The 114,433-nt window shown below is 39.2% G+C and overlaps 2 protein-coding genes across 4 annotated transcripts; one reads left to right on the forward strand and one right to left on the reverse strand.

The window, feature by feature from the left end:
- Positions 1–8,354: 8,354 nt before the first annotated feature.
- On the forward strand, positions 8,355–44,702 carry LOC122550826 (mitochondrial ornithine transporter 1-like). Of its 3 annotated transcripts, none has more exons than XM_043692131.2 (7): positions 8,355–8,375; positions 23,896–24,022; positions 25,907–26,165; positions 31,703–31,843; positions 35,991–36,163; positions 41,952–42,110; positions 44,258–44,702. In XM_043692131.2, exons 2-7 carry the CDS (start codon positions 23,953–23,955, stop codon positions 44,377–44,379), a joined length of 924 nt encoding a protein of 307 aa, XP_043548066.1. In that variant the 5' UTR covers positions 8,355–8,375; positions 23,896–23,952; the 3' UTR covers positions 44,380–44,702. The 3 variants fall into 3 exon arrangements, with proteins under 3 accessions (XP_043548066.1, XP_043548065.1, XP_087844423.1); XM_043692130.2 differs by lacking the exon at positions 8,355–8,375 and adding an exon at positions 8,454–8,616; XM_087988297.1 differs by lacking the exon at positions 8,355–8,375 and adding an exon at positions 25,559–25,796 and having other exon boundaries at positions 23,895–24,022.
- A 580-nt stretch (positions 44,703–45,282) lies between these two features.
- On the reverse strand, positions 45,283–110,938 carry tpte (transmembrane phosphatase with tensin homology). The gene is made up of 19 exons (XM_043692713.2): positions 110,807–110,938; positions 101,718–101,803; positions 98,062–98,139; positions 91,638–91,685; positions 86,789–86,950; positions 84,651–84,770; positions 82,354–82,453; positions 80,366–80,429; positions 79,940–80,004; positions 68,566–68,626; positions 63,170–63,251; positions 62,963–63,051; positions 57,146–57,207; positions 56,926–57,006; positions 56,399–56,504; positions 51,315–51,412; positions 48,104–48,199; positions 47,950–48,020; positions 45,283–46,395 (listed from the first exon to the last, which is right to left on the reverse strand). The coding sequence occupies exons 1-19, from the start codon at positions 110,930–110,932 to the stop codon at positions 46,284–46,286; spliced, it is 1,707 nt and encodes a 568-aa protein (XP_043548648.2). The 5' UTR covers positions 110,933–110,938; the 3' UTR covers positions 45,283–46,283.
- Between the last annotated feature and the right edge of the window lie 3,495 nt (positions 110,939–114,433).

Below are 114,433 nucleotides of genomic sequence, written 5' to 3' on the forward strand. Positions count from 1 at the left end.
TACCTCTTGATTCCATCACTGATTAAAAATCTGTCTCAACCTTGAGTGTACTTAACCAACCAGCCTTGACAGCTCTGGGCAGTCAACAATTCCGCAGATTCACTACCCTCTGACAGAAGGAATTCCTCCTCATCTCTGTCTTAAATGGGTATCTCTTTACTCTCAGATTATGCCCTCTGGTCTTTGACTTTCCCACAAAGGGAAACAACCTCTCTACATCTATCTTGTCAAGCACCCTAAGAATCCTATATACTTCAATCACTCCTCGTTCTTCTAAACACCATTGAATTTAAGCATAACCTACTCAATTTTTCATAAGAAAATCCCTCCATACCCAGAATCAACCTCATTAACTGCCTCTAATGCTAGTATATCTTTCCTTAGGTAAAGGGATTGAAACTATTCACAATAGTCCAGCTGTGGTCAGGCTAGTGACTTGTATAGTTTTATCAAAACTTACCTAGTTTTATACACCATTCCCTTTGAAATAAAGGCCAACAATCCATTTTCCTTCTCTGTCATCTGCTGATTGATGTTAGCTCTTTGTGATTCATGCATGAGGAATCACAGATTCATTTTTCCGCAATCTCTCCATTTAAATCATATTCAACTCTTCTTCCTGTCAAAGTACATAATCTCACATTTTCCCCACGTTGCATTCCACACGCCAGGTTTTTTGCCCACTGACTTATCCCTCTGTAGTCTCATTGTTTCATCCTCACAATTTGCCTTCCGAAATATTTTTGTGTCGTCCACACACTTGGTGATTGTACTTCATCAAAGTCATTAATTATAGCCTTACAGCACACTTAAATCACTACCAAACAGAGTGTACGTCTTCTGAAATTTCTATTTAGGTATCTATCATTTTGGTGGAGCACTTCAATATATCTCAGTAACAGATTCTGAATCATGATGGTCCACTATACTTTACATAATCTGGCACTACATATGAAGGAGGTTCTAGCCAAAGCAGATATAGTGGTGTGTGTAGCATTGTAAGTCAAGGAGGATGATAAGAAGGCTGATAACTGTGGCCTCTCTGCACCCTGAACGACATGAGGAGGTGCAGAGAGGGTACAGTGAAATTGGTGATGGCGAAGACACCCATACTTATAAATTCCAGATGATCCTTTCTGGGTCATCCTTCCAATCAAATAGAAGTGGCAGATAGAGTTTAATTTTGCTAAATGTAAGGTGCTGCATTTTGAAAAGGCAAATCAGGGAAGGATTTATACACTTAATGGTCATGTCCTAGGGAGTACTGCTGAACAGAGATCTTGGAGTGCAGGTTCATAATTCCTTGAAAATGGAGTCAAAGATAGATAGAATAGTGAAGAAGGCATTTGGTATGCTTTCCATTATTGGTCAGAGCATTTTAGTATAGGTGTTGGGAGGTTATTTTGCAGTTGTACAGGGCCACTTTTGGAGTACTGTGTGCAATTCTGGTCTCCCTCCTATAGGAAGGATGTTTTGTGTGCAATTCTGGTCTCCTGTTTTGAACCTTGAAAGGGTTCAGAAAAGATTTACAAGGGTGTTGCCAGGATTGGAGGGTTTGAGCTACAGGGAGAGGCTGAATAGGCTGGGGCTGTTTTCCCTGGAGCGTCGGAGGCTGAGGGGTGACCTTATAGAGGTTTATAAAATCATAAGGGTAAATAGACAAGGTCTTTTTCCTGGAGTGGGGGAGTTCAGAACTAGGGGACACAGGTTTAGGGTGAGAGGGGAAAAATTTTAAAAGGGATCTAAGGGATAACTTTTTCACGCATAGGGTGGTGCGTGTATGGAATGAGCTAGCAGAGGAAGTGGTGGAGGCTGGTACAATTACAATATTCAAAATGCATCTGGATGAGTATATGAATAGGAAGGATTTAGAGTGGGACAAGTGCCGGCAATTGGGACTAGATTTGTTTAGGATATCTGGTCAGCATGGACGAATTGGACTGAGGGGTCTGTTCCCGTGCTGTACATCTCTATGACTCTTTATATTTCAGTATTGCCATTTACTTCAGCTTTATGTGACATCACCACTGTGTGAAACAAGATCAATTTAAAACAGATCTAGCAATTCCAAACTGAACATCCAAGGGCAACTGAGTCATGAGCAACAACAGAGTTGCATTCAATCATGACGTGTTACCTCGTAGTCCAAGCATTACCCCACTCTAATATTACCACCGAGCTAGGGGATCAACCCTCGTTCAATGAAGACTGCAGGAGCAGATGTCAGGATTACCTTAAAATGAGATGTCAACCTGATGAAGCTACAAAATAAGTTGACTGCATGCCACACATATAAATAGTATGTTAAAACTGGATTCCTAAAGCAATGATCAGATCAAAGCTTCTGTAATCCTGCCACCTGCAGTTGTAAATCATGATAAATGATTAAATAAGCACGATGTGGTGGTTCTGATGTTGGACTGGTGTGTACAAAGTTAAAAATCACATAACACCAGGTTTTAGTGCAACAGAATTAAAAATCTCATCAACCACCTGATGAAGGAGCAGCGCTTCGAGAGCTAGTGCTTCCAATTAAACCTGTTCGAATATAACCTAGTGTTGTGTGATTTTTAACTTTGTACACCCCAGTCCAACACCGGCATCTACAAATCATTAGTCCAACTAGTCTATTTGGAAACACTAGCTTTCAGAGTGCTGCTCCTTCATCAGGTATCTAGTGGGGCAGGATCAGAAGACACAGAATTTATAGCAAAAGATCACAGTGTCATGATATATTGAACAAACCTAGATTGCTGTTAAGTTTTTCATCTTTTAGAATGGGTTGCAGGTTTCAGTTCATTAATATGTTAATCCCAGAATTTCTTTTAAGTCACATTCTCGAGATAACTTGAGGTTTTATTAAAAAAAACTGACATCTCGAGTCAGATGATGTATTAAAGGTGTGAGGTTAGAGTCTGTCTGTATTCCAATCTTGAGTTAGACTGATTCTATTTCCAAAATAGGATTTTATAAAATGTTATATGGATTGACTGCCTGCAGATTGTGTGCTTTTTGAGCAAAAATAGAATGTATATGCAAATACAATTCTGTAAACATAAATTCACCCCATAGACTTGTATGTGTGTGTATGTATGTGAGGGAGAGAGAGACTATGAGTGTGTGAGTGCGCATGAGAGAACGTGTTTGCGAGTGTGCATGCTTGGTGAAGTGTGTGCATGAGTGTGACAGAGTATAAGCCTGTGAGAGGGTGTGCGCGTGGGTGAGTGTGGGGGTATATGTGTTTGTGTCTGAGAGAAAACATATATGAGAGAGGGTCTGCATGAGTGTGCGAGTATGTAAGAGTGTGTGTGTGCGTCTGCGTGTACGTGTAGTGGGGTCACCTGTAGTGTTACATGAACCCAAGGCCATCCTCATGGGTACCGAGCGTGTTTATCAGCCTCTGCTCAGCCACTTTGCGATGTTGCATAGCCCAAAGTCTGCCTTGGAGGATGGTTACCTGAAGATCAGAGGCCGAATGTCCCTGACAGCTGAAATGTTCCCCGACTGGGAGGGATGTTCCCTGTCTGGTGATTGTTGCGTGGTGTCCATTCATCCGTTGTCATAGCGTCTGCTTTAGGCTCACCAATGTACCATGCGTCAGGGTATCTTGCCTGCAGCGTATGAGATAGACAACATTGGCCAAGTCACATGAGTATCTGTGTGTACATGGTGGGTGGTGACCCCACATATAATGGTAATATCCATGTCGACATTCTGACACGTCTTTCAGTGGTTGCCATGACAGGGTTGTACAGTGTTGTGGTCAATGTTGTCCTGAAGGCTGGGCAGTTTGCTGCAAACAATAATCTGTTTAAGATTTGATGGTTGTTTAAAGGTGAGAAGTGGACGTGGAGGGAAGGTCTTGGTGAGGTGCTCACCCTCATTGATAATGTGTTGCAGGCTGCAAAGAACATGGTGTAGTTTCTCTGCTCCTGGGAAGTACTGGACAACGAAGGGTATCCTATCAGTTGGAACCTATGTCTATCTCCTGAGGAGGTCATTATGGTTTCTCGCTGTGGCATATTGGAACTGGCAGTCTATGAGTTGAGCATCATACCCTGTTCTTGCGAGGGTGTCCTTCAGCACCTTAAGGTGTCCATTGTGTTCCTCCTACTCTGAACAGATACTGTGTATATGCAGGGCTTGACCGTGGGGAATGGCTGTTTTAATATGTTTAAGGTAGAAGCTAGAGAAGTGCAGCATCATGAGGTTATCTGTGGATTTGCGGTGGACTGAGGTGCGCGTCCTTGGAGATGCATGTGTCCAAGAATGAGACAGATACTATAGAGTAGTCCATGGCAAGTCTGATGGTAGAATGAAACTTGTTTATGTCACTGTGCAGTTGTTTCAGTTATTCTTCGCCCTGGGCCCAGAGAAAGAAAATGTCCTCAATGTATCTGGTGCATAGTGCTGGTTGGAGGTCCTCTGCAGCAAAAAGGTCTTATTCAAACTTGTGTATAAAAAATGTTGGCATATAGGGGTGCAAATTTGGTCCCCATGGCTGTTCTGTGTGTCTGAATGAAGAATGGTTGTCAAAGGTGAAAATGTTTTGTTCAAAGGTGAAGCGGATGAATTGGTAGAGTGTTTGCGTGAGTGTGACAGAGTATAAGCCTGTGAGAGGCTGTGTGCGTGGGTGTGAGTGTGGTGGGTGGGTGTATATATGTGTGTCTGAGAGATAACGTGTATGAGAGAGGGTCTGTATGAGTATATAAGAGTGTGTGTAGTCTAGTGGGGTCACCTGTAGTGTGAGACGAACCCAAGGTCCTGGTTGAGGCCATCCTCATAGGTACTGAACTTGGCTATCTGCTCGGCCACTCTGCATTGTTGCATATCCAGAAGAAGGATGGTCACCTGAAGATCCAAGACTGAATGTCCCTGACCACTGAAGTGTTCCCCGACTGGGAACTCTCATCCTCGCACACACCGTCTCACAGGCTTATACTTCATCACACACTCACACACACACTGTATCAAGCACGTACACATGAAAACACACACTCTCTCATTTGCTCTCTCTCTCTTTTTGCCCCTCCCTACCTCACATGCACACAAACATGTGCACACACACACACACACACACACACACATAAGTTATGGGGTGAATTTGCATTTGCAGAATTGATTTTGCAGATACAGTATATTTTTTCTCAAAAAGCACACAAACTGCAGGCAGTCAATCCATACAATATTTTATAAATTCCTACTTTGGAAATGAAACCAGTCTAACTCAAGACTGGGATACAGGCACTCTCTAATCTCACACCATTAATATATGTCACCTTTTTTTTATAAAACCTCAACTTATCGAGTTTTGAGAAGATTTGTAGCTCAGGTTGAGGTTTTGGATGTAGATTTGCTCACTGAAGGTTCGTTTTCAGACATTTCGTCACCATACTAGGTAACATCTTCCTGAAGAAGGGCTTATGCCCGAAACGTCGATTCTCCTGTTCCCTGGATGCTGCCTGACCTGCTGCGCTTTTCCAGCAACACATTTTCAGCTCTGATCTCCAGCATCTGCAGACCTCACTTTCTCCTCAAACATCTTCAGTGAGCCTCTGGATGAAGTATGGGTGGTGTAGCCTGCTTTCTATTTAAATTTGGGTTTCCTTGGGATAGGTTGGGACAACACACCCATCCTAGGACAAGCCAAACAGAGACATGCACAAGAATTCCCAGAAGCATGGCATTCCAACCGGAACTCCTATCAACAAACAAATTGACTTGGATCCCATTCACCACCCCCTGAAAAAAAGAACAGGAAATGAAGTCACCACAGGAAATGGCACCACCAACCCAAGGAAACCCAAACATATAAATAGAAAGCGGGCTACACAACCAGTGCTTCATCCAGAGGCTCACTGAAGGTGCTACCCAGTATGGTGCCAAAATGTCTGAAAATGAACCTTTCAGCTCAGCGAGCAAACCTACATCCAGAACCTCAACTTATCTTGAGAATGTCATAGCGATGTACAACATGGAAACAGATCCTTCAGTCCAACTCGTCCATGCCGACTGGATATCCTAACCTAATCTAGTCCCATTTGCCAGCAATTAGCCCATATCCCACACCTTCCTAGTCATATACCCATCCAGATGCCTTTTAAATACTGGAATTGTACCAGCCTTCAAGACTTCCTCTGGCAGCTCATTCCATATATGTGAAAAAAACTGCCCTTTCGGTCCCTTATTTAACTTTCCTCTCTCACCCTAAACCTATGCCCTCTAGTTCTGGACTCCCCACCCCAGGGAAAAGACCTTGTCTATTTATCCTATCCATGCCCCTCATGATTTTATAAACCTCTAAGGTCACCCCTCAGCTTCCAATGCTAAAGGGAAAACAGCCTCAGCCTATTTAGCCCCTCCCTATAGCTCAAATCCTCCAACCCTGGTAACATCATTATAAATCTTTTCTGAACCCTTTCATGTTTCATAACATTCTTCTGATAGGAAGGAGACCAGAATTGCATGCAATATTCCATCAGTGGCCTAACCAATGTCCTGTACAGCTGCAACATGACCTCCCAACTCCTGTACTCAATGTTCTGACCAATAAAGGAGAGCATGCCAAATGCCTTCCTCACTATCCTGTCTATCTGCAACTCTAATTTCAAGAAACTATGAACCTGCACTCCTAGGTCTCTTTGTTCAGCAACACTCCCCAGAACCTTACCATTAAGAATATAATTCCTGCTCTGATTTGCTTTTCCAAAATGCAGCACCTCACATTTATCTAAATTAAACTCAATTTCCCACTCATCAGCCCATTGGTCTGTCTGATCAAGATCCCATTGTCTTCTGAGTTAACCTTCTTGACTTAAAAGAAATTCTGGGATTTACATATTAATGAACCAAAACCTGCAACCCCTTCTAAAAGATGAAAGAGTCTAGGTTTGTTCAGTATATCATTTTAATTGCATGAAACTGTGATCTTTTGCTATAAATTCTGTGTCTTATGATTCTGCCCTAGGTACCCGATGAAGGTAGGTGCCTGGAATGCGCTACTGAGGAGGTGGTGGAACCAGATACGATAGCAGCGTTAAAGAAGCACTAAGAGACATGATTAGGCAAGGGACAGATATGGACCAGGGGCAGGCAGATGGAATTAATTTAGAATGGCATTGTGGTTGTCCCAGATATGATGTACTAAAGAACCTGTTCCTATGCTGTACTGTTCAACGTTCTATGCCTTCTTGATTCACTGATGCAGATGAAAGAATGAATGAAAATTACACCTCTCCTAGCATAGCCAGCTCAGGGAGGGAATAGATGGGAGACCATGCACGCGGGAATCACTGGATGTCTCAACATGCTTGACAGCCCTCCGAAAGCTACTGCTGCCAAATAAACCTGTTGGACTATAACCCGATGCTGTGCGATCTTTAACTTTTAACTTTGTCCACCACAGTCCAACACCAGCTCATCCAAATCATGAATATAAGTTCGCATGCAAACCATCCCTCAATTGAAACGTTACAAATCATACCATGTTTAATCAAACAGGAGCTCTCGCTATACTCTTTGTGTAAACGATGGTAATTACTGTCTCTGCTGATATTAACTATTTACCATGCAGAGAGCAGGTTCCTAATCCATTGCAGTTGAAAGCTCAGACCGAGGTGACGGTGATGAGTGAAACAATTGTAGGGATACAGATGTTTTACTTCAACTACTTAAAGCTAAACATACTAAGTAGGTAGGATGTGGGAGGTCAGTCGTGTCTCACCCTATTCATTGTGCCTTCTGTGCAAAATGGGAGATGGTAGGTGGGAGGTTGCTCTCGATTATTATTTATTTTCGAAAGCAGAAGCTTCCTCGGACTGACAATGTTTGCATAGAAAGCAGTAGGTGACCCAGAGCATGAGAGTAGCGGCCTATAAATAATTAGTTTTCCTTGGGGTGGCACGGCGGCTGCTTACAGGAGGCCGGAATGGAAGCTGCTCTGAGTACAGCTCTCCATTTCCCATTGAAATCCTCACCGAGCTTCTCAGCCTGTGTATTAGAACCACCCCTGGCTCCTTCAAAACATGCTGAACGGGGTCAGCAATCCACCACGCTGTATCTCTCGAAATCCGCATCAATTTGAGATTAATCCAAAACACAGATTCCACTTTTTTCCCCTTTCACTTCCCCCTTCAGAAAGGACCTATTTTGAAATGTAACGTAGTTTTTTTGTGTGTGTGATTTATCCCGTGTAGTTCTATTCCCTGGATGTACTGTGTCTTGGCTCAATTGATATGATATGGGCTGAGGGGGAGGCGGAGGCATTAGCCTAAGGTATTGGAAGCACAGAGAGAGTTGATCCCTTTTCCCCCCTCCGTCTGAAATTTTATTTTTGGAATTGAATTCTGATGGCGCATGATGCAAGAGCGGAGGAGGTAAGCGGAAGTTTGTATAGAGAGCATAGGATTTCATAGGATTTCATGCTGTTGGATGATCGTCCCCACAAAGTTAAGGAAGCGAGTGGGGCGGAGCACGGGTTGTTGCTAACTTCCAGCTGTACTGGCTGGAAGGCAATCTGTACATGTGAGGCGGACACGCTGTGCTGTGCTGTGCTGTGACCGCCTTCATAAATTATGTTACGACCTGCTGCTTTCTAGTTTCCCGAAGAAACTGGTGGTAAGGATTTTCCCTGGAATCTTGCCTTTATTTCTTAGATGTAATGCTTGTGGTGACTTTTTTTTGCTGGTTAACTTTGTGAAGTCCAGGACGTTGGAATCTGTTGCCAAACTGTGGATCTTAAATATAAAATGATCAAAAGAGTGATGGCGGGGTCATTTTTTGGATGGAGTAAGTGTCATGTTGTTTGTGAAGTTTAATTTTAGTTTTGAAAGGACAGCTTCTTTTCAGCTATATTGGCCACGAGGCCAGCGTGTTCTAGTGTACATTTTTGACTAGAATTTTTTATTTTCCCCCGTGGAGGGCGCTGGTAGTTTTATCTTGCTCTGTTTAGAATTTGCCCTCAGTATTTTAATCGCTTGACGCTGCCCCACACTATCGCAGTACAGTCAGCCTTGATAATTACCAGTTACCTGGTAGACAGTAAACAAGAGCAGTCCAAGATAACTTTGTATTTGATTTTAATTCCGGAGGGAAATAGTTTTTTGCCCATCTTGCCATTGTTATCTGCTTGTTGTGGCTTGGCTAATTTATTGGGAGTTCCTTGAAACAGTAACCAGCAAAATGGCGCGTCGGTGTAGACTTGTTGGGCCAAAGAGCCTGTTTCCACACTGTAATGTAATCTAATCTAAAAAAAATCTAATCTAATCTAATCTAAAGGGGACTGGAATATAAAAATACAGCAGTGATACTACAACTGTACAGGGCTTTAGTAAGACCACATCCAAAGTATCTTGTTCAGTTTTGGTCTCCTTACTTGGGACATCAATACATTAAAAGCAGTTCAGAGAAACTCTCCATTGATTCATGGGATGAAAGAATAGGGTTTATAAGGAAAGAGTGATCATGTTGTGCCTTTGGGTATTTGGAATTTGGAATATATAAAATCCTGAGAGGCTCGACAGTCTGGATTCTGAGAGGATATTTCACCTGGTGGGGGAGTCCAGAATGAATTTTAAAAATTGGGTGTGTCTCATTTGTGATTGGGATGAGAATTTCTTTTACTCATGGCGTGACATTTGTGATTGAAATTCTCCAGAGAGCGATGTATGAAAGACGGAGTTAGACTCCTGTTTGATCACCAGGAAAGTCAAAGGTGAAGGTGGACCGATAGGAAAATGGAGTTGCAGCAACAATCAGACCAGCTCAGATCATGTCAAATGGCAGAGCTGGCTCGAGGAGATGAATGGCCTCCTCCTCTTAATTCTTGTGTGAATGATTGAGCAGAGGAGGATCAAAACTTATGGAGCTGAAGTGAGATGACCACTGCAATGGGGTGGGATGTTAGCCTACTGCAAGTTTCAATGGCAAGAGAAGGGAGTTTTTGAAGGAGTGGGTTGATACAAACCTGTGAATTTAGAAACCAACAAAGTTTGTGTGACTTTATAAAACTCTTGAGCCTGAATCTATTGCTTTTGGAAAGCAGTTTTGTTTTAGACCGCTGGATAATGCTCAATGAGTGCAGTACTGGTCTAAAAGCAGTAATTTCCCGGATGCAGTTGGTAGTGTCATTCTGTTTAGATGGGCAGACTGTCTAAAAGTAAACAGGAAGAATAACAAAACCAGTTCTTAAATAGTATTCAAACTGTGCTGCACATAACAATATTTTAGTGAGGAACTTTTAGTTCATCTCAACTCACATCATCTTCATGTGTTGTAGCTCCCTGTCAACCAGTACCAGCGTAGGATGGCATGGTGGTTCAATTCCAGCCCTGGATGTCTTTCTGTGTGAAATTTGCCCATTCTCCCAGTGCCTCTGTGGGTTTCTATCAGGTGATCTGGTTTCCACCCACAGTCCAGAGATTTGCAGGTTACGTGATTGGTCATGGTAAATATGGATAGGTTTGGGCCTGGATCTGGGTGGGATGCTCTTCAGAGAGTCAGTGCAGATTCCATGGGCTGAATAGTGTTCCTTTTGCACTGTAGATATTCTATAATAAGCAATAATCAGGTAATTTTCTTATTTGGTTATAGAACATAGAACAATACAGCACAGAACAGGCCCTTTGGCCCACAATGTTGTGCCGAACATTTGTCCAGAGCATCCATGTACCTATCCAATTGCCACTTAAAGTTCGCCAATGATTCTGACTCTGCCACTCCCACAGGCAGCGCATTCCATGCCCCCACCACTCTCTGGGTAAAGAACCTACCCCTGACATCTCCCCTATACCTTCCACCCTTCACCTTAAATTTATGTCCCCTTGTAACACTCTGTTGTACCCGGGGAAAAAGTTTCTGATTGCCTACTCTATCTATTCCCCTGATCATCTTATACACCTCTATCAAGTCACCCCTCATCCTTCGCCGTTCCAATGAGAAAAGGCTTAGCACGCTCAACCTATCCTCGTACGACCTATTCTCCATTCCAGGCAACATCCTGGTAAATCTTCTCTGCACCCTCTCCAAAGCTTCCACATCTTTCCTGAAGTGAGGCGACCAGAACGGCACACAGTACTCCAAATGTGGCCTAATCAAAGTCCTGTACAGTTGCAACATCACTTCACGACTCTTGAATTCAATCCCTCTGCTAATGAATGCCAATACACCATAGGCCTTCTTACAAGCTCTATCCACCTGAGTGGCAACTTTCAAAGATCTATGAACATAGACCCCAAGATCCCTCTGCTCCTCCACCTTACTAAGAACCCTACCGTTAACCCTGTATTCCGCATTCTTATTTGTCCTTCCAAAATGGACAACCTCACACTTGGCAGGGTTGAACTCCATCTGCCACTCCTCAGCCCAGCTCTGCATCATATCTAAGTCCCTTTGCAGCCGACAACAGCCCTCCTCACTATCCACAACTCCACCAATCTTCGTATCATCTGCAAATTTACTGACCCACCCTTCGACTTCCTCTTCCAAGTCATTAATAAAAATTACAAACAGCAGAGGACCCAGAACTGATCCCTGCGAAACTCCACTTGTATCTGGGCTCCAGGCTGAATATTTACCATCTACCACCACTCTCTGACTTCGACCGGTTAGCCAGTTTTCTATCCAACTGGCCAAATTTCCCTCTATCCCATGCCTCTTGACTTTCCGCATAAGCCTACCATGGGGAACGTTATCAAATGCCTTACTAAAATCCATGTATACTACATCCACTGCTCTACCCTCATTCACATGCTTGGTCACCTCCTCAAAGAATTACATCTTGGGACATTGTGTGGAAACTGGTACATTTAATGTTAAGGTCCAAGGGAGTGTTGCTGAACAAAGAGACCTTGGAGTGCAGGTTCACAGTTCCTTGAAAGTGGAGTCACAGGTAGTTAGGATAGTGAAGAAAGCGTTTGGTATGCTTTCCTTTATTGGTCAGAGTATTGAGTACATGAATTGGGAGGACATTGGTTAGGCCACTGATGGAATATTGCGTGCAGTTCTGGTCTCCTTCCTATCGGAAAGATGTTGTGAAACTTGAAAGGGTTTAGAAAAGATTTACAAGGATGTTGCCAGAGTTGGAGGATTTGAGCTGTAGGGAGAGGCTGAATAGGCTTGGGCTCTTTTCCCTGGAGCATCAGAGGCTGAGTGGTGACCTTAGAGGTTTACAAAGCCATGAGGGGCATGATGGGATAAATAGGCAAAGTCTGGGGTGGGGGTGTCCAGAATTGAGGGCATAGGTTTAGGGTGAGAGGGGAAAGATATAGAAGAGACCTCAGGGGCAACTTTTTCACACAGAGGGTGGTGCATGTGTGGAATGAGCTGCCAGAGGAAGTGGTGGAGGGTAGTATAGTTGCAACATTTAAAAGGCATTTGGATGGGTATATGAAAAGGAAGGAATTGGAGGGATATGGACCGGGTGCTGGCAGGTGGCACTAGTTTGGATGGCGTATCTGGTCAGCGTAGACAAGTTTGACCGAAGGGTCTGTTTCCGTGCTGTACATCTCTATGACTCTATGGCTGCTGGTGTGTTTGTCTTCACAGCAAGAGTAACTATACTTGAAAATTGATGACTTGGCTGTGCATTGCTTTCAAGATAGTTTTAGAATTATATTGACACTTTGTAAACGTAAATCTTTACACCATGTTTGCATGAAAACCAAACTCATGCTTCCCCTCCTCACCATCCATGTTTATACATGTATGTACTTCTCTCTGCCTCTGCTGTTATGATCTCCTACTTTAAAGAACAAGCAGTTTTTTCCTGTATTTCTGTGGAAAAGAAATCAAAAGTGCCATAGTTTCTTTATTCTGTTAATCACCCCATAATGGTTGCTGCCTTCAATTTGTGGTGTTAAGGTTTGCGAGGACAAAGCTTCGCTCTTTCACCAATGCTATTGTAGATTGATATTGTTAATTTGATCACATTGGGATTCTTGAGAACCGTGAAGTAGTGAAACTGTCAGCAGTGCTTTGAATTGAATTGTGACGTTTGACTGAATTTTAAGAATATGGCTTACGAGCCTTTTTACTTGACCGGTATTGTCTCATGACTGGAATTTATTTATCAAAGCTACATTTTCAACTGTGGGCGTACCACTTTTGCAAAGCATGATAATGCGTAAACAGAGCATTCTCACGGATTAACCATTAAAAGTTAAAACAAAGTAGGGAATCTTCCACTGAGCGGCAAGGTTCCTAACAATGACCCTAGATTTAAAGGAGAAGGGTTCAATAATTGATTAGAACGGCCCCAGCAATCATAATCAAACTGACAACCATATTTTTGTTGCTGCCTTGAAATGATTTGTATCTCTCATTGCATTGCTACAGATTGCACCACCATAGTCTGCAGCACAAATAGCTAATAAATAACCTTTTCCTTAAAAGCACTGTTTCCTTTTTATACATTGTAATAAGCAAGACCATGAACACCTCATGCCCGTTTTGGCATGATGAATAAGGGTATGCAGACTGGATAAATAAATGGCTTAGAAGAGCAAAGTTACCTAGGGATACAAATTCACAAATCATTCATGGTATCCAGTCGAAGTAATGAGGCTAAAAAATGGAATTAGAGGTCTTGTAGTGCAGTACGCTTCTGAGTTAGAGCTCCGGTTTTGAGTCCCTGTCTAGCACTTGATGGCCAAAGCAGTTGCATTCATATTGCAGCCAGACAAGTTGAGTATCAACCTGCAGATCTGTCCCACCGCTTTCCAGTGTTAAAAGCAGCAGAGACTCCAGGGCAACCATGTAATGGAAAAACATCTTGGAGCCTATAAAATTACTTTCCATAGCTCCATACTACAACATGTAACTTGGTCTGCCTGAGAACAAAAATGTACTGCCAAACTGCAAATAAGACATTGGCTGTTGTGTAGAGGAATAACAATGGAGGTTATGTGGGACTTTAGTGCAACCTTATTTTGAGTATTACGTTGTGTTCTAATTACAAAAAGGATATAGAGGCACTGGAGAAAGAGGAAATAGACTTATTTGGATGATACCAAAAGTGTGTGTATCGGGAAGAACAGAACAGATGGGTATGCTTTTTATTTCATGAGAAACAAGATGGTGAAAACATCTTAAATTATGGAGTTGTTTGTTAAAACTCGCACAGAGAGGATACTTTAATTTATTGGGGTGTCCAAAACTACTACTATTAAATATAGTCATTAAAAAAAATGCACATAATGACAAATTACATTTATACAGTTACCGTAACATTGTAAAATGTCCTGGCTTCACAGGAGTATTGCCAAAGTTAGGTAAGTAGGTACTGGAACATATAACCAAAAACCTTGGTGAAGGAGGTTTCTTCACTCAGGAGAGAGAGAGGTAGAGAATTATAATATTTAGGGAGGGAATTCTAGAGATAAGGCTGTGTGAGATCACATAGGAGGTTGAGGGGTGACCTTTATAGAGGTTTGTAAAATCATGAAGGGCATAGATGAGATGAAGAGCAGAAGTCAAAACCAATGAGTATATTTTTAAGGAGAGTGGAGAAGGATTTAAAAGGGATCTAAGGGGCAATCTTCTTTCAGTGATTTGTATATGGAATGCCAGAGGAAGTGGTAGATACAGAGACAACATTTAAAAGACATTTTAGACAGCTATGCAAATAGGAAGTGTTTAGAGGGATATGAGCCAAACACAGGCAAAGGAGAGTAGTTTAGTTTGTGAAACTTGGTCAGCATGGATGGGTTGGACTGAAGGGTCTGTTTACATGCTGTATGATCTTATGGTTGATCTGGCATTCTTCACGACCATTTTTGCTGCTCTTTCCCCATAACTCTTGATTCCCCTACCAATCAAAAATGTATCTGTCTCCCTGTAATAGGGCTGAGGGAGTGTGTCCTTATCAAGGGAACGTCACACCTGACAAATCTGTTAGAATTCTTTCAGGAGGTGATGAGCAAATTGGACAAAGGAGAGCCAGTGAACTTGATCTGTTTGGATTTCCAGAAGACTTTGATAAGGTGCCACACAGAAGGCTGCTAAATGAGATAAGTACCCATGGTGTAAGGCAAGCCAGAAGCAAAGAGTGGGGACAAACAGATCTTTTTCAGGATGGCAGCCAGTGACTAGTGGAGTTCTGGATGAGTTGGTATTGGGACCAGAACTATTCAAGCTAAACATTAATGATCTGGATGAAAGAATTGAGGCAACTATTGCTAAGTTTGCATATCACACAAAGATAGGTGGAGGGACAGGAAGTGGGGAGAAATTGGGCAGAATAGGACAGTGGATAAAGAAGCAGTAGAAGGAACACAATGTGGGAGAGTATGTGGTTTTGCACTTTGGTTGGAAGAATTGACACAGACTGTTTTCTAAATAGGGAAAGGCTTTGGAAATCTGAAGGGCAAAGGGACTTGGGAGTCCTAGTTCAACATTCTGTCAAGCCACAATGCAGGTTCAGTTGGTAGTTAGGAAGGCAAATGCAATGTTGGCATTCATTACGTGAGGGTTACAAGAATACAAGAGCAGAAGTGTACTACTGAAGCTATATAAAGCATTGGTCAGATCGCATTTGGAATATTGTGAGCAGTTTTTGGCCCTGTATCTAAAGGCCTTGAATGGGGTCCAGAGGCGTTTTACAAGAATGATCCTGGAGATGAAGGGTTTGTCATATGGGAGCAGTTGAGGACTCTTGTCTATACTCAGTGGAGTTTAGAAGGATATGTGGGGATCTCACTGAAACTTACAGAATATTTAGAATGAAACATTTTTCCACAAGTAGAAAAGACTAGGACCTGAGAGCACAGCCTCAAAGCGACTCTTTAGAATGGAGATGAGGAGGAATTTCTTCAGTCAGAGTGGTGAATCTGTGGAATTCATTGCCACAGAAAGCTGTGGAGATCAAGTCATTGAGTGTAATTAAGACAGAGATAGATAGGTTCTTTATTGTTAAGAGGATTATAGGTTACAGGGAGAAAGCAAGACCTGCATTGAGAAACAAATGAGCCATGATAAAATGGTGGAGCAGACTCAATGGGCCAAATAGCTTAATTTACTCCTATAGGCTATGGTCTATCTCAGCCTTAAATATACACAAGAACTCTCCCCTACACCTCTCCATGGCAAGGAATTCCAAAGACACTGAGCCCTCTAAGAAAAGTAATTCCAATCCTCTATCTTAAATTGGCACCACTTAATTCTGAGATGATGCTGTCTGGTCCTAGACTCTCCCATGAAAATATCTTCTCAACATTTACCCTGGCAAGTCCCTTAAGAAGGAGGAAGTGAGGACTGCAGATGCTGGAGATCAGAGTCAAGAGTGTGGTGCTGGAAAAGCACAGCAGGTCAGGCAGCATCCGAGGAGCAGAAGAATTGATGTTTCGGGCATAAGCCCTTCATCAAGAATCCCCTAAAGAAATCTATATGTTTCAATGAGATCACCTCTCATTTGTCTAAATTCCAGTGAGTAGAGTCCCAAGCTGTTTAGTCTTTGCTCATTAGATAATCCTTCCATACCAGGAATCATCCTAGTGTACCTTCTGTGAACTGCCTCCAATGAAATTATATCTTACCGGAAAAAAGGGGACCAAAACTGCCCACAGTATTCCAGTTGTGGTCTTAACAACACCTTGTACTATTGCAGAAAGACTTCCCTACTCCTATGCTCTAACAATCCTTGGAATAAGGGTCAACATTCCATTAGCCTTCCTGATTACCTGCTCCACCTGTGTGCTAGCTCTGTGTTTTGTCCACAAGATATGCCATTTCCTTGTCCTCCAAAACTGTCTCTCACTTTCATTTTCTAAGGAGCCTAGGTTCACTTTGACCTCCCTTTATCCTTTTTATATATTTAATGACGTGCTTATTGTCAGGTTTTTACATTCTTTGACCGTTTGCACTTGCAGTTTATTTTCTGTCTGTGTTATCGTTTTAGTCTTCCTTTGCTGGATTCTGAATTTAACCTAAGCTCCTTTTAAATGCTTTCTCTTTCAACTTTTTACACTCTTTAACTTGGGCCTTAGTAGCTAAAGATATGGGAAATGGGAATGTTGAAAAGGTTAGACTTAGAGGACTAGAGAGGTCAATGAAGAGTATGGGGAGATTAATGATAGGCAGAGAAAAAGCCATAGAGGGATTAGAGAATGAGGAGCAAAATTCAAAAGTTAAGGTGTTGGACTAGAAGCTATCAAAGGTCACTGAGCACAGGGGGAATAGGTCAATATGACTTGGTGTGAGTTAAGAAACAGGTACCAGTGTTTTGCATGTGTTCAAGCTGATGGAGAATAGAAATGGAAGGCCAACCAGGAAAGCATTGGAAAAGTCAACTTGAGAGGTATCAAGGTACAGATAAAATCACCAAGATGCAAAGTAACGAGTGTAGAAGCTGCAGATGGAAATCTGTCAAAATATTTCATTGAGAAATTTGCATGGCACTTGTGTGGGCAGTGGAGACCAGAATTTTACATGAAGGGATGTATGGAAAAGGTAAGATGTTCAGGTATGGGAACAGATAATGGTTTGATAATCCTCAGTAAACATTGGGTGGTTGATGTGTGTGTTTGTGGGTGGATCAGGGTGGTCTGGTTGGGGCAGATGGTGAAAAGAACAGCTTGGAGGAAGACGTCTTGAGCGGAAAATGGGTGTTATCATTGTGCAACCAGGCTTCCCCACCAGCATGGTATCATTACAATCTTCCACAGTAAGCTGTTGGGTGATGAGATGTAGTGGACAGACATTTTATAGGGCAATGTGGAGAGGGGTGGTTAAAGCTGATCTGCTGAAAGGTTTCCCAAAATTAGCATAGAAATAGATGAGTGGGATGGGAAGGAAGGTTGTAAAGATTAGTATTCAATGTGTATGCTGGGTGGAAGTTGAGACTGAAGGCGGTATAGAGTAAGTGGAGTTGCTGTTTATAATGTAGAAGCAACAGTGGATCCCTGGTCCTTTTGGATGATGCCAAGAATGACATCTATGCTCTCTCAGGATATCTCTGGTCAGCATGAAGCTTGAACAAGACTATAGAGTGATTCAGAAATTTGGAAGGGCAAAATATTTAAGAAGTTGGCGTGGATGGTTTGGACCAAAGGGTCTGTTTCCGTGCTGTACATCTGTATGATTCTATGACTCCAAATGAGAAATCAAAGTAGGCAAAAATGGCAGGAGGGTAAGGTCTAGAAAGGATAAAGAGAAAAGAGGATAAGCAAATATTGTGCATAATAATGAACATAAATTACAGTTTGGAAGTTTAAAATAAAAGGATAAAATAGTAATCCTACACAAGCAATAAATTTTGAGCAGTATGCCAGTTTCAGAAAACAAACAGAAGGAACTCAGTACTTCATGGGCTTAAACCACTTCCTTATGTTATTGTTGAGCAGAGCTGTGCTAAATACCATCAGAACAACTGTATTATCAAATTGTATAAAATAAGAATTAAAGTTATCCCAAATGCCTTATAATGTTTGGAAGGTTCTGTCAAGAATGTTTTCGAGCAAAGACATCGAGCAATTAATGCAAAAGTGAGAGAACTTGAGACTGAGTTAGATTGTAACTGTAAGAGTGTGTCTGTAAAGCTGTGTGCTGGAAAGGACAAACTTGAATTCACATAGTGCCACTGATGACCACAAGATATTCCAAAGCATGTTATAACCAGTGAAGTCTACTGTTGTAATCTAATGTTGGAAAGCACACCAAGCAATTCATAACATTGAGATAATGATTAAATGACTTTTTTTCAGTGATGATGATTAAGTAAAAGAATAATTGGCCAGATACCAGAAGAATTCCTCTACTCAACATTTATGCCCATTCAAGAAAGCAGTTGGGTCTTTGTTTAGCATCTCACCTTTAAGATGGCATCTGTCAATGCAGCACCTCCTCAGTACTAACTCTACTGAAATAGTACTAACATTTATTTCTAGTACTTTTATCTACTTTTGTGACATAGTTCCACAGAAAAAAAACAGATCAAAGTTCCTTTGTTTACTTTAAATCATAAATGTAATTTTATGCAAATTGCTGCAGCAACCAAATTTGGAGGGGTGGGGAGTTTTAAAAAGATTAGTTTAACGGGGATTCTATATAAGAAGTATGAAAACCCTGGTTAAATCCCTGTGTAAATCTTGGTTTACTTGTTTAAACATTACCTTTTTCAGATTCTGTCATGTATTCACATATTCAGTATATTGACCACAAGGTGATATAGGCCAAGGGCAATGCGTCTGTTTCTTTACATTTGTCGTCAACAGAATTGATCTGGTTTGATTCCTGACGTAGGTTGCCCTGTGTATATGTTGCAACAAATACATGAAAGAAACTGAAAAAAAAACAGCAAGCAATAGCATATTTACAATAAGACCAACTGATTCAGAAACTGCTTTTAAATTATACATCGCAAAATCAATTTTGATGGAGATTTTAACATACTGATCCATTTTGTTTTGAGACATTAATGAAATGAACCTCCTTTTGGAGGATGTATCTCCAACTTTGTTGTTGTGTTCTTTCTACTTTTCCTATTTTGCTGTGGGTTGCCACAGTGCTGCTTCTCTCCCTTTATCAGTCACTTATTCTTGTGTAGGTTTCTCGTCACCATAGCCTTCCTCTTTTCCTGTCTGACAGTTGTGTACATAACAGATGACCATACTATTTCAGTCTCTTTTCAGCTACAATTTATGGTGCTTCCACAATTTTTGTTAATCCTCTTGTTTTTATTTATTCACTCATGGGACATGGTGTTGCAGGCTGGACCAGCATTTATTGCCCATCCCTAGTTGCCCTTAAGAAGATTCCTGATAATTACTCCACACATTCATCTCAGCGTCTGCATGTTATTAATTTTTAATAGTTACTATTATAGAGTCGTAGAGACCCTTCGGTCCAACCCATCCATGCTGACCAGATATCCCAACCCAATCTAGTCCCATCTGCCAGCACCCAGTCCATATCTGTCCAAACCCTTCCTATTCATATACCCATCCAAATGCCTCTTAAATGTTGCAATTGTATCAGCCTCCACCACTTTCTCTGGCAGCTCATTCAATACACGTACCACTCTCTGTGTGAAAAAGTTGCCCCTTAGGTCTCTTTTATATCTTTGCCCTCTAGTTCTGGACTCCCTGACCCCAGGGAAAAGACTTTGCCTATTTATCCTATCCATGCCCCTCATAATTTTGTAAACCTCTATAAGGTCACCCCTCAGCCTCTGACGCTCCAGGGAAAACAGCCCCAGCCTGTTCAGCCTCTCCCTATAGCTCCAATCCTCCAACCCTGGCAACATCCTTGTAAATCCTTTCTGAACCCTTTCAAGTTTCACAATATCTTTCTGATAGGAAGGAGACCAGAATTGCATGCAATATTCCAACAGTGGCCTAACCAATGTCCTGTACAGCCGCAACATGACCTCCCAACTCCTGTACTCAATACTCTGACCAGTAAAGGAAAGCATACCAAATGCCTTCTTTGGTTTTGCCCAAACTTCTAATCAGGCAAGTGACACACTTTCAGTTTTAATCATATAACACGCTTTTACACTTCCAGTTACTCCAACCAGAGCTAATCCTTTGTTTTAATTTCTGCCACCATTTTTTAAAAATGTGTTTTCATGGTATGTAGGCATCGCTGGCTGCACTGCCATTTATTGCCTATCCATAATTACTCTAGAGAAGGTGGTGGTGAGTTGCACCAGCTTCTGCAATCCTTTGGTTGTAGGGTCACCCAGGGTGCTATTATGAAGAGAGCTCCAGAATTTTGACCCAGAGGCAATGAAGGAATGGCCGTTATGTTTCCAAGTCAGGATGGTCACTTGAGATTACATGTTTCTATTCGTTTTCTCTAGGTCTTCAAAGTTACACCTTCACTGATCCTCTTCCTTTGGCTCAATGTACTGACTGTTTGGGTAACTGATCTCCATAGCCCATCTATTCTAGTGCTTTTCTCCAGATACTTAATCATGTTTATAATTATCTCCACCACATAGCTCAGTGTCATCTGAACATCATTGATCATGGCACTTCCTGTCTGATACTCTGTTAAAACAACTGTGTCAATTAGGAAGAGGAAGGGGCTAAATGCTTATCCTTGGTGCAATCCAACTTTGACTCTGAGACTAGCACCCCATTGCCACCAGCACCACTCCCTATTGTGTCTCACACATTGTATGATTAGATTAGGTTCCCTACAGTGTGGAAACAGACCCTTCAGCCCAACAAGTCCACACCAACCCTCCGAAGAGTAACCCACCCAGTCCCATTTCCCTCTGACTAATGAACCTAACACTGTGGGCAATTTAGCACGACCAATTCACCTTTGGACTGTGGGAGGAAACCGGAGGAAACACACACAGACACTAGGAGAATGTGCAAACTCCACACAATCAACTGAGGCTGGAATCGAACCTGGGACCCTGGTGCTGTGAGGCAGCAGTGCTAACCATTGAGCCACCATGCCACCCATGTACTGTACCGTGCTGTACCTGTATCTTGTAATAGTCCTACACACCTCTTGGAGACTCCACAGGTTTAACACATTTCCAGACTTGCTCCGTACATGCACAGCCTTAAACTTTCTCCAGATCGATAAATATGTTCGTTATGTTGTTTTGGCCTTCCTGTTATTTCTCTGTCACCTGCTTTGGGATTTTCCTGTCCTTTTCAGCCTCTCCTGGATTTTTAATCTTTTTGTTTTAGTGACTCACTGCTGTTGTTGTTGTTGTTTAATTCTGTCTTCCCTTCCCATTTGCTCTTTCACTTTTGTGTTTTATCTTTTCACTTTTGTCTAATTTCCATCTTTCTATTTCTAATGTTTCTGGGGTCAGTTAGCTCGGCTGGTTTGCGAGGCAGAGTAACACCAACTTGGGTTCAATTCCCACACTGGCTGAGGTGACTATGAAGGACCCCCCTCAAGCTCTCCCCTTATCTGAAGTGTAGTGACCCTCTGGTTAAATGACAACCATTCATCTCTCTCTAATGAGAGAGCAGCCCTATACTCTGGTGGGGCTATGGCAACTTTATTTTTAATGTTTCTGTAATTATGCTCAATAGCAAAAGAGCAACATCAAGAAGTGGTAATTTGCTGAATTTAAACGTAGTATTAAGTGTAGGAAAAGAAGCTAACAAAGATTTACCCTAGTAACTGGAGCAATCAGGATTACATGTGGACTGCAGTTGGTCAAGAAGACGGCTCACCATCACCTTCCTCTCAAGGGCAACTAGGGATGGGCAACAAATGCTAGCCAGCCAGTGACATCCATGTCCCACAAGTAAATAAACTTGTTTCAAACAAAATTGACATTGGTGCTTTCACACATGAATCTATATTGACCTTCATGGATATTGACTCTTCTTGTCAGTCTCCAGACTATGATTTTCTCCATATCTTGAACTTACGTGGTAGGAATTTAGTCCTCCGTATAGCAGAGAGACCAGAATTGAACGCAGTATTCCAAATGTGGCCTAACGAGAGTCCTGTACAGCCCCAACTTCTAAGCTCAGTGCACTAATCAATAAAGGCAAGTGTACCAAATGCCGCCTTCACTACCTATCTACCTGTGACTTACCCTTCAAGGAACTACGAACCTGCACCCCAAGGTTGCTTTGTTTGGCAACACTCCCCAGGACCTTACCATTAAGTGTACAAGTCCTGTCCTGATTTGCCTTTCCAAAATGCAACACCTCCCACTTATCTAAATTAAATTCTATATACCATTCATTGGCCCATCTGATCAAGATCCTGTTGTACAGTCAGGTAACCTTCTTCACTGTCCACTACACCTCCAATTTTGATTTCATCTGCAAACCTAATAAGCATTCCTCCTATATTCACATCCAAATTATTTATATAAATGACAAAAAGGCAAACAATGACAAAATTCTGAGCCTTTGCTGTTTCCCAGCATGTGAGGTGCTAAATAACTGTGTATATTGGTTGCAGTTAACTACAGAGGAACCTTGATTATCCGAAGGACACAGGCAGAGAGTATTTCATTCGGTTAATCGAGTTCTGGATAATCAAATGCCGAATAACAGTTTAGCCAAGCATTGTGATCCTGCTGGATAATCAGATATTCGGATAGCCGAATGCTGGATAATCAAGGTTCCTCAAAACATCAAAAAAACTCAGATGCAAGTAACTAAATCAAATAATTATAAAAACGAGTAAATTGTATTTTGTTCAGAAATAATTTATAAAATACCTTTTGATAAGTTACATCCAAGATCTGCGATATAGCCAAGAATTTTTTGGTTTATTCTAAATTTCTGGGTTCCAAACTAACTAACACCCTACTTCCTGCTTAATAGGCTTTGCGTGGTTCTGTTCCTGCAGTTGGTGCCTAAAAATGTTCTTGTGAGCAAACTCACTATGTCAGTGTCAAAGACATCTGGACAGGAATATAAATATGGTATTAGCTTGTTCTGCTATTACTTAAGTTAAGGATGATCATTTTAACTTTTTCCACAGAATTGTTACAGTCCATCATGCTAGGACTGGTTCTACTACCTAAGGCTAGTGATGACCTCATGTCTTTTTCCCATTTCCTACAGACCATTTCTATTCAAATAATCATCCAGTGCTCTCTTGAATACCTCAATTAAACCTGCTTCACCACATATCCATACAGTGCATTCCATATCCTAATTAATCATAGAAAAAAACAGAAGTAGGGCTGATCATTGAGCTTAATACCCCATCCCCCATACCACTTCCTCCTTTAGCCAGAAGTGCTATTACCTATCTCCTCCTGGATATCACACAATGCTTTGGCTCAACCACTTTCTGTGGTAGTGAATTCCATTGGCCACTCTGTGGGCGGAGGAATTTCTTCTCTCATTCCTAAAACGTTTACCCCTTAAACTAAACTAGTCCGTTGCATGAAAACAATTTTTCTGACATCACCCTTGCTTCATTTGCGCATCACTCATTTTTTTTCTTTTTCTCTAGAATATAACCTTTTGCATTTATTGAGTACGTGTGCCATTTTCTGGATCAAAGACCAACATGCCACAAGAAAAGAAGGTGCTTCAGCCATCTTTGCAAGGTGCTATTGATCTCACTGCGGGAGCTACAGGTAACAACAGTTTTTTTTTCAAGAAGAGATGCATGTGCAAGTATACTTTGTTTATTACAACAGTAACCACATTTCAGAACACCTCTAAAATTGCTATGTAAATGCAAGCCCTTCTTTCTCCTAGTTGTGAAATTGTCAATTAAATTCCAGCTGAACTTTACAAGTGTTGCACTTTAGAGACACATTTGAAGCCTCCCTTCTGATTTACATCTATACTGTGGATTATGGGAAAATATGTGGCCTCAAGAGCAGCTCTCTACAGATGACAAACCTGGTCTTCCCCTTCCTTAGCTTCTGCATTTTGTGCCATGTTTTTACCTTTTTCTGTCTGGGGTGCTGGTGCAAAGCAGGAGAGATTGGAGTATTAAGAGAAGTCAGTACAATTCCTGTTGATCTAAAATTAATTCCTTTCTATTCCTGAGATCATCATGGTTCAAACAACAACCCAGTGGCATGTGAAGGATCAAGCCAGATACAGAACATCTACAGCAACTTTCTAAGCACAATCTGATTGTTGTGGAAAGGCTAACAGGAGAACATATCTTATCTGTCTTCCCTCAGTTCCTTATTAGACCAGTAGGTGCTGCTCTTGTTTGGAATTGCATACAAGCTACAAAGTGTACTTTTGAAATCCAAATTTCTTTCCTCCTACTTGTTTCCTGCCACTTGACAACGTTCATGCTTTAAAGTTAAACATGGTGTCATACCAACATTATTCCTGATTTATGTCACTTTCTGCTTTATTTTGTGTGTAAGAACCAAAGCAGATCAACAACATCTTGAGCTTGTTTCTCCATTCAGTTAGATCATGCCTGATCTACAGTTGTTTCTTTAATTTACCCTTGCTCTATATCCCTTAGAATCCTATCTACAAATGACTGCTGATGCATGACTTAGTTTTTGTATTAGCTTGAGATAAAGGTCTATGTTTCATTCATCTGTTTGATTACACTTTGTATTTTTGCAATTCTTTTCTGAAATTGTGCATTAAGAGCTCACTAGCTGAAACTGTAACTGCTATTGTCATAGCCATGAATCGTGCTATTTGATTTGCATTTGGAAGGACGGCCACTCTACTGTGCTCTGAAATGGAACTGTTGTGCTAACACAGGTGTGGACATACATTAGAAATTGGAGGAAGGTAGATAATTTGTGCGACATTTTCATCCTAACTGTATACTAACTAATTTGAGAAAGCTGGATTTGGATTAAGTGGAGTGATTTCAGTGCACTGCAGTGCTACAATACACTAGTTTCAGAAACGTGATTGCTCTAGTAGTAATGTGGGAACAAGTTGTTCTAACTTAAGGTTGTCTGGAGATAGCACGGGAGCACTGATGATGTATTTGATAGTGTTCTATAATCCTTTTGGAAGAAATTTGATATCAATAATAACATTTCACAAAATGCGCACACAAACCATAAATCTAAAATGACTCAGACTAGTCAATCTGGCATTTAGCAGTTAACTACAAGAATTTGGGCAAATTGCACTTTAACCATACACTTTTTTCTTCTTGTCTCTCCTGCTATTAGGACCAATGTTTGCGATCCTATATTAATTAAGATCCCTGCTAAAAGCTTTCCAACCAGTATACTGGTGGGCTGGTGTCTGTAACTGAAGTCACAGCAACGAAAGAAGGGTCTGTTTGATATGGAGAATGAATGAGTGGAACAATGTAACAATAGATTCCACAAACTTGAGACTAATGCAAAAGCCATGGAATGCTGGAAATCTGAAATAGAAACAGAAAATGCTGGAAATGCTCAGCAGGTCAGGCAGCACCTATAGAGAGAGAAACAGAGTTGATGTTTGAGATTGGTGACTTTTCATCCAAAAATGTTGAGGTTGTTTATTAACTTTATGCATATTATAATTTTCAGGTGGAGTTGCCTGTGTTTATACAGGACAACCCTTCGATACTGTAAAAGTCAAGATGCAGACCTTTCCGAACATGTACAAAAATGTGTTGGACTGTACTGTGAAGACATATAAGGAACGTGGCGTTCGGGGATTCTACCAAGGCACAACTCCTGCCCTAATGGCTCATATATCAGAGAATGCTGTGCTGTTCCTGTCATATGGGTTTTGCCAAAGGGTAGTGAGAAGTCTGTCTGGACTGGACAACAAAGCTGAGCTCAGGTGATGGTTGCTTTGTTCAGATTTGATGAATTTTATATCTGGATTTGCTTGAAGTGACACCATACTGCAGCAAATCAGAAGAGAAAGCAGATGCAAGGTGTTGATTTAAATATTGAATTCCATGAAAATTGCTTATAAGCGCTGCCACACCACATAAGGTGTATTTGGTTAATGGTTGGATTCTAATTTTCCACTGCATTTTCAGTCTTTTTGTTATTTGTGATGATCTACTAAGCAGAGCTGGTTTCTAACACATAGGATACTAAAGTATGTAGTTATACACTCAGACTGGTGTGAAGGCAGCCCAAAATAAAAAGCTGAAGGGCAACTTTCCTGCTGGCCTGCTTCAGCAAAAGAGCTGTACAGCTCCAGCAGACCAGGAGTAAAGCCATTTCTGCTAATTGCCCTCAAACCAAGCTAAAATAAACCAAGTGAAATTCCAATTGAGGACTTCAGATATTACCACTAAAGAAAATATTTTTCTTATTTATTTGTCCATGAGATGTTGGCTAAGCAAGCATTTATTGCCTATCCCTAATCACTCTGGAAAAGGGGATGGTGAATTACATTCTTAATTCACTTGATCTAGGTATACCTGTAGTGCTGCTAGGAAAGGAGTTCCAGAAGTTTGACTTGGCAAACGTGAAGGAACTAATTAGTTTCAAACTCAGATCGTGTGTAGCTTGGAGGGGAATTTCGTGTTTCCATGCATCATCTTCCCTTTCCTTTAGAAGTACTGGAAATCTGGAATGATTCCTGAAGATTGGAAGATAGCAAATGCCATCCCCCTGTTTAAGAAGGGAATGAGAAAACAGGGAACTACAAACCTTGTTCGTAAAATGCTAAGAACCTATTATAAAGTATATAATAAATACACTTGGATAATAATGAATTGATTGAGGATAATCAGTGAGGAATTGTGAATGGGATATTATATTTGACAAGTTCATTCAAGATTTTTAAAAATGTAAATAAAATTGCTAGGAGATCTGATGGATATACTTGGATTTTCAGCAAGCTTTTGATAAAGTCCTCCACAGAGGGCTGGTTTGAAAAAATACACAAGATAGAAGGTAATGTACTGACATTGATTAATGATTAATGGACAAACAGAGTAGGAATAAATGGATAATTAGCATATTGCCATTTGTGAATCAACGGATACCAAAACGATCAGGCTTGGGGATCCCAGCTGTCACAATATATGTCAATAATTGGGCTAAGTGCAAATGTGTGTAGAGAGAAAAATATCAAGTAGATTCAGGAGGTTTTGGACAGGCTTGGTGAATATGCAAGAACATGGCAGATGGAATGTAAGATGGAAAAATGTTAGGTTATTCTCTTTGGTAGACGAAACACATGTGCAGAGTATTTCTTAATTAGTAAGAGGTTGGAAGGTGTGGATACACAAAGGGGCCTAGGTGTCCTTGTCAATAAGTCAGTGAAGGCTAACATGCAGATGCCATATTTGGGAGGCTAAAGTAATGTTAGCCTTTATTGCAAGAGAATTTGAGTACAGGAATAGTAATGTCTTATATTAATTGTATAGGAGTTTGGTTAGACCACACCTGGAGTAATGCATGCAGGTAAGATATTATTGCCATAGAAGAAATGCAACAAAGGTTTACGAGACTTGTTCATGGGATGGCAGAAATGTCCTATGGAGAGAGACTGGGAAAGTGGGGCCTGTATTTTCTAGAAATTTGAAAATTGAAAGGTGATCTCATTGAAACCTACAAAATACTTAAAGGAACAGACAGGATCAATGTGCGGAAGGTGCTTGTCCTGACTGGGAGGTCCAGAATCAGGGGGCACAATTTAAAAAGAAGAAGGATGTCACTTTTGGTCAAATTGAGGAGAATCATTTTAATCAGGATTCTAACCTTTGGAATTCTTACTCACATGGGGGTGTGGAAGTTCAGTTTTTAAGTAAATTTGGCAGATTACTGGTGATGTACAGGATAACGGGAATGCGATGGGTAAAAGTTTTCAGTTAGCCATGACCATATGGCTGCGCATCTTGATTTGCTGAATGGCCTACACCTGTTCCCACGTTGCAAAGTCACAGGTTGGGAAGGAGCTAACAAAGGACCCTCAGTGAGTTGTGGCAGTGTACATTCTGCTATTACAGGAGAGAGTGAATGTTTAAAGTTGGTTGCTTTGTCCTGGATGCTGTCAAGATTCTTGAGTGTTGTTGGAGCTACACTTATCCAGTGAGGAATATTAAATCACTGCTGAATTGTGCCTTGTACATGATGGACAGCCTTTGGGAAGTCAAAACATGAGTAATTCAGCTCTGACCAGCTCTTGCAGCCACAGTACTTGCCTGGCTGGCCCAGTAAAGTTTCTGGTCACTGGTAACCTCAAAGATGTTTCTAGTGGGGCATTCAATGATGATAATGACATTGAATGTCAAGGGGTGATAGTTAGACTCTCTTTTGTGGTCGATGGTCATTGGCTGACAGTGATAAGGCATGAATTTTACTACAGGTATTTCAATCATGCATATCTCAACTTTTTAGTTGTGAGAAAAATGTGATAATGATATTATTTTTAGTTGTATGTACAGTGAATGCTTAGCTTTTCTTAGTTCTTATTTGTTGTGGTTGCATTTTTGCCTCCAACATCAATGGTCAAATGCCAAAAACTCAATCACCCCCTTGTCAGCATGAGAAGACATCCACACACATTAGCTGGCAATGTTTTCTGGACTGATCACTTCAAAGTCGAACACATGAAAATCATAAAAATTCAAAGTGCAAGCATGCAAATTAATATATACTAGCTTCAGAATTTGTCTGATGAACTACAATTTATTTTGTCTTCATTTTGCAATTGTAGTGTTATTTCTTTCATCCCTTCACTGTGCCATTTTTTTTCTCTGAGCTCCATGAAAAATGAGGGACCAAGACAAAGAAGTCAGTAACCAAGGGACATAGATTAAAATAATTGGTGGATAGATTAGAGGGGAATTGAAAAGTCATTTAACACACTGGATGGTAGGAATCTGGAATCTGCTGCTTATTCAACCAGCACAGATCACTGGGCCGACTACAAATTTCTATAACAGAGGCCTTAATTAATCTGCATGTTCGTATTTCAGGATCTGTAATATTTCTGTTAAAAAGACATCCTTGCTTTTGATACCTAGCTGTAATGTATAAAATAATTTAAATTTCTTACCTTGCATAACATTGCAAAATCCCAAATGTTTATAAGGGAATTTGTGTAAAACATGTTATTGTATAACTTTCAATCAAGTAATAGCTGCTATGGTTTATAATAATTCAAAGCACGTTTTTTGCCTTGCACTCATCAGGACATTGACTTTTCATTGGAATTTTTGTCAAACAACATTTTATACTGTATGAGAAGAAAATGCTGATTGATCAGACTGATATGGAGGTGCTGGAGTTGGACTGAGGTGGACATTCCTGGTGAAGAGAATGCTCGAAACATCAATTCCCCTTCTCCTCAGATGCTGCCTGACAAGCTGTACTTTTCCAGCACCACTCTTTTTGACTCCAGGGTGGACAAAACCAAAAGTCACATGACACCAGGTTATGGTCCAACAGGTTTATTTGAAATCACATACATTCAGAGCATTGCTTCTTCATCAGGTGAAATGTTTGCCTTCACTCGACAAATGAGCACTGCTCCAAAACCTTGTGATTTCATATAAACCTATTGGACTCTAACTTGGTGTCATGTGCCTTCTGATTAGGTTGTTTAAGTGGATTGTGAATTGTAAAGGTGTAATCATGTATAATGCACGAGTTAGACGATGAGTAGTTGTGTGATACAGCTAGTTTCACCTGAAACAAAAACAAAAAATTGTTGGAGAATCTCAACAGGTCAGGGCAGCATCAGCATAAAGAAAGCAGAGTTAATATTTCAAGTCCAGTGACCATTCTTGGGAACCCATATGAGTTTCTCCAGTGATTTCAGTTTTTGTTTCAGATTTCCAGCATCAGCAGCTCTTTGTTTCATTTTAGCTGGCTTTACCTGTTGCTCAAGTTTTTAGACTCCTTTTTCTCTCAGGCAAATCAAAGAAGGACTGGCTACTCTTCAGGACTGAACGTCTCAATCTTATGTAGTAGTAACATAAATAATATATGCCATCAAACCAAAAAGATGTTCTGCTTATCTCACGCGTGATTAATGTGTTATGTGAATTTCAGGGTCAGTGTGATGATAGGTATATAGATCATACAATCCGCCAGTCTTTTGTCTGTATCAGGCAAGTTACTGACTGTACCCAACCAGCCTTTGATTTGTAAAATCTTTGCACCGTGTCCAATGTTGAATGTACATTTGGTAAATAATTTTGAATGTGTTAGGAATTATCCTGCCAACTAATTAAGGAAAATCAATCAATGTGGCACACTGGTACATACTGGAAGTGACACAGATTCGTAAACTGGGTGCTGTTCTTTGTAGGCAGTACAGATGCACACAAGCCAATCTGTGGTTCACTGGTCAAGGCAATGTCTCAAGGAATCAGAGTCAACCCGCCAATTAACTAGCAGTCGTCATTGAACTGATGCATTCTCCTCGGCCTCTAACAATAAATTAACAGGCATACTTCTCAGACAGTATAAAATATTGCTTCCCTTTTACGGTGCTTTTTCTTGAATATGTCCTGATGAGTGCAAGATGAAAAGCCTGAACAAAATGCATTTATTTCAGAAATATTCAAGTTCTGTATTATTAAATAACATATAAAGGAAAACATTTTTTGGCAAAAAATCCAGTCTCTAATGTTACGATGCTCATGAGTTATTCATTAGTTAAAATCTTGAAGTCAAGCAATGGTCTTTAATGCTGATGATGAATTGTCATAGTGTGATAAAGTGTTACAGACTTAAATGGACATGGTTCACTCAACTCAATGCTGAAATGAAGGGCTTATCTTATGAAAAAATGCTTCAGAGTCAGTGGAGTTTAGAACACTGAGAGGTAATCTTATTGAGTAATTTAAGATCTTGCGTAATTGGATAGAGTGGATACCAGGAGGGCATGGGAGAGACTAAAGATAACGGACATAGTTTAAGAGGTAACTTTTAAGACTGAGATGAGATTTTTCTTTCCTCTGAGGTTGTTAGTATGTGGAATTCTTTTTCTCAGAAGGTATTAGAGACTAGACTTTTCAATATATTGTAAGCTGAGTTATGGGGCACAGACAGAAAAGTGGAGTTGAATCCACAAACAGCTGAACCGTGATCATATTAAATGGTGGGGCAAGGTTCTATGTCCTATATTTCTACAAAATACAAATATTGACTATCTGAAATAATTACAGCAAATAAAGAGAGGAGGCTTCAGAAAAAAGATTTGTGTTTAAAGCTAATAAACCTTACAAATGATTATATACTCAGCAAAGTTTGGACTCTGAAAAATTTGGGAGAGGCAGGCTTTCTATTTGAATTTCATGTTGGAGGAGGGGATGGTAACTGAAACAATGCAGCCCTGAACTTTTCCAACCGTAGGAGAATTTTCTGATCATCCTTTCAATATAAATGCATCTGTCATTTCAGTGATATACAGAAAGCAGCTTCTGGCTCATTTGCATCAGTATTTGCCTCATTGGCCATTTGCCCAACAGAGTTAGTCAAATGTCGTCTCCAGGCAATGCATGAAATGAAATCTTCAGGAAAACTAGCCAAAGGACATCCCAGGTACGTCCTATTTTTTTTTATAAAACATTATCTTAATGCTTTTTTAAGATGCTAATTCATTCTTTAAAAGGATGCAGTCACATTGTGGGAAGTCCTTTTTGATCTAGTTTAAAGTTGAGCTACATAGTATACAAGTAGGTTGTCTGTTTCAAAGATCACTTCGCTACACGTCCTGCTCCCTCAAGATAAATGGGCAAGTATCCAGGTTTGCTTGTCCCTGCCACTATTTAGTAGCTGGTGTAACATTGTAGTTTGGAATATATACAATACCCACTTAAATTTAAATTTGGGTCTGTATGTATTTCCTATTGCGAGCACTTCCTGTGACTAATCATATCTAGACTTTGATTGGCATGCATCAGTTAAGGCTACAACATGTACCTTGAATGAAAAGTTTGAAATGTCCTCCTGTTAATTCACCCAATAATTAGATGATGATTTCAATGAGACTATCATATGAGCTTTGTGCACATGACACTTCTCAGCAATATCAGAAAACCAGGGAAAATTAGTGAGTGCCTACAGTTTTAGTGCCTCTTCCATTTCTGTTGTGATTGTAGATTGGCACAGGTAGAAACCTTTAAAGGATGTTTGGAGTCGGTGAAATAGTGGAACATAAATTAGCACTGCTGCCTCACAGCGCCTGAGACCCGGGTTCATTTCCCGCCTCAGGCGACTGACTGTGTGGAGTTTGCACGTTCTCCCTGTGTCTGCGTGGGTTTCCTCCGGGTGCTCCGGTTTCCTCCCACAGTCCAAAAGATGTGCAGGGTCAGGTGAATTGGCCATGCTAAATTGCCCGTAGTGTTAGGTAAGGGGTAAATGTAGGGGTATGGGTGGGTTTCGCTTCGGCGGGTCGGTGTGGACTTGTTGGGCCGAAGGGCCTGTTTCCACACTGTAATGTAATCTAATCTAAAAAAAAATGGAGAGAGGAAGAAAAATGTTAAAGATTGATTTACTTTCTAGCATGTTCTCCACATAGCCAGTGAGTGGGTTTTTTTGTGTGGAGGGGCAGAGAATCCCCAAGTGGAATCCTCACCTTCTTCCCACAGTGAGAGAAGGTATTTCAGTCTTCTCATTGTGTTTAGTTACGAAGCAATGTTGTGGATGACAAACTGTAAAATGTCTTACTGGGGGAAATGGTTCGTATTGTAAGGAGACTTAAAGTGGTTGGAGTGAGAAAGAGAGAGAGAGAGGAAAATGTTTTTCTTTGTATGGTCTCTTAGTGGGATTCTTTGTAGCATTCAAATCTAAGTTGGGTTGTTACCTTTATTCAGTAGCATGAACCCTGCACTGGGTGCAAACCCATTTAAGGAAGATATTACCAAATCAAATTCCTGACAGCCACGACTGTATACAATTGGGGGTAGGTATCAGGAACTGTAGGATGCTTGCTCATAGCTTTCCATCAATAATCTTAGTGGAACATAAATTACACTTGCCTGTTAACATTACACATCTCTGCAAGCTGGTTGCAAAGTTAAATGGGTAAATTTTAGAATTGACAATCCTTAAGGCTGATATTAATAAAATACTGCACCAAAAGTGGATTGCAAGTGTTGGTTCTGCCCTTCACTCTGTGGACTACTTAAATCATTGGGGTTTGTGAGGAACTCTGCATATATATTTGTATGTACCCGTGTTGTACATCATATTGTGGTAAAACACTAACACCTTTGCATTGATGACTGCCTTCACTAGAACTAATGACTTCCAGATTGTTATTTCCAGAGATTAATAAATTTAGTAAGGATTGTAACTTTTTTTGAACCATAACTGTGTACAATATTGCAGAATCTCCACATTGGAGGCTTTGTTTGAAAATGTTTTTGTCGAAATATTCAAGAGGGAATCTTGACATATGTTTGATCAGCCACCCGAGCAGAAAGAATTCCTATGATCACAATACTTGCCAACATATTTTAAGCTTTCAGTAGAAGCTGCAAATTGAAGAAATCTGTACAAGTATAATCTTGTTACAATTACAAAGTGAATTTTTACCTCTCTCCTGTATAAGCGACTGCCCAACATGTTTTTCTTTTATAACTGTTTCAGATTGAAAAGTCAAGTTCCTAAAATATTGACTTGTGCTGTAAGCCAACCTACTAAAATGGATATTAATGCTTGTAAACATTTGAAAGTGGTAGTTATCTGTAAAGTTGGAAACTTCTCAAATGTGCTTCCATGTATTATAATCATAGAACATTACAGCACAGTATAGGCCCTTTGGCCTTCGAGGTTGCACTGACCTGTGAAATCAACATGAAGCCCATCTAACCTATTCCATTTTCATTCATATGTCCATCCAATGACCATTTAAATGCTCTTAAAGTTGGCAAGTCTACTACTGTTGCAGGCAGGCCGTTCCACACCCGTACTACTCTCTAAAGAACCTACCTCTGACATCTGTCTTTATCTATGTTCCCTCATGCTAGCCATTACCATCTGAGGAAAAAGGCTCTCACTGTCCACCCTCTCCAGCCCTCTGATTATCTTATGTCTCAATTAAGTCACCTCTCAACCACCTTCTCTCTAATGAAAACAGCCTTAAGTCCCTCAGTCTTTCGTCATAAGACCTTTCCACCATACCAGGCAACATCCTGGTAAATCTCCTCTGAACCCTTTCCAAAGCTTCCTATAATGCAGTGACCAGAACTCCCAAGTGCGGCTGCACCAGAGTTTTGTACAACTGCAGCATGACCTCACGGTTCCAAAACGCAATCCCTCTACTAATAAAAGCTAACACACTGTATGCTTTCTTAACAACCCTATCAACCTGGGTGGCAACTTTCAGAGATCTATTACATGGACACAGATCTCTCTGTTCATCTACACTACCAAGAATCCTACCATTAATCCAGTACTCTTTATTCCTGATGTTCCTTCCAAAGTGAATCACCTCACACTTTTCCACATTAAACTCCATTTGCCACCTCTCAGCCAAGCTCTGCAGCTTATCTATGTCCCTCTGTAACCCACAACAGCCTTTGGCAATATCCACAACTCTACCAACCTTAGTGTCATCTGCAAATTTACTAACCCATCCTTCTACGCCTTCATCCAGGTCATTTATAAAAATGACAAACAGGGCGGGCCCAAAACAGATCCTTGCAGTACACTACTAGTAACTAAACTCCAGGATGAACATTTCCCATCTAGCCACCACCCTCTGTCGTCTTTCAGATAGCCAATTTCTGATCCAAACCACTAAATCACCCTCAATCCCATGCCTCCGTATTTTATACCTTATCAAAGCCTTACTGAAATCCATATATGTCACATCAACCGCTTTACCCTCATCCACCTGTTTGGTCACCTTCTCAAAGAACTCTAAGGTTTGTGAGGCACAACCTACCCTTCACAAAACCATATTGACTATCCCTAATCAATTTATTACATTCTAGACGATACGTCATATCTCTTTAACCTTTTCCATCACTTTTACCCACAACCAAAGTAAGGCTCACTGGTCTATTGTCTCTACTCCCCTTTGTGAACAAGGAAACAACATTTGCTATTCTCCAGTCTTCTGGCACTTATTTTACATGTCAGTTTTATATAATGAAGTGAATTTTGCTGAACTTTTTACATGTACACTTAAATGTTCACCTTACTGTGATGAAATCTGAAGAGATTGAGTTCAGAGTCATTCTGAACTCTGTGTTCTGAAGAAGAGTTACTGGACCCAAAATGCTAAACCCAATTTCTCTGCACAGATGCTGCCAGACCTGCTGAGATTTTCCAGCAATTTGTTTTGAGTTCTAGTCTCCTAGCTGATAATAAACGAAATGCTACATTGTGATGTAGTGTTAGTGTCCCTATGTCTGGGCTAGATAGTCCAAGTTCAACTCCCTCCAGCCCCAGAGGTGTTTCATGTCATATCCAAACAGGTTGGGTTAAAAAAAATAAAATTAAATGGTACAAATAAAGAGACAACTTTAGGAGTGCATTGTTCTTCCTTCTTGGAGACTGCCTTGAGGAGAATTCTAGGCAAAAGGTCTTGAATTAAACCACTATGTTGTATATGTTTTCCTGTGTGACATTATTTAACAGAACTGCACGTGAACTCTGCAATAGGTACCCATAATGGCAAACGATCAAACTTATTCTAGCTATTAATGCAATTTGTACATTTTTTCTCCTTTTTTAGCACAGTTTGGGCAGTGATTAAAAATGTTTTGAAAACTGATGGTCCTCTTGGCCTGTACCAAGGTCTGACAAGCACATTGATGAGGGAAATGCCTGGCTACTTTTTTTTCTTTGGTGGCTATGAACTCAGTCGCACCCTTTTTACAAGAGGAGGCCGGTCCAAAGATGATCTAGGCAAGTACCTAAAGCAGGCTTTGAGTGTATGTGTGTTCATGAGTGGGATTGTTTATTGCAAGAGATTAAAATCGCAAGCTACAAGAAAATTGAAACCAAATGATTCTTGTTCTTCTTAACTCTGTTTCTGTTGTAACAGGAATTTCAAAGCAACTGATTCACCAAATCGGTCGTTACTTTTAAACTAAATTTTAGCATTTCTCCTAACAGTTTCTAATATTGATTATGATGTTCATAAAATTAGAAGGAGCACCATCATTCTTCTTTTGAATTCATTGTTGGATAAGTTCACCTTTTTCAATAATGAAAATTGCAGGGGGCATTTCCTTTTGATGTGTCTTGAACGCTGGCTTGAGGTGGTTCACAGATGTTACTAGACTGGCAAGTCCGTTTAATAGGTTATTGGGTATTACAGTTTGTCAGATGGAGTCCCAGTGACCTAGAAAGAGGCTAATGCTAAAGATTGCTTTACAGATTTCTTTTGTTTTAAAACCAAGGGCTTTTTTGTGTGTGGAACCAATTTGATTTATCACCAATTCAGGGCCATGTGCTGCTGCATTTTCTACAATTAGATGAGGTACTGTTTTCAAAAAAGTGACGACCTTGCCTCAACATTTAGTGAGAGCACATACTAACAGCCAACTCCTTGCTGCATCCTCACAGCACAAAGATTTCTTTTTTTCAGTTGAGGAGTGTTCCAAGGTTAGACCTGTTGGTGGAATATTCTAAGAGGAAGCTCCCATGTTTTTGTTCCAGGACTGTAGAGCCCAATATCCTTGGCAAGTGCTTCGTCTCAGAGAATTACCAGTTCCTGTGTGTATTCCCTCCATTTCCACTCCTTTCCAGAATCCTGTGGAAAGTATAGGCAGATAAATCGCAAATATTCAAACAACAGTGTAGAAAACCAAGTTGTTGGATTTTATGAAAATGAGTGGGTTTTTGTCCTACCCACCACCTTGTATAGAGACCAACCCTAATTTAGCAGGAGCTCATTCTGGCTACAAAAAGAAACCTGATCATTTAAAATTAATTCTAATTTTAAGCCTATGGCACATGAAAGTAAGTTTCAAGTGTACAACAGATCCTTGCAGCAGCTGTACCCAATCCTCATGTATATTGAAAGTTTTTTTTTGGAGGGGAGGGCATGTAGGAAAAGAGAATTGAAGTGCTTACATAAGATTGGTGCACTGAAAATATGCTTTTTTTGTTCAGTTAATAGTGGGGCACAAGTGCATTATTTAATTTTTCAGCAATTATTTTCCATAATTTCCTGATAAAAACACCTCATCTAACTTCATTTACTGTGAAATTCTTTCCCTCTATGATCATCCTCTTCCTGCCTCAATTTGGCTTTCTTGCACTTCCTTTCCCTCTAGCTCAGCCTGTCATTCTTCTGTCCTTTTCATCCAATTTATACCAACATTTCTACTTCCATCTCCAAATAGGTTCCACTTGGTGTTGGTGCATCCACAGACTCTTAATACTTGTATTTTTTGCCACTCCTCCTGTCCAACCCAAGAAAAAACACTGTTTGCATTCTCTGCCTTGAAGTGGAAAATGGATGATGTGCTATAGCTAATGTTATTTTGGCGGGTGTACGTGGGAATTCTTTTCCTCATAATTGCCTGAAACAGTATGGAGGGATAAGGAATTGGTTTGTGTAGATTTTGTCAGCAACGTTTGGCATGAACTAAAGCCATACTGACTTCCAGCTTGTATATCATTGTATACTTTTGTTTTAACTAAAGAGATAAAAATCTCAGCTGTAATTCTAATTGAGTCAAATTCTTCAATTGCAAAGACTTTCTCCTTAAGTAATTGATATCATGACTAATGTATTCAAAGCCCAAAATTCAAAATTGAAATGTGTTCTTTAATAGGAGGATTTAAAAACACTGACTTATGCAGCAAGATAAAATTGGTTTCAAAAATCAATATGGATGTGAAGTGACTTGCAAAGTTGCTGTCAGTGGAAGTCCAGATTTACCCATTGATCCACTAGTGAATTATGAAATGAGAAAAATGTTAATAATTTGGCCAAGTATTTCTATATAGTTTTTTTTTTGTTCAATTTCTATTTGCCCTCAACTGTTGGTACACTGTCTCCTGGAACCATTAGCATGCAGCTAGTGTGCTAATGGCACCAGGTTAGGAATTAAAAGCAAATCTAATAGTGGCAATTCAACTATTGTTCATTTATATACACAGACATTTTGATTTTTGTTTTGAGGAGGAAGTCTACTACCCATGACCTCAGATGCTAAACAATGCAGTGGACTCTTAACTGCTCTCTGAAGTAGTCTAGCAAGCTGCAAATTTTGATTTTTGTTTTGACAGTGTTCTAGGAAGTGTGTTGTTTTTATTCAGAGGATATAAACAATCACTGCACTGTCAGCATTTGTTGTCCATCCTCAATTGCCCTTAAAAAGGGTGGTGAGCCATCTCCTTGAACCTCTGTAATCCATTTAGAGTAGGTGGAGCCAGCAATGTTAGAGAAAATCAGGTCTTCTGAAGGAGATAGGCAACCAAGCTAAAGCATTCTTTTGATCTCAAAACAAATCCAGGATAGTAGGGTTAGATTAACGATTTGTCCTGTGGTGGATTCATCACCTTTGATATGGAGGCCTTATTATGGAGCACTCTTTGAATCCTTAATGAAGAAAGTTTTATGGCTAAGTCAAAACATGTAGTGCTTGTAAGGCAGAGCTGGTCAGGCAGCATCTGAGGAGCAGAAGAGTCAATGTTTCAAGCATAAAGCTCTTCATCAGGAATGAATGATAATGTTTTGAGCATAAGCTCTTTGACTCCTACTCCTCAGATGCTGCCTGACCAGCTGTGCTTTTCCAGCACCACACTTTTTAACTCGGATCTCCAGCATTTGCAGTCTTCACTTTCCTTATAGGAAGTAGCAATTTAATTAACACAGCATTAACCTTGGTGGATGATTAGGAAGTTTCCCATTTTAAGATTTAAAAAACAACTCTGTTACGAACCCTCAACTTTGGTTCAACCAAGATTATCTGTAGAAAATTCAGAAGCTGAGTGGCTAATGGGAAGTTATGAAGTCTCTGGTTAGCAATGTGACTATTTTGTAGCTGTTCCCCCCACCCCCACCCCCCAAAGTGCCTCGAGTCATAGGTTATCCTAGTACTATCTGTAATTGGCTCAATTGCCATTTGCATTTTTTAAATAGTTAGAATTTTAGTTTGGGCATCCTGGCTATAATCCTGATGTGGGCTTTAAAAAGGAGGCACCCACTTACAGTTAGCAGTCCCTTAGAGGGTTCAGGACCTAGGAACTTCAACAATAGAGAGTGACCCCTCTTCAGTTGGTAGTTTGAGCCCCTATCCCAAGCCAGACCTCAGTGTGCCTTTAATCATGTCCAGTGCATTCCAGGGTTTTTTGGCTCCAAAATCATCAGTTTCTTAGGGTCTTGTCAAACTAAATTGTGCTTTTAAAACAAAAATGTTGGTGTTTAGATTGTTGATAGCCCAATTCTGAAAATAATCAATCATATTTGAGAACAATAGCCTTCCACTTCCCTCTTCTGTAAGGCATAATAATTCCATCAGAATACATTGTTATGCTCACATTGAATATATGTCCCCTTTATCAAGTTTGTGTGATGGGGAAAATCAATGGATATCAACTAATGCTTTGACTACATGTATTGTCTTAAATTTGACTAGAAGGGCCATGTCAATTTAAACTGAGGAAAAAGCTATTTAAATATTGGTATCTTGTGTAGTGGATGCTTTTAACTGGTAAAAGAAATAACCTCCATAAAAAAGGCCAAAGGGATGATTTTCACTCAATTTCTCAGAATTTGGTTTGGGATAATAGTTGAGTGATGGCTTGGTTTGCACAAGCTGCAGATACAAAATACTATCTGCATTAATAAACTCTGGTCTTTTGTACCCTTTTATCATTGTAGGATTTCATTTTTCCCATTGGGGTTGAGATAAATTCAATCACCAAATCCTGCTGTGTATTTTCAATGGTCACAAATTCAGTCAAGGCGGTAAGTGAGCAAACAGATTCTAGCACTGAGCAGACACTGCTATTGCCTAAAAGTATATTACCTGAGGTATACAAGGCATGTTTTTCCAAAGGTAGACTGCATTAAGCTTAGACATAACTGTGGCCAGCTGCAAACTGTTGTAATCCACCAGCGGTATGGCAGACGAGTTGGAGGATTAATGGCTGGTGGGAGTAAAAAAACTAGTAACCCAACAAAATACATTGTACAAAATCACACTAGTCAATAACTAATTAGTCAATTATTGAAGGGAATAAGAGCAGGGAAGGTTAAAGGAGATAAGAACTTGTGCTGCTGTTCGATTTCCTCATGACTGTTGCCCTGGTTGTATCATTTTATAAAAAAGATTGAAGGGTGTTTGATTTTAAAGTTGAAAAGGAGCCTCTTCAGTCTAAAGAGACCAAGAAAAATCTGCTTACACTCTCTCGTGTAGAAGTTGTGTTACATTCTGCCTGGTGTATGTGATAAGAACAAGGAAAGGCCTTTTTTGAAAAAAAAAGTCCTAAATGGGATACAGAAGCAGAAATTATTGAAGGTGCAGGATATATTGACAGTGGTTAATACTGTTAATTTATAAAGCAACTTAGCCATTATACAAAGGGAGACTATACAAAAGCAACAAACCTTGTGAATTTTTTATTTTTTTTTTAAAGTAAAGCTCATCCTGAGCTAGAGTAGTGTCCAATTAGGAAAGCTAACAACTACTTGGAACATAAAAATAGGGAGGTTGAAACAGAATCTGGAAATAGTGTGCAGTACTGATCATCTTACTTAAAAAAAGGGTTAAATATATTGAGGCAATTTAGGAGGAGGTTTACCCAACTAATCATTGCAATGAGAGAGAGGCAATGTCCTATGAAGAAAAAGTTGGTCAGACTACACTTATCTGCTGGAGGTTTAAGAGATTGAGACAAGATTGTGGTGAAGGGATATTATGAAAATCTAGAACCAGTGGACATTGTTTGTGAAAAGTTCTTTTTTGAAAGGGAGGCAGCAAAATTTGAGGATGATGAATGTTTGAAAAGGTGGCAGAAGCAGGTGAATGTTAAGCAAGGGGTGAAAGATTAGTCAGGGTGGTGGGTTTGAAGTTACAATCAGATCAGCTATACTTCGAGATGCTCTGCCATTTAAGTCTGAATGGTCTACTCTTGCTCCAAATTTGCATGCACATACAATTCTTGGCATCATACTTTCAAAAGTGTGTAGATGTGAGGGGGTACAGAAATAGACAAGTCTGGGTTCAGAAATAAGGAACTTCAATTAATGAGAGTGACGAAAGACTGGGGGTTTTTTTTCCAAAAAAAAAAGGTGGGGTTTTATTCAAAATAGGGGATTTAGACAGACTAGGCCCTGGTATACCCAGGAAGCAGAGGGATCAAAGCTTCCACTATGTTTGTGGTTTGAATCTGTAATGCACTGCCCAATAAGTATGCTGGAAGGAGGATTAGATAGAAGGATCATCTGTGACTATTCTATAAATGTGATTCTTTGAATTCCTGTGAATTCAGAGATCACAAGCGTTCACTATCCTTTCTTAGCTGTATGGAGAAAATGATACAGGGCTGTCTGCTATGGAATAATTCACCAGTTTATCAAACCCTTCTCAAAGTAGCATACCAAAGTATCAATTTACATAAAATTCCAAGGTATAAAAATTTTACTAACAATCAGCATAGTTAAATATGACATGAATGGAGACTTGATTAGATGCTGCTGCAAGTTAACTAACTAATTTTGTTTCATAAAAAGGTCCTATTCCCTTGATGGTGAGTGGTGGTTTTGGAGGTGCCTGTTTGTGGATTGCTGTTTATCCAATCGACTGTGTAAAATCTCGTATACAGGTCCTCTCAATGGCAGGCCAGCAGGCTGGTTTCTTTAATACTTTCCAAAATATTCTCATGAAGGAAGGTAAGATGGGTTTTGCTAGTAAAAAAGTATATCTGGTTAATATTTACCCTTTCCCTCTGACTTACTACTGTATTGCCAAAGACAGGTAGGAACAGCCAATTGCTTGTGCAAAACAGATTTAATACAAAACAAGTTGTCCAGAATAGGAGGAGTGGAGGGCAGAGAATCTTGATGGAGTTTAAAATTAATACTTCCCTCCCTTCCACAGTCAAGTGGTCAGAGTCAATCCACCGTATTCAGATTTTGTAGAATAAGCAATGTTGGAAAAAAATAAACATGGAGAGACAGCTATGCAGGTAATTCATCTCAAAACAAATATTTTCAGCTAACACTAACTTAACAAGTTAGGGTAGCCCAATTCTACTTTTGTAGAAAGAATGTCTTGTCCCTATTCAATTTTACTACCCAATAGTTCAGTACAGCTATTTGTTAAACAAAAATAATTTAGAACTGGGCCAGTTGCACACTTTGGTCATCAAGATCTGCACAATAGGTCAAATTTTCAAAAAGGCTCTACTAATCTTTTACCCATCCACAACGTATTAAGGCTGGAGCAAAATGGGTTAATCTAATTAGTCAGAAGGAAATTATCAGGATCATGATAAAGTAGTGCACATAATGGTCAGATGAGTGAAGTGTTTAAGAATAAACATTTAAAATCATTTTGGAATACTAAGTATTTAAGCAAAATAAATTCAATGGAAACATGCAAAATATTCTAATTCAGATTGATGACAGTACAATTTTTGGACACTAGCACTGATCATGGAGAAGGTGCAAACAAAGATAGTTACTGCATAAGTATTTTAAGAGGCTAGAGAGCTGAAAAACAGCAAAAGAACCTAGAAATCTTCTGAAAATTCAGTAAAGTTATTTTTTCCCCACAAATGCATACGTTTAAAACTAAGATCATCAATTGAAACGGTTAAAAAAAAAGTGGGTGCTGAAGGAAATTCAGTCATGCTGAAAGCTTGAGAGAGAAGAGTTATGGAAGAATCAGATTAGATTAGATTCCCTACAGTGTGGAAACAGGCCCTTCGGCCCAACAAGTCCACACCGACCCTCCGAAGAGTAACCCACCCAGAACCATTCCCCTCTGACTAATGCACCTTACACTGTAGGCAATTTAGCATGGCCAATCCACCTGACCTGCACATCTTTGGACTGTGGGAGGAAACCAGAGCACCTGGAGAAAACCCACGCAGACAGGGAGAATGTGCAAACTCCACGCAGTGTGGAGGCTGGAATCTAACCTGGGACATTGGTGCTGTGAGGCAGCAGTACTAACCACTGAGCCATCAGCAATGGAGAGAGATCTCATTCTATTACCTTGCTGAGAAAGCTCCTAGGATTAGCATTGTATATTTTTCACATCTTACATGGCCATTGTTACAGCCTTTTGAGTGGTTGTATCCTCAGTTGAATTGAGCTGGGTTATCAGAAACAAAAAGTAACAACTTGCAAAGATGGAGGCAAGTTTGGTTTATACAACAGCATCAAAATGCTGCTTAAGCTGGAATTCAGAATTATTCTAGTTGGATGAACTGTAGTGCAGACCAGGATTTAGACGACCTGCAGATTAACTGACTGTTCTGGCAAAGCAGTTTTTGAACATTTTATATACACTTCTAGCACTGGCCATAGCTCCATTTTGAAATATGGAAATCAAGGGCAAGACATGCTCAGAAAATGCAGAATTAAAACTACTCAATACCTGCATCCTTAGGGGGAAAAAAAAAAAAGTATTGCTGGATCAACACCCAAACCTAGCCATTTTTAATCATGGTTGTGATATCTTGCTTATTTTCCTACATTGCAAAGTGCCTACATTTTAGTAATTAGCCTAGTAAAAGCACTTGAGGGGTTAAATTCCAAACTATTTAGAATTTATAGTAGTTATTCCAACATAAGCTTCGTACATATTTTGAAGCAAGTTTGCTGGGTATGTATCTGGGACAAATTGAAAACCCAAAAGTTAGCATCTGTGCTCAGTTTAACAATTCAATGAGACTAAAACTCATTGTTAATTAGGAGAATTTCAAAAATTAATGTTGTATGAGGCAGCAACTTTGTGTACTATGATACCTCCACTTATATCTCTGCTTCAACATTGAAATGGTTAACATTTCATTTTCATTTACCTGCAGGTTTGAAAGCAATCTACTCTGGATTAACACCAACAATGATACGTGCATTTCCTGCCAATGGTGCATTATTTTTGGCCTATGAACAGAGTAGAAAAGCTATGATGGATTACATGAGTGACTGATGTATATTCTAAAGAATGATTGAAGCATTGCTCCCAAGAATTTGATTATGCTGCAAAAAGCCAATTTAGGACTAGCTGGAACATAAAACTGGATATTTGATACTGTACATGGTAGGATGCTTAAAATCAGTGCAAAGAAATTGTGGATCTTTCGAAAGTAGCTGAACTTAATTTAACATTAACTTAATTATTGCCAAGATTGTAATGTATTCTATAACTCAAAATGGTGTTCTAAATTTCCAGGAAAAATAAATCAAAGACTTTACTTATGCAAATTCAATATTGTGAACTAAAACTTCAAAAAATAAACCAGAAGTACACGAGAGGATGCAGCTTTTAAAAAAATCTACCAATTCTGACATTCCCACTATCACAGAGCAAGCAAAAAAATATGGAGTGGTGCTAACTTACTTTTCCTTTTATAAGTAGAAAAAGAGTAGGTAATAAGCAAGGCATCTACCTCTCAACCAGCCAAGTGACCTTTCCTCCCTGCCCCATTGTCAGCAGTGTATGTCATTTAAAGCAGAAGTAAATGTTTCTAGAGCCTGGTGTACGTTATACTATTTTTAAAAAAGGTTTCACATCAGAGTCAGGCTCCAATGGCACTAAATATTATTTTTAAACATAAAAAGGATATCAGACGCATATTGGCATTTCCACTGCAAAGCTCTTTTTTGTGTAGTTATTGCAAGCACGATGCTTTAGTATTGAAAAAGCACAACCACATCACTTCATTTCAAAAAAGTGCACGTACCTATTGTACTTGTCCTACTTCCCAAATGTTGCATCTACATATGTAGGAAAAGAGCAGGAACTGGATCCTTTTACCCTTCTGTAAACATTATCAAGTTACAGTATCACAAGACAATTCTATTCACAGGAAAACATGTCAGACATTTGCTACTAGTAACAATGGCTAGGAGAAATCCCAAAGTAGGAAGTCAGTATTTTACTATTTATTGAAGAACGTTTCAAGAACTCTACATGTAAATAGATTCAGTGATAGATGCATTTGATAACTACTGACATTTAATAGTTGAACAAACATTTACTAAATATGTAGTTCAAGTATGTGTGGTAATATTCAAGTTTCATATCAAAACATGAAGTGTGCACAAATTCCATTGGAAGTGTTCTAGGCTTAAGGGTTTGTAACATACAGAAAAGCCACTTCATTTTAAGCAGATATGAATAGTCAGATCACTTAAGTATCAATAGGATAATTACATTAATGCCTGTGCTGTACAAGTCTCTTTTGCTCCCTTCCCTCCTGCAGTGCAGTGCTATTTGTGGTTGGAGCCTTTCACCTGAAGAACACAAGTATCTAAGTATTCCAGTGGCACAATTCAATACTGCACGACTATGTTTCAATACATTATCAGGCTACTGAAATATCACTGAAAGGACAAATCATTTCAACAAATCAGAATTTCAGAGCAGGGAGTGCAGGGGGGGGATGGCTTTTATTAACCCTGTTATAACATTGCTGATAGCTCATGTTTCTTCTGGAAAAATGCCACTGGGCAGGTAAAAATCAGTTTTTATGAAGTAAAAAATATCAAGACTAATCCAGTCCTGGGATAACTGATAATCACACCCTCTTTCCGATGAGGTAAATACAACACTGGCAACTCTTAAGGAAAATGGGCTGGAAGGGGTTGTGGTGAAGAGGAGGGTGCCCTGCAGCACCAGAATGATGACTCTTTGACCATTTTCCAACAGTTTTTCCTTTAGTTACAAAAGTCTGAAGTACTTAACATGAATATCTTGCAGCAAGTAGAAGTTCCCAATATATTTCGCCCACCCCCCCCATTGAAGGCAGTACCAGACTCCCAATACAATATTTACATTACAAACTGCCTGGAATCATTCTATACCCATTCTGTTCCTGAGGTGGCCTTAGCTTAACTGGAATCAGGATCATCAAAATTCACCTCCACTGCAAATTTTTCACTGTAGATTTTCCAGGTTTTTGGTTTGTGTGGGTTGTCAAGTTCATCTCTAGACAAGTAGAGCCTAGACAAATTTGAAAAGAGAAAAATGTTTCAAAAAAAGTTACCAAATTACATTCATCACTAATGTCAAAACTCTGGAGACTATTAAAAAAAAGAAACAAGAAATACTTGTCTGATTGGTGCTCAATCAACCCCACCACCCTGTGGCCCAACATGTCAACTACTCCTCCCCCAAGGACATGCAGGTCCTGGGCATCCTCCACTGCTGCTCCCTCACCGCCTGGGAGGAAGAACGCCTCATCTTCTGCCTCAGAAGAGTTCAACCCCAGGGCATCAATGTGGACTTCACCACTTTCCTCATTTTCCCTCACCCCAGTTCCAACCTTCCAGCTCAGCACTGTCCCCATGACCTGTCCATCTTCCTTTCCACCTATCCACTCCACCCGTCTCTCTGACCTATCACCTCCATCCCCACTCACCTATTGTACTCTACGCTACTTTCTCCCCAACCCCCTCATTTATCTCTCCACTCTGCAGGTACCCTGCCTCTATTCCTGAAGGGCTTTTGCCCAAAACATCGATTTTCCTGCTCCTCAGATGCTGCCTGACCTGCTGTGCTTTTCCAGCACCACTCTAATCTAGAGTCTGATTTCCAGCATCTGCAGTCCTTGTTTTTACCCTCCTGATAAATTTACTCTGCAGCTCAATCTAACATTGATCAACTCAAAAATGCTCACAATTGGATTTTTTTTTTTTTAAAAATGAGTTCAGACATTACCTGTAAAAAAAAAAATCTAGTAGTTGGCAATTCTAAATCTCATTGGACAAATCTGCAAAGATTACTTAAAATTGGAAAGTAGGGACTACACAGGCTTAACTTTTTCAGCTTATAAATTGTCCTTTACTTGTCTGAAGGAAAGTCAAGGATACAGCTGACACCTGAATTTTAATAAAACAGTAATCTTAAATTCACTCAAACCAATAGCAGCTACCTATCAAAAATCAACACCACAGAACAGATTATTGCACATCTGTATGATCATGGTTTTACTTTTGCATCCGATATTGTAGCTAAAGTCCCCCAAAACATGAAATTTGGGTTGAAATATTGAGACAGAAGTGGCCAGAAGCTTGATTTCAGATATCTCTAGTGCGAGATAGAGTCATATGGCGATAGTGTGAAGTATTTGCAATCTTTCCTCCTTTCGTATATCAAATTGTCAATGTAGTTCAGTTTCTTTAATGCACTTCCCATCTCACCCCACCCACAAACCCACTTGTAAGTTGAAGGACCCTGCGTATCAATGGATAGAAGACTAAGTAATAAACTCCGCTAGATTATCTGAAGGCTATACAAGTCTTCTCAAACAACACTAACATCTTGATTAGGCAAGAGATTTGAGTCCAAATGTGTTTGCTTGACATGATCATGCAGAAGAATTTTAAAAACATCAAGCCTATTATCTGTTACAGAAATTTCAAATGATTTAAATAGGATATATGACCAAGCACAAGCAGTTACATACTGGATTAAAGTGAGGCAATAGTTGAATTGGTCTTTTGCCTCCTTTTAACAGATTCTTAAAACTATTCTTGAACTATAATTTGACTGTACCTATTATTTACAATGAAAGAGGTGTTAAACCAGAAGTAGAATGGACAGTCATCATAACCTTTCGGAAGGCCCTGGATAGAAGGAAAAAAAAAATTTGTTTAAGCCATTGCGATGCATTTATTTTTAAGAATTGTAAAAGATTAGACAGACTTACCCCACTAGACTCAAATCGGACTTTAACATCACCGCTCACTTCAGGACCGTTCTCCAAGCTAATTATAGCAGAGTTACTCCCAGCATCAAAGAACAGCTGTAAAAATAATTTATAATGTAACTGCTGAAAGGAGTCACCAAATGTTCATAACTTTAAAATTAAGTACAAAAAGACACTAAACATTGAAAACTGAGGTTACAATTTACAATAGTAGGCTTTCCTCATGTAAAATCCAGACTTATTTAAATCAATCTTCAGATGGTGCAGAACAGCACTAGCAGGCAGACAGAAATCAGAGGGGAATGTGCATACATTGACGCATATCCACTGGGGTGACAGGAATAAGTGCTGGCCTATAGCAGACAATAAGTGAACAAACAATTGTACATACAAAATGCACATTTAAAAAAACAATGGAAGATATCTTGGATAATATTCTTTAAACTCTCGCTGTTGGATTGATGCATTAGAAAAAAAAGCAGCCATTTTAGAGGAAGCTTCGAGAAATTCAAAACCAAAAACTTCATCTGACTTGATACAAGTCAAGCCACCATGTGCATAACAGCCCCTTCAGAAGGAGCTCTTCTCAGCCTTTTCTCTTCCTCCATATGGTGCCTACCTTCAGGGTCTCAAAAATTATGCCCACTCATCCAATCCTTTCAATAATCCCTTTCCACCTATTCCATGAGTTAGAGCTTCTGAAATAAGTATCATCCTGCAGTCAGTTTTGTTTAAATTCATGGTTGTGGGGTATTGTTGGCTGGAACAGCATTGTATCCAAGCCCCACATGCCTTGCAGTGGTGAGCTTTCTGGAACTGCTGCAGTTCAGTGTTGTGAGTTACAGCTTTGTCTTCCTTCTGCTGCTTAATTGTTAAAGTTTTCTGTTCCTTATCTCCATTCCTCTGGCAGACTGAAGTTTTAACTTGAATCCCAAATCTGCACATTAAAAATCTGAATGAGAAAAGCTGAATACTTCTTGCCTTTAATGCAATAGGTGCTAAAACATAGGAGCTTTCAACCTCCTAAACTTCAAATGCTTCGGACCTTGTAAATGAGCACAGGCATGGAGATGTTCAAACTGGAAGCCATAACCTTCAAAACTCCTTTCACTTATGGGCTTAGGAAACAGGAGCAGAAGTAGACCATTTGGTGCATCAAGCCTGCTCCACCATTCAATAAGATAATTGAATGGTGTATTTAAAAATTGCACATTCCCACCTATCCTCAGCCTTCCATTCAATTGCTGAACAATGTGTCCCCCTCAGTATTAAAAAATTAATGAGTTGCCTCCACTGTTAAGGCAGAATTCCAAAAGTTGCAGAGTGTCATTTCTATCCTAAAAAGACTGAACACTTGTCCGGGTTGAGGATTCACTCAAAAAGAAACATCTGTGTCCAACTTGTCAAAATCATTCAAGGTCTTGAATACATAAAATCAAGTCGCCCTATATTATTCCAAATGTTTTAATTCGCTCACAGGAGGGTGTCACTAGCTAGGCCAGCATTTATTGCCCATCCCTGAAGGTCAGTTAAAAGTCAACCACCTAGCTATGTGGTCTGCAGTCACCAGACCAGGTAAGGATGGAAGTTTTCTTTCCTAAAGGACATCAGTGAACCAGATGGATTTTTCCCAACAAATTGGCAATTCCAGATTTCTGAATTCAAATTCCACCATCTGCCATGGAGGAATTCAATACTGGGGGGTCCCTAAAACATTACCTGGATCTCTGGATTACGTCCAGCAATAATACCCTTATTTCCACTGGAGGCAATGGCGTAGGGTATTATCCTAATCTTCAGTTGCTTTTGGCAAGTCAGTAGTGGGGATGTTTACTTTGCTTCATTCTATTTGAAACTGCTCAGACACTGAACCAGTCAGTCTGTGCCTGCAGGCAAAGGGTCAATCAGAATTGGATGCATGTGTGGCATTAGTGTTAGATGCTGCCTAAATGCCAAACAAATGACCAAGATATAGGAACAGAATTAGGCCATTCGGCCCATCAGGTCTGCTCCACCATTCGATCACTGCCTTGATAACCCTTCTAATCAAGAACACCTCAGTCTTAAATACATCAATAACTAGGCCTCCACAGCCTTCTGCAGCCACACAAGACAACTTGAGAGTATCCCATCACACTTCTGACTGGTGTCTTATTAAAATAGTTAACAGCTTTGAGGTGTTGCAAGTTGAGTTACTTGCCTCAGAAATCCTAGTCTCTTACAGCTCAGTAAATTATATGCCAATTCATACAAACACCAAGGTGTTATATTGGAGGAATTCAATAATGTAACAGTGTAATTATACTGGTACACCATGGAATCCCTACAGTGCAGAAAGAGGCCAGACCATTGAGTCTCACCTGACCCTCCGTACAGCATCGGACCCAACCCCTGCCCTATCCCCATGCCCCACATTTACCATGGCAAATCCAACCACCTTGCACATCCCTGTACACTACAGACAGACAATTTAACATAGCCAATCCACCTAATCTGTACATCTTTGGGATGAAACCAGAGTGCCTGGAGAATGTCTATGTGGAGTCTGCACCAGAGGTCAGGCTCTAACCCTGGTCCTTGAGTGTGAGGCAGCAGTGCTAACCACTGCCACTATGCCACCCATGTGAAAAGATAGGATTAGATTCACTCTTGGATGTTGCCATTGCCTGGCACTTGTGGCAAGTAATATTTATGCCAAAAGGCCTTAATATTGCTCAGGTCTAGCTGCATACAGACACTGCTTTAGAACCTAAACAGTTATGAATCAAACTAATCATGATGCATCAAAATATCCCCAGTCTGATGACATAATAGAAGGAAAGTTATGAATGAAACATTGATGGTTAAGACAGTATCTTGAAGGTACTCCTGCAGAGATGCCCTGGGGCTGACATGATTGACCTAAATGACTCCAATCAGTGGAGAGCTTGCATCAATTCCCAGCAACTTGCTAGGGCACATTGATGCTAGTCAGTTAAATGCTGCTCTTTCATCAAGGCAGGCACTCGCGTCCAAGCTTAACTTTGGTCCATGTTTCGACCAAAGCTGTAAGACAGTAGTCAGAAGCTCAGTGCATCAGACATGCGCGCACGCACACGCACACCCAGCAGGTTGACAGAAAGTGAAAGCATTTTAAATGGAATTGATGTGCTATTTGGTATGAGATGGATCTCAAACTTTCCTGAGTTTTGTTGGTTATGGTAGGTTTTACCTTGCAGTTTTCTTGTGTTGCACAAACACACTGAAATACGAGCACCTTCTTGACAATAATTTCAACTTTCAGGTCACTTCCATTGTTTCGGCCAACTCCTGTATGGAGCAATGCGAACAGATCTTTATTAGTTCTTAAGAATCTACATGCAAAATATCAATAGTTTCAGGTTTGAAAAGTTTAAAAATGTATATAATATTATATTTGGAGATTTTAATGACTGATTTACAAAGACGCAGGGTGAATTGTCAAGAGAAAATCTGAAACATTGAAGCCAGAGCCTGGATTGACCAAGGATACTGCATATTCTGCATTTGACTTATTTCAACATCCAGATATAGACAGTTTAAACCTGTATATCAAGCACCACAACTACTTAAAGCCCAAGTAACCGATTTATTTCATGTGGATTGGTAGATCACCATAAAATGAACAAAAATGTTAAACAGCCATTTAGCCATCAGTACAATCTGTTAGAAAAGAGGAAGTATGGAGGGAATGATCTTGCTATTTTTATCCTACCATGTCTTGCATCGCTGCTAAATCCTTCTATAATCAGCTTCAGACATTGGATATCTTACTATATTTACTATGCTTCTCAACTATGAACATTTTAGTGTGTCACTTGAGGGAGTCTTATATTACTGGAAACCACGGATTGTCTTTCTAGTGAGAAAGCAGCCCTATGGTCTTCTGGGACTATGGACACTTCACCTTTACACTACTAGATATGCTGCCTTTCAGAGAAGTTTTTAAACTGTCATGGCGAGAGAGACAAGAGATTTCATGACACTATTTTGATGATGATTATTATTTGTAGTATTAGTAGAGACAGTTCACTGTGGCGTCTTGGCCAATATTTATTTCCGAACCATCATTTAAAAAAAAAAACAACTGGTCATCACCACTGTTGTTTAACAGAAGCTGAAACTGTGTGTCAACTTCTTACACCACAAAAAAAAGTGACTACATCCACAAAAATATTGAATGACTAACACACACTAAACATCCAGGAGGTAATACATAACACTATATAAAAATGGTTTCAATTTCAATTATGTGGATTTTAAATGCTTCAATACATGGCTCACAGCCAGAAACAATTTACAAATTACAGGATTTTTACCCAGGTTTGCAGAGCTAGACCAACTAGATGGAAGATTAGTAAATGAAAAGTGCTTTGATAACACTGGCCACAGTGCTTCAAAAATGGATGACACTGTTGAAAGTTTAGCCACTTGATACATTGACATTGCAACCAACTTGCACACTGCTATGAATTGCAGATGGGGTATATATCAGTTTAATCTAACTGATGAGGAGAAAGTGAGGACTGGAGATGCTGGAGATCAAAGCTGAAAATGTGTTGCTGGAAAAGCACAGCAGGTCAGGCAGCATCCAAGGTGCAGGAGAATCGACGTTTTGGGCATAAACAACACATTTTTCAGCTATAACTAATGGTCTGTTTGAGAGATTCATTTGAACAGAGGGTATTTGAAGTTTTTTTCTTCTGTTGGTAAAGAGACTGTACAACAAGAAAACCTTACATTTATTGAAATGGAAAATCATTCCCTCAATGCCAAATTGAAGAAACAGCACTGGCTGTATTCAAGTTCTGGACCCTGACTTGAATGATTAAAACTTTTAATTCTAGCAAGAATATTCCCACGTATTCAAACAAACATTCAACTGAGATAATATTTACTAGATTAAAAAAAAGGAAAACACCCAAATAAGTTCAAACTATTGGAGAAGCTAATTTCGGGAATGGAAAAAATTTCCAGAGTTGAAAGATTAGAAAAATTTTAAAAAATGTTGGTTAAGCGTTGTGTACTTAAAAATCAAAAGTCACAATTTGCTTTGCACTTATGTTTATTTTATGTTTATCTTGCAAATGTAATTGAGCACTTTACAGAAGAATAATAATGTGAGAAGAAATTGAACACATGCAGTTTTGTAGGTGAATGTGGCAGCCATTTTGCACATGATCCTCAAAGTTGTGTACCAATCACTTTACTAAATCCATACTAAGAGTTGTGCATTCCCTAGTACACAGTTTTCCATCTCATCTAACAGGAGAAAGTGAGGACTGCAGATGCTGGAGATCAGAGCTGAAAATGTGTGCTGGAAAAGCGCAGGTCAGACAGCATCCAAGGAGCAGGAGAATCGACGTTTTGGGCATGAGCCCTTCTTCAGGAATGAGGAAAGTGTGCCAAGCAGGCTAAGATAAAAAGGTAGGGAGGAGGGACTTGGGGGAGGGGCGTTGGAAATGCGATAGGTGGAAGGAGGCTAAGGTGAGGGTGATAGGCCGGGGTGGGGGCGGAGAGGTCAGGAAGAAGATTACAGGTTAGGAAGTGGTGCTGAGTTCGAGGGTTGGGACTGGAGACAAAGGTAGGGGCGGGGGGGGGGGGGGGGGGGGGGGAGAGGAAACTGGAGAAATCAGAGTTCGTCCCTTGTGGTTGGGGGGCTCCTAGGCGGAAGATGAGGCACTCTTCCTCCAGCTGTCATGTTGCTATGGTCTGGCAATGGAGAAGTCCAACGACCTGCATGTCCTTGGTGGAATGGGACAGGGAGTTGAAATGTTGAGCCATGGGGTGGTTGGGTTGGTTGGTCCAAGTGTCCCAGAGGTGTTCTCTGAAACATTCCGCAAATAGGCGGCCTGTCTCCCCAATGTAGAGGAGGCCACATCGGGTGCAGCAGATGCAGTAAATGATGTGTGTGGAGGTGCAGGTGAATTTGTAGCGGATATGGAAGGATCCCTTGAGGTCTTGGAGGGGGGGAAAAAAAAGGGGAGGTGTGGGCACAAGTTTTGCATTTCTTGTGGTTGCAGGGGAAGGTGCCGAGAGTGGAGGTTGGGTTGGTGGGGGGTGTGGACCTGACAAGGGAGTCACAGAGGGAGTGGTCTTTCCGGAATGCTGATAGGGGAGGGGAGGGAAATATATCCCTGGTGGTGGGGTCTGTTTGGAGGTGGCGGAAATGACGACAGATGATACGATGTATATGGAGGTTGGTGGGGTGGTAGGTGAGGACCAGTGGGTTCTGTCCTGGTGGCGATTGGAGGGTCGGGGCTCAAGGGTGGAGGAGCGGGAAGTGGAGGAGATGCGGTGGAGCGCATCGATCAATCATGTCTTGGTGGGGGGGGGGGGAAAAGGAGGAGAAAAAGAGGCCATCTGGGTTTTTTGATATTGGAACTGGTCCTCCTGGGAGCAGATGCAGCAGAGACGAAGGAACTGGGACTATGGGATGGCATTTTTACAGGGGGCAGGGTGGGAGGAGATGTAGTCTAGGTAGCTGTAGGAGTCGGTCGGTTTATAGTAAATGTCCATGTTGATTCAGTCGCCAGAGATAGAAATGGAGAGATCTAGGAAGGGGAGGGAGGAGTCTGAGACGGTCCAGGTAAATTTGAGGTCGGGGTGGAAGGTGGTGTTGGTAAAGTGGATGAACTGTTCAACCTCCTCATGGGAGCATGAGGCAGCACCGATACAGTCATCGATGTAGCGGAGGAAAAAGGTGGGGGGTGGTGCCAGTGTAGCTGCGGAAGATGAACTGTTCCACATATCCTACGAAGAGGCAGACATAGCTGGGGCCCCTGGCTACTCCTTTGGTTTGGAGGAAGTGGGAGGATTGGAAAGAGAAGTTGTTCAGAGTGAGGACCAGTTCAGTCAATCGAAGGAGGGTGTCAGTGGAAAGGTACTGGTTGGTACGGCGGGAAAGGAAGCAGCGGAGGGCTTGGAGTCCTTCGTGATGGGGGATGGAGGTGTACAGGGACTGGATGTCTCATCTAACAGACAGCATCTCAAACCAGGCAGTACTCCATCTACAGCTGGCACAAAGAGCTTAGGATCAAAGCATTCCTGTTTTTATTGTTGTAATGTAGATTCTAATCAAGAACGGTTCTAAATACAGAACTGAGACAATAATTAGCACCTTGTTGATTGAGAATGTAAAAAGTAAACTTTAAGATTTAATTGCAGAAGCTGTTGAAAGCTGTTTAAATCGCTCCATTGATACTTTTATAAATTTTTTTTTTTTTTTTAGATTTAACATTAATTCTCGCATACTCCCTTTTAAATTTTTGCATTATTTGGATCTTTTCTATAAAGGCGTTTAGATTAGTCGTATCAACCATATCAGTTGGTAACACTTCTGCCTCAAACTTGTGGGCTCACTTTTGGCACTGAAAGAAGTCAGTCGTTCAGCCCATCATGTCACACGCAAGCATAAAAATCTAGGCAACATCCTCCAGTACAGTTCTGCACTGCCAGAATTACTATTTTTCGGTTGAAACTATTTTCTCTCAACTGAACATGGAAAATCCCTAGCATGATTTAAGAGCAGGGAATCTGGCCAATATTTACCCACACAACACTACCCAAATAGATTATCTACTCATCTTGCTGTCTAGTTTTTGGCTATCTAGAGAGTTCATGAATGATGTGACATAAAACACAACTTTGTGCAACCTTTACTAGGGAATTGATGTGAGACAGCTAGAATTGAAAGCCAAGGGGGCAATTAATATTTGGATTTTCAAATTCAAATTCACTGTACACAAGGCAGAATTGGAATTAAGTGCTCGGATAAAACATTTCAATAAAGTTTCTAAGCTATACACAAGAGTTGACAATTTAGTTATATATAAATGTAGACATGGATATCTGATAATTGCTTCAGAACTCCAACCATAGATGATTAAATAGCAACATTGCTTAAGACTATATGCTCAAGTCTTATGTGGGCAGCACAGTGGTTAGCACTGTTGCCTCACAGCGCCAGAGACCCGGGTTCAATTCCCGCCTCAGGCGACTGACTGTGTGGAATTTGCACGTTCTCCCCGTGTCTGCGTGGGTTTCCTCCGGGTGCTCCAGTTTCCTCCCACATTCCAAAGATGTGCAGGTCAGGTGAATTGGCCATGCTAAATTGCCCGTAGGTATAGGGGTAAATGTAGGGGTATGGGTCGGTGTGGACTTGTTGGGCCGAAGGGCTTGTTTCCACACTGTAATCTAATCTAAAAAGTCCTACATCCCTATCTTGGGAGCATTAACTAAACCAGAAAGTAAAATATTGTAATAAAAGCAGCTTACCATGAATGGAATAGATTCGAATGCTTTTCATTTTTAACTTCTTCTGCGGTGGAGTTTGCCGTTTGTACTCATTTTTCATAACTTCATAATAGCCAACATATCTGCTCTGTAAGGCAAGGAAAAGAAGTGTTTAACACTACACTTCCAGACAAGCTTGCAATTCATCTGAAACTAGTTTAAAGTCCACAGAAAAATTACATTGTGTGCCATAATATGCTACCGTTTTTTATGAAGACTGTTCAATAATAAAACCGCTGCACAATTTAAGTAGAGAGAAATTTCAGTGACTTAGTATAGCTGTATCCAAATCTGGTTAGAGCACTCAATATGTTTCAATCTCCATACTGCATGGGAAGACGCAGTTAATGATGGTCCACAACTTGACTTGATAAGTAATTAAAAATTATGGGATGGTTGCTATACAACAATTGACCTACATGTAAAATTCCAGATATTTAGCAAGTAGTAATATCCAATGTACAAGACAGGGTGTGTCATGTAAATAACTAGATAGTTATTATCATTACCTGGGAGGGAGTTTCAACTCCTTGAAATTTTGAACTGACACTAGTGTCAGTTCTCCTTTCTCCAAAGTAGTCTAAGCTTTCCTATCAAAAAGAATCACATTACAAGATTACAGTTAATACATATAGATTATCTTTATTATCCATATTGTGATCTATACAAGATCTGTACAAGTAGATTAAAAGACGAATACAAAATGTCTTAACCAAAGGAAGAGTTTACCTTTGCATTCTCAAATTGGTCACTGTCAATCAGCCAGGTACAGACCATTGTTCCAGTTCTGCCTAAAAAAACAGGCAAATTCAAAGTTCAAAGCTAATACATCTGAGAAAAATAAAGAGGCACCCTTTTTAAAAAACTTTAATCCCAACTGTAGATTTAAAAAGGTTTATCCACATCAGGATATTCCTATGGTTGTGATCCAGAACACCAGTTAGTGCAACTAAAAATTGCAATAGACCTGCAGTTAATTTAGAGTTTGTGAACAGATCAGCTCCTTTTAAATACAAAAGAATCCTATAATCATACATTAATTGACTGCCTTTCCTTCCTTCCGACCATCATATAATTTGCAAATATGTGACCAACATGGTGCTTTTTTTTGGTCATGACTTCCCCAAATTGCCAATGACTAATTGTGAAGAATGGGATCAATTTTACAATCTGAGGCGGGGTGCTGGGGTTGGAGGTTTGCAGAGTGTCCTCAGAATGCAGACATAAGGATAGGGCAAATCCAATTCTTTAATGCAGAATAAAGCACACTTCCTTGTTAGGTTTACAGAATTACAACAATCTTACTCCACATCAAATAACTGCTATATTTAGATCCCTTACCTGGGGAGTACTCAAATATGAAAGTTAGCATTGAGACAAGGACCCCAGTTCTGTTGTTAAGGTTGTATTCTCATGTACTAAGACTAAAGACTTTTTTTTTAAAAAAGAGCTAAATTTGGTACTCAAATAACTGTATATTCCTATGAAGGAGTTAATTATTAAAAATCTATGGTTCAGAAGAATGCAGGGGAAATACAAACCTATAAAATTTGAACTGGACAGGATAGAAAATGATGTTCCTGATGTCTGGAGAGTCCAGAACCAGGAGTCACAGTTTAAAGGATACAGCATATAGGACTGACAGGAGAAATTTCTTCACCCAGAGAGACAATTGAGCGTCTGTGGAATTCTCGACCATGGAGTGATTGAGGCCAAACCATGGAATATTTGGCAAGGAAGAGTTAGATATAGTTTCTGGGGCTAAAGGGTTCAAAGGTTAAGTGAAGAAAACAGGAAACTGAATTGGATGATTAGCAATAATTTTACTTAATGGTTGAGCAGAAGGGACTAATGTCTGCTCTTGGTCCTAGTTTCTAGGTTAACCCTTGAACTACACACAAACACTCCCTACCTTCCAATTTTCATCTACTTTGCCCATTGGGGTGGCACAGTGGCTCAGTGATTAGCACTGCTGCCTCAACACCAGGGTCGATTGCAGCCTCTGACGACTGTGCAAACTCTACACACACATTCTCCCTGTGTCTGCGTGGGTTTCCTCTGGGTGCTCCGGTTTCCTCCCACAGTCAAAGATGTGCAGGTCAGGTGAATTGGCCATAGTGTTAGGTGCATTAGTCAGAGGGAAATGGGTCTGGGTTGGTTACTCTTCGGAGGGTCAGTGTGGACTTGTTGGGCAGAAGGGCCTGTTTCCACGCTGTAGGGAATCTATTCTAATCTTGCCCATCTTTGTCACTGAAATAATTCCCCTGTTGTTATCCTTTTTCAGGATTTTCCAATAGCCAAACAGCACCCCCAAGGGGGTGACCATTTTATAGCAAGATTCTTTGTAGTCTCCAAACAGTCAAGCTCTCCAGAAAAATAAACTGATTATGGAATATAAGAAAAACAAACATGAAAGTGTCACCCAAAAACAAATTGCTACTTCCACCGTGAGACCAAGAGCTGTGAAAAGCAACAAAAATTAGAGCAGCAAGTTTAGATCAAATAATTCCACAAGTTGTCTGAACTGTACAAAACGTTGCCTCAAATTTAGATCTAATTTCTGATCCTCTTGAATAGCAAAACAAGCAAAAACCTATTTGAACATCACGAGTTGCTGATGTTCATGTGAAAATAGAAAATGGACTTTAGATATTATTCCATAGGTGTTTCACAAACCAAGATTAGAAATTTTTTTAAAGTAGTATCAAAAGACAAACTTTGAAGACCAACTGGAATTTGGTCAGATAACTCATTTCTCACTGATTCATGTTCTCTTCCCACCATCACCCAATTATTTTACTCTGTAGAAAAATTCTTCTATTGTAAGCTTCATTCTAGCTTTGATTCTTCAACAGTTAAAGTCAGTTTAGGAAGTCAACATCCAAAAGGTCACTGAACTGTTGTGAACCAAAATTTCAATTGCACAGCATTTAAAGGAGGGCATTGATAAATCATTAATGCATAACCAGTACATATTTTGCCTCATTGTGTACTGTTTAACTATGTGCTAATACAACTACACGGTGTTGGATTGTCTTTTTGGAAATTTACACTAAGTCTAATTGAAAGCACTTTGGATAACCAGAAGGCAATGAAAGGCACCTGATTAATTCAACTACTTCCCATTTCCATTATGTGTACTTCGTGACAAGATGCACAATTGTAAAATCACTGAAATCCATTAGTTTCCCAGCACTCCTCATCTGTAACATAAATGCAACTGTGCAGCTATCTTTAGGCAAAACACTTATTTTCAAGATAAATAATCCCATCTATTCTGCTGCAGGGTGCTCAGGGTTTATTTGCAATAGTGAAGGATGCATATGTCCAAGGAATGTTGTCTTAGAATGTTATGAAATTATACATAGTGATTTATACTTGTTCTGCAATATCAAGGAGGTGTTAAAAAATATTAATTTTAACTGACCAATGAGGATTATTTCCCCACAAAAAGTAACCATCTACATTTAAAATAAGGTTATGAGTGAGCAGGAAAGTGGTGATGCTGAGAGATCAGCCGTGATCTAGTAAGTGGTGGCTTGAGGGGCTAAATTACCTGTTCCAAGTTCTAATGTTATTATCCAGTAGTGTGTGTCAGTGATACCCAAGACCAAATGGAACTAGAGAAGGGTTGGTGTTGTGAATTAAAAAGAAAGAGGAAAAGTAGGCAAGAACTTCACTACACTTATAAAATATGACAGTGGTTGTCTCTCAACCTCCAGACCAGGAGTCCCTAGGTATATGTCCTACCTGTAGAGGTAGATAATATCTACGTAGGTTGATTAAACTATCCAGAATAATTAGGAAATGACCAGTGTTGGAGTTGAGATGACAGTTGGAATAAAACTGGGAAGTATATGCCTGGACAACTCTAACCAACCTTTAATCTCTGGTATTTGAACATCCAGTACGTAGGAGAATTGCCACTAAATTCTAGTTCATAACTTGCCCAAACTTTTATAGATTTCTTCTCTTCCCTCTTCCCCCCCCCCCCCCCCCAAACATCAATATTCTTTTACTAAACTATCAATCTTGACAATTGCTTCCCTTTCTTTGCCACCCAAACCTGGTCTGGCACTCTACTACTCAATACGATGCTAGCAATACAAGTCATACACACCATGTAGACTAAGACAATTTCCCCCCTCCTACACACCAAAAACCATATTCTCAGTTTGTCATTGTTAGCTTCCCTCTCCTCAGCCTCAAGGCTGTTAGAAAAGAGCACTCACTTATACCATACCTTTCAGATCTCAGTCATCCCATGAGAATCAGTTTTCTAGTACAAAGATGGCCTTCAGCCGATTAATGACTGGCACAGACACAAACCGTGGTTCCAATCCCTTTTTCCAACATTTTCCCTGTAGCTTTGTATACTGGGGCATTTCAAATACTCACTTGAATTGTTCTTAAAATATTTGGGTCTCGAGGGTGCCTACATCTGTCACCCTTTCAGGCAGTGATTTCCAGATAATCTTTAACCCGAGGGTGGTGGATGTTTTCCCTCAAATCCCCTCAACCTCCAGCTTCTCAACAAAACAGACTCCTGGTTATGGACCCTTCTATGAAAGCTCAAATGTTTCTTCCCATGTATCACACCTATGTCCCCTTATAACATCACATACTTTGATCAGATTGTTCCCCCCTCAGCCTTCTGAGAAGGCAAGCAACCCAAGCCTATCTGGTCTTTCATCAGCTGAATCTTTCCAGCCCAGGCAACATCCTGGTTGAATCACTTCTGCACCAACTCTATTGCAATCACATCAACCTAGAACCACACTATATTCCAGCAGTGATGCAATGAACATTATATACAGCTCTATCATAATCTCCTTGCTCTTTTATTCAATGCCTTAAGAAAAGCATCAATTTGCTATATTAAGCAAACTGTCCTGCTGCCTTCAAGGATCAATGGACCCATACTCCAATGTCTGATCCTCTACTTCCTCAGGTCTACCATTCAAATGTGAATTCGCTTGCCTTATAAAGTTCTCCCTAAGTACACCACCTCACTTTTCAGGTGGAGATTTTATTGTCACTGCTCAGTCCATCTACACGCAAGTCTAAGCCTTTCCTCATCACTACTTACCACACCAATTTGCAATTCGTCTGAGAACTTACTGATCAATGATCTAGATCTGATTGAGAGAGATATAATGAACACAAACAGCAGTTGACCCCATATCAAAACCTGTGGGACAACAGACAGGCTTCCAGTTACAAAACCACCCTTCAACTTCTCCCTCTGCTTCCTACCACTAAGCCAATTTTGGATCCAATTTGCTAAATTTCCCCAGATTTCAGACTCTTAGCTTGTAGCACAATTAGACTGGTTAAGATTAGATTGCTTACAGTGTGGAAACAGGTCTTTCGGCCCAACAAGTCCACACCGACCCTCCGAAGAGCAACCAACCCATATTCATTTACCTTTTCACCTAACACTACAGGTAATTTAGCACGGCCAATTCACCTAACCTGCCCATCTTTGGACTGTGGGAGGAAACCCACACAGACACAGGGAGAATGTGCAAACTCCATACAGACAGTTGCCAGAGATGGGAATTGAACCCAGGTCTCTGGCGCTGTGAGGCAGCAGTGCTAACCACTGTGCCACTGTACTGTCCCCGTTGACAAAAGCCTTACTGAAGGCCATGTAGACCACACCAACGACACTAACCCTCATCTACACAGTCATCCATCTCCTGGAAAAATTCAAATCAAATTTGTTAAACATGATCTCCCCTTGCCAAAGCCATGCTAACTATCCTTGATTAATTCTTGCCTCCAAGTGAAGATTAATTCTGTCTTGATCTTTTTTCCCTACTTTGTATATTACTTACTGACCTGTAGTTTTTGATTTATCCTTAATTCCCTTCTTGTATAATGCTACCATATTAAAAACAGTATTAGCTGTGGCCAGAGAGAGAGAGAAAGTGTTAAATGTCAGCATTGTTAGTCTGCAGCAAACAATTTGCTAATCCTACCTCAGTAGTAGCCAGAATCATCTCAATTTGCAACACAATTTAAAGGAGCATGTAATCCACACTTATTGGCAACTATTGACAAGTCAGCCAGGATCCTAAAAGATTGCCCATTTTCTGAACAAAAATCTAGTAGTTTTTCGTGAAAAAGAAAGTTTGGATGCTCGACAAATTGAAATTTTAAACAGATTATGAATGTTCAAATTTGGTTTAAAAAGTATACAAATCAAACATGGATAAAGAGGGGGTTAGCAAGCAGATCAATGTTTTATTTGAACAACTGAACAAACTCAAGGGGCGAAATTGAGGACTGCAGATGCTGGAGACCAAAACATTGATTTTCCTGCTCCTCAGATGTTGCCTGACCTGTGCTTTTCCAGCACCACTCTAATCTAGACTCAAGGGGCTGAATAGCCTGTTATGTATCAAGCTGAAGCAAATCTAAAGCAAGCTACTGGAACAAGGTCCAGTGAGGGTACGAAAACTTCACATACTGTGTTCCTTCCCCTATCCAGATAGGAAAGAACATTCTGCAGAATCCATAGTAAAACTCAGTATCTCTTACCTTTACCACCTTTGCAATGAATTGCTATAACATTCTTCTCATCAGCTGCCATCCAATCCCGAACATTAGCTGTAAATTTCAGCATGTCCCTAAAAACCATGACAATTTGAAATGTCATACTGGAAAGCAATTTTATTTCTAAGACACAGAAATAAGAGATTGAATGAAGAAGTGTTCACCCATTAAAAGGTGACCAGTAAAACTTACTCCAGAGCAGGCACATTGTGGTCATCAATGAAGACTCTTTCCACTCTGTAATGAAAGAATCTGGGATTGTAGCCTTTTTCACCTACCATAGAAACATGTGTTAGAATCAGATATTGAAGATTGTTAAAGAATTGGTGTCTGCCTACTGCTATTAGGTGGCCAATTTTCTATTTTCACTTATTCATTGGATGGTTTCAGTGGCTGGGCTAATAATTATGGCCCATCCAATAATGCCCATCAGGAACCAATGAGCCAATTATATTGTTGTGGAAATGGAGTCACATGTAGGCTAGACTAGGCCAAGACCAAAGATTTCCTTCACTTAAAAAAAAAGGGCATTAGTGACCCCCAAATAGGCTTTTGACAAATCAAACAAAGATTCATGATCTTCATAAAGCTCCTTTTAATTCCTTTTTAAAAAATATGGTGTTCTAATTTCACAACCGGTCATGGTGAGAAATCACACGAGTGACCTCAAAACAGTAACTTCAGCTTCTAGATTACTAGTCTAGAGACATCACCACCAGACCTTGAAACCAAGTTTGTAGAAATGACCTGTAAATTTAGTTGTCCTTCAATTCTTGCTTCACTTTAATGCAACTAACATTAATTGAAGTTTTGCTACCCCTCCCAATCACATCAAGAATAACTTTCAGGGAAAAAAAGGGATTAGTTATTCAAAAGACAGACTTATAATGCATTATTCCAACCAGACATTTTGGCAGAAAAGACCAGAGGAGCAACACAGACTTAAAATGGCAGTTTTAAAGTCCAAGCCAGATCAGAGATATGTGGGCATTTACTTGCCCAGGTGGTGGACTGAGATAGCAAAGCATTTGGGATCTTGGGCTTTCATCAGGTACAAAAGCAGGAAAGTTATGTTGAACTCCTAAAGCTGGTCTAATTTAGGAAACTTCTAGAAAATTCTAGAACACTTTAGGAAATGGTGGGAGGTTTCTTGAGAGAGTCAGAGGAGATTTACCACAATTATATCCACAATAGAAAATTTTAGCTAGATCATTTTGAAGTTGTGCTGTTCCTCATTTGAATGAAAATGGAGGGTGATTGGCGGTGCTCAATATTACGACTTTTTTTTTTAAAAAAAAGTAGCCAAAGGCAATCTTCCTATTAACAGAGATTATACAAGGACTAACAAAGACACGGATAAGGGTGGAGCAAGAGGTGCAGCAAGGATACTAGAACTACTACTTTGGTGTAGCAAAAGTAATCTGGGGCACTGCCTACAAAAAGTGTGGAAATGGAGTGAAAAGATTTCAGAAGGAGATTGCTGTTCCTTCATGCTCACTGGATCAAATCCATTCCCTCCCCAAGGGTGTTGTAGGTCAACCTACACCACATGGACTGCAGCAATTTGAGGCAGCAGCTCACCACTGCTTTGAAGGGAAACTCTGGACAGGCAATAAAAATGCAGATGTTGCCAACGAGGTCCATCTCCCACAAAGTGAATTAAAAAAAACTTGGAGGGCTAGGGGAAAATGAGACAGGCTGTTTTGCTCTATAATAACTTAGCATGAACTCCTGTGCTATAAAGTTTAACTCATTTTGATCAGGTTTTAGGAGCTATAAAAGAAAATTAGGCAGAATATTGCCATCACTCAAGTGATATGTGGCATGAGACAAGAAAACATTTGAAATATCAGGAATTACAGGCTTGAAATCATAAGATGCAATTGTGTGAACACAATTTTGTCACATTAGTCATGTAAATATCAAAGATTATGAATTATAATTCATAAACCACATCAAGTTAATGAACTGAAATTCAATGAATTGACCAATTCTATTACAAGTTCAATCATGCAGCATTGCAACAAGGCCAATTCTATTGCAAGTTATCTTAAAGATGCATCTTCATATTAAACTGAGCTAAATTTTAAAAGTAGACTTCAGTCAGTGTTTTCTGAAGAGATTACCAAGAGAATTATTTGCAATTTATTTTGTAACAGCTTTATAGTATCTGTAACAATGAGCTCATTAAAATTAATATCTCCTTGAAAAAGGACTAGTATTAGCAACAGTTACATTTCTAAAGGCAACTGCAGGGGCAAGATGGTGGCACAGTAGCAATGTCCTGATAGTAACATTTAGGTACCAAAGCTAATGCTCTTGCAACAGATTTAAATCGCTCCACACCAATTTGGTGGAAATTCAAATTTAAAGCTAGTCTCCGTTATGGTAACCACAACAGATTGTTGCAAAAACCCATTTGGTTCACTAAATGTCCTTGCGGAACTCTGGTATTCTTACCCTACATTTGATTCCAGACCCACAGGAGTGGGTGTGAAATACTCTTTACTGACTCCTGAAATAGCAAAGCAAGCAACTCCGTTCAAGAACAATTATGGATGGACAAATACTGACCTTTCTGGAGATGAGAGTGTCTCCAGCAAAAAAAAAGCTTGACTAGAAAAGAGTGGACAAAGTACTAAATGTAATGGTAGACCCATCAGGAGCCACACAGAAGAAACATGTGACAAGTTTTCAATTTACAGGACACTTGGTTCAGTCCAATTTGGAACACTTCAGTTGTTGAAATTGATGTGCCTCCTGTAGAATCTGCATTGCCACTATTCTATCCAAGATAGGTCAGTCCATAAAATATCCCTTAGGTATCATGCAAATTATCAGACAAAATATTTGGAAAGTTGTGAATCCTTGTGAATTGATCTAGTCTGTTTCCACAAGGATTTACAAGTGTTCACGTTGCAATTCTTTATATCTGATGTGGAGGCATGGTTAACATTCAGACTGGGCTGAAAGATCTAACAGCATGGTATGTTCTGTTTTTCAAAAGGAGGCCAGGCTAGGAAGCACAAGCAAAAACTGGTGCAAAGTATTATTAAACAAAAATCCTGTGGTACACTATTCCAATTCACAGAATCCATAAGTGTATACACTGGAGTAGAGCTCCACTTAAAATGCGTTTTTGCTCAGTATGCAACAATATAGACAAGATGGCGATGCAAATGCAAAAGAAAAAAAAAGACAAAGGGGAGGAAAATGCTGTAACAAAAGGATAAGAAAATGTACTAAGACTACTTAAATATCCAGGAGTGTTAGTGCAATTTTGTTTACTATGCGTTCTTATTTGTGATCAAACCACAAAGCTGATTACACTTAAAACACTTCATTTTGAAAACATTACAGCAGTTCAAAATTAACCCTCAACACAATGTACATCTCAGCAAACAGGTCATCTCACTATTCCATTTGTTTAAAAATCAAAAAGATTAGCCAAAACCATATTTATTGGCCAATTGACAGCATACTCTGAACCACTGCTTTCATGTGCTAATAGTGATCAAATATTAATAGGCAAAATCCCCCCAAAATTACTAACCTGTTGACAAAGAAATGCTCACATATTTAAAATCAGGACGAGGTGCAACTGGAGGGAAATTTGCAGGCAATGTTGACATAACATTATTGCTTGTCCTACTTGGTGACAGAGATTGCAAGGTAGGAGGGTGCCAAAGTAAACTTAAATGAATTGCTATGTTTCCTGTAAATTGTAGATACAAAGGTCACAACATGCCTATGGAGGATGGGTGGATTATTAACCCAATTGCACAGTTGACCAAAATGAATTCCATGTCCTGGACAGTGTTGCTACAGTTATGAATGAGGATTCAGTCCCAGTCATAAACAGAGTCTGGTCCATGGTGGATATGTTCTGAGCACCCGGCAAGAGATTCATTCATTTCATTGCATGCAGTTTTCCCTTTGCTCTTATCAGCAGTGTCCAAATGGTTCATCCAGTCCAATGAGTGACCCCCTCAAAAAAAATGTCAATGAAAGAGTCCAATGATGGTGCCTTTCAAGGTCAAAGGACAATGGTTGAGTTCCCTCTTTAAGATGTTGGTCACTCAGCACTTCTGTGGAGTGAATGTTACCAGTCACTTTCAAGTCCTGCAGTAGGCCAAGAACTGTTATTAATAGATCCAAGCACTGGAATAGTCAACCAGTTCCACTAATTTTGAGGGATGAAGCAGCTGAAAATAGTCAGACCAAGCTTTAGCTTCCAACAACCACAAACATTTATTTTTGAGTCAGTTGTGGCTCCAGCCATTAGAGGCTATTTCCATTAACTATATTGGTCTTAACATGTGCTTGAGTTATTTGGTGCTGCACTTGAACAATTACTATATTGAGGACAAAGCTACTTGTTTCACCATCTTTTGGCAAGCAGCTGTCCTGTCTATGTCAGGTTCTGTAGGACATTGTGGTCGAGTAGTCCTGGTGAAACTGTAGTGAGCATCATGGGCAGGTTATTGAAGATCAGTCAGTAACTGCCACTTCCTTGGTTTTCTCAAATCAGTAGTGATCATGAGACTTACACTTGCTTTATTTTTGGAAAGGTCATCACACCACAAGTGCAAGATATGATGGATTCAAATAAATGGGTTACAGATTGGAATGAGCGATTTGCACTGCAAATGAGTGACTTGGACATTTGTTGCCAAGTTTGAAGGCCCAGCAGCTACATAAAAAGGTGGCGAGAGAGGCAACATGCATGAAACAGAGGGACAGGGATGGAGCAATCTACACCAAATAGTATATAATTCAAAGAAAATAACTCCATCTACACTATTAAAATTGATCACTTAAAATTTTATGTTGTAGCAAATTGCCAAACCCAGCAAATGAATGCCGCAATAGAACAATCTTCCTTCCCAGTCCAAAAAGACTTTGACAGTATATTGTTCACAATTGCCTTAGGTTCCGGAGCTAGGCTTTCCCTCCCACACCCAGAATCATCCAAATTAAAAGCTATTGTCAGGGGAACATTTTGTACTCTGCCAAATAAATGGAAATTAGGAGTAAGCCCTTCAATAAATGATCATGGCCATTCCTCTATTAATACTTTTTCTCCACGCCACTTGATTCCTTTAGTACATTTTATTTTTTCTTAAAAAAAAAAAGAGAGGGTGTTTTGTTCTGCAGTGAAAAGAAATCAAAGATCTTCTCACAATTATTTTGTGGCTCCTAAGACAGCTTAGAAGTAACAAGCCAGTAACTACTTGACAAATAAAACAAAGACTTTGATCAATGTTTGATAGAAAATGCCATTTCTTTTGACAGGTCAAAACGTGCATAAATTATGGAACATTTTGGATTAAAAGACTCACAATGACCCATTAAATTGCCATCTCAAATATTAGTCCCTAGTTTGGCAGCAAATGGCCTAACCTTATCCAGTTTGCTGATATTGTGCTGCAAAAGCATGTTTACTTCAAAATGAAAAACTCTGCCTTCATCAAATCAATTTTCCTCATTTAGAGTTTGCAGATGCAAAATATTCTACATAATTCAATATTTTCCTCTAAATACAACCACTCCAATTTTTAAAAAGCAACTAAAAAAGACATACTTACTGCATAGATTATAGACTTTATAGTGATCCTTGTGCTTGGTGTCAAAAAATCTTGCAACCTCCTGTGAATACATTTTACATTATTTTTTAATTTAAAGTCCACTCTAACAGTAACAGATTGGCAACAATATCGCATCTTACATAGATGAAACTAATACTATACAGGATCAAGAGTCAGTTTTGTAAGAGGAAGTGTCAAAATAGCTTGTTTTATTTTGGTGCTCTGCATTCTGAAGCCTTCTTAATTTAAAGCCTATAACTTTAATAGCCAATGGTGTAAAGTGGAACATCGTGATTCTATCTATTTGGGTGAAAAGGATTTTCTCCTGCCTGCCTGGTGTACAGAATTCACATTCCAGTCTTAGAACAAGGCTGGAAAGAATCAGAATCACCTCACTATGGAGGCACGCCTGACGTGTTTGGTGACTTACAATACAACAGTTAGGGATGGGCAACTAGTACCCTTAGCCAGCAACACCCATATCCCACAATGAACAAACTGAAGAAATCATTGACCACTACTATACACAGGTTTGCATATATTCTAGCACTCTTTGGGGGTGGGGGAAAGAGGGAGATAAGTGGCAAAATGGTTAGTAGTCATCCCCGATCAAAAGATGAATAGTTTCTCCAGTTCAGGTTTAGTCAGAAGTTCCAGCAGTCCCATACCTTGCTTCCATATTAACCTGAACACAGGAAGAACTCTTCACCATTCAAAGATGCAAATGGTATGGTAAGAATACTTTACAGTCAGATGTACAGCACAGAAACAGACCCTTCAGTCCAACTTGTCCATTCTGACCAGCTACTCCAACCGAATCTAGTCCCACCTGCCAGCACCCAGCCATATCCCTCCAAACCCTTCCTATTCATATACCCATCCAAATGCCTTTTAAATGTTGCAATTGTACCAGCCTCCACCACTTCCTCTGGCAGTCTATTCCACACACTCCCCACCCTCTGAAAAAGTCACCCCTTCGGTCTCTCATATCTTTCCACCCTAAACCTATGCCTTCTAGTTCTGGACTCCCCACCCCATTAAGATTTGCTTTCCCAAAAATCTAGTACCTCACATCTAAATTAAACTCCATGTGCCACTTCAACCCATTGACCCATCTGATCAAAATCTCATTATACTCGGAGTAGACCTTCTTTGCTGTCCACTACACCTCCAATTTTGGTGTCATCTGCAAACTTACTAACTGTACCTCTTAAGCTCGCATCCAAATCATTTATGTAAATGACAAAAAGTAGTGGACTTTTTGAACAGTGATCAGTAGTACTCACTTGCAAGTTGTCAGGCTTTCATTTACTTTTTTAAAAAAAATAGATATTAAAAAAAGAGGGAAATCAAAAGTAACTTAGGGTATGTGTTCTCTTAGCAAGTGTAAAAGTGGAACGCAAATAATTAGTCACTTTTTTTTAAATCCATTAAGAAAAATGATCTTCAGTTACTTGCACAGATGGTAATGATTACTCGAAGTACTTCTGTTTTAACAATAGCATCTAGTTTGTAGCTTCATCTGGTTTAGCCAAGGATCAAAAAACTTTGAGGAAGCACAACAGAACCACAAAACAAGGAGACAATATATTCTCTTTTTGATCGAGAAATGTTAAAGCAGAAACTTAAAAAAAAGAAATTGACTATCTACCCAACTCCAATTCCAAATACATGAATGACAAGAGGGAATCATCCACTGAACCAGGCTGAACTGAGAATAAATATCAGCTACAATCTAGGAGTAGTTAAAGATCAAAACAATTACTCATTTGAGGTCACCAAAGGTTGTGATTTAAACTGATCACACAATAGTGAAACTCAAACACATCCACAGATAAGCCAAGCTTGACTCGAAGCCTGGTAAATGGCAGAAGTGGAAAAGAAACAAAAAGTGACACATTGAGGATATACTCTAACATCACAAACCCTTCCACAGACCCTCCTTACTGACAAGGAGCAAAACTAAAACTGACAAATTCACCAATTATTAAATATGTAGACTTTAAGTGTTCAAGCAGCATTGAACCTTGAAAAGGCATTTTTAACAAAGCTGGATAGCTTTGGTACATCACTTCAACAAAAAAAAACAAACACTGACCATTTACAAATTAGGGACTACCCTGGAACCCACACTTTCTTTAAATCTACCTGCTAATGGTGCACAAAGATGCACATTTGTTGTTTGGAAGGCAAGCACAAAAAGTATTTAAATATATTCCTGTGGCAAGAAAACCTCTGAACACTGGTACCCAATACTGATGAGTAATGGGTAAAAATGTACAAATAAATTCTACACACAGATACATAACAAAAAAGGAGATAGAGTTTGTATGCAATTGCTGTAGTACATAGTTAAAAATGGTGTCAGTCCCTTCATCCAGGCAAAACCTTAGTTTAAAATGACAACTTATTTTATATGAGAGGATGAACAAGGTACATGAATTGTAGATTTCAGGATCCTTTCTGAAGGGTGCTGTGTTTTTCAGAAAATTCAGCCAAGATTCAGTTCAACTAACTGGATTAAAAAAGTATTTTTAAAATGTTTGGTTTCTTCATGAACTGTACAACACATGCATATCAAGGTGTTATTACACTGCTGGATATGAATCACTAACACCAGTTACCCATCCTTTCCCTTTCTAAATTGGCAGGGGGGTGGAATGCGAAGAAAAGGTGGTGAATTTATTAGTTCATAAATAACTTAGCCATCAGTGAATCAGAATGCTGGATATACTTAGGATGTCAGGCAACAGAAACAGAGTTAACATTTCAAGTCTATCAGTTTTCAGTATTCTGATTACAGCATTTGCAACTTGCTCAGAACTTGGCTTTTGTAATAACACCTAACCACCAAAGCAGTTTAAGAATTAAAAAGAGAATCTGGAAAAGGCAAGTGCTCCTATTGCATTTTTATGTTGTGTGTGAATTAATAGGAGCAGAATTTGAACAATCAGCCTCTCAAACCTGCACCACTCAGTATGATCATAGGCTTATCCATTGTGGAATTCAAAATACATTTGTCACCAAGTCTCAACTGGTGGATATGGGAACACTTTACTATCCAAAATCCAAATTTCAGATAATGAGATGCACATTAATGACAGCAGCATTCTAGAATCATAGAATCCCTATCATGTGGAAACAGGCCATTCAGCCCAACGTGTCCACACCTACCCTCTGAAGAGGGTCTTACTCAGAACAACCCGATAAACCTGCACTTTCCACCAAGCTTGTACATTCTCTGGATACTGTGGGCAGTTTAGAATGGCCAATCCACCTAACCTGCACATCTTTGGGCTGTGGGAGAAACCAGAGCACCCTGAAGAAACCCAGACACGGGGGAATGTCCAAACTCCAGACAGACAGTCGCCGGAGGGTGGAATCCTGGAACTGAGGGGCAGCAGTGCTTACCACTGAGCCACCCCTATCCTTGAAATAAATGATTTCAACATATGTCACTGCTGCTACAACCAAGAGAAACACATGACAAAACATCCACAGAATTGAAATTTACTTTTGCAAATTGTACAGCATGGGCTATGAGGTCAAGATCTCAAGTTGCTGATGAAGGTATCCTTCATGAACTGCTGTCCTTGTAAGTTGTATAAAGGTTAGTTCAGCAATTAGAGCTGTACAGAGGAAGGAATGCCTCTACATGTATAAATGGGAAGGGAACTGCAGGAAATTGCTGCTAAGGTAGTCAGACATAGAGGGCAAAGGACTCAACACTGAGGAAGCAGTAAGCTTGATGACTTGCTGCAGGAAAAATTCTGCTATAGGGAATCCCAAAGAGACAACTTTGAACAGAATAGTAACAGTTCTCAAAGACTGGAGAAAGGCACGAATTTGGGGTGTAGGAGAAGAGGGAGGAGGAGGAGATGGGACCAAGTCCACAGAGTACCAAACCTCTACCAAGTTTTGCTTAAACATGTGGCTGGCCCAGTTAAGCTTTTCATCACCCAAAAGTCAGTGAATGTTTGGACAGTTTTGTCTTGGAGGTCAGTGTTGGTGGCTCAATTCACAATCATTTTGTACCATTCATTGCCCAAGTCTTAACTTGTTCATCTTGTTGTTGGTACCTTTGATTGGATTGTCCTTTACTGGAATTCAAAAAAAAAAAGCTAAAACATGAAAATGGGGAGCTCCTAGACCTAGTATTGTTAGAGAAAGAAAAATTAAAATCAATGGAACAGTTCAATTAGGAATGTTGCTTTGGAGGACTCTAGCAATGAAATTGAGGATTTCAGAAATTACAGAAACCACTTTCCCATGAACAAAGTAGGACTCCAGCTAACAAAAATGTCTCAGCTTCAATATTAGTCTTGTTAGATTAACCTGATTGCACCTGACCAATTGTGTTACCTTAAAAAGGGACAGTTATCACCATATTTCTCTGGCATTCAGGTAGGGTCGATTCAAATGGTGCTGGTGAATCCTGCCATGAGTACTAAAACAAAACCATATGCTGCTCACTTCAAAGTAAAGTAATTGGGAAGGTACTAACATGAAAATTAGCAAGTTTTGGGAAGATTTGTAGCTCAAATTGAGCTTCTGGATGAAAGTTTGCTCGCTGAGTTGGAAGGTTCATTTTCAGATGTTTTGTCTTGGTTTTCAGACCCAAGGAAACCTTAAACAAAGTGGGTCATGTGACCAGTGCTTCAGCAGCTCACTGATGTTATCTAGTATGGTGATGAAACATCTGAAAACAAACCTTCAAGTTCAGTGAGCAAACCTACATCCATGACAATAATTGGCTGGGTTAGAATTTCTCCAGTTTTACAAAGGGAACACCTGAACAACTTGTAATACTAGATGGAAACCAATAGCTTGAATGTAAAGTGGTTGATTTTCCACCTGTCCAATCCCACCAAAAACCCCAAAAAGTGCATGTAGTGGAAGGAAAGGCTTAGGAATAATAAATAATATTGGTAGTTCAGGTTCTTTTAATCTATCTTAAATTTTGGATAGGCCATTTACACAACCTAATCAGAAACAACGGAGCACAAATCATAACTCTAAGTCCCCATACCTCAAATCAGTTCTACTAAATTGGCTGAATGATTTCAAAAGTATGAGCGAAGACAAACTGTTGACCCAACTAGAAAACACTGTCTCAACATATTAACAGGTTGGTAGAAAACAACTGTCAGCAATTTATTGTTTCATGTGATGAGGGTGCCATTAGAGAGACCAGTATGTGCTACCAATTCCCACACAAAAAAAAAAGGTGCAGCTTGGAGGGCCTCTTGTGGCATGGAGGTAGTGTTCCTACCCCAGAACCAAGACACCATGGTTCAAGTCCCAGCTACTCCAGAGGTATGTAACAACATTTCCGAAGAAATAGATTTGGAAAATAGATTAATTTTACTTTTAAAAAGTGAGGAGAAGCTAGGTCATTGAGCCATTGCAGCTCAGGGTCAGTACACCCAGAGTGTTGGTGGGAAGGCATTTCCAGGAATTTGATACAGTGACAGTGAAGGAAAAGCAATATTAGTTCTAAGTGAAGACGATGAGTGGCTTAGAGGAGAACCTACAGGTTCCCATGCATCTGCTACCCTTGTTCTCCTAGATCATGGAGTGTTCACCAGGTTTAAAACTACTTTAAAAGCAATGTTTCAAAGTTGTTGCATGGCATCTTGCAGATGAACACTGCTATTACCACGACTAAGAAAGACTACTTAAGGGAAATGGCTCGGCAAGCAACCAGCTGTTTTGTCCCAAATGGGATCAAGCTTCTAGTGTTGTTGGAGCTGTACTCTTCCAGAAAAGTAGGAATGTTCTAGCATATTCTTGATTGGTTCCTTACCAAATGACGTACAGGCTTTGGAAAGACAGGTTACCTGCCAACCTTAGCTTCTGATCTGTTGTGGTCCCTTGATTAAAATGGCTTATCCAGTTTTGTTTCTGATCAATGGTAGCTCCTCCCAAGATGCTATTGATATAGTGGAAGAATTAGCCAGGGAAGTGCTATTAAAAGTCAAGGGTTTGATTCTCTTTTGGTGGAGCTGGCCATGATCATTGTAGCATTAATATTTAAAGAAGTCACCTGTTAGGCAAAAAAAATTAAACTCATTACTGATCTAGTTTGGTTATGCAAAAATCTTGTATTAGCAGACTTTGACTTCCTGTGTAATGATAGGAAGTGACTACACAATTGTGTATGGCAATAACTTAACTGAAGCCAATCTTTTGTTTGAAATACGTGATGTTGAAATTGGCCGACATTTCCTCTGCATTTCACATGTGGAACATATACTACTGCTTTTTGGAAATTATCCTGAAATGACCATCAATTGGCTCTTACAGGTAGCACTGAACTTCACAAATGGGATTGGATTTTGGTTTTAATAAAAAGGTTAAGTTTGATACTGAAGCAGTATCCAGGGTAGAGCTGATAAACCAGCAAGCAACATTGATATTACACAAGTGCCAAGCAGTGACCATTGCCAACAAGACAGATAATCTATCACCACCTGTTGTAATGGTAAAGCAATTGAATGTCAGATTCCCAGCAGTTAATAGACCAGAAACAAAACTAGATCAGCCATTTAAAAGCTGTGACGTCAAGAGCTGGTCAGGGGCTAGGAGATTTTGAGATGAGTAACATGCCTCTTCATCCAAAAACAAAAACACAAGAGCCAGAGAGAATACTCTCCACTTGCACAGATGGGTGCAGATCAACGAGAGAATAAAGTTGGCAATCAGTCTACCACCTTCAACATTCACTCCTTTCACCAATGCACAGTAGTGTGTACTATCTAGAAGATGCTTTGCAATAATTCACCAAAGCACCTTTAGATAGCACCTTCCAAACCTGCGACTTCTACCACCTAGAAACACAAGGGCAGCAGATACACGTGAACACAAATTCCACAAGCCACTCCCCATTTTCACTTGGAACTATACAACCAATCATTCTTTCACTGTCACTGCATCAAAATCCTGACAAGATCCCTTCTGAACAGCACTGTGGATGTATATACACAATGGACTGCAGCTGTTCAAGCCAGCAGCTCATCACCACCACTAAAGGCAATAAGTGCTAGCCTAACCAAAACTTCACATCCAATGTACAAATTAAAACAATGGGTTAAGCAATTTACAAAACAAACATTTCTAATTCAAGAGATCTAAAAACTCAGCATGTGAAACAAACTGGATTAGTGGGGAAAAAAAAAAGTGTTGATCCAAGACAATTCTTCAACTATGTGATTTCTTAAAGACATTACAGACCAGTAAAAAGTGAAGGCACGGTCAAAATAACGGTGTTAGAATGGTTTAAGAGAAATAGTAAAAAGATACCTCAGATCTAAAAATACTGTGCAAAGAAATGGATAACTGAATTACAAAATACTAATTTTCCAATCCCTGATGCAATCAAGCAGAAGAGCAAGAGAATGAATGGAAGGAGATAATGAAATGGAAGGATGATCACCTACCCTGAGAAAAAGCACAAAAAGTCATCCTAACTTTAGATAAAAGGCAAACCCATTTCAATATTTTTCCTCCAGCATTTTATCCTAAATGGTTGTTTTTTTAAAAAAATAACAGTTAAGCTTTCACTCAAATTTAAATCAGACCTTCAGGGACTTGGAATTTGAAAGTTAATATACAATGTCATGCATGCAACCCATTATTGGGCATTAAAACATCATGTGAAATCTCCATTATTAAAAAGAAGTGCACCACCTATCAAATTAGGCACACAGCAATATCTACACTATAGAAATCAATAGCTCACCCAACTTTCTGGAAATCATTTCTGCACAGAAAAGCATAAATTTACATGGCAAATTAAGATCAAAATCTTGGAACAATTATATCCAGTTTAATTGCTTCAGTTCAGTATTCTGCCAAGTGAATTGGTTTATAAATCCAAAATGTCACCCAAGTTGACCAGAAAATGACAACCAAGGGGCTTCGCGCAAGTTTCCATGTTACATTAAAAAGAATTCCTTGATTTTTTTTTCTAAAGTTTTAGAGTGGCATCACATACAACCAGCATAGACTTGTGTTTAAGCAGCAACTTCATTCCCTGACAGTAGTGTTTCAAAATACAAAACTGTTTTGTGTACATCTCCATAATTTTGGTCATAAACTGACTGTACCAGTCTACATTGCGAGTGGCACACCTTAGATCCAAAAAGGTTTTTTTTCAAAAAAAAGAGAAGGGGGAAGAACAGATAGAGGAGAGAAAAAAACAAAGAACAATAACAGCAGGTGTGGAAAAAGGACAATATTTTATTGTGCAAATATCAAATTAGGTTATGCATCTTTCTGGGTTGCAAATTTGTTATTTCAAAAATAACTTTCCCTCCCCTACATACTTTGTCTTTCCAATTCTCTCTAAAACAAGATAAGTTGTTTTTTTTAAAAAGAATGGGCAAGATTATGAACCTGTGACAAACAGATCAGATTCAAAAAAAGCCTCATTTCAGGTAAATTCCTGGCTTCAACCCAACCCCTGAAATTTTCCTCCATCTGGATTACACTTTCAACAGAAGTATTGAGGAACAAAATAAAATTTTTACTCTACAAGTTTCAGAACATTTTAGACAGCTGGTAAGTTAGCTAATGGAAGTTCATTAGTAAAACTGAAGAGAACAAAAAGGAATTTTAAAAAAGTGAAGGGGAAATAGTACAAGTTGAATTTAAAAAAAAAAGTGTTCAACATTGTTTAAATCATTAATGCTGACACATTTCAAAATATATAAACTAAACTGAAGGTAATTCTGTCCCACCCCTACACATCTGGTCATTCTCAGAAGCTCCAGCTTAACATGCAATAACCTGCCAGACTCTGGCTCCACAACTCATGTCAAATATCAATATACACCAGTTTGAATAAGCCTCTGACTCCTTTCAGTTTAATTGGGTATTCCCTCAACTAACTACATCTATTCAAGCAAGCCATAAAGACCGTACTTTTTGGCACCAAAGCCACAACCAATAAAGATAACCTACTGGGTGCAAGATGAGAATTTGAGTTGGTGTCATTTAAAAAGGGCTCAACAATGACAACATTTCAATTCATCTACAACATGACCAAAAATAAATTTTACAAGAAAGTAAAAGTGATTAATTCCTGTAGATCTCAACTGGTTATTTTTGTGAATCAGAGAACAACTGAGTAACAAACAAGTTGTGGTGATCTAGGGTTGAAACATTTTGGTACAACTTCCATTATCTCAAATCACAAAATACATGTAGTGCAATGAAAACCATTAGCTCGGGGTGCATTACTGCAGCTAAAATATTAAAACATGGTGCACATGCTCAGGGCTTCTACAATCAGAAAGCTATACGTCTCAAGTGGCTCAAATGTTACCTTGGTAATTTGCCTTATGGTTAGAGTAAGCATCAATTTAAACTAAGCTGCAAACTGTATACAGCATTTCATATCAATGCCAACTAAAACAAAATACATAGTTCTCATCATCTAACTTTCCAAATCAGACAGGGCCATATTTTAAATTTAATCAAGTCACAAGCTAGACTGGTCACCATTAAATAATCTTGCTATTATTGAAAAGCTATGATTGTCAGAGATCCAGCCTTCCAGCAAATGAATATAGGAACATGCAAGTGACATTTTTAAAGAGTCAAGAAAAATGTGGCATCGGAAAAGCACAGCAGGTCAGGCAGCATTTGGAGGAGCAGGAAAGTCAAGGTTCCAGGCATAAACCCTGCATCAGGAATGAACGTCAACTCTTCTGCTCCTCTGATACTGTGTGACCTGCTGAGCTTTTCCAGCACCACACTATTCTGATCTTCAGCACCTGCAGTCCTCACTTTCTCAAAGGAGATATTTTTAAGTCAGTTAAGCAGTATTTTGGAAAATTATACTATATAAAAATGCCCTACACAGCATGGGACTGTTCACATTCACATTGTCTATTCTGCAGGATCAAGTTTGTTGCAAGGTATCAAACAGTCAATAGCTAAGCACAAAGTGCTTCACTTTAATGCTGAAACAAAATTATTGGACTTTTAACTCAGCTGCTTATAAAATCACAAAAGCAGGAGGATATTACTAACAGGTGAGAAAGTGAAAGTTGCCATTGTCTCGTGAGGTAGGTTGCTGTCATGAGACAACCACCCACCCACCCAAGAATAGACAGACTGACCTAAGTTTAATAAAGGTTATCACACCTCAGGTGTGGGGAAGGTTCAGGGCACTGGTATTCATAGTGACCTCAGCTGGTACAAGAGCCAAACCTACACTTTTGCCTTGGCTCTCAAACCAGCTGTCCAGACAACTGAGCTAATTGATCCCTGATGAGAAACCTAAAAATGGCACCTCATCAGATTAGTATAAATTTATTCATCATTGGGGTGATAGCAACCGTAGAGTCAACCTGCAAAATGGATTTCATCTAGTTCCACTTTTAACAATTTTATGCACCAAAAATCAGAAGAAACAGTATGTTACACAAAAAAATGAAGAAAGTCTTTTTTGCTATATATACGCAAGACAAAAAAGGAATTGGATCAATGAACCTTCAATGAAAAGTTTCAATGCCCAAAGTTAGTAATTTTTCAAATTGAGTACCTTCAAGATTTATTTTAAATTTTTGAATTTATTTTTTGAGTAGGAGCATCAGCAATGGGGAAAGAAAAAAAAAAACACAAATTTAGATGCATGTTAGTCCACAATGTCTCAAGCAAATAAAAGTAAACCTGCTCCATGCTTGGAATTTTTTTTCCCATTTCATCCAAATTATATCAACAATACAGTCAATATTATGACCAATTATAAAAAGGTCTTGTGGTGGGACAACTGGGTTCAAAGTGATTTAAATTCATCTCATATGAATAAAACTACCAAATAATCCACTAGCACTTTTGTCAGAAGAAACAGTGTTAGGTGTGCCATCTGTTGTTCTGTATTCTAGCCATGTTAAAATGCAGTTATGTACCTGATCCCATTGAAATAGATACAATCTCATTGGTTTTAGCTTCCTGTGGCCACTTTATATGGACCAAAAAGTTATATAGTGTGCAAATATCACTCCAAATATTTATTGGACAGAACCAACAATAAAAAAGGTATTCAGGGAATGCATCAAGCTGCTACTTGAACTTCAGTCACACGTTTGCTTTTGTACCTGAAAAGGTTCTCAGAACTTGTACATTTTATTACAGTCCAAACCAGAAACAGTGCCAGTTTTGAAAAAACCTTTCATAATCAAAATAGAACATTCAATAAGCAAAATGGTCAGAATCATAATAATGGATAGAAAGATAAATAAGACTGCTGTGCCAAGCAAGCAAATGCAGTTTGTTAGACCTCCCAATTTATAAGTTTACTTGGTAAAATTATATATTTGACTGCATTAAACGAATCAAGTGTTCATTAAGACTCATACTGTACCTCAATTGGATTTCTATACAGCGACTGCTTTCCAGAGGATGGGAATGACATGGCAATGACTCTGTCTGTAAACGGTATAAAAGACAAATATTAGGCACTTAACCTCAGATGACTAATCCTCATAAGTCACCACTACAATATAGTCCACCAGATTACTGACATTCTTCCAAAGACATGGATATGGGAGGAGTTAGCACAGATTCTTTAAATGATTACTAACTTCAGCCATGTCACTGCAGAAAAACTAAGCTTCTCCTAAAGAGAAAGCAGATCAATTCCTGTATTGTTCTGTACATTACAGCTGGTTTCAAACCAAAACAAACAACTATGAAAATGTTAACTATTTGTTTAACTACAAGAGATTGGAAAACAAAAAAAAAGTGTCTCTCTTTTCAAGGAGCTATTTACTAACGGACAACTACAAACCAGTAATGTAAGTGAGATCCAAGTCAAATCCATCCTTTTGGTAACGCCTTTTGTTTTCAGATACCTGTAAATTAAAAGGTTTGTTAATCCTCCATTACTATAATATTAAATGGTACAAATAAACTACAATGTTCTCATTATTGTCTACATCTGACATTAACTTGCCTATTGTCATAGTTATTAACATGAAATCATCTGATTTGCTGAATACTTCCAGTGAATTTTTTGCCTTGTAATAGCAAATATTAGTTCACCAAACTTGTCCTCTGATATTAAAGCGATATCTCAAATAAAAAAAAGAGTTACCATCTAAAAATGTCTGTACTAATCCATAAAACAAAGACGACCTTCACAATACAGAATTCACTTTAGTCGTTCATCCAAGGTCATTCTGTACATGCCAGGCTCACACCTCACTTGTTAAGTGTACCACTTCCTGTGTTCCTATGTTCTTCCTCCACAATCTTGAGGTTTTGTTTACCCCACCCATTACAGCCAGACACCATGTTTCCTTAAGACCCCAAATTTCCTTGAAGTGCCAACATAATGATTATGTCGATTGCAATTCTTTATTATACAGTGTCCCCAGAAGTTTAATTCATCCACTTCACTCAGTACATTGAGGCAGAAAGGCACTGTGGACAGCATGATCCAGATTTCTTTGCATGTTACTTCATAAAAGGTATCCTGGGCAACTAAGACAGAGAAATCAGTTTATTTTAATTAAAAGGAAAATGATGTCATCCTATGGTCAGTTAAGGGACAGTTTCCAAATTTATAAGTAGGAACTCTTTGGTAGAAATACTATTGAAGAAAGAAAAAAAGGTCACATGAAGTTCATAGTGAGTTTAGCAAAAACTCACTAAAACCAGCCTACTGATGGGATGACCTAACTAGAATTCTACAGCATAGTCATCTTGGTGTAGTCACTGCAGTAATAAAAGGACTGGATTTTTTTATGAATCAAATACAACCAAGGAGGGAGAAACGCACAGCAACACAGAATTACATCCTCAAAATTTTATCTCAACTAGCAAAACTATGGTGAGAAATCAAATTTATAGTCACCATTACACAAACCTTCTACTTGCTAAAGCAGTACAATTAAATCCTCGAATAGGCAGTTTGTTGTATGAACAGCAGACCGAAGATTGGTATCTCAAAGGCTTATGCTCTGAAGCATGGAATTTATTTTCTTAGTTCTCCAATTGGTCTAGATAACTATCTTCCCAAACAGGTCCAGGGAGGAAAGCAAACATTGAACTGCCAAATACTGTGGCAAGGACAGAACATGCCGATCAACTCCATGTTCCTGTCTGTACCTACAATCCACAACTCTTCATCAAAGTCCAACTGTTTTGAATATATTCAATGGCCTAGTCTCCATTGTGTTCTGGAAAAGATCAACAAATCTCAAATTTAAACCCTTCATTCCAGGAGTCAGATATATGAACCTTCTCTGTAGGGACTAGAAGAGTAATAACAACAAACCAACAAAACTGGTCTGCATACACTCTGAAACACTTTTCATGCCCATGTCACTTGTAGTTGGTTATCCCAATACTCTCCAGTTCAGTTCCCATCTCCACAAAATTTTGTAACTCAAAACATCGCAACCTATAATTTTGCTCTGCTTCAAATGCCATTTGTTAAAAAACAGTAATCTTCACTTTGTCCAACATTGATATTCTTTTAAACATTTTCAGTTTTACATTTTTTACAAACACTTAAGTCTTCTGTAAATGGTTTCAGGTTAGCAAAGTGATGATCACAACTTGTAGATTCTAATGTGCAATATGTCAGATTCATTGTCTTTGTGCTATAAGCCATTCTATGGATTTATCAAGAAAGAAATGTGTAAATTGAGTATTTGAGCTACATTTCTGGAGTTTACACAGATGGGCTACCTATCAACAGAGGTTTAGGAACACTGTCCCATGGGCCTCCTGCTGTACAAGGTGGCGTTTTAATGACAAAACAAAACTCACCATTCGTCTGGTGGCCTTTTCGAGATGTTTTTTCTGTGAGGCAAGCCTGAAAATTCTAACCAAGATGACAACTCGAAGCACTCGGAAAACAGTAACCACCCTGAAGGAACAAATTTTATTAGTGGGAATATCCATCCTTTAGAAATCCAAACTTCCCTTCTGCAAGAAGAGTATCTGAAACATCAGCAGAGAAAAAAAAAATCTGGTGTCCTTTGCTACAAACAAACAAAATTTAAAGCAAGATCACTAAACATCATCCAAAATTTTTATACTATACAATTTAAGGATTTCAAATACCTTGCATAGATACATTTAAGTGACTAAGTTCCTTGAAATTGGTCAAATCATCAAATACCATGTTCTCAGCTGGGATCGCCGAATTACATAGCAATATCAATACTCCTTGGAAAATAAGTGCCTGAATGGGGTAGAGGAGCAGAAGAATCTGGGAGAAAGATACATAAATCACTAAAAATAGCGATGTTGATTAATAAGGCCATTTAAAAAAAAAGGCAAACAACCTCTGGGATTCAATTCAAAAGACTGAACAGGAGAGTAGAGGTAAACACTAACTTTCTACAGAAACTCATATGGACCACACTGGGAATAATGTGAACTATTCTAATCTGGAGATTACAAAGAAAGAATAGAGACTTGGTAAGTTACAAAACAAACAAAAAAAATTAATATTTACAAGATTTAAAAGATGTCATACAAAAAGATTGACCAGGACAGAATTATCCTTAAAACAAAAGGAGATACACTGAAGGGTAGTCTAACAGGTTTGAAGTGACAGCATTGAAAAATAAAGCCATTTGTAAAGGGATTTCAGAAGGAACAACCTTCACTAAGATTTAGAATGTGAAATTCTCTATTATGTAAGAGTAGTTGGATCAAATAGTATTCAAAAGGGATTCAGATTTAAAGGCAAGCAAAAGATAGAGGGATGTGTTGATAAGATCAGAAGACAGTAAGCTTGGAACTTAAAAACCAGTATGGACCAGACAGGTCAAATGGTCTGCTGCTAGTCTATACAACTACACACCCCACTGAAAAAGGGTCAGAAGATAACCAACATACAGCTATTTAAAGAAATCATACCAGGGACTATGGGACATAACTCAATATGACAATCCTGAAAAATTGATGTTAGAGAAAACCAGCAGAAATACTGTTCCCAATTTAGAGAACTGACTGCCTAAATGGAACTGGGGATGGGGGTGGTTGGTCAAGAGGAGTGGAAATCAATAGCTCTGGGCAGGAAAAATTCAATTATTACACAACTCCACATAGCAGCAGACCAGTGCTCTGATTTCACCCCAGATAAATTCAGGAACAATTCTTTTGCTATTAAACTGCTTTAGAAACATTTGATCATTGTGGTCATCAACTAAGGCTTTGCCAACGTCCATGTAATGAGGTCAGTCACCAGGTTCCCTTACTTTAAAAAGTAATTGGTAGTCAATAACACTCACCTCAGAATGCTAAGAGCTCATTACACTCTCTAGATTGTAATCTTAACTAAACTGGCACTCCGGTATGAAACACTGAAGGTACATATAGTGCTGCCATAAAATTTGATTCACTAAACCATAAAGTCTAATCTTGTCTGCACATAGGGTTTATGTCAGACTTTTAAACAGATTCCAGATACCATCTATGCCAAAATCTTCGCCAAATAGTACAAGATTGATAAACAGGTCATTGATGGGACTTGCTGCAGACAAAAAAAATGGCTGCCCTTTGTCTACTTAATGCATCTTCAGTTTTTTTAAAAAAACGCTTCATAAATATAAAAAAGGCAGAGAAAGTCACTTATTTTTCAATCATTTGTCTGAAAATTTACAATTTTTGAAAGAGAGGAGTTGAGGGTTGAGGAGTTGACATGAAAAGGAAAGTGGAGGCCTAGGGAAGATCAGCCATGATCTATTGAACGGTCGGATAGAATGGACTACTCCTGCTTATATTTCCTGTGTTCCCATGTTCAACTATCCACTTGAAATATTAATTATTCCAAGTGGCAAAATTTAATAAATACAGATACCAGATGGTCTCAAAAAAAAAAATGCCACTCAACCAGATCCTAAAATATCTCAGGGGGATTCAGTGGATTTAATTTCAAATTTACTTCAATCAATCAACTTCCATTCAGATCAATGTTTTCTCGAGCTTAGCTTAGAGATGTTCAAAACCCACTAAAATGCTGATCAAAATGCACTCTTAAGAGTGCTACAACATTTTAGTTCAGTTGAATCTATATTAAAAGTAGCTACTGAGTTTTAAATGTATATAACTACCTGGGAATGAGAGTTGCTCCACTCAAATCAGAAAAGGCATATACCATTGTAATAACCTGGGTAACAACCACAATAACTGCATCCAAAATGTTAAGCTTCGAACGAAAATACACACGGAACCTGGAGACAGATCAAATATGTAGCTGTGTCAAAATTGTAAGTTAAGTTCACAACTAGAGTAATTTTCATTGCAGTTTATGCAATGTATACACGAATTCCTTTCTTCCATTGCTAGTTCTTTCCAAATCAGTCTGAAGGCATGTCAGTTCAATTTGTTACTTATTTTTACTTCAAAATGTAGAAAACGTAGTTTTGAGAACATTGGTATTTTTCGACAGGTTAGTTTGAGGAAAAATGGTATTCCATATCGACAGACAGAAACAAACAAACCAAAACAAACCGTCAGGCAAAAAAAAAAGTCAAAGGAATGAAATGTTTTTCCTTCTGGTTTGTGGGATGTGAGCATCACTGGCAAGGCCAGCATTTATAGCCCATCCCCAATTCCCCAGGAGGACAGTTAAGAGTCAACCACATTTGATAGTTTAGAGTGACTAGGTAAATTTGGCAAATTTTGTTTCCTAAAAGTGGCAAGATTGAACCGTACAAATTTAGCAAATCAAATCATGGTTATGTCATCATGAGGCTAGCTTTAATTCCAGATGTTTATTATGTGGACATGGTTGGATTCAAGCCCTTGTCCCCAAATGTTAAACTGGAGCTCTGGTTTAAATAGTCTGGTGACATTACCACTATTTATATTCGTGGGGAAGTGGTAGCAAATGAACAGATAAAAGTATATTTAAAATTATCCCACCCAACACAGGCCAGATTTTAGTCATAATTATAGCACGAGAACAATACCAATTTTCCCTACATACCACAATAATTGCAGCTTCAAGTTTATCAATAAATTGCATCTGCCAGCTCCTCTCCATAATCTAGGCAGATTAGAATGCTAGAGAGGGAAAATGCTTTGGTGAACAGGTCTGTCCAGCAGGACTCTACTATCTGGTCACTTGCGTCTAGTTTGTCCATCATACTCATTCTGGTCTTCTACATTGCCCCAGCGGAGTTCAACACAGCAAGGAAGATGGTCATCTAAATTTAATGCAAAGTCAGATCACAACCAGCCCTCTTGGCATCCACTTTGGGGGAAAAAAGAATTAAGTACTCCAATATAGCCATTTTCACTTCCTCTGGATCTCTTCATATTTATATTTTCTCCCTTTTGCATTGCACCATCATTCCTTTAGGCATTTCAATCACTCTTGACCAAATCTCAACATCTCAGTTCTAAAGAAAGGTTGATAGACCAAAACATTAATTCCATCTCACTCTTGTCAGATGCTGCCAGACCTAGTATTTCCTGCTTTTAGTGAAAAACAGTGCAGACTCCAAGTCAGCTAACAATGAAAGGAAACTTGTACTCCAAATTACTTCAAACAATGGAATGTGAAAGAAAAAGAATGAATATCCTGCTGAATGTGCTTGCAGCTTTCATGAAAGAAAGTCAATTTTTTAAAAAAAGCAATAAAAAGAAACTGAATACTGGAAGTCAGCTGTGAAAATTGACTTGGAACAAACGCAAAGGAATTTTGGTTATTGGACCATATAGTTTAGGTTCTGACAGCATTTATGGCAGGGGAAAAAAAACAATTGAACATTTCGGGTCCAGTGACCCTTCGTCAGAACTGGAATCAGGTTTCCAGCATTTGCAGTTTTGATTTTCAAGTTTTATTCAGCACTTAAGTCAAATTGGCTTTCACATTCAGGTACATAGTCACTGAAAATAAACAAATTCACAGTGAATTATGCACCAACTTCATCCAATGACTTTAAGAGGTCAATCATTGTGGAGAATTATACAGGCCTTTCATGTTATTTGCAACAATTTAGCAATGTGGCAAAACCTAGATTTGATAACGTTTTAGTAGCTACATCAGAAGAGAATTAGACATGCTATTCTTTTGGAAATGGATTTTAGCCATGGGCAGCAGGATTTATTTCCAGTAGTTACACATTTCTTTGCCCTCAGTCATAACATTTAGACTGAATGGAGATTACTTTGTGTAATTTACAGGTATAAATTTAGACAAAGTAATCTATAATAATGCCCACATTATCCTAAAAACACTTACCCTTCAACAAAGATTCTAAGGAGGACATCAATAGCGAAGAAGAAGGATATAGCCAATGATACTCCTACGATTCCATGCCTAAAAGGTTTACTTTTATTCGCCGTTGACAAGTCCACAATTACAAGTACAACATCAACAATTATAAGTACGATACCAAAAATCCTGCAATCAGAAGAAAGAAATGGTCAGGTTCCAAATTTCTTACCATCAACACGGAGTTCTATTGAGCAGATCACCAGAGGGAAAATGGGAATGAAATAGGTAGTTCTAGATGGAGAGCAAACGTTATCTGAAGGCACAAAGGCCTCCGTCTGTGCTTCAATTCCTACAGTTTTATTAAACATAAATGATAAGATTACCGTGTTGCAATACCATTTTCTGCACATGTCCATATATGCTGAACAGAAAAAGAAATTAGTGAAAATAAAATTAAAATCACCTTGATCTCAGGCTAAAACATTAATACTGCAAGGACATCTTAAGGACTTTAAAAGTGATTTATCCCATTCCTCTTCCTTTTGGAGGAAAAAGGTCTATTTTCAAACTTTCTACCTGCACATATGCATGCTTGACATGGTGACTGTACCCCTCCAGGTTAGCAGGGGAGAGTCTAATCCCCATCATGAGGGGGGGGGGGGGGGGGGGGGCGGGCAAACCAAGCAATCATTTTTGTTCCCACTTCTGTTCAAAAAAACCTGCTATAAAACATGGCCGGAAATATGGCAGACTTAAACAGCAGACTGGCATCCTATTACAGCTACAGTTCAAATGATAAAAGTAACAAATGCAACTAAAAACAATATTTCTTGTATTATTCAATTCCAATCCACACAACTTCTCTGAAATCAAAGTCAGAGATTAATTGTCATTAGAGATAAAATATCAAATTTCAACATCTGATTGTATTTCCTGGGACTATGTCCATTTTTATATCAGTGATTCTTTTGCTTTCTGAAATAAAAAAATTAGTCCAGTCAGCTGACCATAGGTTGACTAAGCTTCATGAAAACAGAGTGGAATAAATAGCGTTATCCAAAATGTCATGCCTAAAACAACCCTCATCTCCTATTTGTGATTTAGGCCTGCATCATAAAATTTCTACAAATTGGAAAAAACGTTACGTACAATTAATCAAGCTTGGAAACTAGGAACTCAAAATATGGAAAAATATACAACCTAGTTGTTTTTCAGGAAGCTGATTCTGGCAGAACAGAGGTAGACTTGACTAATGAGCAGGAGTAAGGTCTCTTACCACTCAAGAAGTGCCCAAGATGATTAAAGAATTAGAACACCAAGAATCCAAAAGGATAACATTCACTACTGCCAGGAACAAAACAAATTAAGCAACCTTAATCTCTGCTTAAAACTTTTATGCCTCAAGGTTTATCCCATTCCCATTGAATTAATGGCCATCTATTTTCAACTTGTGTGTAAAAAGGAACAAGTCTTTGTTGTGGCCAACCAAGGTTAAAAATAGGGAAGCAGATTCACTTCTCTTCATTAAGGCCCAAATGGAAAGTACCTGAAATACCATACAAGGTTTGATAGGGAAAGAAAGAGATCCACCTAGTAAGCAATCATAGTAGTTTATATTTGCAGAACTACTATTAAAAGGCCATTAAAACATGTGCAATGCAGAGAGTATTACATTTCAATTAAGTTTCCAAAGCAAGAAGATTAGCTTCAAAAGTGGCACTTAATTCTAATTTTAAACAAAACAGCCCAAACAACATATTTGATTTGGGATCACTTTAGTGCTTTTCTTTAGAAGAAACTAATTACATCAAATTTAAGTAAACTTTATCTCCAATAGTAGATGTTGTTAATTTTACTGTAAAGTTAGTCAAGTATGATAATACTGCACTTTTTAAAAGCTCCACCCTACCATCTCTTCCAACCTCACCCCAAAGTGGTGGCTTAATTTCAAGCAAGGTTTATCACCATATATTACCAAAGAAGAAGAAAAAAAAAGGAAAAAACAAACAACCCGGGTGAATTAACTTGTAAAGTTTGAATTTGTGTGATGGGGAAGAAATTGTGCAATTAGTAGGTGGATACACTGAAAAAAAAAAACCAAGTCCTATAGGACCAAATTATAATAAAACCCTTCTTTCCTCCACCACTCCTAACATCAGTTAGAGCATTTTCTTAAAGATGCAGCCACTTTCGCTCCATAATACCATCCAGCTTCATCTCTGCCCTGATAAAATGCTCATCCACACCATTGTTATATGGGCTTAATTATTCCAAATCTCCCACCTTCTGCAAGCTGGAGTTGAAGTGAATTGAATGGATTGTCACATGTACTGAGGCACAGTGAAAAGCTTTGTCTTGCGAGCAATACAGGCAGATCATAGTTAAATAGCATAGATAAGTAAATAATAGGAAAACAGCAGCAAAAACAAAAACACACAGGTAGAGGCGAATGCTGAGTTTGTGTCCATTTAGTATTCTAACAATATTAGAATAGAAACTGTTTCGAAACCGGCTAGTACATGTAATCAGGCTTTTGTACCTTCTTCCCAACTGTAGAGGTGGTAGAAAAACATTGCTAGGGTGGGATGGATTTTTGAGAATGCTGGCAGCCTTTTCTTGACAGCGGGCCTGGTAGATGGGAGGTTGGCCTTTGTGATTGCCCAGGCAGAGTTCACTACTCTCTGTAACTGTCTCCGATCTTGAATGGTACAGTTTCCATGCCAGGTAGTGATATTTCCAGACAGAATGCTCTATATGGCACACCTATATACGTTGGTAAGGGTATTGTCAGTGATGCCAAATCTCCTCAGCTGCCTGAGGAAGAAGAGACGTTGTTGGGCCTTTGTAACTAATGCATGCACATGAGGAGTCCAAGAATGCTTGTTGTGGATGATCACTCCCAGGAGCTTGACATTCTCCACTCATTCCACCTCTGTTGTTAATGTGTAAGGGGGCATGAGTAATATCCCACCGAAAGTCAATAATGAGTTCCTTGGTTTTGCCAGCATTGAGCACTAGGTTGTTCTCAGTGCACCATTTTTCCAGGTCTTCCATCTCCCATCTGTAGTCTGTTTCATTGCCATCTGAGATTTGACCAACCATGGTAGAGTCATCAGCAAACTTGTAACTGGCATTAGTCCAGTATTTGAAGTTAATCTAAAATTCAGCTGCTTATATCTGTGCCTTAACTTTTACAAAGTGTCGTCCATCCATTCATCCAGTTCGATGCTCCTAGATCAGATCCAGGATTATTTGATTTTAAAATGTTCACCCTCTTGGCCCAATTCCATGGTCTTGCCCTTTACCATTTTTCAGTCATTTCTTCAAGGGATATTTCTGTTCTACACTCACCCCACCCTATAAATCCCTTTGCTTCTTTAATTCAAGTGTGTCACATCACTCTACTGAAAGGGCCTCAGCTGCTAAGGCCAAAAGTACAGCAGCTTTCTCAAACTTCACCTACCTCTCCTCCATTAAATAAATTTCTTAAAGGCTACCTCTTGTTCAGTGCTAATAGCTATAGGAAGGCACAGTGGTAGCATTCCTGCCTGAATCTAAGTTCAAGTTCCTCTTCAGTACCTGGCAGCCACTCATTTGGTGGCCAAGCAGGTTAAGGTTCAACCAGAAATCCTTCCAGTTAAAATGGCAGGAGGTAACAGCTGGATAGCAGTTGGTAGAAAGTAAGTTGCCTCTATCACCACTATCTACAGCTACAGATTGCAACGCTGAAGTGCTTGATGCCATTGTAATTCAAAACACCACACACAAAAAAAATCAGTGGATCAATCTCAATGACATTCTGAAAATGCTTCAGACCCCTGCTGAAGCAACGTTACAGTAAAAGCCATCATATGATTTCAAGTTGCTGAACTGTATGAAAAGAAATGAAAACCAATTTGATAAAAGACTTGACAAAAGACTTGACAATCAAGTGTGAGCCAATGCAACTTCTCTTCTTTGTACCTTAGAAAATAATTGCGACAAAAGTTAGCAACGTTTTGAGCTGTTTCTCATTTTAACCACCACACTCCCAATTTATTCAAGGCAAAGGCAACATTTGTTGCTCATCCACCAATTGCCATTGGCAAGAGTGGCTTGCTAAATAATTTCACAGAATATCTACAGCTCAACCACAATACTAGATCTAAAGTGACAAGGAAATTAGTGAACCAATTTTTTTTGACAATGGTAACAATAACACCATTACTGGGATTAAAATTGCTCAATGGAAATTGCAAGTTAAAGTCATTGAATATGTTTAAGACAGATGGTTGGATTATTACTATGTGGGGATTCAAGATTATCATTATTAGATAGGCATCTGGAATTCAAAACAGATCAACTATGATTTTTATTGAATGGTGGAGCAAGCTTGAGAAGCCCAGTGGTCTGCATCTGCCCCCAATTCATAATTCCAGATTTAAAAATTTTATTTGAATAAAATCCCATAGTGGGATTTGAACCCACATTTCCAGATATTTACAGTCCAGTAACATGAAACTACAGGACGAAACAGAATTATTCTAAACAATTAGAATAATGTTTAATACAAAAAATTACATGATAAGAAAATTAATGATTTAATGGTCAATCATTTCTATAGAAAGGTCAGAGGGGCTCATGGTGCAGTGACAGCGTCCCTACCTTTGAGCCAGAAGGCCTGGATTCATGTCCCACCTACTCCAGAGGTGGGTCATAACATCTCTAAAGTGATCGATTCAAAAACATAGAAGGCACACCAGCTATATAAAATTCACACTGCTTCACATCCCTAGAGGAAGCGAGTTTCATTTTAAATAAGAAGATTTTAAAGAAAGCAAACCAGGTACTCTTGGATTCAAAACTAAATGACTAAAATAATTTGCCTACTTACCGAAACCAGAAGGACATGACATATGGTGCAATTATTTTCTTGATCTGACTGCAACAAAAAATAAAATACAAATAAATGAATCAAATACTTAAAAATGTACATTTGAGTTCCAGTATTACTAATTTGCAACCCATCACCTGCACTTGGCATTTTTTAAAATAGAAACTTGTACTCTCATTCAAAATATGTAACTGCACTGCCATTGCAGGGGATTAACTACCAGATAATATTGAATTTTAGTCCCAACTTATCTGTATGCATTTCAAGTTTTATTTAAAAGATGCTGTACCCAGTCTTTCAGTGTTAGAAACGTGAATCACACTGCATTAAATCAATATGCTTATCAAAGCCTTTTGACACGCCAATTCCTTCTAATAAATTCAGGTCCCAAGCGCCTGAATAATGGTACACCACATGCATATGCCAAATCACTAGTTTAAGCCTTTTTAAAATCAATATTTTACAAATGGGAAGAATGCATTCCTGTCATGTGCATTAGTGGTCACTGATTTTTAAAAAAGTCAAACCTGATCAACTTGGATGGTGGAACTGAAGTTCACTGTTAGTTGCAACAAAAGTAGAAGCAGAAGGTTTTCAGATGAGCTGATGGGTCCTAACACACCTTTACTCATTTGGTAATGGGCCCACACATTTGTAACTACAGGTTATATGCAAATCTTTGGCTTTAACTATAAAATTATGGAAACAAAAACTTTTACTAATCACCCATCAGGGAATCAGAACTTAATCTTGTTATACAAGGAAATGATGATGGTTTTAAAAATTAAGCTTTATAACAAAAAAGTCTCAACAGATGTGCAGGCATATTTTTCCCCAAGAACCATTGTAAATAAAGACTGGGACAGGAGAGAAAGGAGGTGGTGAATACAAATTTTGAACAGGAGCCAGTGGTCAAGAAACCTTTTTCTTTTTAAAAAAAAAGTGGTTTCTTTACAGTAGTTGGTGTTACACAACATTTTAGCTGTTCTCCATATGGTTTGGAACTTCCATTCACATTTCTGAAAACTAAAACGGGTCAGAGCTTTTGAATGCTTAAAACACTGAGGGTGGTTTATGGGTTGGACAGTAAGTGTTGATATTACAAACTTTTATGCTATTGGAAAAGTCAAGTGGATGGAAAATTGCCTAATAACAAAGTCATTAACTCCAAAACTACCACTACAAAAAGATTAAGACCATGCAAAACAGCATTTCTTAAGTATAACTGCAGGTGTCCACCTCTAATATAATAAGTAGAGAAATGCCATTTATATAAAAACCAACTCTACATATACAAAATGTCCTGCTACATGACAACAAATTGTGACGAAGTAATATTTTGTTTGGGGATATTAAGGTTTAAGAGATTGAGGTAGCTCAATACTTGTTTAAAAATACTCTAATTCTGTTTACATAATAAAAGCAAACTCCAAACAATAATCTGTTGAGAAAGACTACTCAATTTTAGAGCAGCCATGATAGCGTTGAGGACCGAAAACACATTCTAAGCCTTTCAAAAGTAGACTCATTCATTAAAATGAAGGGAAGGTGCTCTAAAAGATAATAAAAATGGCTCTCTTGGTCACTTGATGGTATAAGCAAGCAAAATCTGAATGGATCTTATAAAAATCATTTAGCAGCCTATTTGCTGTAGAAACCTCCTATGTTAAATTCTGTATCCCTTCATTGTGAATAAAATGAATTCATTTTTAATGGGGTAAAAGCTTGAAGTTTTCAATTCCAACTTTAAATACATTGTTAAAAAGTTGGTTCCAACTACAAAGTACTGGGGCCAAAGACTTAAGATGTTCATTACTCCAGGAATGGTGGACTCATCCTTCATGAGAAGTTGAACAAATTAGGCCTACATCCATTGAAGTTAAGAACAAGGTCTAATCTTATTGAAACATACAAAATCTTGAAGAACCCGGCTATATAGAGATGTACCTATGTTTTTAGGGGGACACCCAGACAAGAGACTAGAATTACAAAACAACCTCAGAATACAGGCTTCCCTTTAAGAGAAGATGATAAATATTTTTCTTTTGAAGAGTCATTGTGTGTGGAATTCTCTTCCCCAGCAGACAGAAGTTGGATCTTTGAGTTTATTCAAGGCCAAATTAATTAGACCTTTGATCAAACAAGGGAGTCGTGGGTTACTGGGTACAAATAGGAAAGTGCAGCCAAGACCATAAACCAGATCAACTATGATTAAACTCATTAGTGGAGGTGAATGGCCTACTTCTGCCCCTATTATAATACTGCTTCATATGGAAGAATAATGGAAAAGGCACTGCCAATTTAGTTACACGTAAAGATGATTAAAATCTGCAGATTTTAATCAAAACCAGGTAGTAAAATATCTGTAACACTGACATTTTGAAGACAAAAGGTGTTTATAGATGCTCTCAGAATGTAGACATCACAGACAATTGGCATTTGTGTAGTTTGATACAAATGGAATGTCTTGTTCAGCCACTGGAGGACACTAGCGTGGGACTAGATTCACTTTAAAATATTCGTTCATGGGGTGAGGGCGTAGCTGACTTGGCCAGCATTTATTGTCCATCCTTAATTGCCTTGGGAGCAGTTAAGAGTCAACCACATTAGTTGGGTCTGGGATTACATTTGGCCAGACCAGATAAGGATGGCAGTTTCCTTTCCCAAAAGAACATTAAAATGAACCAGATGGGGGTTTTTTTGAGCCATTTTAGGGCAAGAGCAGAATTCCTTCTGTAAAAAGAATATTTGTGAATCAGTTATTTAGTATTAATTGAACATGGTACACTTTGAAAATTTGGGCATCCAATTTTTACAATCAACCTATGGTGGGACTTATTTCGATGCACCCTGGATTACCAATCTAGATTGCCAATTACTAGTCCAGCAACATAACCACAATGCTCTGCACATAGATGAAGAAAGAAGGAACCATAGTATGCAATATGGAGAAAAAATACTATTTCCACAAGACACTAGCTAAACCTGTGATAATAAACTTAAAAAGGACCTTTGAGTACAGGACTGGGAACGATCAGTGCATTTCACTACCTCACCAGGGTTGCAGAATGGAATATGCTAATTTGTGGCTCAAGGTCTTTTTCAAAAAAGGAATGGCATTTGATAAGGACCCAGGACGGCCAGATATTTTCTTTCTCCATTTTTAGAAGTCACTTCATGAATCAATGATTACTGTTATTGTGGTCTTTAGGCAAACTGAATTAAAGGTTAATGGATCATTAACTTTTTAAAATAAAAATCAATGCAATATTGCCAGTTTTCATTATGCATCATAAAAATGGACAAGGGAATGTATCTTAGAGCGCAAGATTATTATGGGAATGTTTATAGAAAGTACAGATCCATTTGTTTGTGCATATAGAGACTCCATAGGCAAAACTGACATTCATCTTCAACATGTGAACCCTGATCCTGTGTACAGCTACTCACTAATATCTGGGGGTAGTCTCATACAATCAAGTGACTGGATTAAGTCAAGGAATCCAATCAATCAGAGGCCAAAATATTCATTGGTGTTCCAGTGCTTGGCACTCTTCAATATCCTTTTGGTTAACAAAAACAACAATTGTTGCAATACAATTAAATCTGATTAAAATCAGGATTGCAAGTTTTAGTTTTACATAAACAATATTGTAAATACTTAGACATGTCAGTGAAGAGTGAAGGAGTTAAAACATCTCTAAAATCAATAACTTGTTAGAAAGGAAAGCTTAACAGACAAAACATTATCTGTTTTTCCCACCAAAATTGTCATCTGAGCTGCTATTAGTCAATATTTCAGTGACATTCATGCAGTTCAATTTTTTAAGCCTTGGCAGTATCCTGCACATTAAGGCTGTACCCTTCGACCTCAAGCGCAAAAAAATACTGACAACTCTACTGGACACACAGACACACAATGTTTCAACACTCAAGCAGCTTCAGAACAGCAGGGGGCTGGAAGAACAGAGCAAGCCAGGCAACATCAACAGTTGCCTGATGTTGCCGGACCTGCTGTGTTCTTCCAGCCTCCTGCTCGTCTAGCTTACATTCTATCTGCAGTTTTGAGTCTCTATACAGCAAGCAGCCAATAGGAGCTGCACAGGATGACAATGGAACTCAGCAAAAAACCCATTTGCATTGCTCTTACTGAACTTATAGAATCAATTTTAAAACAGCAAGGTCAGCTGGCCACTAATTCTGGGAAAGAGATTTTTTCTGTTCAAGTTCAGCTCTTACACTCCAACATATAATCACATTGAAGATACTTCTTTTTGAAGTGTTGTAGGAGTCACATGACAAACAAAAGACATTGTTCGGATTCCAGTGGTCTTACAGTCAATAACAAGCAGTCTGCGATTTTTTTTCCAGAAAAAAACTCTTGGGTTTTGGACAATAGTCAACTTTCCAATTTTAAAAGCAAACCACACCTGTCTAAAGGACTTCACTGTGCAAGAAACTAACAGTACACGTGTTTGAGCCACACAGTACGGCATTATATAATTAACTGTTTTTGGCCAAGTTGTGTTTTGTTTAAGGCAAAGATGGGATAGGAGAAATAATAAAATTCAGCTTTTCAGATAATCTCAGATTAGATGGAAATTCACAAGTATATTCCTCTTCAGAAAAGCAGGTTTGGCAAACGTTTTTCCAGTTTAGCACCTTGGTTGACACTTTATAGGTGGAGGACTGTACAGGATATTCCAAAAGAGTATGGCAAAATGATGCATCGTTGATGGCTTCATATGAGCTACTTGCTATCTCAACAGAAGGCTGCCTGGAGGGATATGTTGATTGGCAACACCAAGCAAAGGATTTGAACTTTTCACAGCTCTGAGATATCGAATGAAATCAGGCCCCACTTTATGACGGCAATACTCATGCATTTAGCGTACTGCACATTATTGGTGCATATCCATGCTATTGTCACAAGGTCTGCAGCAATACATTTGCACTTTGCAGCTGGCAGAACACCTGACAGTCATGGTCCATCCAGGATGGCTCAGATACATTCTTACACATTCACGATGGCCCAGTGGCACCACTTTCACCTTTGCATCATAAGACTGAGACTCTATCACAACATTTGGAACAGCATGCCAGTGCAGTGTTGGCCTTCAGATATAGTGATAAAACAAGGACCCATTTGTCCTTTCAAGAGGACAAAATTCCATGAGAATAACATTCTCCCATAGACCTAACCAACATCACTAAATTCTTAACTGTGGCTGCCATGTTTCCTACCCTAGCAACAGTGATCAGACTTCATTGGCTGTAAAACACAAGTCCAAGGTTGGAAAGGATTATATAAAAAGTGATTTTACTTTAAATTGTCCAATGGTCAATTAGTGTTTGACTTCTTCATATATGCACACTGGATGCAGCATCCCTGCCTTCAGCCAGCATTTGTTACCCATCCACGTGTTTCCATTGAGGTGTTGGTAGTGAGCTGCCTTCCTAAAGTCCATGACAGGTATATACACCCACAGTGCTGTTAGAAAGGGAGGTTCAGGATTTTGATCCAGCAACTGAAGGAATAGTGATTATTGATCCAAGTGAAGATGTTGAGAGGCTAGGAGGGGAATTTGCAGGTGGTGGTGTTCCCACCTGTCGGTTACCCTTGTCCTTCTAAGTAGTAGAGGTCATAGGTTTGAAAGCTGTTGTCAAATGCAATATGGGCAAGGTGCTGTGTTGAAGGGAATGAGTCTTTCCCAGACATTAATTGGAATGAACACCAGCCCTATGGCAGATTGATGTTTTATCCAGAATTACCTTAACTGATCAGCCACACACTGTTTTCACAGCCCGGAGTCCAGCAATGCTTACATATATAGGATAGAAACAAAGCTTCCAAAATTGGCACTCACTTATAGCTCTCTGAACTTAAGATCAAATTTAATGAGATTGAAAAGAGGACCTCTGGATAACAGTGACTTTGCTTTAAAGATTTAACCTTGAGTTTTCACACATCACACAGTATTAAAACATAGTGCCAGCAGGGATACAGCAATTTTAGTTATTACAGGGTAAAGTAGTCAGATCATAGTAATCCCCCTCAAGGGAGGAGCAGCCTTGGTTCAGTCAGTGGCATTAATAGATGAACCACAAGGTTTTGGTTCAAGTCTCACTTTGGTATAGAGCAGAAAAATCCAAGGGTAACAGTTCAGGGTCAAAACACACTGTACAAACAAACGTACCATTGTTCAGGTGAATGTATTAAGATGCCTGCCTGAACAAAGAGATCCTAGACCACTTTTTTTAAAAAAAGTTATTCTTCTGATACTCATCACTATCAAGTGTACTGATCTTCAAATTAATGTCAAAACAGGCCATTGGATTTCAGGCATTGTATTAACAAGAAGCAAAACAAAAAAAGACTTTTGTTAGCAGAATTTGTTAAAGAATTGAAAATAACAGCACTTACTTATACCAGGTGTCTGGTCCAACACATTCCATTTTCCCATCATCTATTTGCACCTTGGCTTCCATGTCATCACTGAAACTGAAAAACAGACATTTATATACCAAGTACTGTTCTGCCATCGTATATTGTCTCCACTAACACACCTTTCTCAATCTAAATGGTGCTGTAATGACCATCTCAAATGCTTGTGGCCTGGACAAAGTTGATTGAGATACCACATCCTTACATTACAAATGGAGATTGTCTTAGTATTGAAAATAGACAGTATGTTTTTAAAAAAAAAAACAACAGGAGCTATCCAGTAGCTCTGTTCATGGATTTTACCGGCAACGTAGTTCCACATGATCAGAAGGAAAGCCGACTGCATAAAGAATACATTAATGCAAGTATATTTAAAAATTAAACAAAAGCTAAAAATAATTCAATGATTATTAAAAAATCTCCTTTACTGTATTTCTTTACCAAGCTAATGCTAACCAGACTTTGTTAAGTAAGGTCTCGAGCTATAGCTAACTGAATCGAGTGTACTTGTAATATTTACAACACATACAATACACTAAAACCAATCCATTTTAAGTGAGGGAGCACAAAAAGTACACAAGAGCTCAATTCCTTATTCAATCACACAATAAAATCTCAAATAGATCTAAGTTACCACCTCACCTTTTTAAGTTTCTTAGTCACAATAGACTCTTGTATCGCTCAGGTCATCAAATCTGAGCAAGACGGTGTACAATAAACAGAGGGGTTGGACTTAGTTTGGGGAAAAACAATAATCAGGTGTCTTTTGTTGTTCATAAAAACTGAGCAGTGCATCCAGGTTTTACAGAACAAACTCAATTCTGGTTAGAGAGCAAGGGAACATAAAACTTCCTTCTCACTACATTTAGTCTCTAAGGGCAGGTGACCACCTCCTCAAAAAAAGTTAGCTAACTGCACTTCTCAAACAAAACACTAGGAGGTGAGCACTTGTAACCTTTACATGACAAATCCCATGACTACACTCCAGCTTCAACTATTCATAGAAACAGGAGTCAAGAGGGGAAAAAAAAAAGTGTCAGGTTTCATTCTGCCCCCATGAAAAGGATTCAGGAACATCAATAGAAGCCAAGAAACTAACTTACCGGTGACCAGTCAACTGTGATTTCATATCGTCACTAAATTAAGTTTAACAATAGGCCCTACAAAAATCAGGGCTGGGAGGAATTGTATCAATTCTGCTTGGCAAGTAGTAGCAGGATAACTCTCAAGGGGGTGGGTTGTTATGTGGAATGAGCTGGCAGAGGAAGTAGTAGATGCAGATACACACAGTTTCAACATTTAGATAAATAGATACATGAATAGGAAAGGTTAGAGAATATGGGCCAAGTGCAAGCAAGCAAAAATAATTTTGATTTGGAAACTTGGTCAATATGGATGAGTGGGACCAAAGGGTCTGTCTCTGTGCTGTTTGATTCTATGACTCTGACTATGTTAAATCTGAGCAACTTTGCAAGCAGAAGGACACACTTTTCACTTTCCCCACTCCTTCCAACATTTGAGCTTTTACAGTCAAGCCCAGTTATCCATTCAAGTAATTCGTCACTTGTCTCCCTTCCTACCCCACCTCCTTCCTGCTAAAATTGGTAATGAAGTCACATAGAAAACCTGTAAAGGCACAAATTGAATTTGTTAGTTCAAGCTGCAATCAGATCCCCAGCTGGCAGAGAAGAGGCTGGAGAGGGGTAGCAGGGGAAAAAAAAAGTTAGTGGAAGCAGAAGTGAGCTTAGAGGATTTTGGGAGTGGTGGGGGAAGGAGCGGAAAGAGAAACTGATGAGTTTCATCACAGTTAAGAGTACAAGCTTGTTTTAGGAACTATTCCAAAATGACAGTAAAAACATACTAATATTTAGCACAGATTAGAGTAGTGCTGGTACAGCACAGCAGGTCAGGCAGCATCTGAGGAGCAAGAAAAATCGACATTCCTGATGAAGGGCTCCTGCCCGAAGTGTTGATTTTCCTGCTCCTCAGATGCTGCCTGATCTGCTGTGCTTTTCCAGCACCACTCTAATCTAGACTCTGATCTCCAGCATCTGCAGTCCTCACTTTTGCCTAATATTTAGCACAACAGATCCCATAAACATTAAAATCACTCTAATCTTGGATTCTATTTCCATTAAAAAAAAATGAAGTCTTTAGATCAACATTGCACAATATGTTATATAACCAATTTACAATGCAAGGTCTCTTGCGCAAGAAAAATAGCCAAAATCTGGCAACAAGTGGTGTTCCACAGGGAACAGTGCTAGGACTTGTTTATCTTATGGACTTTTGCAGATCTCACCGATTGGCAGAGATTCACATAGTGAGGAGTGTTGAAAGATAGAGCAGGATATAGATTGTAGATTTTGGCATAAAACTGTCAGGGACTGTTTAATCTGAAGGAATGTGAAGTGGTGCCTTTTGGAAGATCAAATTCATGTGCAAATTATACAATAAGTGGCAGAACCCTGAGCAGCATTGACAGAAGGATCTAGGTGTACAGTTTCAGATCCCTGAAAAAAATTGCCACACAGTGGAGGTGATGGTCAAGAAGACATACAGCACGATTGGCTTCATTAGTCAGGACATCAAATATAAAAGTTATATCGCAGCTGTATAAAAAAGAAACTTTAGTTCGGCCACATTTGGAATATTGCATGCAGTTCTAGTTGCCTCACTACCAGAGGGTCATGGATGCTTTGGAAAGGGTACAGAGAAGGTTTACCAGGATGTTGCCTGATCTGAAGGGTTTTAGTTATGAGGAGAGGTTGATAAATGCAGATTATTTTCACTGGAAAGGTCGAGACTGAGGGGCAACCTGAGAGCTCTACAAAATTATGAGAGGCACACAGATCACAGATAGTCAGAGGCTTTTTTTCTGCAGGGTGGAAAGGAAACCCACAAGGTTGCAAACATTCAAGGGAGGTGGGTGGGGTGAGGGGTGAAGGGGGGGGGGGTGGTGGCAGGAGTTTTAGGGGAGAAGTATAAGGAAAACTTTTCACAGAATGATGGGTGCCTGGAACATAGCCAATGGAGTTGGTGGAAATAGGCACATTAGTAAATGTTTAAAGCATATCGTCATAGATACATGAACAGGAGGTCAACAAAGGGATAAAAACCTCTTATGGGCAATAAGTATTGGGTCTAAGTAAGGATTAGGAATTGGCATAGGATTTATGGGCTGAAGAATTTGATCTTGTGCTGTATGGATATATTGTATTCTATTTTTAAAAACAACCATTGACCTAACACTTGCCCTTTGCACAAAAAGAAACTTTGTTTAAAGAAATCCAAGATCACGACAATAGACTAAATAAAACAGGAGTGGATAATCCATTCCAAATATTAAAAAGAAAAAGTCTATTCCTTAAAGTGCCAACAGCAACTCACTGACATTCAAACCTACCAAAACGCCAAAGAGAAAATCTAACTTTCTCAGAGGCCAATATTCTGAAAATCACCGTAAAAGCCATAACATTACTGACAATAATGAATTTTGACATCATTCAGCTAGCTGTAAGTATGCTCTTAGAGATATGGATCAACCAATAACCACATTCTCAATTTCCAAGAGTAAAACAAAGCCACTCTCCATCTTCAAGTTTCTTTGGTGTCACGCACATTTCAACTCTCACCTGTCAACATCAAATCCAGGGTTGTATCTGACAGCTGACATCTTGTGCTCATTCATTTCCTGTTTGATGTTTCCACAATCAACACCCTAAGCATAAAAATAGCAGAGTTAAAGAAAAACCCATGACAAAAAAAATTGGAAATACAATACAAGTCTGCAAAGACCAACATTCTGTTTGAAAAACCTCATCTGATCTCATTAGCAATTTTTCAATTTGTTTCAACTCGCTGTGTTTTTTTTTGCATCCCTTCACACAATAACTAGTTTGTTTTTGGAATTACAGCACAAAAAAAAAGTACACTGCACTCAATACTAAATTAAAAATCCAGTATCACACAAAGTAATGGTACTGGGTGTTTTAAGGATCTGAAAGTTGATTAGCTATTTTATTGTAATAACTGCACATTTTAAATGGAAATATAAACCAAAATACAGAAGTTTTCATTACTGAGACATTTACAGTACAGAAGGCAGCCATTCAACCCATCAAGTCTGTGGTCAGCTAAAGATCTGACTCCATTAATCCACTGACTAATCCATAGTCTAAAGGCAATGTTCATTATCTAATGAGTGTTTATGTTGAGTGTTCAGGCAGTGAGTTCCAGACTTCCACCACTGAAATAATTTTTGTTCCATAACCTTTTACATCTTACCTTAAAAATCTACACTCCCTAGTTACTGGTGCTTCTACTAACTGAATGTATGCCCTTTCTAAAACAAGAAAAAACTAATAACCACTAGCAATAAAGCTAGCTATGTATTCAATTGAGTATTTACAAGCAAAGCTATTATGAACAACACAAACCAAAAAAAGGTGAGGGTGGGGGGTGGGGGCAGGGAAGACTAAATTGAAATGGAGTTGAGGGGCAAATAAAGCACCATATCCCCTGTGGTGCCCATCTCGCTTTAAAGGCATTGCCAGCACAGATAGTGTGATCTTTCTCCAATGACATCTGGGCACAAACATGACCACAGAAGAGGGGTAGACAATCAACAGATGATACCCCCCCCCCTCCCCCGCTTACAGCCCACTGCCTAGACGCATTAATAATCAACCTGGCCAGACCCATGAGGTCCTTCAGCCTACAGCCCCCGTACCAGGTGCTCAAAGATCAGGAGCATGAGGTTGAAGTGCAACCAACAACCTAACAGAAGGCATCGTGGGTTACTAAAAAGGGAGGGCAAATGCTCACAACCAACCAAAATAAACAGCTGGATTGGGATTCTGTGATCCTTCACAGTCTGCAGTTATAAGGGATTGCTGTGTGCTACACCCTCCCTCCCAGATCCCCACATAAAGCACCCTTCATTACGTTTTGGCTGCAAAGCAGCAAATTTGTATCTCAAATCTGCCTCACGCTTCATTGTTCCAAGGAAAGCAATCCCAGCCTATCCAAACTATTCCTCATATCACACCCTCCAACCCAGGCAGCATCCTAATAAGTCTCCTCTAGACCATCTCTACTGCAATCACATCCTTCCCAGGAGATAGGATCAGAACTGAAGCTCTGGCAGAACCACTATTTTATACAGTTTAATACAATCGCTCTACTCTTATTCCAAACCTCAGCTGACAAAGGCACATATCCCACATGCTTCTTAACCACCTTATCAACCAGCCCTGCTACCTTCAAGCATCTATAGATATGCAAACAGTCTCTGATCTTCAGTACTTTCTGGAGGGCGACCACTCCCTTGAAACCCCTTGTCTTGTTCCCCCTCCCCAAATGCATGACCTCATTTTCCAGGTTGAATTCCATTGCCACTGATTCACCCAGCTAACTAATCAATTGATAACCTCCTCCATAACATTCCCTCTGCTGCTTAGCACAGAACTACAGGGAGGCTCAGTGCATGCGAATTGTAATGCCGGTGAACAGCTGGAGGTTACTACTATATGTGGATCTCAGACATTGTGTGGCAGAATGGAAAACAAATTAGAGGGAATGTTACTTATCATACTGCCAATCTCTCTAGTCTACAAACTTAAATCATATGTCCCCCATGTCCCCACCACCTCAAAAGTTGGTGATGTTTTACTGACATCTAAAAAGCAGCAAGGGCCCCAGAACTAGCCCTGCAGAACCCCACCTTCATCAGACCTCAAGTCACTAAAATATAGTCACCTTCTGGGTCCAAAATTGGCTGGGAAGCAATGGCTAAATTTGGTATCCATGGGCATTTAAGTTTCTTGAACACAGACTTCCATGAAGAGAATGACATTTATCACAGACAGCTCATTCAGACTGCATCAAATGCATTACCCTCCAACAACCGCTCTCCACAAATCAATGCTAGCTACATTAACTCTTCTCTTTAAACGCAGATATTTTCACTCCCTCAATTTAACAACTTGCCCTACCACAGATTAGACAGAGTGGCGTTAATTTTCTGATCACAAATGGTTCAGAGTCTGGACAGGAGATTTCCAGTTATGCTCCAAGGTGGAGGGGTGGGGGAAAATGAATTGGCACCCATCTGTAATTCAACCAACTAGTTGGTTGCAACAAAGGTAATTTTTATTTATAAAAACCCTTCCCTTCACCTTGGCCCCAAAGGAATTTTTTCAGAGCAGCCAAACAAACTAGAACAAGAGAGTTAACAAATGTTGAGTTTATAAACTGCTAAAATGAGAGACGTGATAATAGAAACAAAGATTAGAAGCGTGAATGGAATAAAATCTCCGGCTTCAGCAAGTGAATGGCAGAACGCTCGCTGTCAAATTGAATGATTAGGTAGTGCTGACTTTGATAGAGACAATCATTTCAATACTCTTGACTAAATTAGCTAACAGGCTCCTGTCCTGTTACCTTTTTATCAAAGGCTTCACTAACATGCTTGGTTTATAGCACTCAAAGCCATAAAAAGTCTCTGCAGTGCAGGGGCATCTAATAGCTGTCCCCTTCACACCCTACTAGTCCACATAAGCACATCAGCCTAGAAACATACAGATCATGAAATGCAGTTGATAAAATAACTTTATGTAGAAATAGTCCCGAAAAGGTAAAACAGACATATTTGCTGTTGGAGACATAACCCACAGCCAATGGCTTGCTGAGAAGTCATTAGTCCGTCATCATCTTTATCCATAGGAGTTTAAAGTCAGGTTGGCTTCGAATTGCATCTCTCCATTCAAGGGGAGAATGTTTGAAATTCCCTGGCTCATATTCAGGCGTCACCTTCCAAAGATTTTTCCTTAGAGCTTCAGGAGACAGTGACTGAATTTATATCCAGTCTCATTAAATGTATCCACTGTGTGGTCTCGGATTACAAAATGTGATTTTAAAAATTCCATATGTCTGGATAAAGATCACTATTCCAGAAATACAGCGTCGCCAGTGTGTTTCCTACTTGAGTGTAATCATCATCGTGGCTAAGCTGAGATTTAAATACCAGAAAAAAGGGCATTAAAACTTTTATTCATGAAAGAAACAAAGTGTGGATTTTTAAATAAACGGTAAAGTGAGCATTAGTGCTAAACAAAATGTTGCAGAATTAATAAATGGAAAACAAAAAAGGGCAGCAGGTGGACAGGTATTTTCTATCAGGTTTCACTATAGAGAGAATACAAGTAACATCCCTACCATGGCTATGATCAGGAAGGAATAAACCAGAAAATTACGCATTGCCAAGGAAGCAGTATTGAAAAACGTGGAGTTGCAAGCTGACAATCCTCAGATCCTGATTGATATCAGAGGGTCTCTAAATAGAAACTAGAGGAATGGAGTTGTGAGGATATTTTCCCTGGAGTACACAAGGCTGAGGGATGACTTCATAGACTTTTTATAAAATCACAAGCATAGATAAGGTGAATAGCCAAGTTCTTTTCCCCAAGGTAGGGGACTGCGAAACTAGAGGGCATTTTTTGAGAGGAGAAAGATTTACAGGGGACCTGAGGGACAACTTTTTCCATGCAGAGGATGGTGAATAAATGGAACAAACTGCAAGAGGAAGTGGTAGAGGCAAGTACAATTACAACATTTAAAAGACATTTGGACAGGTATGTGGTTCGGAGAGGTTTAGAGATATGGACCAAATGAACAATTGAGACTAGTTCAGTTTGGAAACCTGCCCAGTATGGGCAAGTTGGGCAGAATGGTCAGTTTTGTACTGTATGCCCAACAAGTGAGTTCGCTGATCTATTGGCTTCAGTTTCCCAAAGTGACCCAATGAGGTTCAAATAAAAATGGAAAAAAAAAATTGTAAAAATAACTCCCTTCCTCAAAAAGGCAGGCAAAGCCGGAAACAACATTCCAGTGAACTAACATCAAACCACATTGAAGGTGTTAAAAGCTATTACTAAAGACATTATAACAGGGCACTTAAAGGCCAAAAGGTAGTGAGGCAGTCATCATGGTTATGTAAAATCATCTTTATAAGTTAGAGGTCTTTGTAGTTTTAGGGTGTACAGTAATAAGCGATGTACTTGGATTTCCAGAAGGCATTCAATATGGTGCCACAAGGCTTGAAGAGAGGATTGACTTGCTAACAGAAATAAGCATAATAGGTCATTTTCTGGTTAGCAAGATTTAATGAGTCTGTGCCAGAGGGATTGTGCTGGGCCCTCATTTTACAATCCAAAATGACTTGGATGAAGGGACTGAAGGTATGACTGTAAAATTTGCTGATCATAAAAAGACAGGTTCAAAAGCAAGTTGTGCAGAGAACATAACTTAGCTATATCCCTGTGTAGCATCTTAGGTGATTGAGTAAAGACCCAACAGGGAGAGTATAATGTGGGAAAACATCAAAATGGCCATTAAGGGTCAGAAACACAAGAAAGAAGCACGTTAAAAAAAAAGGGAGGCGAGGTTGTAGAGCTCAGATGCAGAGGGATTAGATGACCTAGTGCAGAAATCACAAAGTTAGTGTGCAGGTACAGCAAGTAATTGTTAGAAACAAATAAAGAATTAGAACTTTTTTGCAAGGGGAATTGAACACAGTAGTTAGTTGACAGGCAATGGTGAGACCACATCTGGAGTTCAAAATTGTCCTTATTTAAGAAAGAAGGTAAATGCACTGAAAGCAGTTCAGAGAAGGGTTTCTGGAATGGGTGAATTGTCTTATGGAAAAGTTGGATAGGCTTAGAGTTTAAATAAGTAGAAACTTGATCAACTGAAACTAAGTGGCTGTGAGGTCTTGAAGGGGAAACCTGAAGAATGTGTTTCCTCAGAGGGGAACTAGAACTAGTGAATGTCCACTATTAAAAATAACAAAAGGGACTGTTCATTAAGTCAGAAAAAAAGTGAAATATTTTCTCAAAGGACATTGCTTCTACCACCTTGCCAGAGTCCTTGAATATTTAAAGCAGAGCCACACAGTCTTGATAACAATGAGTTGAGAGATTCAGGGATTGGTAGCAATGTGGAGTAATCAGCCACAATCATATTGAATGGCAAAGTAAGCTCAAGGCATTAAGTGGCTTACACCTGCTACATATTCTGCCTTCTAACAACAAGATTACTGGAGGAAAGACCCCAAGTTACATTTCTATGACAGCAAACAGTAGCTTTTATCAAAATGTAGTTTCTTTTCAAAGAAAATAGTTCAATTGTAATTTTTGTACAACATTTAAAGAAATCTGTAAAACCCTGAACATTGTTTTAAAGCATTTTCATCAGAACCTCACATTTGGATAACAGAATAAGCTTAAAACATTACATGTTAAAACAAAATCATTCCCTAGCCAGAGGCACTGTTCAATAGGAACAATGCAAAGCAAAGTTCTATGGCCTGAGGGCATAACTATTGCTTTTGCATCAGTACATTAGCATGCAGAAGAATGATCCAGTTAGCATCCACAACACCACATGCAGCTTTTCAGATCATTTTACTCTGACAAAGAAAAAAATAATACTTTATTTGAAATGCAAGTGTTAAAATTGCATTTATCTCAAGAGCTGCAAAGAAGAATCTGCTACAAGATGAACAGGGTCTTTTTAAAAATAAAGAAAGAGTTTAATCTTTATATTTGTTATTCCCAGCCAAGTTATGGATTGTTTTTCAGCAAATATTCATGGGTATACCATCCCCTTCACTTGAATTAAAATAATTCACAGAAACAGGACTAATTTACTAAACAAAAAAAAATAGGAAAAAACAGCAGCTGTAAAAATCAGCTACAGTAAAGAAACAAGCATAGGATTCAGTACCTTACCTAATTTTAAGTATTTTCAGTAGTCCTGAGTTTCTGCTAATATTCAGCCAAAGCCACAAATTTCATAATCTTAAGTATAGAATCAATAAAGACTAGTCATAGTTATGCCAATGGGAAAAAGGAGAGAGTTGGATTTGTGAATGTATCAGCACTTTTAACAGGACAAAGGTTGGGAATAAAAACCGCATAACACTTATAAACCAGTCCTGTTTTTCTAAAGGACTGCAGACAGAGCAGTTTCTAAAAACTTCCTTTAACTTCTGCCTGGTCATGATTTTCTTTCAAGTTGACTTCCTCCCTATAGAGAAAGAATATCATTAGATACTTTATTATGGAAGTATTTTTTTTTTAAAAATGTGTAGTTTTAGTTGGTTTAGAAAGACTTCTCTTCACTCCCACCCAAGTTGAGAGAAATTTAAAAAACACTTTTTTCAATGGTTGAATTACTTACATTATGTGGTACAAAATTTATCTATTAACACATTAATACTTGACAAACAGCATTTCCTCACCAGAAACAGCAGCACAAGTTTTTAAAAGCCCTTTCCATCAATTCTGAATCAGTTGTGATAGAGGCAAACATAGGCACAGAAGTAGGCAGTCTTTATCAAATAGAGAATGGGGAAACGGAAGCGGAGCTTGAATCAAATGCGATGCTGTTGTAATTTACAACCTCACCCCAAATTACAGTCACTACTCTTCTCCATTAGTGTAATGCCCCAAGTGTTACTTTACAAAATTCAATATCAACTCCCTCCAGCTGGAAGAACACTCAAGCCCTGATAAACATCAACTTGCACATTTAAAAACAAATCCAAACTGGAGAATGAAAGTAAGACTTTAAAAAGCTCAGTTACCCATTTGTAGCAATTAAATTGTCATTTAAACCCATCACATGGAGTCAGCTTAACAATAAGGGTCATCATATTAACACCAGGCGATATGGTGGCTCAATGGATATCCCTGCTGCCTCACAGCACCAGGGTCGCAGGTTCAATTCCAGCCTTGGGCGACTGTCTGTATGGGTTTCCTCCGGGTGCTCCTGTTTCCTCCCACAGTCCAAAGATGTGCAGGTCAAGTGAACTGGCTATGCTAAATTGTCCAGTGTCAGGTGCATTAGTCAGAGGGAAATGGGTCTGGGTGGGTTACTCCTCAGAGGGTTGGTATGGACTGGTAGGGCTGAAGGGCCTGTTTCCACACTATAGGGAATCTAATCTAAGACAGTAGAGGTATTTTCTGGAGGGTGAGAATCTTTGAAACATTGAATATTTTTGAGGCAGAAGCCACAAGATTCTTGACTAACAAAAGCTTATCTGGAGTAAGCAGAATGATTTAACAGAGGCCAAAATCAAATCAAACATTCTTATTTAATAAAAAAGTAGACTTGAGGGAATGAGTAGCAAATTCCAGCCCTAATTTGTATGTTCATTAAACCTAATGTTATCAATTTGATTTGTTTTTAAACTCAATAGCATGGAGATAGCAAAGACAAAAAAGTGATAACACTTTAATGCAAACACCAAAGTGGGATCTGTGCCACAAGTGCCAGCCAATGACCTTCAAGAGAATCTAATAGTTGTCCCTTGACATTCAATAGTGTTACCATCACAGAATTCCCACTATCAACATCCTAAGGGTTACTATTGACCAAAAGCCATACAAGTAGCATGTTTATAAGAGCAGGTCAGATTAGAAATCCTGTCGTGAGTAACTCACCTCCTGACTCCAAAGCCTGTCCATCCATCTACAAGACAAATTCATGACTTGTGATGGAATACTTTCCACTTGCCTAGGTGAGTGGACTCCAAGAACACTCAAAGCTTGATACCATCCAGGACAGAGTAGCCCATTTAATTGGCACCACATCCACCACCACTCAGTAGCAGCAGTGCATACAGCACTGCAGAAATTCAGCAACTTTTCCCAAGTTGTACCTTCCAAACCCATAAACCACCAAGAAGCACAAGGGCAGAATGATGGAAACACCACCTGTAAATTCCCCCACAAATATATCAGGAGAAAGTGAGGACTGCAGATGCTGGAGATCAGAGTCGAGAGGGTGGTGCTGGAAAAGCACAGGTCAGGCAGCATCCAAGGAACAGGAGAATCGACGTTTCGGGCATAAGCCCTCATCGGGAATGAGAATTCCTGATGAAGGGCTAATGCCCAAAATGTCGATTCTCTTGCTCCTTGGATGTTGCCTGACCTGCTGTGCTTTTCTAGCGCCACACAACTCAGAAATGCATCGCCATCCTTCAATACCACTGCATCAGTCCTACCTACAGCACAGGGGCTGCAGCAGCTTCCCATCACCTTTTCCAGGGCATTTAGGGAGAGACATACACCCTATGAATGTATTTAAAAATCCCAATTCTTTGAACCATTAGAGTCCTCACCATGCATACAGTTCAACATTTCCATTGGGGATTTATAAGGGAGATAGTATCATTGAAAAAAGGCGGTTGATATTTTAAACTGCAGTCTGTAGCTGACGTCTGATAGCATGAGATTCTTATTTCCAGAGATATGATGATTTGGCAATGGACATACATTAGTTGAAGGCTTCCTTATCGTGGAGAATACGCCAATTGGCAGTTTCTTTTCTTTTATTGCCCCTCCCACTCGTCCTAGATCAGCCCAAATCCCAACACTTTTGCTGATCGTGTAACGGTCGGTGGGTGAATGGAAAAGTGTATGTTCCCATTATTACTCGAAGACAAACAAACCTTCTTAAAAAAGTCACAGATAGTTCCCGGATTAAAACAAAGTTTGGTTTAACACGGACGTTCATTTAAAAAAAAACTGTCGACAGGGGATAGGGATATTGCTGCAAACAGCACTTCCCCCTTAAAAGATGAACACGGGGGGAAATTTGTTTCTCACTTCCCTTCAATTAAACCACGAGAGGGAAAAGACCCACACAGTATTCTTACCTTCCAACTAGCCCACAACATTTTCAGCCGTGCAGTATTGCCTATTTGTTTGTAATGTTCCATTTTAGTGCACTCATCGCTTTTGTCGAATCCATCCTTAGTCAGTCCCCCTTTCTTCGGGTCCATGGAGGGCTTGTTCTTAAAAAGAAAGTTGGATACCAGAGGGTAAGGGAGAATAGAGCACTTAATGGGAAAACAAAAGCTGCATTGACATAAGGTTGTAATGTTCCATAAGGTGCTGGTCAATCCATACATAACATAAACTCATCTCCACAGGCGCAGTTGGAACTGAACTGAATTGAATTAGACCCAAGAAGGGCTGCGGTAGAAACAAAGAACAAACTTATCGGTTACAATGTTACGTGGGGCAAAAGTTTAAACAGGATCTAGTAGACTTCTCGGCATAGGCTACGAAACTAAAACTAATAAGCCGTACATAGTTCAATAATGAGAACACCAGTATAAGCTCGTACGTCCCCGAGGTATCGGCTGCGGGTAAGAGGTGAATTATTGAGGCCCACCACGATTGGTTTATTTTTCAATACCTCAAGGCCCTATTTGTTACCAGTTTATAAGACATCTTTTGTAAAATTTTGCATGAATTTTTTTAAAAAGTCACACGCTACTTACTGCTGAAATTGTGCTTGACAACAAAAAAATTCAGCAATTGGTTTAATTGCATGAAAGTTTTCCAACCAACAAACCTATAACATGATGAGAATTTATACTACAGGTGGACGAGATGCTGATTGGTGGGCAACTCCACTTTCATTGGTTGAGGTATTGCCATGGAGAAAGCAAAATAGTCGGCTCCTCAAATGCCCAGGTTTTCAAAAAGTCACAAGGCTTGAACTTACTTTGATTGTTTGCAGAGAAAGGTATGGATAAATGTGTTTCAATGAATAACTTTGAGTTTGACTGATTGTTCTGAATTGGGTGGTAGCATTCAGGATTGTTCAGCAAGTGTTGCCAAATTGCAGAATCACAGCTAACAATTGATGTCTTTAATTTTTGGTATTACAAGTCGAGATGATTGTGTACAGTCTGTAACTGCCTATCATGACCAAATGAAAGAGCTTGCTGTCTGATTCAGTCAGGCAATCATTGCGCTAATGTACCTGGCACCACATTGCCACCGGCCTTTGACCTATGTATAATCCACAATGAACAATGATTGGATCAGAATAGCCATTGTCAGTCAGATAGTGGTAATATATTCTATTTTCTGTGTCAAGCTTGCAATGTAAGCAAGTGGCCAGCACCTTATTTACAACATTACTAATAAGTCCAATTTTATAACATAAGGAGCTGTCGAAATCTCAATATATCTATTGACTGGTGACTGTGGGCTAGTGGAAGACTGCAACAGAGAGTCCATTATGGAATTTCTCATTTACCACATTAAGGAAAGGGAGCATATTAGACTGCACCATTTCAAAAGTGAATTTGAACTTAGATGGAGTATGTTGCTTTGTGTAAGAAAAGGCTTGCACATATTTGCAGTTTCAAAGATTGCAAAGATTTCATTGTATAATCATGAATGACATAGGAATGTAGGGATAATTCTATCAAAAATGCATTTCTAATGGAAATTGATATTCAAAGTTTGTGAGAAGATTTGTAGCTCGGGTGCTCGTTGCTGTGGTTCTGTTCATCGAGCTGGAAGTTTTTGTTGCAAACGTTTCGTCCCCTGTCTAGGTGACATCCTCAGTGCTTGGGAGCCTCCTGTGAAGCGCTTCTGTGGTGTTTCCTCCGGCATTTAAAGTGGCCTGTCCCTGCCGCTTCCGGTTGTCAGTTTCAGCTGTCCGCTGTAGTGGCCGGTATATTGGGTCCAGGTCTACGTGTTTGTTGATGGAGTTTGTGGATGATGCCTAAGGGAGAGACAACAGAACGAGGACATGCCGCAACCCAAAGGACTAGCCACACTACCATACGTCAAGAACATCTCTGAAATGACAGCCAGACTACTGCGACCACTAGGACTTATAACAGCACACAAACCAACAGCCACTCTCAGACAACAACTCACCAAAACGAAGGACCCGATACCCAGCATGAGCAAAACAAATGTAGTGTACAAAATCCCATGCAAGGACTGCACAAAACACTATATAGGACAAACAGGAAGACAGCTAACGATCCGCATCCATGAACATCAATTAGCCACGAAACGACACGACCAGCTATCCCTAGTAGCCACACATGCAGACGACAAGCAACATGAATTTGACTGGGACAACACTACCATTATAGGGCAAGCGAAACAGAGAACAGCCAGGGAATTCCTAGAAGCTTGGCACTCATCCACAAACTCCATCAACAAACACATAGACCTGGATCCAATATACCGGCCACTACAGCGGACAGCTGAAACTGACAACCGGAAGCGGCAGGGACAGGCCACTATAAATGCCGGAGGAAACACCACAGAAGCACTTCACAGAAGGCTCCCAAGCACTGAGGATGTCACCTAGACAGGGGACGAAACGTTTGCAACAAAAGCTTCCAGCTTGGCAAACAGAACCACAGGAAATTGACATTTTAGCAAGTATTGGAGCTACAGGTCATCCCACATCTCCACCAACTACCTGACATATATAATGTCACCAAAACTAAACTCAACTGTGCAAATTGCAATATTCATAATTTTAGAGAATTTGGATTCAGAAAACGATAATGTATTTTTATTGCTGTGATTCTGTCATTCTGGTAAATGTCAATGTTATGTCTAGACTTTACAAAGTTGAAGAAATCCTTCCCTGTGTCAGTGGAAAACATACAAAGAGGTGGCTGTTAGTAATTCATTGAACCAAATGACCAGAACTGATAATTGATTTTTAAAAAAGCAAATAGGATATCACTTCATGTGTTTTCTACAGCCCAAGTTGTGCGTGGATGTAGCCACAGGGATAAACCTATCTCAAATTCTTAGAAATGCTTTTGAAACTGTGGAGTCACTCTTGGCAGCAAATCCAATAGATACAAATTTGGGACCATCACCAACAACAGGATGCATTTTGTTAACATAATCACAATTCTTTAGAATTACCACACCAATCCAGTTTTCCCTAAAACCTCACAATACCATGAAGCATTCACATTGTGTATCGAAAGCGACTCCTTGTCTATATGCTTATTTGACATTGCTCCACAATATAAGGAATACAAATGGAACTGAGCATGAGCCAATCAGTCCCATTTTGGATATTATGGTGGAAGGAAGGCCATTGAGGAAGCAACTGAAGATGACAGATTTGATAGGCTGACCCAATTTTACATTTCATTGGAGAGTGCAATGGGTCGGGGTATCAAAACTGTGTTTAACCTGATCCCATCGGCTTCCTGCCAGAGTTATGTCAAATTTACTCCTAAGTGAATGCTGAATTTTCCAAAGATGTTGATTTCATCACTTGTTTTAAAAAAATGTTTTGTTTGGCAGAATTGAGAAGTTATTTTGAAAAATGATTATGAATTTCTCATACTTGGAGATTCCATTTGTAACTATAGTTAACTTAATGTTTTCTATCTTTAAATTTTAACTTTTGATATTCATTACAAAATATCAGTTGGTAAATTCCTGATCTGTATAGTAATATCCATCCTTGCATACTTTCATTAAACAATGTA

The sequence above is a fragment of the Chiloscyllium plagiosum genome, unplaced genomic scaffold (assembly GCF_037043375.1).
Source record: "Chiloscyllium plagiosum isolate Xiang-an unplaced genomic scaffold, Cpla_swu_hap1 HiC_scaffold_6, whole genome shotgun sequence".
Classification (NCBI taxonomy): domain Eukaryota; kingdom Metazoa; phylum Chordata; class Chondrichthyes; order Orectolobiformes; family Hemiscylliidae; genus Chiloscyllium; species Chiloscyllium plagiosum.

Excerpts from the sequence above, each read along its gene's own strand:
- LOC122550826 (XM_043692131.2), top strand. The coding sequence starts at position 23,953 with ATGCCACAAGAAAAGAAGGTGCTTCAGCCATCTTTGCAAGGTGCTATT. Across the intron at positions 24,023-25,906 it reads TCTCACTGCGGGAGCTACAG|GTGGAGTTGCCTGTGTTTAT; the intron begins GTAACAACAGTT and ends TATAATTTTCAG. Across the intron at positions 36,164-41,951 it reads CCGGTCCAAAGATGATCTAG|GTCCTATTCCCTTGATGGTG; the intron begins GCAAGTACCTAA and ends TTTCATAAAAAG.
- tpte (XM_043692713.2), bottom strand. The coding sequence starts at position 110,932 with ATGGACCCGAAGAAAGGGGGACTGACTAAGGATGGATTCGACAAAAGC. Across the intron at positions 48,200-51,314 it reads CAACACAAGAAAACTGCAAG|CTGTTCTTTGATGCTGGGAG; the intron begins GTAAAACCTACC and ends TTATTTTTACAG. Across the intron at positions 48,021-48,103 it reads TCCGATTTGAGTCTAGTGGG|GGCCTTCCGAAAGGTTATGA; the intron begins GTAAGTCTGTCT and ends CCTTCTATCCAG.